At 41.1% G+C, this 102,791-nt stretch overlaps 1 protein-coding gene across 2 annotated transcripts; it reads left to right on the top strand.

The window, feature by feature from the left end:
* The first annotated feature begins 14,056 nt into the window (after nucleotides 1-14,056).
* On the top strand, nucleotides 14,057-99,142 carry Dpy19l1 (dpy-19 like C-mannosyltransferase 1). 2 transcript variants are annotated; one of them, XM_045161854.1, is made up of 23 exons: nucleotides 14,057-14,307; nucleotides 26,046-26,070; nucleotides 26,567-26,654; nucleotides 34,569-34,706; nucleotides 37,497-37,617; nucleotides 38,288-38,381; nucleotides 45,776-45,833; nucleotides 52,884-52,975; nucleotides 59,201-59,300; nucleotides 62,498-62,575; nucleotides 71,884-71,970; nucleotides 74,022-74,081; nucleotides 75,792-75,872; nucleotides 80,223-80,324; nucleotides 82,347-82,418; nucleotides 84,712-84,761; nucleotides 90,050-90,074; nucleotides 90,731-90,850; nucleotides 92,033-92,207; nucleotides 92,813-92,912; nucleotides 93,961-94,086; nucleotides 96,401-96,563; nucleotides 97,887-99,142. In XM_045161854.1, the coding sequence occupies exons 1-22, from the start codon at nucleotides 14,070-14,072 to the stop codon at nucleotides 96,555-96,557; spliced, it is 2,187 nt and encodes a 728-aa protein (XP_045017789.1). In that variant the 5' UTR covers nucleotides 14,057-14,069; the 3' UTR covers nucleotides 96,558-96,563; nucleotides 97,887-99,142. The 2 variants fall into 2 exon arrangements, with proteins under 2 accessions (XP_045017789.1, XP_045017787.1); XM_045161852.1 differs by having other exon boundaries at nucleotides 96,401-99,142.
* The last annotated feature ends 3,649 nt before the right edge of the window (nucleotides 99,143-102,791 follow it).

Below are 102,791 nucleotides of genomic sequence, written 5' to 3'. Positions count from 1 at the left end.
AAACTGTGGTGCCCCTATGTTTGGCACATATATATTTATGATTGTGATGTACTCATGTTGGATCATTCCTTTGATGAGTAAAAAGTGGCCTTCTTCCTCCTTTTTTATTACTTTTGGTTTGAAGTCTATTTTATCAGATATTAATACAGCAACACCCACTTGTTTTTTTATTTCCATTTGCTTGGAATATCATTTTCCAACCTTTCACCTTGAGGAGGTGCCTATCTTTAGTGGGGAGGTCAGGTTTTTGAAGACATCAGATAGAAGGGTCTAGGTTTTTTATTCATCCTGATAACCTGTGTCTTTTGATGGGTGAGTTAAGACCCTTCATATTTAAGATTATTACTGTGAGGTTTTAATTAATCCCTGCCATGATGAGGTGTTTTGTGGGGTTTGGTGCTTCTTGTGTTATGTACCATTTTTGAGCCTGGTTTATTTTGGTTATTGTGATCTTCTTCTTGTTGGCTCTTGAGATTGGTTGTTTGACTGCTCTGTGGGGAATATTCCCTCAAGTATTTTTTGTAGGTTTGGCTTTGTGTTCATATAATCATAGAGCTGACTATTTTCATGGAAAGTTTTTTTTTTTTTTTTTTTAACCATCTATTATGAGGGATATTTTTGCTGGGTAGAGTAGCTTGAATCAGAAGCCATACATTTTCAGACTTTGAAGTGTTCCATTCTAGGCCCTTCTGGCTTTCAAGAAATCTGATGTTTTTCTCATGAGATTTCCTTTGCATGTTGTGAATTGCTTCTCTCTTGCTGCTTTTAACACACTCTCTTTGTTTTCATTGTTAAGAGTTTTAACTATGATATGTCTTGGAGAGTTTCTTCTTTGGTCTTGTTTGGTATTCTGTGGGCTTTTTGTATCTGGATGGGCCTCTATTTTGTGAGACTCAGAAAATTTTCTTCAATAATTTTGGTGGATTTGTTCTCTATGCCTCTGGTCTGGATTTCCTCTTCTTCTGGTATATCCAGAATCAAGATGTTTAGTCATTTTAGGGTGTCCCACAATTCTCTCATATCCTGTTTAGTTGATTTTTTGAACTTAGCAATGTTTTTGGCCTCCTGATCAATTTCTTCTGTCTTCTCTTCCAGGTCAGAGGTTCTGTCTTCCACATGAGTAACTCTATTGGTGAGTAGTTCTAGAGAGGTTTTTATAATTTCTATTTGATTTTTGTTTTCTGTTGTGTTATTTTCCATCGTGTCCATCTCTTTTTTGAGGTACGATTTTCGAGTTCTGATTTTCTTGATGCTTCCCAGAGTTCATTCTTGCATTTGATCAAGTCTTCATTAACCTTAATCAACTGCTTGTTTAGTTGTTGAGGTCTTCCATTTATTGACTTACCTTCAACTTATTCATATCTCTTTGGAAGGTTCTAATGTTTTCTTTAATCAAGTTAAGCCTACTGTCAAATGCTGAACACTCTAAGAGATGATTTTGTTCAATTTCAATGATATGATTGTTGGTTCTTTGATAGTTTGCTTCAAGTTCAGCAAATTTCTTTTTGATCAGGATCTCACTGGTTGCTGGGTTTTCACCTTAGGAATGAATTTCTGTTGATTTCTCTATGATTTCATTGGAGGTTTCCGTAGTAGGACTAGGCATCCTTCATGGAGATCTCTTAGTGTTCTGACTTTCATTGGCTTTGTGCATAGTTGTGTACCCATTTTAGGAAGACTTTATTTTATTGAGGAGGAAGCACATTTTTGTCCTTTGTCCGGTTCACCCTCTGACTCAGGTGAACAGGAATGCTGGTACCTAGTGGCCAGTTAGAATACCACAGACAAAGGGCTGATTCCACATCTCACACAGGGACCATTACTCCACAAGCAAGGCACAAGGGGACCTACCAGGACCAGGGTACTGGGAGGAGCAAGGGAACAGGGATCTGGCCTACTTTGTGCTGCATCCACCAGCACACAGTTCAGAGCAGGCAACCCAGACTGGGGAGGTAGGAGGAGCCCAGATGGCTCTGGCCTACTCACTCCAGACCACTGCACCCACCCACTCATTGTCCATGCAAGGAACTCAGACCTGGGAAGAGCCCAGAAATGGGTCTGGCCTACTCACTCCAGACCTCTGTGTCCCCCTCTTCATCATTGTTAAAATTTCTTTTAGAACTTCTTAGGAAAGAGAGCTTATTCCACTAAATAAAAAGAAACACCTTGGAGGTGCTCCTAATGAGGGACTTGTGGTCATTTTAGATTTAATGCCGAGAGAGAGAGAGAGAGAGAGAGAGAGAGAGAGAGGGCAAGCAACAGTCTTAAACCTCCACACAGAGAAAGTAGGCTTGAAAAAGTTTAGAACACAAACCCAAGTTTTGGATTTGTTTTTGTGGCTATGCCAGACTTGCCAAGGTAACAGGAACACAGTCATTCTACTTAAGACTCAGAGTGACTACAGGAGACATTCTTTTCCCACACCAGAGTCCTCAGTTCTTGTTACTATCTATTTAGTATCACCTTGGTAAGTTTATCTTCAGATTCCTTGAGCTCATTGCTATGATGTAGCCTCAGGCATTGGGATAAATCTGATCCTGAGAACATAAAGAAAAAGGGGATAATATTCTACTGCAGTACTGTGTGGCCTGAATACAAGCTGGGTAATGGGGAAATGTGGCCCAAGGAGGGAAGCTCAAACTATGTTGCCATGCTGCAGCTGGACATGCTTTGCAGGAATCAGGAGGGCTAGGGAGTTACATGTGGGAAGTAGGAAACATGCTCTTGTGTGCTCTCCTCTTTCCAGACAGATATATTTTAAGTTTGGAATCTTTTCAAATTTTAGAAGGAAAAAAAAAAGAAAGAGGACATTTTTAAATGTAGCTGTTTGGTTTCTGACTGTTCAGCCTGCCTAAAACCTCATCACTGAGGACTCTTGTGTCTTTAGATCTAACGTCTTTTGCTTTACTTCTATTGAGAGTCCTGTCTTTAGGCATATATCATTAAGCAGTCTGAGTCAAGAGCTTAGCCAGTAAGTCGTCTCAGTTTTGATGACACATGATGGCTCAAGAAGGCCCTGTTGCTTAAGAAGATAAATTGGCTCTCAGGACGTAAGGCTTATGCTCCAAGGTGCAGCTTTGGCCTCACAAACAGTTACTTTCATCTGGGTGTGTGTGATCCTCCAAGTTCCACAATTCCCTGAATCTGAGGATTGAGGCAATGCATTATCTATGACTCCTTCCTTAAGTAATTGATATGCTTACCTACAAAGGAATACAGATTAACCAAAATCGTTTTACAACATAGATACCAGGAATTTATCCTGCTTTGGTTGCCTTATGAGCCCAAATAAAAAGTAAGTTCTTTTAAAAATCAAAACAAGGGCTGGAGAGATGGCTTAGCAGTTAAGCGCTTGTCTGTGAAGCCTAAGGACCCCGGTTTGAGGCTTGATTCCCCAGGACCCATGTTAGTCAGATGCACAAGGGGGCACACGCGCCTGGAGTTCCTTTGCAGTGGCTGGAGGCCCTGGTACGCTCATTCTCTCTCAATCTCTCTCTCTCTGTCTGTCTCTCTCTCTCTCTGCTTCCTTCTCTGCCGGTCTGTCACTCTCAAATAAATAAAAAATAAACAAAAATATTTTTAAAAAATCAAAACAAAACAAAAACAATTTCTGGGTGCTTACTAGAATAAGCTTTAAATCTGATGAATTTAAATTGTTGATTAAAATAATTACCTTTGAGAATGTTAACATACTTTGCCTATACTTGTGACTGTTAGGTATTTGAATATCAGTTATATCTCTCTGTTTGAGATATAGATTCCTGTATTTTCATTAAAATATAGTTATTTCATTGAAACACTTTATAGATTTTGTACATATAAAACAAAAAATCTATTAAATAAAAAGTTAGGACTTGATTCCCACAAATTAAGAAAACATGTAAGTCTTAACCCTCAGCAGTCAGAAAACCTAGTCCCAGTAATAAAGCTCTCTGATCATTATTGTCCTTTGATTTTCAGTAATTGCCTCTTAGATATAATCTCTACAGTTGGGACAAGTTTGATACCCTAGCACTATAAGGGAAAAAATTAATGTGGCTGTGTACAATGTCACCAAGAAAGTTATGTTAGATGTTTGTCAGAATGACTAATCCCTGGCAGGTGAACTTTTATGCCATCTTTTAGTTACATCTGCTTTGCTGCAGGTAAAAGGTGATCAGGGGTGCGTTATGTTCAAGTTTCTCTTAAGAACTCCCATGACTGATCCATCAGCTGGGTGTTCAACAACCATAGTTATGGGGCTAAAAGAACAAACTTTTTTTTTGTTGTTTCCTGCCTTCAGGTCACCCAGGCCCCAGGAGATGATAGGATATTTCTCAAAGGATTCTACAGCTCTGATAAGTCAATGTCCTCTTATTCAGACAGGCCATCGATATCCGTTACCTTTTCCTTACTGGGATAAAGCACCTGACTGGAAGCAGCTGAAGGGAGGAAAGGATTTATTTTGGTTTACAGACTCAAGGAGAAGCTTCACGATGGCAGGGGAAAACATGGCATGAGCAGAGTGGCTAGGCATCTCCTCTGCAGAAGGAGAGTGAACCCAAGCTCTAGCAAAGGGGAACACACTGTAACATCCCCAAGCCTGCCCCTAATAACACACCTCCTCCAGCAAGGCTCCACTTCCTAAATTACCACCAGCTGGAAAACAAGCAGTCAAAACACACAAGTTAAGACCTAATTCAAACCACCATGCACCCTGCCTAACCAAAGTACAGTGGACAAGAGATGGGTCAAAACAGAGGAAAAGATCCTTAATGCTTCCAAAGGAAGCCACATAGACAGCAATAATTTGACCCATTCCCACAGATGACAAATGGTAGAGAGAAACTAGAAAGGAACCACAGAGCTGTTCCGAAGCCATGAAAGTAGTTCCTAAGGAAACTCAACACATGTCAACAAAATATGGTTAATTTTTGGGTGCTTAAGGACCCAGTAGGAAAGTATAGGCAAGCAATAAAATGGTAATACTACAGAACAGAAAGAACTAGACTTTAAAAGGGGTTCATGTTTTAGGCCTTATAGACCTCCTAATTATACCCTGAGCACAGGCTACTGACTTGCCAGATAGGAATATCACAGCTACCTGAGCTACAATACAATGATCAGTTTATAAACCCATCAGTGTTGGAAACCTTATTATTATTTTTTTGTTTTGAATTTAATTTTTATTTTTGGCAGTGTTGGTACTCAGTAATTATAACCTCACAATATCTCCCTTTAATCTATTACATCTTCAGACTCCTTCAAAAAAATTGTTTCTTCAGATTTTGCTCCATTCTTAAAGTAGAGATGATGCAGGATTTGGGGGTTCAGGAGAGGACTCTGAAACTTATGATCCCAAGTTTGGTATAAAAACAGACTCAAGAAGGATAAATTATTAATTATTAAATTATTTAGGGAGAAATTGTAAATTGTGGGGTTTATTTAAGGGAGATTGGGATCTAAGAAGAAAGGCTAGAGCAGAGCCATAAAAAAGTGGGAGGTAGGAAACATGCTGTCATGTGGAAAACACTGCATAGCTTATAAGGTTCCTTTTAAGAAAATTGAGGTTTCTAGAGAAAGACTGTAATAGAGCAGCAAGCACACAAAAGGAAGTTCATAAAGCTTGTTTTTTTTTTGTTTTTTTTTGTTTATTTATTTATTTGACAGCAACAGACAGAGAGAGAGAAAGAGGCAGAGAGAGAGAGAGAGAGAGAGAGAGAATGGGCGCGCCAGGGCTTCCAGCCACTGCAAACGAACTCCAGACGCATGCGCCCCCTTGTGCATCTGGCTAACGTGGGTCCTGGGGAATTGAGCCTCGAACCAGGGTCCTTAGGCTTCACAGGCATGTGCTTAACCACTAAGCCATCTCTCCAGCCCTCATAAAGCTTGTTTAACAGAAACTGGGGCTCTTAAGGAGAGATTAGAGCTGAGCTGCAAATGAATGGAAGGTAGTTAAAGTTCACTTAGAGACTCTGAGGCATTCAAGGAGGGGTCAGCATAGAGCCGCAAATGTGTAGAAAGTAGAATATAGTCATTTGTGGAGGGAGACTTAGAGGAGCCCACATGGCATCTGTCATATGGTTCCCCACAGAGGGACATTAAGAGGGCAAATGGTGATGCTCAAGAAACCTGGGAGGGCAGATGTCAAAGCAGAGTCTGACAGATTCAGGGGAGAAACGAGTAGTGGAGAGCATTGCACTCATGGTAAATAAATTACACAGGTAGCAAGCCTAAAATTGTTGGAAGCACCCAGGTAGTAGATCTGGAGTGTAAGGGAAATACGCTTTGGAGACCAGAGGAAAATCATAGAAATAATCAAAGTGAGAAATTAGTCCAAAGTATAAAACAGAGGCAGGCAGGAAAGTGCAGATCAAGAAACAGTGCTATGCTCTCTAACTAGTGGAGGTAGAGACTCACATGTGTCCAAGGAGCTCAGGGGAGGCCCACCCACACTGAGAGCCATGCTCAGACAGAGGGAGGGACAGGCAGGCCACAGCCTTTGTAGTTCCAGATTCGGGGACACAAGCGGAAGACCCAGCTGGTTTGTAGATTTGGAGGGTGAACCCCAGAGCCAGCTCACCTGGGCTGTTTACTTAGGTAGACTGTGGGCAGCAGAGGACAGTGTAGATCAGTCTTGATCAGACATGAGTTTCATTTCTATCCTTGTGCCAAGATGAGGTGGCATCTCTTGGTTCTCTTTGGGCCTCAATCTCTAACTGAAACTGTCTAAAAGAAGCTAGTTTTCTCCTGTCCTCCTTCAAAGCTATCAGTGTATTTTTTTAAAACATATTTTATTTATTTATTAGAGAGAGGGCCTCTAGCCACTACAAACTCCACATGCATGTGCCACCTTGTGCATCTTGCTTACATGGGTACTGGGGAATGGAACCTGGGCTCTTAGGTTTTGCAGGCAAGTGCCTTAATGGCTAAGCCATCTCTCCAGTCCAACCATCTGAGTATTTTTAATAGTCCAAAGACACATACCACCAAGGAGTAAACTGCATTAGGATGGTTATACTAGCTGTCAGACTTGCTTGAGTCACTGGTTGACACAGTCATGTCATTCTTGCTTAGATCTTCCATTTTTAATCTTATAAAATTTGTGTCTTCTGGGATATAAAATGATAATTTAAAACTAAATTCCTATGGTACAGTTCAATTGCCAAAAGAGTCCTCATTTTCACCCGAAACTTCCCTAGCGCAGCCTTTACTGCTGTTTTGTTTGCATTCAGGTCTTCCAAGAGCTCCAGAATCACTCATTAAGTACTGTTTATAGAAGTCTAAACTTTTCCTAGCCTGCCTCCACAAAATCTTCTAAGTTCTTTCCACAGACCAGTTTCAAAGGCCTCTGCAGGGCATGGTCAGATGTGGTTTCATGTTCTGTTAGTCAGCTCTCTGTCACTGTGACAAAGGAACTGAGTGACCAACTTCAAGGAGAAAAGTTTCGTTTTGGGTTATAGTTTGAGGTTTGTCTATTCATTTGGCTTCAGGGCCTGAGACAAAGCCAAAAACATCTTAGCAGGAAGCACACACAGGTGGAGGAAATCCAGGAAGCAGAGAAAGGAAGAGGTGGAAGTGTGTCCCAATGTCCCCTTCCCCAGTGACAAGCTTCCTCCCCACAACCCATAGCACAAATAGCTGAACAGCAAGCCTTTTCTATGTGACCCCTGCAGTGACCTTCCAGATCCAAACTAGCGTGCTGGTGATAGAACTTGACTGCGTAGTTCGAGAAAATCAATCTCAAGTCTTCCCCTGTCTCTGGGGGCAGGTGAGAGAAAGGCTTAAGATTTTTTTTTAAATTTTTTAAATTATTTATTTATTTGAGAGCGACAGAGACAGAGAGAAAGACAGATAGAGGGAGAGAGAGAGAGAGAGAATGGGCACGCCAGGGCTTCCAGCCTCTGCAAACGAACTCCAGACGCGTGCGCCCCCTTGTGCATCTGGCTAACGTGGGACCTGGGGAACCGAGCCTCGAACCGGGGTCCTTAGGCTTCACAGGCAAGCGCTTAACCGCTAAGCCATCTCTCCAGCCCAAGGCTTAAGATTTTGATGAGGAGCTAACAGTGGCACGCTACAAGCTAAAAGGTTCTTCCTTAAGCAGTGGGTCCTTGTTTCCCGTTATTCCTCGAGCCACTCTTAGTGTGGATAAAGCTCACTTTGGGGGAACTACCTGATCTAATAGATTTGGGAAGCTCTGAAAGGCACACTATGGGCCAAGGGCATTCTAGCATCTCATGTCCCACTCATTAGTTGACTCTGACCCACTTCATCTCATTCCTTGATGCCTCCAACTTAGATTAGTCGTTGCTTCCTTTCTTCATAAAGATTTAAGCCGTTAAGATCAGCATATACTGTGTGCCAAATACTTATGAAGGCTTTCAGAAGTATACTATTACCTGCCTACAGTGTTTTCCCAGATTCCTTTTCATTCACACCGTATCTGTGTTCCCAAGGCCAACTCTTCAATCATGTCATCCATCATTGCTTTTTTTTTTTTTTTGTGGGGGGGGGGATTTAATCCTGTGCTCTAAATCACACATTTTGTTTTCTAACTATATTCTGTTTCGACCTACTCAGCCTCTCCAACTAAATTAAGCCCTTTGGGGATGGAGAACTTAGTATGTGAATTTTTAATGTCTCTAATATGTGATAAGGCATTCAGGACTTAAGGAGTCCTCAATAATTGGAATTATACTTTGACAGACATGCCCCTCTGCAACAAAGTGGTTCTTGAAGCTTCTCTGCAACGAGGACTAATGAACTTCCAGGCTTCTAAGGAATATTGGAGCATAAGTAGTTTAAGTGACAAGGTTAGCTGCAAGAAAGACACAAGATAAAATATGAAAAGCAATAAAGTCACAATTTAAGTTTGTACTCCCCAGTCTAGAAGAATATAATTTAACAAACATGGGTAAGTTAATGCTGAACCTTTGCTGAAAGCTGAATGCTACACAGATAAAACTGCGTTGCATCCATTTTATGTTTCTAGGAAGTGTGGTAGATTATGCAAGCTCTTCTCATGGTAGAAGCAATGTTGAGCCACATAACTGTCAGAATCTAGAACTTAACCTTAGGGCCCTTCTTTAAAACAGAGATCCAATTATTTTGCTCAAGGGAATAGTAAATAAATGTCTTGGTTGCCTGTTATTCTATGCATAAGAAAGCAAGGGAAAGAAAAGGGGAGTATTTCCAAAAGGAGCCTTTAAAAGCCAAAACAAAGAAGCAAGGAGAGCAATTTGCAGTATCCTCTTCCATTGATCAAATTACTTCTTTCATTACCCATCTGATGTTTCCCTGGTTTATGTACTTTAATATTGCCAAGTTTTACTTTTCTGCATTTACTTGGCTTTATGCTTATAATCCTCAGTCTACATTTATTTCCTCCTTAAAATCTCCATCTTTAAAGTTTAACAAAGCTTTTAAAAAAAAAAAAAACCAAACAAAGCTTTTAATTAAGACCTTATGGTATAGTTTACAGTGAGAAAAGGACTGATTTTTTTTTTTTTGCCCCAGGCATCGGACCATGATTCTTTAGTTGCTCTTTTAAATATCTGTCCTTGGAATGTATTATCTCAGCTCCAGTATTTCCATGTCACATTAAGAAAGGATTATCTTTCTAGTGTACATGAAAGTCTTAGAAAGAATTCATATTAAAAATGGAGAATAATTACAGCACCTAATTAAAATCTGTCATAACTTTGGTTATGGTATACATTTCATAATCATGTTTTATGGGATCATTCACATGGAAGTTCAGTTTTTTATTTTATTTTCAAGGTAGGGTCTCATGGTAACCCAGGCTGACTATCCTCCTACCTCTGCCTCCCAAGTCCTGGGGATTAAAGGCATGCACCACCATGTTCAACACACAGACAGAGAGAATGGGCGCACCACTGTAAACTCCAGATGCATTAGCTACTTTGTACGTCTGGCTTTATGTGGGCACTGGAGAATCGAACTCAGGTTGGGAAGCTTTATGAGCAAGCTTAACTGCTGAGCCATCTCTCTAGCCCTGTCTTTTTTTTTTTTTTTTTTTTTTGGTTTTTCGAGGTAGGGTTTCCCTCTAGCACAGGCTGACCTGGAATTCAGAATGTAGTCTCAGGGTGGCCTCGAACTCATGGCGATCCTCCTACCTCTGCCTCCCGAGTGCTGGGATTAAAGGCGTGCACCACCACGCCCGGCTTTTTTTTTTTTTTTTTTTAAGTATTCACCATTATAGCACAGGGCTAAGGATACAGAATAAACTGCGACTCCTGTTCTTTCTACTCCACTGTCCTTCCTGTGTGAAACATCACCCTTTGAAGTGGGGTATGAGGTGCTGTCTACTACTTTGTCTATGCTTAATGACTCATGAAATGGGCATCATCTGATAAAGCACTTCTAGGAAGGGAGAACTGTTCAGGGAGACCAGACAGCTCAAGAGTTGGAAGCCCAGGGGATGCAGGACTACTCCTAAGATCTAAGAGCGAACCTTGATCTCTGGCTTGTGTTTCTGTGCCATCCTCTGGTTCAAAGCACCCTGGACTGCCAGCCCTTGGGCTCTGAGAGGGCAGTATGCGTCCCTTCCTCCTTGTACCTCATCCACTGATCTAAGCACTTTCAGAGCAATTATTTCCATCCAGACAATAATTTTGAACATTCATAGAACAACAGCTTTGGTGGATAGAATTATTAGATAGTTTACATACACTGGTGGATTTTTTTTTGTTGTTGTTTTTAGGGATGAAGAAACTGAAATTCAAATAATTCAGTGCAGTGGTTTGAATTAGGTGTCTCCCTTATGTGTTCAGAACGCTAGCTAGGTTCCCTGCTGGTGGTAATTTGGGCATAAAGAGCCTCCTGGAAGAGGTGTGTTATCAGGGGCAGACTTATGGGTCTTACAGCCAGTTTCCCATTGCCAGTGTTTGGGACATTCTGCTGCTGCTACTGCAGTCCTCCTGATGTTGGCCAGGAGGTGATGCTCAGCCTCTGCTCATGCCGTGATTTCCCCTGCCATCATGGAGCTCACCCTCAAGTCTTTAAGCCAAAATAAACCCTTTCCTCACACAAGCTGCTCTTGGTTGGGTGCTTTGTGCCAGCAACATGAAAGTGGCTGCAACAATCAGGGTCTGATTTGGAGAGTCACAAGGCTGGGATGGCTCAGAGGAGTTTCAACCTGGGTCTAAAATGATAACTTTTTAAATTTTACTTTGTTGTGAGACAGGGTCTTGCTGTGTAGCCCAGGCTGGCCTCTTACCTCAGACTCCCAAGTGTTAGGATTACAGGCATACAGCACAAGGCCTGACAAAGTCATCACGTAACAAAAGTAGTCAACACTGGTTATTTACATGGTTGTCCAAACAAGAGGATCTGATAAGCTTGTGGGGAATGAAGCAAAGACCTACTAGGCCTGTTCCAAATATAAGTGGTCTTTTAATGCGTTCCAGCAAATATTCATTGTCACACTCTAGGTCTGGTCCCAAGGAACAAGTGAAGATAAATGCGTTGGGGGGATGACTTGATATTCTCCAGAAAGTCAAGACCGTGGGAGAAGGGGGCTAGAGCTAAGAACACCTTGCTATGAATGATCATCTGAGTCACTATTTGACAAACTTATCATCTGAATAAATGAGTCACGTTAAAGGAAAGCCCACTGTGTACGAGTCAAGCAATCCAATACCGTAGCTCAAATGTTAAGACTTTTTACAAGTGTCTTTCTGATCGTTACAGAAGTCATCAAATTACATATTTTCAATTTATTTATTGGCAAGCAGAGAGATAAAGACAGAAGAGAGACAGACAGAGAAAATGAGCACCCAGAACCTCTAGCAACTGCAAATTCCACACGCATACACCCCCTTGGGCATGTGGCTTATATGGGTACTGGGGAATCAAACCTGGGTCCTTTGGATTCCCAGGCAAGCGCCTTAACTGCTAAGCCATCTCTCCAGCCCTCAAATTATTTTTATTGAGTTTGGTAGACACTGAATTAAGTTTGTTTTAGCCTGATGGGTAATAAATTCAGCATGAATCCCAGAGGTTACACTGAAGCTACCTGATGCTTCCTTTCAGAATCTAAGCCTTGCTCTGTACGAGATTTTCAATCACTTTCCAAAAACAGTGTCTGAGTTTGTTCCTGCTCGGATAACTCAACATAACAAAGTCACACAATTTACAAAGTATTTGAAATTACTAACTAGTACTACGCAAAAATATTTCCTTTTATTAAAAAAAGTCAATTCTCCTTATGAAATAAGCAAGCGTAACTATGAATGAGTGAATGCTTGTCTGAACAGTTAGGCAAAAGCACAGAGAATCAACGGTCATGGGAAGTCCTATGATTATTTTGGAGAGAACTACTGGATTTACAAAATCCATGTTTTTGTTTTTTTTTTCAGTCAGGAAAAGAACCTCTCTTGGTAATTTTAAAGGCTCTAGGACTTCTTCGTTAAAATAATGGTAGAGCAGAGAGATGAACTTGGAATTTACCAGGTTTTGTTTTCCTGGGCTTGTCTTACTTGTTCACGTTGCTATTGATAGGGATTAGGAGTAAATTAGCCCCCATTTTGCAGGTAGTCAGGGTTACAGACCGACAAAGATTATTACTAATGACAAAGTCCAGGGACTTAATTCCAAAAAGCCTGGTCTCACCAAGACCACTAACCCTGGGGCCTTTTGAAAATCAAGAGCCCCCATATGTATTGAAATTAACCACCCTGACTTGATGGCCTAATTTCGCTAGTCCCCAGAGTAGAACCCCCCCCCCCCCCCCCACACACACACACTCAAAGAAAGCGATCTAAGGCACCCTGACCTGAAGCCTAATAATTTACCTCCTTGAGGGTATAAGAACCTTGGTGCCAGTCACTAAATGGGTTATCTGCTTGGGCCTCCCTCCCAGCTACGGGGCTTTTCTGCTTTACTAAGAATAAAACTTAACTTGCTCTTCTATTTGTTCTCTGTCAGTTCTTTGTGGGTCGTAAAGTCAAAGGCCTGGAGAAGTTCTAGTAAACCACAGTGTCTTGCCGAGCACTCAACTCTTACAACGACGTGCTCAGAAAAAAAAAAAAAAAAACACCAAAAAACTGCAACACGATGGAAACCAACAAACTTATCCATTCCCCCGCTTTCTACCCCAGAGGAGCTACAGCAGGTACACGTCCCTGGTGTCGATAATCTTCGTTTTCATTTTAAGACTTCGGTATGGGCTTTTCACTTGATGCTGGCGCCTCATCCCTCCGGGTGCGGAGTTCCCCAAAGAGATCACTTTGGCCATTTCGAATCCCGCCCAGCCCGCGCCTCGGCTTCGGTGAAAAGAGGCAGCAGCGCTCGGAGTTAGCGCGAGGTCCCTGCACCGAGGAGCAAATGCATCCGCGAGCATCTCGAGCACCGCCAGCCGCAGGCAGAGCAGGGCGCGCCCACCGCCACCCCCTGCTCCCCGGGACCCAGCCCGGCGCCCTCTCCCGGGGCTGGCGGGGGGAAGTGGGGGCGACCATCCTGCTCGTGCCCGCCGGGGCTCCTCCCCGAGGCGGAGACGCTTCGCCAGGCCTCCAGCACACACGGCTTCCCTTCGGGTCCCGGCAGGAAAAGCCGATTCCCCGCCACGGAGTCGCCGGCGCGCGCGCGCGCGCCGCCCTCGCCCAGGGAGGGGTCACCGGGGCCGCCGCCGCCGGGTCGGGCCCCGCCCGTGCCGGGAGCCCGCGCGTGCGCGGTGGCGGGCCGCGGAGCGCGTCCGGTGCGGAGGCCCCGCCCCCTCCTCGCTCCTCTGCACCCCCCCCTCCCCCCGGCGTTCCGCGGTCGCCGTGACAACCCGAGCGGCGGCCCCGGCGGCGGCAGGCGCGCGAATCCGGCCCCGCCTCCCCTCCCACCCCCGCCGCCGTCCCCCTGCTCGTCGTCACCGAAGCCGGCCAGCCTTCGCCCGGCCTCCGTGCTCTCTCCGCCTCCGGGTCCGCCCTCCCGCCCCGGGAGTGAGCGGCGCCCTAACCCGTCCTCCTCTCTCCACCCCCTCCCTCCCCGCCACCCCCGACCCCGGTCCGCCAGCCAGCGCTCCCGAGGACCGTGGGCCGCCGTCCGGGCGCGCGCAGCGAAGCCGGCGCGACTATGCCAAGATGGTCCTGCAGGCGCGGAGCAGGCACCGCGGGGAGGCGGCTCCCAAGCCGTCGCCGCTGAGGGGGGCGTCCGAGCCCGGCGAGCGCGCGCCCTCGTCCCCCGGGCGCAGGAAGGGGCCCCGCGCCGAGCCCGCGCCGCCCGCACGGGGCAGCGTGGCGGGGCGCCTGGCGGCCGGGCTGCGCGCGCTGGGCCTGCGGCGTGCGGGGCGCGGCGGCACCTGGAGCACGCTCGCGCTAGGTGAGCCCCGGGCGGGACGCGGCGCAACTTTGAGACGCGGGCCTCCCACCCCGGTCCCCAACTCCTCCTCTCGCCGCGCTCCTCCGGCTTCCGACGCCCCGCGGGGCCCGGGCTCCAGCCGGCTACCGCCCCGCCCCGACTTCTTTCCCCGGGACGTCTCCCCCCCCCGCCCCACCTCCTCGCCGCCCCGGCTCGCTCGCTCGCTCGCTCGCTCGCTCTCCTGCACCTCGCCGCCCGCCGCTCTCGGGCACCGGCTTTCTAAAACATGGCTCCAGAGCCACAGCTGCTCGGCCTGCCCGTGGGTGGCCGGGTCTTGTTAAGTCAGGAGACTCGGGCGCTGCCCACGGGTGCCACTGTCTTTCTTACGGTCGTTTCGGACCCCGGGCAGCGAGGATGGGGTGCTTTGGGATGGGAGCGATTCAGAGGAGCACAAAGCAAACTCAAGTTCTCGGCCGTAGAAAGTTGCCAAACTTGGAAATTTTAGCGTGTTTTTTTTTTCTTCTAAATCGTGTGTGCGTGTGTTTGTGTGTGTGTTGTTTTTGGGGGGTGTATATGCAGACAAATGTGCCCCTTGGGGCCCCCCTTGCGCTTTCCTGTAGCGGGGCGCACTAGCAGGAAGGAGACAGTGTCCACCACCCGCGCCCCCCCCCCCCACTCGTTCTTGTTTGAATCAGGGTTTATTGCTGATCATCAGCCGGAGGATTCGGGTCGTTGCTGCTTCCAGGATTACGATAACAGACCCGAGCGGCCGTGGCCAGCTGTGCATGGTGGATCCTGGTGCGGGAACCCGAATGGTTTCTCAGGCAATAATGCTTTATGGTGGATGTGCTCCTAACCACTGATCCATCGTCAGCTTCGTAGCCGACTTATTTTTTTCTTGGTTGCAAACACTGCCCTGTGATGAATTGTTCCCCTGGACAAGTTCGTTTCCAGGTTGTGTTGTGTTCTGTGTATCCAAGCTTTAATCTTGCTGGCATGTCTCCCTTCTCCCGTGCACCAAGTGGATGGCGTTTAACTGTGCCTAGTTCACATGTGAACTGACTTCGGATTTCCTTTGTCTCCCAGTTGACATTCCAATAAGGCAAATTATAGCAGCTTGGATAATAGGCCTAATGTTTGAAAGTCAGTGGGTAAAGTGCTTTAGCATTGCCTTTCTAATATGTTATCATAAAGGGCTTTGGCTATTTAGTTCCCCGTGATGGATGTCTTACTGTCTTTTCATATTCCTCTGCTGAGGTCCCTCGAGCCAGGACTTTGGGGTTCCATATAGGCCCAAAGATCAGCACACAGTAAAGTAACTTCGTGCCAGCTCACGGTCACCACTGGAAGCCACCTCATAAGAAGGCAGTCATCTCCGTGTGTTTCTGGGTTGAGAAAGGTTAGCTTTGTTATCGGGGCGTTTTATTTTGATAGTTGATTTAAGACTGAAAATTCATTCTTGCTCCGGCAGTAGTGAGCTTGAAAACCTGGTGGTTGTGCAGGTTAAGTTCACCTTGGGGAGGCAGCACGATACAGGGGATGAGGCTGAAGGTCTTCAGAGCCAGTGCACAATGCTAGCTTTTAAACCTCAGGTTACTTCCTTGTGAGCCTTATGAGATTCTCCCGTATCCTATTCACTCCACAGGGATGTCCCAGGGAACAAAACTAAAAATACCATGGGTGGTACATGTGTGTGTTTAAAGCATTTAATAGACACCCCCTCCCCCATTTTAGGAGCAGATGTACTGATTTCAGATCCCATAACAGAACAAACTTCAAGTTTTCCTGAGTGGCTGCTATAAACAGTAACTACTTTACAGTATAAGGAATGACAGGGCTTCAATTTTTTTTTTTTTCTTTTTCAGGCAGAGACATAAATAGTAGGCCTTATCTACTACTGCCCTTTCTGCATACTTGATAATCATATTTCCTTTGAATTTTCTCGTATTGGATGGCTTATATTTGAATTCAGTAATGCCTAAACTTAAAGACTACTTAAAAAAATTATTTATTTATTTGACAGAGAAGGGGTGGGGGGTGGGGAGAGAGAGAGAATGGACATGCCAGGGCCTCCTGGCACTGCAAACAAACTCTAGACGTGTGTGACCCCTTGTGCATCTGGCTAATATGGGTCCTGGGGAATCAAACCTGGGTCCTTTGGCTTTGCAGGCAAAAGCCTTAACCGCTCCAGCCCTCAATAAAGAGCACTTTTGTATCAATGTAGCAGTGTAGTGTTTTGCTTGATTTGCAACTGTAGCCATTGTAAGAAGAGCTACAGTGCACGTGGCAGCCCGTACTCTTAGGTGTATCCTCCAGCGCAGTCAGCCGGTGTGTGGAGGCTAGCTGAATGTGCCCTATCTAGAGACAGGGTCCTTGCAGATGGGCTACAGCAAGGCCACAAGTTCCTGCAGAGATGATTCTGCTCAGTGACTGGACCTGATATGTTTGGCTCATTCTCTGGGTCTGTACCCTTAGACTGCTGTGCTGAGTCCTCCTGTACCATCAAGCCACCAAAGCATCAGAAAGCTGCTCACCTTGTGTAGTGAAACTAGCAGTGTAGATGTATTCGAACGGTGCTTTATTTTCCCTTTTTCTTTTCCCACCCAGAGTGTGTCAGTTAAGCTGATACTATATAGTACTTCAATGTGAAACTTTGTAGTAGCCCCTTGGTCTTCTATTTCTATTATTTTTTTTTAAAAAATATGTTGTGTACTTATTTGAGAAAGAAAATAGACACAGCAGGGTCTCTAGCCACTGCAAATGAATGCCAGACTTATGTGCCACCTTGTGAATCTGGCTTTTTTGTGGGTACTGGGGAATCAAATCTGGGTTCTTAGGCTTTGCAGGTCAGTGCCTCTGAGCCATCTCTCCAGCCCCAGTCTTCTATTATTGAGAGACAGTGTATATTCATTTGTTCTTTGAGTTAATTTGTAGTGGATAACTATAACTACAACTAAATACTATGTTGTGACAAAAATGGCTTCATTTCTAATTATGAAGAAATTTTGTGACTTGAAGCGCCATGACAGAAGCACATACCTGTAAGAGTTCGAGACTGTCCCTGCAGAGGTGGCTCAGTGGTTAAGAGCACTTCCTGTGTAAGCACGGGGGCTGGAGTGGCCCTGAGACCACTTAGTTTGATCCTCCACAACCCATGTAAATAGCTGGGCATGACCACACATGTCTATAACCCTAATCCTGTAGGAAGCAGAGGCTGTAGAGCTGCTGGGATTTGAGAAAATATCAAAACTCCAGAATCAGTAACAAGACTCCATCTCAATGAAACAAGTACATGAACAACATCTAGCATTGTCCTCTGGCCTATGCCCACATCGTGCATGGGGAGCTGCATCCACACACAGAGACACGCATACACACACATGCCCATACTGTACATATCACACTCAAAAAAATAAAACAGGAAAAGAAACTGGTTAGATCTTTTCTTCATATGTGTTGGGCATCACAGTAAGTCACTTACCAAAGTTGGCCCTTGAGCAGTGTTGCATCGTTAAGAAGTCCGTTTGAGAAAGTAATTATGCTGTTCTTATATGTGGAAATTAATAGTAACAGTTGGAAAGAAGCGTTTTTGAAATGCTCATTTTTAGCCGGTTCAGTCCCTAAGCTCCCAGTTATCAGCCATAGGAGGCAGTGTTGTAGCAAGAACCTTGACAAGGCTTCCCAAACTTTCCTGACCACAGCCCTCAGTAAATGTTTTGCCTTCAGCCTGCTCCCACTTCTGAAAATGCACCCCACTACATAGACGTGTCTATCAGTGTATTTATGGATGCCAGTGGGCTATTTTCAGAAGGATGAACAGACGTAAGGATCTCATGAATATCATTTGGCCCCCAGGTACTATCAACACTTCCCACATGTGAAGGGGAAGTAAGGCTTCATGGGGAGTTACAGTCAGTGGGAGCTTTGCTGTGGGAGCAAGGCCACCCAAGAATCCCAGATACTTGTCATACCTTGGACTTCTCAAGTGCCTTTCACTGGCAGGTCTGCATGCTGCTGAAATAACTTAGAGTCAGCCTGCTGGGACGGGGACAAGGCAGAAAAAAGGAGAGCATGGCGTTCTGTGTAATCCTGCCTCTTCAAGACTCGTCTTTGTGGGTGGGCAGAGGGGAGATGGCACAATGCGTAGGGTGCTTGCTGCTTAAGCATGAGGACAGGAGCTCAGAACCCAGGGAGCCAAGTGCAAGCCACTCGTGGTGGCGCATGCCTGCAGTCCTAATGCTGGAAAGGTGACGTGGAGACAGGGGCATCCCCAAGGCTTAACTGCCTTCTAGCCGAGGTGAGTCCTTGGTCCGGTTAGGGACCCGGTCTCAGAGGAATAAGTGGAAGAGTGATTGAGACTATGCTCAGCATTTACTTCTGAGCTCTACATGCATGTGCACATATGAGCACCAACACACTTGTTCACACACAGGCAAAAAACATTCTTCTAGTTATAAGCAAAGCATTTAGCGTCTAGAGCTTTGTTTTGGTCACATGTAACATGAGAGATGCGTACTAGACCAGTGGTTCTCACCTTAGCTATCCAGTGGAGGTGTATGGAAACTGCGCCATCTTGAGGCCCAAACTGCACATAGACTGCTTAAACGTGAAACGCGGGCTTCTAGGGATTGAACCCAGGGCCTGATGCATGCTAAGCAAGGGCTCTTGAGAAACACAATTCCTGCAACTGAGAGCATGCTAGGGTGGTATAAGGGCCAAGAAAAGCTGAAGAAGAGCGAATCTTAGGGACCACTGCCACCTTTATGTCTTTTTCAGGCAAGCACTTGAGCATAACGGCTGTGAAGTTGTATTAGCAACGGACACATCTCAGCCATGTCAACAAGCAATATATGGGAACTTGGATTTTAATGAACTTTCCAATACTTGAAACCATTGTTTTCATTCTATGATCGATTTCTGGTTAACTCTAAGGAATCTAATTACCTAAGCATGTTATTATTTATACTTTTCTCTAAATGCGAAGATGTCTGAATATAAGGAAAGATTATTTGTGATGATTTCTTTTTTTATTTTGGCCAGTAATATAGTATCAACACTGAACACAAATAAAGTTTTAATTACATTCATATGTATATTTGAATATTGCTAAAATCTGATCACTTAAAATGCACTGTTAGATTATATTGATGCCTGTTAGTAGGCATAAAGGTGTATTAATGTTTCTTAGGAATTTTTCATAGAGACTACACAGGTGCATGCATTTTCATGTGGGGTATCTTAAGGCCTTACTGTTTATGTGCTTAATTCCAAATTCTAGTTCTTCTAGCTTATCTTTTCCCATTTGCTGTAGGCTACCATTGGAACCTTTGTCTTGCAGATAAGCATCTGCTAGTTTTCTCTACTTACTTACTGGCAAACAAACTATTAAAATTATCCATTTCAAGTCAAGATCTGTGTACTGTTTTTTAATCCCATAAAAGAGATTATTTCATTATGGGATACATTTCATAGTTCAATTAAAATTAATTCAGTATATATTTAAAAAGTGGAAATAATATTCAGGGTATATAATTTATAAGTGTATACTGGGGCTTCAGTACTGTTAGTTTCTCAGCATTATCACAGTTACTTCTTTTCCTGAGGGGACATCAATGAATACTTAATATATCAGCTATGTTTGTTCAGTGTCTTTCCCATGTTTAACTTTCTTCTAAATTAGCTGATGGTCAGGTGTGTTTTCCAGCACTGTTACTCTCACAGGATAAATACTTGGATGAGGTTTTATTGTAACTTAGTGTAGCAAGGATTCAACATCATAACATGACACTCACCAAAATTACTTATACAAGTTCAGTTTTGATTCAGGACTGATGAAAGATGAGGTGATTATATATGATTATATATATTAGTAAACTATACTGCTAACTATGTCATAAAACAATTTATAAGTCAGCTGGCCAGTTTCTTTTGCATGCTTGCTACCTAAATGGAGTTTTAATTTGGGATATTGTGATATATTGAAAAGAGTTATGTTTTATTCATATTCTTATAATAACTCCCATTTCCCTAAAATGCTGCCGTGCTGCCCTCTTTCTAGCTCATCTCAGTGATCCCTGCCTTCTGTACCACTTGCAGTCCGTCCATGCTGCAGGGCTGGCATGGGAGTGGTTTTCTTTGGGTCTTAGCACTAATCGTAAAGTGCCTCATATGAATGGTGCTGCTGCCTGTTATTTCCTTCTTTCTTTCTTTTTTCTCTCTCTTTAAAACCTTTTGTAAGAAGACCTGGGATTTCATTTTTCTCTCATCTTTGATGTCCATTCAAATTTCATAAGCATCTAGAACTTAAGGTTACTGCTGAGATTTTTACCCATGGGGAAAATAAGGTAGGGCTAGATGACTGGCCTGTGTCATGTTTTGGTTCACTGGGTGGGGCTTGGAGTTGAGTAACTCTTGGCACCACAAGTCTCATTTGTGAAGTTGTAGGTCTCAGACCTGAAGCCTTCGGCAATAATCAAAGGCAAGTTAAGGGTTTTATGAACTCATACGACACGAGACCCGTGAGCTCTTAGGGCACTGCCTTGCTGTTTATTTTTTACATCCTTGGGTCTAACCCTTCTGTTTTCATTCTCACTTTGCATGATTAATTTTTGAAAATCAATAAATCCTGAATTTTAAAACTTGTGATGGTTTTTGGAAAAAAAATCTATAAAACACTGACATAGTAAATAAGCCTTTATTGATCATTTAACTTAAATAATAAGGAAGACTTGTGATGTCCAAGGTCATTTTGTATTTTGGAGGGATTTCATGTCAAGATTTGGGAGGGTCACCAGGAAATAAACTTTTCTCTTGGCTGTATGGCGTGTGTGCATGCATACGTGCATGGACGCCTGCTTCTGTATGTCTTCCAGGTGTGGTGTGCGCATGCATGTGTGTCCATCTGCTTCTGTGTGTCTCCCAGCTGTGGCATTTGTGCTCACGTGCTGCATTCCTGTGTGTAAACCTGCCTCTGTACGATGCCCAGCTGCGGTGTGTGCTTGCACGTGCATGCATGTGCACCCACTTCTCTGTCTCTTTCCTGTGTTGCAGAGATCCAGTTTCTACACTTCTCCAGTGGTCTTACTAAAATTTGCAGTTTCCCTCTGCATGCTTAGAAGCATTCAGTGAACTAGCATATTGTTTTGGTTGTATATTTTATCTATTCTTTTCTTAATATATACATATATTTTTATTGCCAACTTCTGTACTTACAGACAACAAACGATGGTATTTCCCTGACCTAGCTTAAGCCATTCTCCTCCCTGTAATCTGTTCTTCTGCTTACATATATACAATACCACCCCCTAAAGTTCTTCCCTCTCCTCCTTCCTCCCCTTATAGCCTTTTTCTAGCTTATGGGCCTCTGCTACTGACTTTTGGCTCCAGCTCACATACAAGTCTATACATTAGTAGCTAGGATCCACATTTGAGAGAGAATATGTGACATTTGGCTTTCTGGGCCTGGGTTACCTTACTTACTATAAAACACTAAAATGCAGTTTTTAAATAAGGAGAAAGTTAATGACCATTAATGTGCGTTAGTGCTTGAGAAATACTCATCTTCAGATTATGTAAGGCTAAGGCTTTCTTTTTACTGGGGGGAGGAATTGACCTGGAAGTTACTATGTAGTCTCAGGGTAGCCTCGATCTCACAGTGAACTTTCTACCTCTGCCTCTCAAGTGCTAAGAGTTAAAGGTGAGCACCACCATATCCAGCCTACTTAAAAAATGTATATTTTTGTTTGTTTATGTGGTGGTGGGGGGCAAAGGAGAAAATGGGCATGCTAAGGCCTCCTGCCACTGTAAATGAACCCCAGATGCATGAGCCACACTGCCTTTGTATGCAAGTACCTTTAACTGTTGAGCCATCCCTCCAGCTAAAGCTAAGACTTCTAAAGGAAGTTAGAATTTACTGTTTTTTATTTTTATTTTTTGTTCATTTTTATTTGTTTGAGAGTGACAGAGAGAGAGAGAGAGAGAGAGAAAGAGGCAGAGTGTATGGGTGCGCCAGGGCTTCCAGCCACTACAGACAAACTCCAGACGTGTGTGCCCCCTTGTACATCTGGCTAACGTGGGTCTTGGGGAATCGAGCCTTGAACCGGTATCTTTAGGCTTCACAGGCAAGCACTTAACTGCTAAGCCATCTCTCCAGCCCAGAATTTACTTTTTAAAATGTATATTTTGAGTAATAGTTGTAAGTATTGCCTGTTTTAAAATTTGTACATTAGTAGTGCGTGCATTTTAATTAACACATAATTAAGTACATATTTCAGTATGCAAATCTACTTTGTATGGTTTTCTGTTTAGGAGCCTGTTGATTTTCTGGGGTGGTTATATACACTGTGTATTCTTTTCTGTTTGGGGTATTGTATATGCTTTCTGTGTTCTGTCCTTATAGTGCCAGTTGACAATGAAACATTTGGTCCTTGACGCTTTGTTAGTTCTCAGGCATTTCTGTGTCATTGCATTCTTGTGGCTAATGTCCTCAACATTTTCAGATCTAAGCCTGGAGTCAGAGAAACCCTGGCTCTCTTCCAAGCCCTGCTGCATCCTCACTGCGTGTGACTTAGGCCTCCTGGGACAATAAGAGCCAGGTCTCCCTCAGAAGGACTCCTGGGTCATTGTTGCTCAATATGGGATAATACAACTGGCAAATAGATATTAAATATTATCAGCATAATTAAGAACTTCAAATATTTTTCTTAGCTCTTGTGAAGTTCTGTTTTGCTCAATGTCAAATATGTGGTGGAGACTCCAGTTAATTGAAATTAGCCATCCAGGAGTGTCCATCCCATAACCCTGGAGACCCGTGAATGTGACCCCAAATTAAACTCAAAACATTTTTTTTTTTTTTGTAATTTATTGTGTGGTTCTTGAGCATGAATGTTATACAGGACAACTTTGTGTGACAATGTGAAAAGGTTTTCACTCCTGATGTGAGGAGGAGCCATGGTTTCTTCTAGTGTGGACTGTAGATTTGAAAAGCAATCATTTCTCAGCTTGAGAGTCAGTGTGTGTAAGTGAATTGAGCTCATGCCTTATTTCACTACTTATAGTAGAACTTCCTCCTCCCCAATTCAAAAAGGAAAACAAACCAAAGGGGACAAATTTATTAAGACTTTGAAGTTTGGGGAGCAGAGACATCAAAATGAAAACAGAAAATCACTGTGCAGTCACTTAAAAGGGCAAAGTACCATGTGTTAGTGGAAATAGCTATAGGTAGTTCAAAGTCATTAAGTGCTGGGAATTGAAATAACCATGCAAATACCCCTGACTTTATGCTTTGTGCAAATGAGACTCAAAGGCTATGTAAAAGTCATAAAACCTTAAAAAAAAGTTTCTTCTTAGGACTAACTTTCTTACAAGGGGAGCAGTGTAAATCTTAATTCTTTCCCTTCTTAATTCCTTTCTGCATCTACCAAGTTTTGCCAGTGTCTTTCAGTTATCTTTTGGATTTATATTTGCCTTTTCCTAATAAATCTCATCTTGTTTCTACTCTCCGGACCTTCCTCAGCACCCTTGAATTGTTACCATCTTCTTAATAGATTACTTGTCATAGCTACCACTTCTCAAAGTGTGGATTGTATGAAATCACCTGAGGGCTTGAAAAAAATGTAAGGTTATCAACCCCTTAGAGTGATCTGCTGAGTTAAGAGCTTAAGGAGCTAGACCCAAGAATGCAGTCTTAGCTCGCTTCTCCCATGCTTTTGGCTATACACTAGAATCTGCCCCATTGAAGATATAGGAAAGTTCAGGTTACCAGGGAACTCCAGTGTGTGTCCATGTTGATATATTTCCCTTGAATGTCTACCTCACTTAAATGCAGATTGTTCGTTGGGAGGAATGGGATAGGACCTCAGAGTCTGAGGAGTCTGAGATATCCAGGTAGGTCCTAAGTGATAAATCACTGCTGGACTCTAGGATACTTGGAGTGCCAAGGAGCCAATTTGATTCTCATGTTAAAAATTCTAAGCAACGATGGAGCTGGAGAAATGGCTTAGTGGTTAAGGCTTTTGCCTGCAAAGCCAAAGGACCTCGGTTCGATTCCCCAGGACCCAGGTAAGCCAGATGCACAAGGTGGCACATGCATCTGGGGTTTGTTTGCAGTGGCTGGAGGTCCTGGCGCACCCATTCTCTCTCTTTCTCTCCCTGTGTCTTTCTCTCTCTCAAATAAATAAATAAATATTTTAAAAACATTATAAGCAACTATTATTCAGAATTTGCCCCAGTCACTTTGTGTGCCAGGGACAAGCAACACTGATTATAAGTCTGAATCCCTTGTGTGAAATGTCCCCCATAGGCTGGTATGTTAGAACAGCCTGTTTTGGGAGGTTGTAGAACCTTTAGGAGGTGGGTCTAAGTGGAGGACGTGGGTCATGAAGGGCGGGGGGAGGACTTGAGGGCTATAGCCCCTAACATAGCCAAGTTTCTGTACTCATATTGTGATAGGGAAATTTTGGGGTGACTTTGAGAGCGTGAGAGTGTCAGAACCTTATCTCAGCTAGATTGGGCAATAACTCAGGAGTTAGGGAGTCAGAAAACTCAATAGTCACACAGGACTCCCGATGAGGCCTCTGGATTCTTATCTTAGAGATTTAATAAATAAAAACCACAGACCAGAGGATAAGGGTTAGGAAGATATTATTAGCTTATAGATAGAAGAAATGGAAGGAAGGTAGAACTTTTGCCCAGGACAACAAGAGGGTGTTTGAGAAGCCCAGCTGGAGACCCCGATTGGGTTATTTTATGTAATCCCCCTGGATGGGCAGCTGTTGTTTGTCCAGTCCTGTAGGAGGTATCTAGGGTCAATATTTCTGAAAAAGAGTTGTCTTCCCGGAGATCCTAATTCTCTTGGAAGGGCTTCTTGGAAGCAGGCGGAAGGACTCCCTAAGGGGGCAGAGATAAGAAAATATCAGACCCTTCTGACACTTCTGGCCTGTAGTAAAGTGTAGTAATCTCACTTTTCTCATCCAGGCCCTGTGGACAATTCCCTGTTTAGTTTGGGGTCCTGTCACCATGCGCTGCCTGGCCACATTCTTTCTCCTAGTCTTCACTTGTACTTGGACAGAAGTGAGACACTGATTCTTTTCTTTTTCTTTTTTTTTTTTTTTAAATTTTATTAGCATTTTCCATGATTATAAAAAAAATCCCGTGTTAATTCCCTCCCTCCCCCCCATACTTTCTCCTTTGCAATTCCATTCTCCATCATATTACCTCCCCATAACAATCATTGGAGACATTGATTCTTAATGTGAGTGATGAGGTTGCTCACTTGCGATCTGTCTTGTGTTTCTGTCTCTTCTTTTTCCTTCATTCCCTTTACTTCATCTTTGTTGCATTTAAAAACAAGAGGTCTGTCGTGCAAACTCAGATACTGCAGGAGTATGTAAAACGTGGCAGTTCTTTGTGTATTTCCACTTCCAATCTGGCCCAGCTGGCCACTGCCATTCTTTGTGCACTGAGTACTATTTTCATGATAGTTTCCACAGAATGGTTTCTTTACAATGTTTTGCAAATAATAGGCCCTCAGACACTTTGCTGAATGACTGAGTGAATGAAAATTGTAGACCCATGCCTGAGCTGCCCATTGGGGCTTTGCTGAGCTCCAGGGCTGCTTCAGGGGTCAGTGCTCTCTCAGCTCCTAAGACGGCTCAACATTGCAACACCTCAGATCTGGCAAACTCATATTTGAAGTGCTTATGTGCAAGATGAAATACTTCTTTCTGCTATAACAGTAATTTAAATTTCTTTTATTTCAGCTGCCTTTGCAGCCTTGCTGCACTGGTAAGTAAGATTATTTTTTTTTTTTTCATTGATAAGTGTTATAACACAGTATTCTTAAAATTGTAGTTTAATTGATAAATTAGGATCAAAGTAATAAAATTTTTAATAAAAATGCATCAATTATTAAAGAGGCTATATTTGATACTCTAATTTGTCTAATATTAATATGGTGTACATGCTGAAAGGAATGTTAATTTTTTTAAATCTTCTGAATAGACAGATATATGAATTTCATTAATCAGACATTTCTGAAATGATAACCCAATGACATTTACAGTTTAATATGTATTTTTATTGTACTTAAATAGTATTGTGGTTCATTTTTAATTTAAAAATGTAACTGGTATGTATTTAGCAGATATGTAGAAAACAAATATAGATGCAATTGTTTTTCAAGAAAGCATCTGTAAATTTTATGTACTTTTTTTGCTTTTAGAATTAATTTTAACTTTTACAAGGCTGAACACTGTTTGCTTTGTTATTTTGATATTTTCAGGAGCCATATAACACACCTTTTTGAGAATGATCGTCATTTTTCACACCTTTCAACATTGGAAAGGGAGATGGCTTTTCGCACAGAAATGGTTAGTATTTGTGTGGTATTTTATTGTAGTATTATGTGACTCTCAAAAACATTTAAGCTTTTAAAAAATGTGTGTGTGTGCATACACATGTTCATGTGTGTGGTGTTTGCATGGTTGTGTGTGTGTATGGTGTGACTTTGGCATGTGGGCCATGGTATGGGGAAGTCAGAGGACCACTTTCAGGTCAATCCTTGCCTTTTTACCTCTTTCGAGGCAGGGATTTCGTCTGGATTCTTATTCTGCTGTTCTTTGCTCTACATTCCATGAGCTTCTCTAGGAGTCTCTCCTGTTTCTGCCTCCCACCTCGCTGATTGCAGAAGCCCATCAAGGGCTTCCACATTTCTTTTGTGGAGTCTGGAGGTCCAACTTTAGGACTTTGGTTACTTCAGTGAGTACTTTACCCATTGAATCATCTCCTTAGTCCCAATGTTAAGCTTTTTAACATGAAAAATTTCTTTCTCTTCCCCTCTTCTTTCTTGAGATAAGTCTTACTGTAGCTCAGACTGACCTGGAACTCCCTCTGTAACCCCAGACTGGCCTTGAACACATGGTGATTGTAGGTTAAAAGATATGCACCATCACACCTAGCTTAACATGGAAATTTTTAACAAGACACACCAAAGTGGAAAGAGTAGACCCTTCTCCCTGCTCATCTAGCTTCAACAACAGACACCATCACTCCTTCATATGCACTGTCTCTTTTAAAAGAAATTCCATATTACATCATTTTATCTAGTAATACTAATAAATACCTTAAAATATTTTTTGCTAATGTTGACATCACTACCACTATCACACTTAAAAATAATTAGTACGAACATATAAATTAATGCTTGAATGACTTGACCTTTAAAGAGTTAGTGTCCTTGATTCAGGCTCCAAACTGCCTACGTGTTCCATTCACCTGCTAAATCTCTGAGTCTGTAAGTTCTTCTTCCCATTTTGTTTTTCTGCTATTTACTTATTGTTATTCTGCTATTTGGTGAGGAGTTTAGGGTATTTATGTCTTGTGCAGTTGTCCACAGTAATTCATGTTGTGTTCCTCTGTCCCACTTTTTCTACATATTGAGGGAGTTATGGTCTTGATAGTTGAAGATATGGTGTCTTCTCTTTCAGGAATACTTACTAGGTGTTGCTCTGTACTTTTTATTGGCTAATTCTGACAGGCAAACCAGGATTGGTTGCCTTACTTTCCAGATGTTCAGTTTGATCATTGGCTTTGGGAACTGTCTTGCTGGTTCCTCAGAGCCCAGTCATCATCAGTGGAGGCTACTTGCCTCATTGGAATTGCTAATCTGTGATTGTTGTATATCCCTATAATACTTAGTTTGTCTTTCTGATACACTTGGTACAAAGACAGAAAAAAAAAAAACTTTTTCCTAAATTTTATTTACTGCTGTCCATAAAATGAGTTGGTTTTCTAGTACCTCCTAGTCATAAGAGCAGAGCTGCTTCTGTTGGAGCATCATTGTGAGCTGATGGGCTTGAGCATGCTTTGTAACCTCACTGGTTATAGCTGAAGAAATACCCTGCAATTGGCTCTGCTGGCCATCGGTGTGACCTCACTAGAGTTTCTTAGTGTCCTTACTTGGGGTGTCCCTATCTTCCTTATTTCTAGATGCTACAAGACATTTACTACCCTGACCTGGCCACAGCCTGTTTGCTAAGATGCCTCAATTTCTTTTAGTTGCACATGACATATAGAGACTGTTTTACTTACCTCTCATCACTGAGACAAACATCTGAACAGAAGCAGCTTATGGGAGAAAAGGGTTTACTTCAGGCTTAGAGAATCTAGGGGACACAACATCAATGGCAGAAGAAGCTGACTCACTTCCCTAGTTCCATACACAGAGACACCACCAAACAGTCAGGAGACAAGAACAGCCAGAGCTTTAACTAGTGCTCTAACTGGCACCTGGGAGGGGTGGACTGCAGATCCACCCCAGTGACATACCCCTTTCCTCCAGGGCTCTGCCTGCTGGAGACTCATGTTGTAAGCTCAGTCCTAATCAAAAACACCTGAGTCTACGGGGGCAAACATTCAAACCATCACAGATACCAAGACTTTGTTGTACAAATGCTCATTGCTACTATACTGGCCACTGTGCCTAGATTAAAAAGAAGAAGAAGAAGAAAAAATATTTATTTTAGAGGGGAGAAAAAGGCAGAGAGAGAGAGAGAGAGAGAGAGAGAGAGAGAGAGAAAGAGAGAATGGGTATGCCAGGGCCTCCAGACACTGCAAACAAACTCCAGATGCATGCACTACTTTGTGCATCCAGCTTATGTGGGTCCTGGAGGGTTGAACCAGGGTCCTTTGGTCTTGCAGGCAAACGTCTTAATCGCTAAGCCATCTCTCCAGCCCACTGTGCCTAGATTTTTTTGATGAACAAAACTAGCAAAATTTTTTTTTCCTTTTGAGGTAGGGTCTTGCTGTAGTCCAAGTGGACCTGGAATTCACTTTGTAGTCTCAGGGTGGCCTCGAACTCATGTTGATTCTCCTATTTTTGCCTCCTGAGTGCTGGGATTAAATGTGTGTGCCATCATGCTTGGCACAATTTTTATTTTAACAGAGAAAATAAATCATGACTATGCCCAGATGGGGCACTTCCTGGAATTACAGAAACTGACTCTTGGATTTGCTTATCCAAGAGTTGGCCAGCTACCTTTTAGAGGAGCCTGAAAGAAGAAAAACCAACCCTTGGAGTCCTTTAAACTGAGAGTGAACCCCCTTCTGTTGCTGTTACCTTGCTTCTCACGTCCCTGCAGCTGCTCCCTTTGCTGAAAGGTACTCACTGGTGTTTTTACTGAATAGCAAAAAACAGCAATATGTGAACAGAGAATCAGCAATATGTGAGGAAGGCACTTGTTCCTTGACTGTTGGGATTCTGCTGATTCAGAACACCTGCACTTGATGCACCTGTTGCTTTTAACATTTCTGTGAGCAGTTTGTTACTTTTAAGGTCTGTTGCTCTTAACAGATGGTCAGCATATCTCACACATACATGCACTGTTCTGAGTCAGGAATGAAACCAGCCACTAAGGAAGTAGGATGATGAGCATATTTTAAGATCAGTTAGCATCTTATAACATTCCTTGTCAATGTTGGTCACCTATGCTGCTCAGGACAAAGGTAAACTAAGACAGGAAACTCAATTCCATGATTTTAAGTGAGCTAAGTACTTGGTTATGATTAACTTAAAGGCAAGTTACAAGACAGGAACTTAGCAAAAAAGGCATCTCAGATATATTTTCAGAAAGGTTATTTGTAATGTTCATAATAATGATTTTTTGTTAAGAATAAAAATGCCAATAGAACCATTAACATATTATTAAAATAATTTAAGTTTTTCTTGCAGCTTGTTTTGATGATAGGATATATTCTAGTGAGGTACAATAAGATTACTGTGTCCTGGTGTTCCATGAAATATTCTTCCAAGTTAAGAAGTAATTAACTTTTTTATTTTGAAACTTTTAAAAGATTTAACAGTTTGTGCTTTATGGTTAAATAAAATATTTATATGATTCTAAAATAAAATCCACAGGACAGAGTAGAGATAGTGGTTCTAGGGACTGCCATAGTGAAATCCACACAGTCTGGTGACTGAAAACAGCAGGAGTTTATTTTCTGATAGTTTCAGCAGGTGAACTGGAGAAGTCAGGTGTCAGCAAGGCCAACTTCTCCCTGAAGTCCACCTGTTGTTGCCTGTAGTCATGGTGTTCCTGGCTTGTTGGGACATCATTCTCCAGTTTTTGCTTCCACCTTCTTGGGGTCCTGTCACCCAGCTTATCTGTGGACCTACTTTCCTCTTCCCACAAGAGCACTGGTTGTTGCTCACTTCAGAGTCCACTTCAGTCTAGCTTGATTTCAGCTCAACTTGATTACGCAAGCCAGGACTCTTTTTCCAGTAAGGGCACATTCACAGGTCGTGGTACATGTGAAACTTTGGAAGGCCCTGTTGGACAAGTGCAGTAGGAAACGGACTTTTAAAATTAGTGATATCACAGCTGCAGACACAGAAACACAGCTTTCACCATGAAAGGAAAGTTCATTCTGGAGCCAGATACAGATGACGATAGTTTGGGAACACAAATTTAGGTTACCATATTCAACATGGTAGCTGTGTGTGTGTAGTATGTGGGATATGTGTGTGTACTATAACGCGTATATATGTGGTGTAATGTGTGTGTATATGTGTGTGAAGTATGTGGTATGTGTGTGTGTAAGCTAGAAGCTAGAAAATGTCCTCCTTTTTGCTCATCTGTTTTTCCAGAGACAGAATCTCTCCCTGAACCTCAGAGTTGCCATTTTTAGTCAAACTGGCCTCTGGTCTCTGCTCTTATGGAGAGCAGACTGGAGGTACAGGCATGCATGATCAAGCCCAGCTGTTGACATGGGTCCTGGGAAGTCAAGCTCAAGGCAAACGAGACCTCACAGGCCCTTGTGCTTATGCAGAAAGCACTCTACTGGCTTAGCCATCTTCCCAGCTCTTACAATAGTTGCGTGAAGCTTTTATAGTGACAGAACAAAGAAAGTCATCAATCAAAACACTTATACATACATTGGTGGAAATCTCAGGTACGCACATTTCAGCACAGTGGAGAAATCTCTGTTGCCTTAGGTGCTATCCAATAGTATTATCTTATTTCTGGAAGCTAGGAGGTGCTTATACATTCAAAAAGTATTTACCTGGATACTTTTTATAATAACATTAGTTCACACACAGAAATTGAGCAATAAATGACAATTAGGGGGCTAAAATAGCCCAAGAGTGGAACGTCTGCCTAAACTGTGGCTTATTTTCCTCCTCATCCTCAGTCTCTAGCTCTTTTGCGAGTGATGCTAATCTGTAAAAATAAGTTTTTTTCTATAAAAAGATTCAAATACATTTTGCTTAAGCACAAAGTATTGGTTCTCAAGAGTAGTTCTTTTTTTTTTTTTTTAGATATGGTTTCACTGTAGCTCAGGCTCACCTGGAATTCACTATGGAGTCTCAGGGTGGCCTCAAACTCACGGCGATCCTTCTACCTCTGCCTCCCGAGTGCTGGGATTAAAAGACATGTGCCACCACGGACGTCTCAAGAGTTTTGAGTTGTTTGCGGGAAATCACTATCCCTTTGGGCACAGATTTCATCTTATTTTAAGTTTTCTAAGAACTAAGTTTCTCTTAGAAGGAAGTAATAATCGATAGTAATTTGCATCAGACCTGATAATCTGCTGCTTGCCTATGTTTAGGGACAAATACCTTTGAAAGAAAAACTGACCTTTGTGTACTTGTTCTAGACTGTTTCTCAACCTTTTAACATTATCTATACTTTGGCCTATTTACCTCTTTAGACCTTTTTAGCCTAGTTGTCCACCCCTCTATGAATTTTTTTTTTTTCAGTTTTTTGAGGTAGGGTCTTATCCTAGCTCAGGCTGACCTGGAATTCACTATGTAGTCTCAGGGTGGCCTTGAACTCACAGTGATTAAAGGTGTGAACCACCATGCCTGGCTTATGAATTTTTTTTAAACTTTTGTTTTACTGAAAAGTTCCATGCTTCTAGACAATATACTAAGAAAATTCCTTCCCTTCCCCAACTTTTCCCTTCACAAATCTACTCTCCATCATATCCCCTCTGCTTCTCAATCAGTCTCTCTTTTATTTTGATGTCATGATCTTTTCCTCTTCTTATGATGGTCCTGTGCAGGTAGTGTCAGGCCCTGCGAGGTCATGGATATCCAGGCCATTTTGTGTCTGGAGGGAGCACGTTGTAAGGAGTCCTACCCTTCCTTTGGCCTTTGGCTTTTACATTCTTTATTTTTTTTTTTAATTTTTTTTTATTTATTAGAGAGTGACAGACAGAGAGAGAAAGACAGATAGAGGGAGAGAGAGAGAGAGAACGGGCGCGCCAGGGCTTCCAGCCTCTGCAAACGAACTCCAGACGCGTGCGCCCCCTTGTGCATCTGGCTAACGTGGGACCTGGGGAACCGAGCCTTGAACCGGGGTCCTTAGGCTTCACAGGCAAGCGCTTAACCGCTAAGCCATCTCTCCAGCCCGGCTCTTACATTCTTTCTGCCACCTCTTCCATTATGGACCCTGAGCCTTGGAAGGTGGGATAGAGTTGTCTCAGTGCTGAATCTCCTCTGTTACTTCTCAGCACTATGGTGCCTTTTGAGTGATCCCAGAGGTCACTGCCACCTGACAAGAGAAGTTATGGTGGGAGTCATCCACAGGTAGTGGTCCAAGTGGAATGTTCCTCTCTGTTGCTCTTTCGCTTGGTCTTGTTTTTGACCCCCTCTTCTCTATGATTTCTAGAACTTGTGGGGCTCCACTGATTCTCAAGATTTCTTCTCCCCGGTAGGACTGCTGCTGAAAAGTCTCACTGGCAAGCCAACTGCCAAGGCAGCCTCCTCTGCCATCTTGCCACTGCCACCTCCTCACCATGAGTGCCTCTGTAAAATTACTTTTGATGGAAATTGTTTAGTATATTGTTGTGAACACCTTTTAATACATTGACATATTTGCATTGAAATTTGATGGAAATATGATTGATGTCATTTTGGGTATTCAGAAAAGCGGTTAGGAGGCTTTTTTTGTCTTGGGAAGGTTTCTTGATGCATGGTAAATTTAGTTTGGTATTAAACTATTCATATTTTTTTTTCTTAAGATAGGTTTGTCTAACACATTTGTATGGGTTAAAAATTTTCCAAGGCAAAATATGCTGAGATGCATATGAGCATAAGTGTGGAAACAAATTTTGAAGTTACTTTTTATTTAATCTTTCCAAATTAGATTAAAAAAAAAACATTTCATTCTTTATTTCTTTATTTGATAGAGAAAGAGAGAGAGGAAAGTGAATGGGAGTGCCAGGGCCTCCAGCCACTGCAAACGAACTCCAGACATGTGTACCCCCTTGTGTATCTGGCTAATGTGGGTCCTAGGGAATCGAACCTGGGTCCTTTGACTTTTATAGGCAAACACCTTAACCACTAAACTATCCCTCCAGTCCCAATTTAGATGTTTTTAAAATGTACTTTTAGAAGCTGGTTATGGTGGTTCATGCCTTTGATCCCAACATATAGGAGGCTGAGGTAAAAGGATCACTGTGAATGTCAGGGTTTTTTGTTTGTTTGTTTAGTTTTATTTATTTACTTGAGAGTGACAGACAGAGAAAGAGGGCCTCCAGCCACTGCAAACGAACTCCAGATGCATGTGCCCCCTTGTGCATCTGGCTAATGTGGGTCCTGGGGAATCGAGCCTTGAACTGGGGTCCTTAGGCTTCACAGGCAAGTGCTTAACCGCTAAGCCATCTCTGCAGCCCCGTGAATGTGAGTTTTGAGGCCAGTCTGGGCTAGAGTAAGTTCCATGTCAGCCTGGGCTACTGTGGGATTCTGCCTCAAAAAAAAAAAAAATCTTCCTATCTATCTATCTATCTATCTATCTATCTATCTATCTATCTATCTATCATCTATCTACATACGTATATATCTATCTATCTACATACGTATATGTATATGTATATGTATATGTATATGTATATGTATATACATGCATGCTTTTTGAAAACTAAGAATTTGTGACTGATGATGCGATTATGAAATTAATTGTAGTTAGATTTGCTTGAATGCTTCATATTCAAAACCATGTGTTGTCAATATACTGTTAAGTATTTTCAAGCTAAGAAGAAGCAGAGTGGGCTGGAGAGATGTCTTAGCAGTTAAGGCCCTTGCCCACCTAAACCAGATGCACAAGGTGGCGCATGTGTCTGGAGTTTGTTTGCAGTGGCTAGAGGCCCTGGCACACCCGTTCTCTCCCTCCCCTCCTCTATCTCTCCCCCTCTCTATCTCTCATAAATAAATAAAAATTAACAAAAAGAAGCCACAGAGTGACTGTGTCCTTTGATCACAGCTCGAGTGCGTCTTCTTTCAGGGACTGTACTACTCTTACTTCAAGACTGTGGTGGAGGCGCCCTCGTTTGTGACTGGTGTGCAGATGATCATGAACGACAAGCTCACAGAATACCCGCTTGTTATCAACACTTTAAAAAGATTCAACCTCTACCCTGAGGTAAGTTTCTCTTTCTAATTATGAGTTTTCATTTTTGTAAACTTTATATATATATATATATATATATATATATATAATTTTAATATTTTTTGTTCATTTTTTATTTATTTATTTGAGAGCAACAGACACAGGGAGAAAGACAGATAGAGGGAGAGAGAGAGAATGGGTGCGCCAGGGCTTCTAGCCACTGCAAACAAACTCCAGACACGTGCGCCCCCTTGTGCATCTGGCTAACGTGGGACCTGGGGAACCAAGCCTCGAACCGGAGTCCTTAGGCTTCACAGGCAAGCGCTTAACTGCTACGCCATCTCTCCAGCCCTAAACTTTATCTTTATTAAGCATGACTCTAAATCTAAGTTCTGACTTAGCATACTGAAACTTATTTCAGTTTTTACAAGAAAGTGTGCATCTTGGGAAGAACTATGGAAACCATCATTACTGATTTAGTGGAACTTTTGATTCTATGGGAACTATAATTGTGATTACATTATTTAGAAAGATCTCTAGATTTACTGAGTCTGTAACAAGGGAGCACCATACTGTCACTTGTCACTTGCCAAATAAGCCCCTTTCCCCTCTGGGCTTCCTGGTGGAGTTCAGAGCGCTTTCTCAGGAGAGGTGTGGCCCCAGGAGAGGCCATCCAGGAGATGATGGGGGAAGATGGAGAAGGAGACATAGTATTAGCAGATGTTGCACCTCTCACTACCCTCCTGCCTGCCTTTGACATATCTGCAGGCTCTGGATGTCGCTTCCTTGGTGACTTGATGCCACGTGCTCCCATGAAACTCATTTCTTTTCCTGTTCCCCTTTCTAGTGACTTGGCAGCAGAAGGCACCCTGGTGGCAGCTGTACCTGTCCAGGTCCTGCCTTTGGTGGGCCTCCAGTCAGTTCCCTCTCAGAGTAGTCCAACTGTTGGATAAGGGGCTTGATTGATTTCTGAATGGATAAAGAGTGTAGATGAATCCACAGCTCATGGTTTTCTTACCAAATAATCCATTTGAGTACTTTCTGAGATCATTTACAAATTGACTTTACAGAAATGATATACAAGGTAAATTTCTTCTGCATGAGGCCCTTGTCTCTCAAGAATATTCATAACTGCCTTCTGTGCCATCTGAGTCATTACGTCATTTTAATGACTATACTATGTATGTGATCTACCATTGTCTGTTTGGCCCATCTTCTATAGACCCTTTTATAGTCTAAGCAAAGCTGTAGTAAATGTCCTTAAACCTAAAGCTTTATTATGTATACCCATTTTTTTTTTTTTCCGAGGTAGGGTTTCATTCCAGCTCAGCCTGACCTGGAATTCACTATGTAGTTTCAGGGTGGCCTCGAGCTCACATCAGTCCTCCCACCTCAGCCTCCCAAGTGCTGGGATTAAAGACGTGTGCCACCATGCCCAACTATGCAGATCCATTTTTAAGGTATAAATTTGTTGTGTTGAATTTGAGTTCAATGTTATCTCTGCTTTAATAATTTTGGTACCTGTTGTCCAGACACCTTTTGTGTAGGTGACACTGATTGCAGTCTCTCTCCACAGCAGCATTTAAAGAATGCTGCCTGATCTTCGCTGGTTTCATATACAAATTATAATTATTTGGTGTATTTAATTTATATATTTATATATTTCAGTGCTATGCAAATGTACTTGTTCATTTAAAATTAATAACCTGCATATCTTTTATTTTTCTATTGAAACTTCTTAAGAACTCATTTTTTACATAAAAGTTACTAACAAAATATATAAATAAAATGTTTTTCTTTTTAGCTAGCTATTCATACTTTCTAGTAAGATATTATATATATGAATCCTTTAATTTATGATTTTATACATATAAATTCTTTTTGTACAATTGTATCTTTATATTTTTAACATATTTGGAATTTCTGTAAGTCAGTTGCCTCACATGCTGAGGAGGAACTAAGTTCAACCCTCAATACCCACTATTGAAGTCAGATTCACATTGCTGGGATGAACATCCAAATCAGGCACAGTTTATGGGAGGAAGGATTTATTTCAGCCCACAGATCCAGGAAGTTCCATAGATGGCAGAAGAAGCTGGCTCCCTTTCACAGATCCAGGCAGAGAGAAAACTTACAGCAAGCAGAACGCCAGCACCAGCTCACACACCAAAAAGCAACAGGCACAAACTGGTGACAAGCAGGGACCTTCCCGAGATCACACTGTTCTCTTACTAAACCTTTTGGCTGTAATTTTGCATGTGCACGTGCAGGCAAGAAGACAGCCTTGGGTGTCCTCAGAAACACCACTCACCTTTTTAGTCTCTCATTGACTGAGAACTCCCCAGTTAAACTAGACTAGATGGGCAGTGGTTGTCTCTGTCTCCCTAGATGGATACTAGAAACCTGCCCCATCACACCCACTATTCTTTGTGGGAACTGGGGATTAAACTCAGTTCATCGTGCTTGCAGGGCATCTGAGGTATCTCTCCAGCTCACTATTTAGGACTTTCATTAGGGTTGTTTTATCTTTATGAATTATTTGAGGGAGATTTCACATCCTAAAAAATTAGACACATTCATTCTGTTCAGATCTTTTATGTTCCTCAATAGAGTTTTGCACCATTTCAGAAACATGCCGGTTTCTGTACTCTTGGAGGCATGGCTGACTCTGAGCAATGAAGAGTCTGTGCAGGAGATGCTGAGCCTCACTGAACTGGATGTAAAACAGATGATACAGGAAGAGAGAGTTTGGTAATTATGACAATATCTCATAAATAATCAAGCCATAAAACTAGAATGATCTTTTTACTTTCTTAAAAATAGGTGATACTGGCCAGCTGGTACCGGATTTACACCAGAATAATGGATTTGATTGGTGTTCAGACCAAGATATGCTGGACAGTTACCCGGGGAGAAGGACTCAGCCCTGTCGAAAGCTGTGAAGGTGAGTTGTTGGTGCCATTATTGGTAGTGACATAATAAACCCACTCCAGTCTTAATGTTATAAATGACAGTCATTTCATTATGCTCATGGGTTCTGCAAGACAGAAATTTGGACAGGTTCCTGCCAAGAAGACTCACATGACTGGGAAGAGTGGCTTGAACTGGAGGCTGCTTCATTCACATTGGCTCGTGGGTCAGGGTGGCTGTGAGGTGTTCAGGTGTCATCCGGAACATGCACACACGGGCTTTCCATGGTCTTTGGACAAAGGAAGTGCCACAAAGTCTACAAAGTGTCCAGGCTCTTCCCAGGGCAGTTCATGGCTCTGACTGGACCCCATAGGGCCTCGGAAGGTGGGGTGGTGCTTTTTCCTTGCTGAGTTGCCACCCATCCCTATTCAGAAGCAGAAAGCAGATACCAAACCTCCATAGCAGGCATGTGTGCAGAAGTGCAGCCCTGTTTTCAGCCACCACGGCTGTGATAATATCCTCTTCTCTGTTCTGGATTAATGTCCTGTTTTGTAAGGGCATTATTTCCTTCTTATTTTTATTTCATAAGAAAACTGATGTACTTAGCTGGCAACAGTTTTCAAAAAAAAAGCACAGTTTAATGTAAATTACTAGACATATAATGTAATTGCAGTTAGAACATATGTTTTGTTTATGTTTTGAAGGATTGGGAGATCCTGCTTGCTTTTATGTTGCTGTAATTTTTATGTTAAATGGACTCATGATGGCATTATTCTTCATATATGGCACATATTTAAGGTAAGAATATTTTAGTATGTATTTGTTAAGATGTCCCATAATAATAAAAGTATAATAGGTTAATTATTGATAACTCACTGTTTAGCTTTATAATAACTCTAAAACATCCACCCACTTTTAGTTACACAATTATTTCATATTTCTGTCTGATAGCACCATTGGCTGGCCAGCCACATTCAAAATAGTTTGAGAGGCTTAGAGCAGGGTGGGCACTTGATAAATCTTAATAATTCATCAGCATTTGAAGTTTAGGAGAAAGGGCCACTTACTATCACTGGTATTAACGGTCCTTATTTTGCCAGCGTTAAACAAGGTTATTCATGAGGTGTTTGTTATGTGACCTTCATCGACTTAATAGGCAAGCAACATTCCTGTAACTAAGAAAGGAAAGGTTTAGGAGTTGCATGTTTATTCCCGTATATTTTGATGATTTACGCCATTGTGTATGTGCTTAAGCTGTTGACCTTGGGCGTAGCTTCAGGATGCTCTTCTGCACCACTTGCTGATTCTCTGTCGAAAGAAGAGCACAGATGTGTGATTTCAGCTTTAGTTACCGACTTTGAGTCTTTTACTGCCAAATATCTGCTTTTCTTTTGAAATGTGGCACTTTCACCTTAGTTCCTCAAAGATCTATGTAGTACATTAGTACATTAGTAGCAGTTACTTGATAAATTTTTATAAGATGAAAAAGCAACTAGATCAATTTAAAATATATTTGTATATAAACATTTTAACAGTATTTCTAACTTAGGTCAAAGAAGTAGTTTTAATTAACTGCAGAGAATGAAATGGAATGCATGATTAAAAGGTGATTTGAAAGATGTTGTTTATAAAATAGCACACATAGAAATATTTTACCAATAAGAATGTGATAACCAAGAGAGAAGCCAACTTAAGTGGCCACAGGTCAGTTTGCCTGAATCATAACTGGCCAAAGGGAAGTATCCCTGGTGGGATATCCTCATTTGGCTGAGTATAGCCTATCTGTCTTACAGATATGTTTAGCACATTTGGGAGAGTAGATTCCAATTAAGAAAAATGAAAATATGAAGCTTGATGCTTCATAATACTGCTAAACAGCATGGACAATTATATAACTTTTTAGTTGAAAGGATTTCTGACTCTATTTACTAGAGGAAATATTTGCATTAATTTCTTGAAGTGTTTGTTATACGTTTCATATTAAAGACTGGATGCACAATATCTGCTAAAGAGAATATAAGGGATTGGTTCAGAGGGGTTCTTAGTGGCTTCTGGCTCTGTTTAATTTCCTTTAAAATTTTTAAAAAATATATTTATTTATTTGAGAGAAAGAGATTGATATATAGAGAGAATGGGCATGTCAGGGCCTCTAGCAACTGCAAAGGGACTCCAGGAGCAAGTGGCACTTCGTGTGTCTGGCTTATGTGGGGACTGGGGAATGGCTTTGCCGGCATGCACTTAACTACTGAGCCCTCTCTCCAACCCTACCTTTCTTACAATTGAGTCTTAATTGTCCATGACAAGCACTTTTCTCCATACATGGGAGATGAGTAGTCACCCAAAGTATATACAAGGAGTTTCTTTTAAGACTATGGGCTGTGTGTGACCTCATGGGAATGGAACCAGGTAGTAAACGGGGGTCACAGCAGCACATGTTCCACTGGAAGACAGGCAGGAAGGAAGGAGGAAGATTTAGACTCAGAGACAGAACTTGGGTTTTTTTGTATGGAGTGTACACTTCAGCTCAACCTTTGATAATTGGGATTTGGACAGAATCAATAGACCAAGGGGAGAAACATCTTAGGGACAGGTGGAGGTGGGACATCTGGGGTATGAGAAGCAGACAGCAAGCAAACCCACTTTACCTGAGGGAGGCCTGCTCTCCAGGGAGTGTGCCTACTGCTAGGCAATTAACAGTGAGCACCTGGAGATTCTTATTTACAGCAAGTTCAACTGTGCCCTCTTAATGTAGAGTATCAACATCCCTCAGATGTGCCTTTACATAGGGCTAATGAAATTATGTGGGTTTAAGAAAAGGCTCACAAGTGATAAGTAACCGTTGCATGTCAGGAAGCCGTAAGTCATCCTTATTTCAGAGGGCAAATGAGTGAACGGTGCTGGAATAGTGATCCTAGTGAACAGTCTATTCACTGTAATTGCTTTGGAAAAAAAAAACCAGAACTTCAGTAAACTGGGAATTTTAACATACGGTAATTTATTCATGTTTCTGACCTATAATCCTCTTTTGGCCCCTCTCCCATCCCCATTCGCTGAGGACCCTCCTTCAAGGCAGTCCTTCTTCTGTTTTGTTGTCTTATTCCTTTTGTCCTCCTCCATGCACTATGGTAAAATGTTGATGAGCTTAGAACTGTGCAGGTCTTGTTGAGGGTATTGGAAACTTCTGTGGGATTATGAACATAGCAGTCAGTTTGCATTGGAACTACAGTGCTCTGAAATCCACCTTCACATCCTATGGCTCTCAAATTCTCTCTGCCCCTTCTTCATAGTATTCTCTGATCTTTGGAAGGTGAGATAAAAATCTTTAGTATTGAACTCTTAGCATCCTCTTGTTTTTGCCTGGATGAGTTTTGCGTTTCCTTAGTGTCTACCACCATCTCCCTGGAAACAGTGCGAGAAGCATTCTGCTATTTCCACTGAAGTTTTCCCTGAGCTATGATAGGTGTGATAGAGATGACTCCTCCAGTGCTAAGCCTTGGGATTTCACTTCTTCTTGACATTTTGATGAGTCTTGGATATCCCCAGTTTTTGCCACTATCTGTAAAATGAAGGTTTTCTAACCAAAAGTGAGATCAGCATTATTCAAAGGGCTTAAACATACACACTTAGAAGGCTGTTTGGTGGTCATAATATCTCCCTTTAGCCAAAGATTAGTAGAAGCTTCCCTCTGAGGTCTATGGCCTTCTAAGCAATAGGCTTTTGACTTGGTACTCAGTACCCAGGTGTGAACTCCCTCCCACTGGGCAGTGTTTCATCCAATCAGAGAGTAATTTGTTACCCCCATAACTTATGCACCCATGGATACATTTTGGCTGGCTGGTCGAATTTTTTTTTTTTTTTTTTTTTTGGTAATTTGAATGTAAACTTTCCCCTTAGCCTTAAGTGGTTGTGATTAAGCTTCCTACTTAGTCCCCAATGGTGGATGTAGCCTTGCAGAAAGACATATGTCACTATGGGTGGGCCTTGAGGACTACTCTAGCCTACCAGGTGTTGAGAGCCAGCTTGTACTCTCTGTACTCTCTCTTCTGTGAATGTATGATGTTGTGAGCCATTTTTTCCCACCATTATGAATCTTCCCCTCGAAACCATAAGCCTGATTATAAATCCTTTCCTCCCATAAGCTGCTTTTGGTCCAGCAATTTGTCTTAGCACGAAAAATTGGTACCAAGAGTAGGGTTATTGCTACCATCTGACCAATAGTATTTGATCTTTTGGAACATGTTTGTGGAAGGAATATGGAAGGTCTTGGGACTTTGGACTAGAGAAGCTTTGCAGTGCAAGCAGAGCTTGATGGGCCATTCTGGTGAGGGTTTGAAAGTCGTAAATGCAGAGAGAAATGTGTACTGTGAGATCTTCTGAGCTTATGAAGTTTCAGAAAGCAAAGAAGGAAAAGATTTTGTTGAAACAGGGCTACTGGCAGAAAAATTGGCTGTGTCCTGCACATGTCCGAAGAATTTGAACAGAATTGGATTTAAAAATAATGAGCTGTTATATTTGGGGGAAGAAAGTATAGAATAGAACTAAATGAGAAAATATAAAATTGACACAGAAAAATTTAAGCAAGTTTCAAGTCTTAAGCACAGAGACTGGTTTTAGGTCACTTAAGCTGCAGTCATTAGAGATAACCACCATTAAAGTTTGGCCAACTGTTTTTGCACTGGGGCAACAGAAAAGATACCCTGATGACAAATCCTAATCTGTTGAAGGCTCAAGCCAGTAAGAATGCGAATCATGTTGAAAGGAAGGTACCTGAAGGAAGAATGCTAAAGAAGCGTTCTGCTCCTTGGGGCCAAACTTTATTCCATCCTGGATTTACCAATTTGGTTATGTTCCCAAGTGGTACTGGTTTTAGAAGCATAGGAAATTTAGTACATAGAGTCATAAACTGCACATGGTGGTGAAGATGGCATTGGGTGGTGTGCCAATTCTATCTGTCTCTCTCTTGCATAAAAAAGGCCAGTCTGTTGGGCTTGCCTCAAAGCGGTGGGGGGTGGGGGTGGGGAGGGTTGGGGCCTGGCAAGGAATTGGAAAAATTGGTGGTAGATTGCAGCGCTGTCAGCCCAGCATGCAGCAGTGGATTAGTAGGGAAGGGGAGCCCCTTTGAGCCAAGAAGCGAGGAAAGAAGGAGGAGAAGGGTACATACATGAAAAGGAAAGCAGTTGTGAAACTGAGGCAGAGACACAGCATAGAGAGACACACACCTTCAGAATAGAGGGCTAGAGAGAGGGAGAAAGAGTGGCACTTGGCCTTTTCTGTGCTTGGGGCATGGAGGAAGGGGCTGATGGAGGTGTGGGCTACTGCTTGTGGAAGGAGCCAAGTTGGCTGGATCTCCTGTTAAGTTTTGGCTATTGGTAAAGGAGAGAAGGGGATGGGTAGGGGTGCAGATGAATTATGAGCTGCAGTTGGAGACCCCAAAATTTGGGACGTGCCAAGACTGGGATGGCTCCCAAGGCAAGCTGCTCGCTCTGGCTCAGTGAGTCTTCCGCGGAAGCAGCAGCACAGGGGCACGGAGGTTCGGAGCCCGGAGTCCCAGATGCCAGGCACGGACGGCAGCATTTTGTGTTTGCCCTTCAGGTTTTTGATCTGGCATTGGTCCAGTCTACGTACTGTGCTTTCTACTTTGCAATGATAATACTTCATGGTTTCTCTCTGCCCCATTATGTGTTAGCAGCATATAACTGTATTTTGATTTTGAAGAGTTTATAATCAATAACTGTCTTAAATCTCCAATGAGCCTTTAGATTTTTGAATGACGCTGGGATTGGCAAAGATTATGGTACTTTTAAATATTTTATTTTTATTTATTTATTTATTTATTTGACAGAGAAAGAGGGGGACAGAGAGAGAGAAGAGAAAGAGAATGGGCACACCAGGGCCTCCAGCCACTGCAAATGAACTCCAAATGCATGCGCCCCCTTGTGCATTTGGCTAACGTGGGTCCTGGGGAGTTGAACCTGGGTCCCTTGGCTTTGCAGGCAAATGCCTTAACCACTAAGCCATCCCTCCAGCCTGACTGTGGTACTTTTAAAGTTGGATAAGTCAATTTTGTATTGTGAGATGGCAATGGCTTTATGGGTGACAGTGGCAGAATGGGATAGTTTGAATCTAAATGTCTCCCTAGCCTCAAGTGTGGCTAAGCTTTCAATGTTTTTTGAAAAATATTATTTATTTATTTGAGAGAGGATGGAGTGGGGGAGAATGGGTGTGCCAGGGCCTCTAGCCATTGCAAATGAACTCCAGACACATGTGCTACCACCTTGTGCATTTGGCTTATGTGGGTCCTGGGGAATTGAACCTGGGCCCTTTGGCTTTGCAGGCAAGCAACTTAATCCCTAAGGCATCCCTCCAGCCCCAAGCTTTCAATGTTTTCATAAGCTTTCATAGTTTCTGTCTATCTGAAGGATAAAATTTATGTCTTAAGTATTCCAGGTGCTGCCCAAGTGATATAGAAAGAGACCTGTCTCATACACTGATAAGAACAGGGACTGGTACAATGCTTAGTTGGTGTAGTTCACAGTGAGGACTGTCTTAGGGAGAAAAATGCAATATATGTTTGGGCAAGGATGTCTGTTGTTTATGTCATAGAGCATTAAAAATACCTGCATATCTAATAATAGAGAAAAAAGCTGAAGAAGTTGTGATCTATTGGTACTTTGCATTATTTGATATCTATATAAAAAGAATGCCTTTAGTAATATCTATTAAAACTAATCTTCACAATTAATTAGGAAAAACAAATTTCAGAGGTGTGTGAACAGGATGTTCACATTAAAAGTACTTTGGCTTTAGAAAAAGATTTGAGAGGACATATGCATACAAAAATTTCATTGGCTATTTGAAAGGATAGATACATACAAAAATGTCATTGATTATAGCCAGATACACAAGGGGGCGCACGCGTCTGGAGTTAGTTTTCAGGGGCTGGAGGCCCTGGCGCGCCCATTCTCTCTCTCACTGTCTGCCTGCCTGCCTGCCCCTCCCTCCTTCGTTCCCTCCCTCCCTCCCCTGAGCTACAGCTGGAAGCCTACATTAGTATTTGTGTTCCATGTTTGAAACAAAAGCTACAACTTTAAAAACCTTATGCGCATACCAGTACATCCCAATTGTGCTTTGTAGCAAACTAGCTTGGGGATGGGCTTGGGAAGTAGTGAATTAAATTTTTAGCATACTGATACTCTTTGTGAGGTTTTTTTGTGTTTTTGTTTGTTTGTTTTTTGGCTGGTGTTTTGTTTTATTCTTTGAGGTAGGGTTTGTAGCCCAGGCTGACTTGGAATTCACAATGTAGTCTTAGGCTGGCCTTGAAATCACAGAGATCTGATCCTCCTCGTTCCCTCCCAGGTGCTGGGATCAAAGGTGGATGTCACCAAGCCCACCTACTTCATGAATTTCTAAGAGCCTGTTGGCAGTGTGGTGTTTTTTGACTCTTGGGGTCCTTTTCTCTACTTACCCCTGATTACTTTTCCTAATATGTCACATGTATTCTAAGGAAAATAGTTTGAGAAATTCCAAAAGGACCCAAGTAGATGTGTAATGCTTTAGAACAAAAAAAAAGAGAAAAGCAACAGTTTGCCCAATGTACTGTACCTTGACAATTTAGAATTTTCTGTTCCCTTCCAGTTTTTTTCTGAGTATGCATATTTTGATGGAAAGTGAGGGTTTTTGTTTTGAGACAGTCTCATATAGCCCTGTCTATATAGTGGAAGGAGACCCTGAACTCCTAACCTCCCTGCTTCTGCCTCCCAAGTTCTGGGGTTACAGTTGTACACCACCACATCCAGTTTACAGGTGAGTTTTTGCTAAAGGGAAACTTTTTTTTTCGAGGTAGGGTCTCACTCTGGTCCAGGCTGACCTGGAATTAACTCTGTCATCTCAGGGTGACCTTGAACTCACGGCAATCCTCCTACCTCTGCCTCCCAAGTGCTGGGATTAAAGGCGTGCACCACCACGCCCGGCTGGGAAACATGTTTTAATGGGTGACACTTTTAGGAGAGTAAACTATTTTGTCAATAGGCGCAGTAGAGGTTCTTGTTTGTTTGTTTGTTTGTTTGTTTTGGTTTTGGCCTGAGCACTTTGTAGTGCTGGGAGGGTACCACATCACATTAATTGAAGGCTTTATTTAAGGGCTCACCTGGACTTCTCATTATCTGAGTTAACTTTCTTACCCTCTTTTCCAGTGGCAGCCGGCTAGGAGGCCTGGTTACAGTATTATGCTTTTTTTTCAATCATGGAGAGGTAAGTAGAAAGTATCATTAGAATAATTCCTGGTAATGGAAATTTGTTCAATTTTAATTTCTTTAAATTTAATCTATAACAGCATTTTTAAATATTTCACCTGATTATTTAATGTAAAATTTTCATAGAAGACTTAAATGTTAGTTTTCATTTTCATTTAACTTTTCATGGCCATTTTGTGACTATTGTTTCCCTTATGTGATATGTTTTACTAATTTGAGGAAATAATGAGTCCATAATCATTCTTTACATAATTTTAAAACTATGATGCCTTGTGTTTTAGGAATGATATACTTTTAAGTTTTCCTTCAGAGTACTTTGTTAAACTAACGGGTCTTCTAAAGAGAGCAGCATTGTGAGATGCATAGAGTGGAACCAAGCTGCCTGGGTTCAAATCCTGGTTCTGTCATTTGGTATATGTGTGGCCTGACCAAGTCACTTAACCTCTCTGTACATTGTTAGTTTGCTCTTTGTAAATGGGATCATAAGGTTACTAACTCTATAAGTTATTATAAGAATCAGATGAGTTCATGTGTAAGTGCCTAGTATAGTGTTTAAAATACAAATGTGTGTGATATGTTCAATGTAATTGTTAGCTTGAATTATTAGTTTTACTTACTTATTATTACTAATAGTTAAGTTTAGGCAAAATTCTAATATAAAGTCCATCCCCTAAAGTGTTCGTAATTGTAAATGAATTCTAGTGATTGATCTTTGCCCCAGATTTCTCATGGGAATTTTTGTAGGAATAAGGAAAACATAGAAAGGTCAATTTTCTTTGGGTGAGCTGACTTCATTTATGTTTATACTGAGTGCCTGAAATATTTATATATTTGTTGCAGAGGCCTCAGGAGTAAGTAATCAAATACAAACCTAATGCATTCAGTAATAAACTCTTTTATTCAGGGAGTTATTAATGGATATGCACTTACTGTTTAGAATCTTAGGAACATAAAGCTGGAACGGCCTTGTGGATTAACAGGTGCTTGCAACGTAACAGTTAATTGGTTTAGTGTGAGTTTTGGGCTGAGGAGCATGATTTAACTTTTCCATACTGTAGATGGTGTACATTATCATAGGGTGGACTGTGGGGCATTTGGAAGCACAGAGACTTGGAGGATGAGCTACGAAAGGGAAATAAGTGCTCAATAATGGAAGAAAGGAGCATTGTATGTTAAGACTAAGATATTAGAGGAAGGAGGTTATTGAATGCTGAGAGTCAAGATGCAGCTAGAAAGACCACTTTTGACTGAGCACAAAGGCCCATTATGTCGCCCTCAGCGTGTCAGCGGTTGTTAGTTCTTGTTCGCGTGTCTGTCTTGTGATTTTTATACTTAGGTAGCAGGAACGTCACTTCTTACAAAGCTCTTTCAATTTTTAACAATCAAATTCAGAACATTGATTTTTTTTTTTTTTTTCGAGACTGATGGAGTTTCCTTTTGGTACTTTTTCATCTATTTAGTTTATTTAAAATTTGGTTACTTAGGCATCACTTCATTAGGAAAAGGTAAATGAAACAGAATTGGGATTTTATTCTGTGGAAATAATAAATTATTTTATTTAACCAGTTTTAGGATCAAAAATTAGCCTTTTTGTTATTGATGTTTTAAAATTGAAAGCATAAATGCCAGTTTTAGTAGAATTATTAGTAAGGTCTCATATAATTGAAAACTTACTATCATTTTTATGTATTTTGGCTTTCTGAGTATATTTTCAGATTATATTTTCTTATTTTTTTTTTTTTTGGTTTTTCAAGGTAGGGTCTCACTTTAGCTCAGGCTGATCTGGAATTCTCTATGTAGTCTCAGGGTGGCCTTGAACTCATGGTGATCCTGCTACCTCTGCCTCCCAAGTGCTGGGATTAAAGGCTTGCACCACAATGCTGGGCTTTTCTTATTTTTTAAAAATGCTCTCTGAAATACACAAATTTTATATGAGGGGAAGCATATACTGTGGTTATACCTGCTCATGTATCTAGTGAGGTGTTGTAGAACTTTGTTCAGTGAAAATTGCTGTCAGTGGTTCATCAGTACCTTTCTTTCTTAGAAGAGATGTTTCATCACAGCAGCAAATAACTCATGCACCAAAAATAGCTGAGGATTGTGAGTTGTTTTTAAGTTCTATTTTCATTATTTGGCTTGATTTGTACTGGGTCTAACATATAGTATTTGGCATACTCTTTAACATTTTGGCTTAACATTATAAAATGTGTAAGATTGAGGCTAGAGAAAATGTTCAGTGATTAAAGTTACTTGCTTGCTGCTGGCCTGGATTCAAGTCCCTAGCCTCCCATGTAAAGCTGGATGGGCATCTGATTTCAATGTCGACACCCCCCCCCAAGTAAATGCTTTAAAAAAAAAAAAAAGAACGGATAGAGCTGAGGATATATTGCTCAGTAGAAGAGTGCTTACCTAGTAAATTTAAGGTGTACTGGACTCAGTCCCTAGCCACCTCAAAAAAGTGTAGCATAAATGAGTTAAATTATTTAAACAAAGTGAAAACCTTCAAATCTGAAGTATGAAAATGCAATAAAATGACAGTTCTTTACTTATGAGTGCCAGCACTGAAGGTTACCCGTTGTGTAGGAAAAACTATGCAGATACTTTCGTGTCTAGTAAATATTGTGTCACCATGAAAATTATTGGTAAGGCAGAAGCTTACAACTTTTCTCTGCTTTTCAAATATTTCATTTTATTTTTATTTTTTTTTGTTTATTTTATTTATTTGAGAGTGACAGAGAGAAAAAGAGCCAGATAGAGAGAAAGAGAGAGAGAATGGGCACACCAGGGCCTCGAAGCCACTGCAAATGAACTCCAGACACATGCGCCCCTTTGTGCATCTGGCTAATGTGGGTCCTAGGGAATGGAGCCTCGAACCGGGGTCCTTAGGCTTCACAGGCAAGCACTTAACCACTAAGCCATCTCTCCAGGCCCAGATATTTCATTTTAGTAGGACCAAATTCATGCAGCACAGAGTGATGATGTGGGGCTTTTAGTGCACTGGAAGAAAAGCATTTATGGATCATAAGGAAAGAGTCTGAATAGGCTAGGAGTGTAGCTTAATCGTAGGCCCTAGGTTGAGCCCTAGAACCACAAAAAGAAAAAAGTATATGTAGTAAATATTGTGTCTTTTAACTGTTACAATTTTTTAAAATGTGAAATAGGACTGTTCAGCTTTCTTCACATAGATACCATAACTTTCTAGCAATGGTTGATGCTTTACATAAACCATGCTAACTTGTTATTAATATGAAGATATCCTTTTAGTTTTCATTGCTTAATCAGTGTGTGTGTGCGTGTGCACACACACACGTGCATGTTCATGTATGTGTGTGCGCATATGCCGGCACATGTGTACCACAGCATGAGCACGGAGGTCATAGAACAACCTTGGGGTTCTTCCTTGTCTGTGCACCTCACTTGAGGCAGGTTTCTTACTGTATCGCTTTCTCTGCTGTGTTTGCCATGAACTTCTGGGAAATTCTCCTCTCTCTCCTTCCCATGTTGCCGCCAGGATGCTGGAATTACAGAAGCCTATGCAGATTCTGTTTTGTTTTGTTTTGTTTTGTTTTAATTTTTTGGGGGGGTTTATTTTTATTTACTTATTTGAGAGCGACAGACAGAGAAAGAGGCAGAGAGAGAGAGAGAGAGAGAGAATGGGCACGCCAGGGCCTCCAGCCACTGCAGACAAATTCCAGATGTGTGTGCCCCCTTGTGCATCTGGCTAATGTGGGACCTGGGGAATGGAGCCTCGAACCGGGGTCCTGGCTTCACAGGCAAGCGCTTAACCACTAAGCCATCTCTCCAGCCCAGATTCTGGTTTTTACATAGGGCCTGGGGATCAAATTTGGTACGCCAGCTTGAGCCTCAAGCACTTTATCCATTAGACATCTCCCCAATTCCTCCCCATATCTTTTACTTTTATTTATATGTTTTTTTTAATATTTATTTTTGAGTAAAAGGAGATTTATTGAGAAAAAGGTAGAAAAGCTCCCAAAGTATCAAAGCAAGCATTCTTCTTCTTTTTTTATTTTATTTTATTTTTAGGATTTCAGGCAGCATCCAAATAAAAGCAAGGAAGAGAAAAAGATGAGAAGTTAACTTTCTGAGTTAGAATTTGGACAAACAGGCAGGATCAGCAGTGAGGGTCGGTGAGCAACTGCCCCAAATTTTTTTTTAAATAAATTTTATTTATTTATTTGCAAGCAGTGAGAGAGAAAGAGAGAGAGATGGACAGAGAGAGAATGGGCTCACCAAGGCCTCTAGCCACTGCAAACGATCTCCAGATTCATGTGCCCCTTGTGTATCTGGCTTATGTGGGTTCTTGGGGAATTGAACCTGGGTTCTTTGGCTTTGCAGGCAAATGCTTTAACCACTGAGCCATTTCTCCAGGTCCCAAATTTCACTCTTAAAATCCACATGGGTATGAACATTAAGAGAAGTGCTTACTGGGCAGTTTGATGAGCATAGTATATATATATTTAGTCAGACAGCAGCAGATGTTCCACCCGTAGGGCTCATGTCTACCCCTCTTGTAGGTTTTCAGTATCAGGGATGTATTCTCTCCTATGGAGCAGGTCTCCAGTCAAATTAGAGGGTAGTTGGTTCCCCCATAACAGACATGTCACTATTGCACCTGTTGGCTCTTTTGGCCTAGCTGGCCAAATATAAGGCTTGCAGTGTCCACTGTGGAGTATCTTCACTGGTGATTTCTTTCTCTCTGCATAGAGCAGGGCTTTTTCCAGCTTTCTGTCAGCTGGTCTACATGGAGGGGGTTTTCTCTCACTTTTTTGTTAGAGAACTTTCTCTTTAAAGATGGCGGTAACCTTGGAATGACTCAGAAGGCACCATGGTGCTGAGAAGTGGCAGAGGAATGCTCAGCAGTGCAGTATCTCTATCACACCTTCCAAGGCTCAGGGCCCATTGCGGAAGAGTTGACGGAAAGAACATAAGAGCCAAGGGAGGGGTAGGACTCCTTACAACGCGCTGCTCCAGACACAAAATGGCCTGGATATCCATGATCTCACAGTGCCTGACACTACCTACACAAGACCATCATGATAGGAGGAAAAGATCATGACATCAAAATAAAAGAGAGACTGATTGAGAGGAGGAGGGGATATGATGGAGAGTGAAGTTTCAGTGGGGAAAGTTGGGGGGAGGGAGGGTATTAGGGTATTAGCATGGGATATTGTTTACAATCATGGAAGTTGTTAATCATAAAAAATTTAAAAAAAGTTTACAGCAAAAAAAAAAAAAAAAAAAAAAAACAGTCCACCTGTGTGTGTGGTGGCTCATCATCCTTGACTCTGAGTACTCTGGATGCTTAGGTTGGAAGGTCATTCTGAGTTGAAGGCCACCTTGAGGTGCAGAGGGAGTTCCAGGTCAGCCTGGGCTAGAGTGAGACCCTTCCTCATTAAAGGAAAATCTGTTGTTCTCTACTGGGACAATAGAAAAAATGTCCTGAAGGCAAGGCCCAATCTACTGAAGATTCAAAATAGGAAGCATGCAGAGTCTTTGGGAAGGAAAAGGCCTGCAGCAGGGTGTGGTGGTGCATGTCTTCAATCCCAGCACTCGGGGAAGCAGAGGTAGGAGGATTGCCTGAGTTAAGAGACGACAGAGTGAATTCCAGGTCCGCCTGGGCTAGAGTGAGACCCTACCTCGAAAAGCCAAATTAAAAAAACAAACAAACAGAAGGAAAAGGCCTGAAGGAAGAATGTTGAAGAAGGCCTCTCCTGCTCCCGAGGTCAGCATACAGAGTTTGCTATGACTGGGTAACAGGGCACCATTTCACAAGCAAGTGCCTTAATTGCTAAGCCATCTGTCCAGCCCAAACATAAAGATTTTTTAAATACTTTTTTATATTTTATATTTTGGCCTGTGCTCTGTCAATTTTGAATGTAATGTGAAGGGCACTTAAGAGTGTCCTTTTCTCCTTCACTGTCCCGGTCCGCCTGTCCAGTTACCCAGCACCGTTTGTTGAAAACACCATTCTCTCCTCACTGTGCTGTCCTGGTTCTTTTGTCATCAATGTAGTGACTACATTTGTTTCTAGACCCTCAGTTCTGTCTGTTTCTTGACCTTTAAGCTAATGTCATATTTTCTTAATTATTTTGGTTTCTACTCCTTCTACTTTTGTTGTTCTTCCATGTCTCTACAACTCTTCCTGGTCCTGTTGTTTCTACATGAGCTCCATGCTCAGTGTTTTGTGCCTTGCACATCTGATGTGAACTTAATTTTTAAGCATTTTAGGTTTTGGTTATTTTTTAATATTCCTTCAGTCTCTGAACACTTGCTTTCTGGCACAAAAAGGTGTGCCAGAATCACCTTGTCTCAAACTTCAGAATCAGTGTTTTTTGCAGAATCCTGGAAAATGTTTAGAGATCTGTCAACAATACACATTTCTATTTTCCCCAATACTAAACATTTCTGTGTGCTGAGAACATGTTTTCTATCCTTTTGAAATACTATAGATTCTTACTCTACTTTTAGAAATCCCACTGTTGAAGAGTATATCTCCAAAGAAATAAAAATAAAATTGAAAAGAAAAATTTTACGCTCAGGTTTATTGAAGCACTGTTCAGAATACTCAAAGTATCTACTCAACAGCAAAGGCTTACTGATGGACAAATTGATAAGGAAATGTGATATATGTGCTCCACATTGTCCTATGCCAGTGTGCCTCTTCAGAATAGTTTTATTGCATGTATGTGTGTCTATGAGTATGGGCATGGCAGGGTCTCGCTGCTGCAAACAAATCTGGGTACGTGTGCCATCTTCGTTTCCAGCTTTATGTGGGCTGCTGAGGAATTGAACTTGGGCAAGCAGGCTTTGCAAACAAGCACCTTTAACCACTCAGCCATCTTCCCAATCCCTTTTGTGCCTTTTTCTCAGTAATGCCTCTTACTTCCCAGTTTTCCTTTTTTGGAAAGCCCCAGTAGCTTATTTATACTATACCATTTAAATCATGTAGAAAGTCCTTCTCTTTGTGTTTATAAGTAGTACCCTTCACTGATACATATTATGTAGTAAATACTGTTTTTGTTTTCAGTGTACTCGGGTGATGTGGACACCACCTCTTCGTGAAAGCTTCTCCTATCCGTTCCTTGTACTTCAGATGTTGCTCGTGACTCATATTCTAAGGTACCTTTCACTTTTCCTTAGGTTCGGTCTCCCTCCCCCTTAAATAATTGAAACTAGAATATCTCAACTTCCTTTAATAAAAAGTCAGCATAGTAAGTTAAAATTTTGTTATGTTGGATTAGCGAAGATATTTTAAAAGCATAACTTAAAACTCCTTAGTACCAAAGACGTTTCTTCTGCCTGCCTTCTAGTCTTCTTCCTGTTTTCAGTGCTCTCCAGTGACTGCTCCAGGACAGCAAGTACACTTTCACTTCTGCATCTCCACTTTCCCATGTCCTCTCCCGCCCCCGCCCGCACCCTGTGGCTACCCCAAAAGGAAGAGGCTGGACTTCATTCTCAGAGATTGAGTCTGCTCAGAGTGACTATAAGTAGAAACATAACACGTCTAATCTGTCACATGTTTGTTTGGCACCCATGAGATTCACATGGCAGCCAAACAATGGAACGGTCCCAATAGAAGATATACTGTAGAATTCCTGTTAGATATCCAGGAATGGGGCTTTTCCGTGTTCATCGTGGCTACCTACCTGCTGCAAGTGCCGATGAGTAGGAATAAGTAGTTCCCCTTTCTTGACACACACTGACTGCAGACATGCATTGCCTTGTACAGAAAGTAACATAAAATAGAGCCCGTGAAAAGCAGAGATCAAAGTGTGATGCAAACCTGAATCTGTCTTCCACTCTGCGCTCCCTTCATTGATCTCTTGAATTTCTAAGAACTGTGTTGAAGTCTGCTATGCTAAATAATTTGAGCAATTCCTCTCTGTAATGATCTTGGTAGTGCAAAGGCCTTTACCTGCCTTCCAGTCTCTTACGTAGCGCCTTCAGGCACATGTGTTTCATAGATCAAGAGCATGGCGCCTTTTGTATGACAAGTGTTTAAAGTCCATGCAAGTCACTGTTCTCCCCTAAGTCCTTTTTAAAGTCCATGCAACTTACTGCTCTTCCCTAAGCCCTCTTTATTAGCCTTGTTGGCCCTGGAGCTCATGGGCCGGGGTTCTCTAGATACTGAGTAGAGAATGTTTTGGTTTCACCCGCAGAGGCTGTTTGCTCACAGGCACATGCTCAATCTTGGACTTTACTTTCCTCCAGTATACACGGTCACCACACCTCCCAGAGTCTCTAGCTCCTGCCTTTCTCCTCCTTCCGCTCACAGCTCTGGTCTGGTGAGCCCACCCTCCTGTTCTTCCACGCCCTGCCTGCTCTGACCACCTCTGCTGCGCGGATGGATGCTGCTGCTCCGTTGCCCAGTGCGCTTCTTTGAGTGCCCTGTGCTGTGCGGGCTTGTGTTCCTTCTTGTGCTGTGAGAACCACTGCCCCGGGCTTAGAGATATATATATCCCCTACCTCTCTGGAGGCCAGAGGTCCCAAACTGCTGGCATGGCTGCACTCCCAAATCCCCGGGGAGAGTCAGGTTCCTCTTCCTGTGCTTCTTCGCTCATGCTCCCTTCCATCATGAAAGCCCACAATTTGATTGAGTCCCCAGGCCAGTTCACCCCAACCTGCTCCTCAGATTCTCGTCCACTTAAGAGCTGTGTGATGACTTTGAGCTTACCTGGATAATCCAGTGTTATCTCCTGCTATGTAGGCCACGTGATCTTAATTCTACCTGCAGCCTTCCCGTGCCTTTGCCACACTGTGTAGCGGGTCCATGGGCCAGGTGTCCAGATGTTCTGCCGCACTGCACTGCACTGCACCACACTGTGACCGCTGCCACTGCTCTTCTGCCTCCAGGCGCTGCTTTCTGTGGGTTCCTCTCTGACGGCTTCTCCACGTGCTCTGTAGCAAGCTCTGCCCGTTTCCTCAGCCTTCTTGAGAAGTCACTGTCACTTGGCACACCTTCCACTCCTCACTGCTGTGTTGTTCCTGAAGTTGAGAAGATTTTCCTTTATTAGAGCCGCCTTCATTCTCTGGTTTTTGTCTTAGTTGACCTCTTCCTCCCCACACTCCTCGACATGCTGCTCTCAGGCCCCTGGTCATGCTGCTGCCCCCTCCCTGCCCCACCTTCCTGGGCCCTTGCAACTGGCAGCTTCCCTGATGGAGTTCATTGGTCAGCATAGCTCCCTTCTTGTCTCATGTGGCTGGTGTGCCTAGAGCCAAGAAACATAGGCCAGGAGTACAAGGAAACTGATCACCCCCTAGAGGCTCGAGGGAGTGCAGCCCTGCTAAGACATGGGACAAGCTTCTACCTTCTTTTCAGGCAGGACGACCTCATCTCGCTGTCAATGATGCCTTCTGAGTTGGCCTTTTTTTTTTTTTTTTTGGTCATACAGATGGGTCTTGGGTATGCCTAGTACTTACTGCCATCTGGAAAAATCTAATTCTCTAGCACAGAGTGAGAGCAACATGGATCAAAAGGGATAAACTTGGACATTTAGAAGATTTTTTGATGGACAAAACCCTTTAGCCAAGGAACAGATGAAGCTTCCCTCTAGGGTCTATGACCTTCCAAGCCCTTAGACTTCCGAGTTGTTTTTTATTACCAAGCTTGAGTTCTGTCCCACTGAGTGGGCCTCATACCCAGTCAGAGAGCAGTTGATTATTCCCTTAACTCAGGTGCCTATTGTAGACAGTTCCACGATGCTGAGATGAGCATCCAACCAAGCACAGTTTTATGGGGGGAAGGCATTTATTTCAAGCACACGGATTCAGGGGAAGTTCAGTCAATAGCAGAAGAAGCTGGTTCCCCTTCATAAATAGAGTGGAAAGACAAACCACCATCAATAAGGACCCCACCAGAGCGCAGATCTCTCTGCACACCTTTGGGCTGGAATTCAGGTCTGCTCCCGGTGACACCCTCCCCCACCCCTAGCAGCAGGCTGACTGCAAGGGGCCAAAGCTGCAAGCTCAATTTTAATAAAGCACCTCAGTCTTCAGGGCCACACACTTAACCCACCACAGTGCCCGTGTTGCACAGGTGGGTCCATCTTGCCAGGCTGCTTGATTTCGTGGCTTGGTGATGTTGTTGGTGATGTTGGTGACCTGTTCCCCTCAGCTCACACAGGGCTTCCTGGCGTCATGAGAGCTAGCCAGCAGATACTGCTTCTGTCTCAGCCCCGGCATGATCTCTTGTGATAATTTTGGTTGGTGGGTCTAGTAACTTTGCCTTACAGCATGGTCTTTCAGAATTTTGAATACTCTTACTTCAAGCCCTTCTGGCTTCTAGAGTTTCCATTGAAAGTTAGTTGTAATTGTGATGGGGTTACCTTTAGTTTTCTATATTAGGTGTCTTTACTATAATGTGCAGAGGTAAAATTCCTGTCTGGTGTTCTGCATGCCTCTCATGCCTGAGTAGCCCTCTCTTTTGTAGTATTCTGAAATTTTTCTGTGATCGTTTTATTGAGGATGTTCTCTATCATTTGACCTGTAGTTCTTCCCCTTCTTTTGTTCCCATGATTCCATGCTTGGTCTTTTTAATGTGTCCCACCTTCCCCTCACGTTCTGTTCTTATGGTGTTTTTGAACTTTTCATTAATTTTGGCCTCCTGATTCATTTCCTCTCTCTTGTTCCTCATCCCTGATAGTCTTTCTTCCACATGATCGATTCTGTTGGTGATATTTTCTTGAGAGCTTTTTGAATGAGTCATTTTTTTTTCCATGAGCTTTTTTTCAGTATCTTCATCTTTTTATTGAATTCCATTTTCATTTCTTGGTTTGACTTTCTTTTTTAATTTTTAAATTGTTCTATTTATTTATTTGCAAGGAGAAAGAGAAAAGACTGAATGGGTATGCCAGAGATCCTTGTTATTGCGAATGAACACCAGACACAGGTGCCACTTTGTGTATGTGACTGACTGTACATGGGCTCTGGGGAATCGAGCCAGTGCTGTCAGGCTTTGCAAGCAAGTGCCTTTAGTCTCTGAGCCATCGCTGTGGCCCCTGGTTTGATTTCTTATTTTCTCTTTGAATTCAGTCCTGAATTTGATCATGTTTCCTTTGATTTTTTTTTTATGCTATCTATTGAGTTCTTTGTGTTGATTCTCTTTCATTTCATTCTGTAAGTTGTTGTTTGCCTTAATTACATTTGTTTCATATGATTATCACAACTGCATGTTGAAATTCTTTTTCTGGAGTTTCCTCTAAGTAGGTCTCACTGGAAGCCTCTACTGTTAGCTTGCTTTGTGCAGACTTCTTGTTTTCTAGTGTTACTTGTTTTGCACTGAGGTTTGCCCATTTGCAGGTAGTCCTTTTGTTGTGATGAAAACGCAGGTCCAGCAGCTCTTATGCAGCCTATGTTGATTGGCTTGGTCAGTCTTTTTTTTTTTTTTTGTCATTTTTTTAATTGACAACTTCCATGATTATAAATAATATCCCATGGTAATTCCCTCCCTCTCCCACCTTCCCCTTTGAACCTCCATTCTCCATCATATCCCCCCCCCCCCCAATCAGCCTCTCTTAATTTTGATGTCATGATCTTTTCCTCCTATTATGATAGTCTTGTGTAGGTAGTGTCAGGCACAGTAAGGTGATGGATATCCAGGCCATTTTGTGTCTTGAGAAGCACGTTGTAAAGTGTCCTACCCTTCCTTTGGCTCTTACATTCTTTCCGCCACCTCTTCCACAATGGGCCCTGAGCCATGTAAGGTGTAATAGAGATATGTCAGTGCTGAGCACTCCTCTGTCACTTCTTGTCAGCACCATAGTTCCATCCCAAAGTCACTGCTTGTAGGCCAGGGAATGTGAACAGTGCCAAATGTTCCTCATGCCCAATCTGAGTAAGCAGGAGCCAGGGTTCTATCCACAGAATTGAATTGGTGTTGAATAGTGCTCATCTAGTTTTTGGGTGACCTACTTAGTCTTTGCTTATTCTTTTTTTTTTTAAATTTATTTATTTGAGAGCGACAGACACAGAGAGAAAGACAGATAGAGGGAGAGAGAGAGAATGGGTGTGCCAGGGCTTCCAGCCTCTGCAAATGAACTCCAGATGCACGTGCCCCCTTGTGCATCTGGCTAACGTGGGACCTGGGGAACCGAGCCTCGAACCGGGGTCCTTAGGCTTCACAGGCAAGCGCTTAACCGCTAAGCCATCTCTCCAGCCCATAGTCTTAGCTTATTCTTGATTTTCTGTGGCAACATTTTGTTTCCATTTCTGTTGTTCTGAGCCACTCCCTTTTGGAATTCTTTTTGTTTCTTTTTGTTCAAATCTCTTCTTAGTTCCATCTGTACTCACCTGCAGGTGAATATTAAATTACTCCAAAATCCTAAATATCCCTTGTTACATGTAAAATGAAAATCAAGCTTAGTTTTCAAAGGCAGTGAAGAAGTGCTTTTAGACAGCAGTTTCCAGATTGTTTGACTATGGTCTGTAAGAAGTAAATTTACACTGTGCCCTTCACATGCATCATGTGTGAGCACATGTACACAACTGACATCCGTTTCACAGAATAGAACATGGGTAGGTTGCAGCCATACACATTCTGTTCCTTCTACCTAGCTCCATTGAGAGTACAGAATTTCATTGGGTTACTTGATTTTTCAATTCATGAAAAGGTCATCTGGAGTTTAAACATGCTAGGGTTGGACTAGAGGGCTGTTCTTTGGAGAAAGAGTAGTTACGAAGCAGAGGAAAGCATTCCAGTGGCGGTACTCATTGCACATGTGAGTGTATTAAAATCAAAATGGCTTTTGAGGCTGTTGGAGCTGCCTGACTTTTCAATGGTATGTTGTATGCACACTCCAGTGTTGTTGGTGGGCATGCTTAGGGAATTTTTGGCTCATAGATTAGAAGTGGTAAATAGCCTTACACTTTGGAAAATCCCCTAAATTGCAAGTTGGTACCAACGTGAAACCTCTAAAGGTGGCTCCAGCTCAGACCCTGCCTTAGCCTCCACTTCTCCCTGTGTGTCAGAGTGTAGAAAAATCAACCTTTACTTCCTTCCTCACAACATCTCCTCAGCCCTGCTGTGTTCCCGCAGTACTTGTCCACATTCTGCTCAGCACTAGAAAATGATACTTCTTGTAAATTCACCAAAATAGAACTTGAAAACTAACCAGTGACTACACTGACCTGGCCCCTTCCTCTCATCGAAGCTTTGTGGCTTTACAGCAATACTGTAAATAACTTTTTCATAGAAAATTATTAAAAGTATTCTTTCTAGCTTATTGGTTTATTTTATGTTTATGTTATAAATGGATCATGCTTGAGAGTCTTAATTCACAGCAGTTTGGAGCTGTGCTGGACAATTTTGTAGTCAAACTTAACGGATATTTATTTTATCTTTTCAAGGGCTACAAAGCTTTACAGAGGAAGCCTGATTGCACTGTGCATGTCCAATGTGTTCTTCATGCTGCCTTGGCAGTTTGCTCAGTTTGTGCTTCTTACTCAGGTGAGGTGATTATATGTTTCAGCTTAGTGTTTTGATTATGTGAACTCATTCGTATAAAATTATTTCCAGGTTGTTATATGAGTCTTAGTTCTAAGAGTTTTCTAGGTAATGGTTTTAAAGAAAATTCAGAGTATGGAACCTTGTAAGTATATTATTCACCTACTGATAGAATGTATTAGTTATGCAAATTATGTTGATAAGAGTGCTTATCTTTGTTATTTAGTATTTGTTAGTCCTGTGCTTAAAAAGGATCTGCTGGTGCTCACTTTTATGTTGGATGTCTTTTATAGATTGTGCCTTAAATTCCTACAAGTAGCATAGACATACCTAGGATAACAGAATAAATACTGAGTGAGTTTTTTTTTATGGCCTACCACTCTGTAATTTGCCTCGCATCTTTCAGTGCATTCTCGCTTCCTCTCACATACGGGTCTGTGTAAAGCATGGCAGCCTGTAAAGGAGGGTGTATTGTGAGTGCATGCTTTTCCTCACAGATATGTATTGTGCGTGCCATGATTTTTTTTAACTTATTGTCAGCTTCCTTTCTTATATAAAATGTACCCTGATCATAACTCCCCCCAACATCACCCTCTTTTGTCCCCTCTTCCCCTCCATTGAATCCTTTCTTTCCCTCTTCTGTTTTGACTATTCATTTATTTGTTTTTGCCCTCATACAATGCAGGTCTTATGTGGGTAGCATCAGCCACTATGAGGTCATGAATGAAACGGCCACTTAATGTCTAGAGGACAGTTCCAAAGCACTCTTCCCCTTCCTTTGGCTCTTGCATTCTTCCCACCTCTTCTACAGTCGTCCCTGGGCCTTGTAAATACAGAGGTCTCAATTCTGAAGACTCCACTGGTTCCTTCTCAGCATTTTGCTGAGCTTTGAGTCTTCCTAATAGTCATTACTGTCTGAAAAGAGAAACTGCTCTAACAAAAAGTGAGAGTGTCATTAATATATAAGGGCAAAAACATAAATATTTAGTGGACACTTTGGTAGACATATATATCCATTTAGCCAGACAGCTGTAGTAGTTTCTATGACCTTTCTAGTAATATAGCTTTAATTAGGTTTTTAGTACCAGGCAAGTATTTCCTTCCTTAAAGTGGGCCTCACATCCAGTCACAGAGCAGCTGGCTTCCCCCTTAATAGTCATGCTACCATTGTACCATTTGGTACATTTTGCCTGGCTGGCCAGTATGTAGCTTCAGGGTTTATTGTTGGTTAAGACTGTTGATGACTTTTCGCCCTCAAAAGCTACAGAGCTCTTTCCAGCACTATGACAACCAGTCACCAAGGCTTCCAGCTAAACTCCAGATTGATTTCCAGAGTCCTACAGTCCAAGCATATGTGTCCTCAACAGTGGGGTCTTATCAACTCACTGGAAGGTTTCCAAGCACTGGCACAGAAACTCATGGCTTAACTTATATTTTTCCCCTGATATCACATAGTCCATTCCACCCCCAGTATTCTGCCCCCCACTTACATATCTACTATACTTACCCCTTAGCCTTCTCCTCTTCCCCCTGCCTCGTGAGGCTTGCCATATTTATATAAAGTAGTTGGCAGTTGCTTTTTTTTATTAACATTTTCCATGATTATAACATGTATCCCATGGTAATTCCCTCCCTCCCCACCCCCACACTTGGCAGTTGCTTTTTAATACTCATTGAGTGACTTTTTTCATTAATGAAGTCAGACCTGGATTTAAATCCTAGCTATATTCACTAGCTTCATGGACCAAAATAAATAAATAAATAAAGTAACATTTCTTTGTTCCCGTCCTACTATTTCTAAAATAGAGAAGATGAAAGAGCCTTCTTTATTGTGTTGTATCAATAGCTAGTATCAGATGAGGTAATTTATATAAGATTCTTAATACGGTACTCAGTACTTAACCAGGTGTCTGTAAGTTTTCTGGGGTTGTTTTGTTTTCTTTTGAGGTATATATTGCCTTGTAGCCAGCCTGGCCTCAGACTGATCCTCCAGCCTCAGCCTCCTGAGTGCTGGGATTATAGGTGTGTTCCACTTGCTGAATTTGAACTTTTCTTTGGCCTTTTAGATTTTTTTTGTCTTCTTTAGTATGATGGTATTATAATTAGTTTCTGGGTTGAATTGTCCCTGAGATTCTCTTGTTCATATTCTACCCTGTAAATGTGCAATTTATGGCTTGGCTCCGAGGGTGCAAACAGACCTTTCACATTGCTGCCAGTGAGTGGAGGTGGCCTGTCTCTGTGGGAACTGTGGGGGAGGGTTCTGTTGGTAATGGTGCACCTTGTTGCTCTGGAGCAATGTTGTTTGCTCCATATGTAAACCAGATGAAGGAAACTTTGTTTTCCTTATTAGAAATAAGATGACATGGAAATTTAAAAAATGTCTTAACAGATGCATGTTTGGTTATTTGCTTACATATTTAGCTGTTGATCAGTCTTCCCGTGCTGTGTGCATAGCAAGACTGGCATGGCGTTTTCCTTGCGCAGCCTTTTTCCTGAAGAGGGTGGGAAGGCATTGCCATCAGTACCTCTCTATATGAGTTGCACTATCATCGTTTGTCATTTAGTCTGTTTAAATCCAGTAATTTTGGAATTTTTGATAAGTAACAATTTTCTTCAAAACAAAAGGAAATTTATAAATATATGTTTATGGTGAAAGTACTATTTCAAATTTGAAACTTGATAAATTGATTGTTACTAGCATGTGAGTATTTATATCAATTAAATTTGTATTGATGATAGATGCTTATAGTGACTATTAAGAAACTAATGTGTATTTACTTAAATATGTATTGCCTAATTACTTTTTACTTCATTGTACCTTCCCTAATTATATATTAGTGGTTGTGTTATAATGACATCTTCATGTGTTTTTATTGGACAGAGTACTTTAGAATTGTCCATGTTGACAGCAGAGTCAACCTGAGATTAAAATGAGTGCTGTTTTGCATAATTCACAAAGTAAATGTTTCACATAGCTTATTTAGAGAGCTGTGTAAGGGAGAAAGAAACCATCTGAGATTTGCTAAATTAGTATATTGACCATATTCAGTAATAAATGGGTGGCTAAAGAAAATCTAAAGCTCTCACTTTTTGTATAAATATAACTCAATTTGAAATGACAGTAAAGGTAATATTTTCTTTATTATTATAACTACTAATATATGATTTTTATTTTTAACATAATTTCTTTGAAATTTCAGATTGCATCATTATTTGCAATATATGTTGTGGGATACATTGATATATACAAATTACGGAAGATCATTTATATACACATGGTAATGTTTTCTGTTTATTTTTCACTTAGTTTGACCATAAAATAATCTGATTAATATTTGACTTGTGCATTGTCGAAACTGTTACAACATACATGACTATAATAAAGACGTGTCAATCAATCACTATAATATAGCATACCTTATTATGTCAATAGCAGAAAATTTTAATTTGGATTATCCAATCCAGCTTACACATTATCAGTGAAATTAAAATAAGTTATCAGTGAATATTACATATTATATATTATCAGTGAAAGACATTCATAAACAAGAAGCATGAAATGATATATTATCTTATAGATGAAGTAGGATATTCATTCATGGGGCATCTACTATCAAAGCACATGGGGCACACTGTTACCGGAATAGTAGGGTGGAGACTCAAATTATATAGCATGTTGGAAGGAAACAAAGATTAAAGGAAAAAGGACAACCAGTAGATAGGGCAGATCATCAATACCAAGGTCTGAGAGGTAATGAATGAGGTGCTCAGCTGTGTAAGCTCCACATCCTGTTAGAAGGAGGAGTGGCACAAAGATTGAAAAGCAGATAGTAGGTATCACAGAGAAGAACATTCTAGGTTGATGAATCAGCTAGAGTCAAGGCTCCATGGCTGGCTGGATGATGTTAATGAATGCTTGTTCTTTAAAAGCATGTGTCTTCTTTTGGTCATTACTTTTTCTTTCTTTTTATTTATTTGTTTGAGGGAGATTGAGCGAGAGAGAAAAAGAAGAAAGTCAGTGAGAGAGAGAAAGAACAAGCTGCAAACGAATTCCAGACACATGCACCACCTTGTGCATCTGGCTTGTATGGATAACTGTAGAATTAAACCTGGGTCCTTAGGCTTTGGACACAAGTGCCTTAACTGCTAAGCCATCTCTCCAGCCCTTGGTCATTGCTTTTTATGTGTAAAATTACTGTGTTCTTTATCTGATGTTAGTTGATACTTAGAAATGCTGATATATTTATTACAGGGAACTTATAAACAGAATTATAAAACGAACACCCATGAGCCTACCCTTTTGAAAAACCTGGGATTTCCGCTTTGAAGGCCTGTGCTCCATCAGAACCTATGCTCATCACCCTTACTCTAGACCATCGTGAACTTGATTTCTTTTATTATCAGATATCCCCAAAATATTTTTGATGAAATATTAACCTAGCTTTTAAGATTCATGTCAATAGTGTTCCTTTATGAAGCATATTTTAACTCAGTTTTCTGAGATCTTTAAGTAACTGGTATTCAGAAATTCCTGTTCTGTATACTGTGTATGAGTAAATATTGAAAGACCTCTAGGGTCTTTACTAATTTCTGAACTCTATAGTTAAAGAGAAAATACAGAATTGGTTTCAAGAAGAATTACTTTTCCATTTTTCGTGTGATAAAATACATATAACAATGTTCAGAACATTCATATTATCTTGCAAACATCACCACTGTCTGTCTCCAGAACATTTCATCTTGCAAAACTGAAACTCTGGATCCATCACAAAATAGCTCCATATTCTCCCATCCCTCCAGTCTCTGGAAGCCGCTGTTTTACTTCATGTCTCTCTGATTTTGATTAAGTATGTGTCATAAGAGTGAAAAGACATGGCATTTTTTATTTTTTTAACTGGCTCAGTTCACTTAGTGTAATGTTCTCAAGTGTGTGTAGGGGGGTGGTCTGTTTTAAATTTTATCTATAGAGAATAGTATTGGCTTCAATGAACATCAGTACCCAGTAGCTTTTAGAAATTTGATTTTTCAAATTGCTGGATTGATCTCTGTGTGGCAGACCCATTTTTAATTTTTTGAGGAACTGTAAACTGTATTCCACAGTGGCAGTACCATTTTTACATTCTAAGTGATAAGATACAAAGATTCTAATGTCCTCATATCATTACCAACATTTATTTTCTGTTTTTCAAAAATTATTATTATAGTTTTCATAGAGTGTATTAATGGAATCTCTGGTGTTTGATGCTTGCTTGGTTTTTTTTTTTTTAATTAACAAACTATTTTAGGCACTGGGAAGATTACTCAGTGATTAAAGGTGTTTGTTTGCAAATTCTGATGACCCAGATTCAATTCCCAAACCACCCACATAAGTGGGACACCAAAAGTGGCCCAAGTACCTGGTGTTCATTTGCAGCAGCAAGAGTCTCTTCCCCCCCCAAAATAAATACATTTTAAATTAATTTTTAAAAACCCATTTTGTACAACAGAAATAGATCTACAGCAAAATTGAGCAGAAGTATAGTTTCCACACACCCTCTGCCCTTGTCATGCATACCATCTGTAACTATTATCCTGTACCAGCGTGGTGCATTTGTTGCAGTCACCTGGAGTCTGGAGTTTACACTGGAGTCTGCTCTTGGCACTGCGTGTTCTGGGGGGCTCTGTAAAATGTTGCCGAGCACCCATCATTATAGCATCATGCTGAACAGTTTTACAACCCTAGAGAAATGCTCTGTCCTCTGCCTGTGCGGTCTCCCTCCTTGTAGTAACCAGTGGTATTTTCATTGTTTCTGCACTTACACCTATTGTAGAATGTCACATATTTAGAATCCTGCAGTGCATAGCCTCATTCAGATCTGCTTCTTGCACTTACTGAAATGCAGTTAAGTTGTCTCTGCATGGTTTTATAGCTCTCTTCTATAAAGCTCTGATAACATTTGCTTTTGTGATATGTCACAGTTATTTATTTAGCTGTCAGGGGATATTTTGGTTAATTCTTTGTTTTGGGTAGCTGTGAATAAAGCTATTGTAAACATTTGCTCCAGGCTTTTATGTAGACATGGGCTTTAAATTCATTCAGATAAATACCAAGGAAGGTGATTGCTTAATTAAATGGTAAGAATATATCTAGTTTTTAGAAACTTTCCAAACTGTATTCTAAAATAGCGGTACCATTTTTGCTTTTGTACCAGCATACCGGAGAGGGGTGGCCGAGAGGGTTCTACCCGTTAGCATTTGTGACATTAGTGTGGACTTTGTTGTGATAGACATGTTGTGGTTATCACATCCTTGCAGCTCTTGGACATTTTCTCATATGCTTACTTGTCATCTGTGTATTTTATTTGTTGGGGTGTTTGCTAAGGTCATTTTTACCTTCTTTTTCCACTTGGTTGTTCATTTTGTTTTTTGGGTTTTTTTAGTAAATTCTCTGTGTAATTTGGATAACAGTGCTTTGTGAGATATATCTTCCACAAATATCTTCCCCTCACTATGATTTTGGGTTCTCTTGACATTGATTTTCTAACAATTGGAATTTTTCATTTTAATTTTGCCTGTAGTTGTTTTCATGGATTGACTTTTGATGTTATAACTAGTCATCACCATGCCTAAGACTTGGGTTTCTTCTTATAATAACTTACAGTTCTGTGGTGTATATTTAGGTCTGTGGTCCATGTTCAGTTAATGTTTGTGAAGGATTAAGATCTATGTCTAGATTGATTTTTATTTTACTTTGGTGTGTGTTATATGGCCGAGCACTTGTTTCAACACTGTCTTTGTTCCATTGCATTATGCAGTTCTTGGGCAAAGGTCGCTTGACTGTATTTACAAGGCCATTTCTGGACTCTGCTCTGTTCTGCTGATCTATTTCTTTTTGTTCTACTATCTGTCCTTTCACTAATGCAGTACTGTCTGGCTTTATAAAACCAAGCCTTGAAATCAAGTAGCATCATTCTTTTTTTACTTCAGTACTCAGTTGACTGTCTTTATATTTCCATATGAACTTTAGAATTAATTTGTCAGTATTTATAAAGTTATTGCTGGGGTGTGACTGAGATTGTGTTGACTCAATAGATCAAGTTGATAGAACTGATATCATGTCAATTGTATTTTCCTATCCATTAATATAGAATATCTTTTAATTTACTTAGTTCTTTTTAAATTATTTATTTACTTACTTATTTGAGAGACAGAATGAACGGGCACACCAGGGCCTTTTACCACTGCAAATGAACTCCAGATACATGTGTCACTTCCTGCATGTAACTTTACGTGGGTGCTGGGGAATAGAACGAGGATGGTAGGCTTTACAAGCAAGCACCTTTAGCCACTGAATAATCTTTCCAACCCATACTTAGTATTTATTTGAGGATTTTCATCAATGTTTTGTAATTTTCCTTATATAGATTTTGTGAGTCTTGTGTTAGCCTTATACATATTTCATCTCAGTGTGCTCAGTGTAGATGACAGTGTGCTATTCATGTCAATACCACCTTATTCATTACCACTTTAAGACAAAGTAAGTAGCTTTTGTACAGTAACTTGTGTTCAGTGTAGCTCTAATTCCTTACTAATTCTAGGAGGATTAATTGATTTTTTGGATATTCTTTATGAACTGTCATGCCACCTGAAAGACAGTTTTATATCTCCCTTCCCAGTTTTATGGCTTCCCATTATTAACTGTGATGCTAGTTATAAATGTTTTTGAAAATATTCTTTATCAATTTGAGGTTATTTCTTTCTATTCATAGTTTACTGAGCTTTTCTTTTTCTCCATGAATAGATATTGAATTATCTCATGATTCTTCTTTACCTATGGTGTAATCATGTTGTTTTTCTACATTAAGCTGTTATAGTGATAGACTCGCCCACAGTCATGTTGCTGGGATGAACTTCCAAACGGACACAGTTTATGGGAGGAATGGGATTTATTTCAGTAATAATTTGCAGTTTACTTTGCATAAATCTTATAAACCTCCTTAATTAAACTAGTTACTGAGTATTTTTATACTTTCTGATACTGTTAAAAATTATTTTCTTGATTTTCTTTTTAGATTGTTAGTATACAGAAATTCCATTAATTTTTATATTAACTTTGTAATTTTTGTTAGGATTTTTCACAATTTTTATTTATTTGCACAAGTGTGTTTATACACACACACACACACCAGGGCCTCTTGCCACTGCAAAAGACTGGCAGACACTTGTATTGTTGTTTATGTGGGTGGATTGGGACTTGAACCTGGGTTGACAGCTTTGCAAACAAGCGCCTTTAACCACTGAGCCACCTTCAAGCCCCCCTGAATTTGTTAAAACACTTATAAACAACTTTAATGCTTTTTTTCCTATAGGAAGTAATAATATCTGTGAACAGACATTTTACTTTTTCCTTTCCAGTCTGTTTGCTTTTATTCCCTTATTTCTCTAAGACTTCTGGTAATATGTTAAGTTGAAATGACTCTAGCATGTCTTGTTTTTGTCTTTGAGGAAGAGCTTTTAGTCTGCCACATGGATTACCACAATGCTATAGATTTTCTTACATACTCTCTATAAAGTTGAGCCTATTTCTTTCTGTTTCTAATGTTGCAGTTACCTGCTCCTGTGGCAACAAAACACCCAACCAGAAGCAGCTGGTGGGAGGAGAGTTGTCCACTCTGGCTTACAGTCCAGGGAGCTCTCCGACGGCAGGAGGAAATTGGTAGAGCAGAGGCCGGACACCACCTCCTTGACAAAGCAGGTGGCACACAGCAGCAGGAGAATTAGCCAAGTTCTGTTAAGGGGGTGCTGGTTGTAACACCCCAAAGGCCACCCCCAATAACATACCTCTTCCTGTAAAGCTCCACCTCCCAAATTACCATGAGTTGGGAACCAAATATTCAGAACCACTGAGTATACAGAGAATACCTGATTCAAACCATCACACCTAGTTTATCAAGTGCTTGCTGTCTTTCTTTTCTTTGCAGGGGGGAGGGTTTTGAGGCAGGGTCTTGCTCTAGCCTTGGCTGTCCTGGAATTTACTATGTAGTCTCAGGGTGGCCTCAAACTCATGGTGATCCTCCTACCTTTGCCTCCCAAGTGCTAAGATTAAAGGCATATGCCACCATACCTAGCTTATCAAGCATTTTATTTTACTTTTATTTATTTTTTATTTTTTTGCTTATTTATTTATATGAGAGAGATCGAGAATGAAAGAGGCAGAGAGAGAGAGAATGGGTGCGCCAGGGCTTCCAGCCACTGCAAAGGAACTCCAGACACGTGCACCCCCTTGTGCATCTGGCTAATGTGGGTCCTGGGGAATCGAGCCTCGAACTGGGGTCCTTAGGCTTCACAGGAAAGGTCTTAACTGCTAAGCCATCTCTCCAGCCCTCAAGTGTTTTCTGATAGAATGGTATTGAATTTTGTCAAATGATTTTCTGTATTGAGATGGCCATATTTTTTCTTATACTGTAGTACGTTACATTAATTTTTAATAGAAATATTTATTTTTAAACTAAAGCTGATTATAAAATCCACATGGAAATTTAAATATATGGATGAAAAGTAAAACTTCAAGGAGAAAAGATGAATGCTTTTAATTTTAAAGTGCTCTTTAAATTATAGAGATAAATCCTAAAGACCTAAAGGATACAAATGATGACTAAGATTAGCGTAAAAAATTTAGACAGACAATGACTGTCATACAAACATGCTAAAATGATAAAAGGTGAACTGGGAAAAATGCTGTGGCATGTTTTTTGGTAAGAGGCTGTGTCCTGTCATTCATGATAATATATCTTATGGAAAATAATCAAGCCTAATAGAAAAGCATAGGAAGCTCAAATATTCACATGTAGAGCAATATATACTGCAAGTAAAAGATGTTCTGTCCACTGTGAAAAGAAGGAAAAAGTGAAACAAAGATGTAAATTTGTTTCCCTTGTAGATTGGAAAGGTTTTTTTTAATTATTATTTTTAAGATTTACAGAGACTATGAGATTAAGAGAAGGAAAGAGAAGGTAGTGCAGAGAGCTCCTGTCACGTGCAGAGCAGGTGGGGTCGTGAGCCCATGCTGGAGCAAGGGGGGGGGGGTCTCCCCTTGTCTTGCCCACCTGGGCTGAGACGAGAGAAGCTGACCAGAATCAGAAGCTTACCAGGAGCCAGCCAAGAGAGCAATCAAGAGAGCCCTCACCCCTGGTGAAGGTCTATGTATATAACCTTATTGTGGTGGGTTTTACCTTCAGCTCAGGTGAGTCAGAGTGAGGGCTGATTGTCCTGGGAGAACGGCTGGCTCAGGAAGAGACCAGCCATGGCGCAAAGTTCAGGGGGTTGCACTTGACCTATCACAGTACCATGATTACATTTAAATTCTAGGAAAGTGGATCTCCCTTGCAGGAAGGGCTCAGGTTGTTGAAAAATGGATCCAGGGAACTCTTGCAGTCAGGTCATCTTTTGATCTTTTGCAAAGTGGAGATTGTGAAGGCAGATAGTCCTGCCTTTACTTTTGGGGCTCAGTCACCCTAAACTACCTTCCAAAGCTACCTGACTCCCTTTTTATTCCCCTCCCTCTTCAGAAGGCACTATAACTGCTGACAGAGGAAAGAGGACAGTGACCAGCCAGTCTTTACTTCTGTCTTAACAGGGCTGTAGAGTAATTACAGTTAGAATCCCTCCCAGAGGGAGGACGACCTAAGGGTCCCTGAAAGTGCATTGATGGAGTATAGGAAGACAGTGCAGGAAGAAAATGTTGGGGAGAAAGAGTAAAAGCAAGGAGTTAGGAGAAAGTGGGCATGCAACAAACTGGACGCCATTGGGGTTTCCAGTCTTGTAGACTTCAAGGCCTTAGAGAGCCTTTGAGGGAACGCAGGTAGATAGGGTTCGATTGTCTCAGGACCATCTGAGCAGGAGCTGACTGAGATCACTCCAGCATTGTTCACCGAATGGCGCAGTAGTATCTGACATGGTCTATCTGTGTTCCTGTGGGTCTTGTAAAGCAGATTTGACACGAGCAGCGTTACCAGGAATATATGTACAACATTTCACCTTGATAATGGCACATGTAGCACCCTGGGTCGCAGTGAGGACGCCCAAAGCCGCATGACTGCGCATAATTGTCCTTCTCATCACTTGAGCCTCAGAACGGAGAAGATTCTCTTAGCTGTGTCAATTAAGGCCTTTTGGGTATATTTAATAAGTTTCTATGTGTCATATAGCATATTTTAAGCTAGTAGATGGAATAAAACATAGACTAAACGATTGTACCCTTGAAAAACACTTAGTCTACTGATGCCTTAAAAAACAGTAAATTCGCTGCACACTCTACAGATTTTTTGTTTGTTTGTTTGTTGAACTTGTAACCAAGGAAATATGAGAGTGTGATTTGTGATTGGAAAGGGTTTTTTAAATATTTTATTTATTTGTGAGAGGGAGAGAGAGAGAGAGAGACAGGCAGGAAGTGAGAGAGAGAGAAATGGGTATGCCAGGGCCTCTAGCTACCACAAGTGGATACACTTTGTGCATCTGCCTTTGCATGGGCACTGCGGAATTCAACCAGGATTCACTGGCTTTGCAAGTGCCTTTAACTGCTGAGCCATCTCTCCAGCCTTGAGCTTTTTTCAAAGGATAATGAATACACTGTGTGAGTCAGTTTGTGTGTCACCAGGAACTTCCATGCCTGATGATTGGAGAGTGAGTTGGTGCCACTTTTTGTGGAGTAGTTCATCAGTGTTTGAAGTGTCTGAGTGTTCTTGATCCATCAACTTCACTTCTGGAAATTTAGCTATGAAAATGAATGGGCAGGTACATAAGATGCATGCCGAAGGAGGCTTATCGTATATACTAGGAAGGGGGAAATGGTTGTACAGTGAAAACTGAGATGACCAATTAAATAATAATCTGTAGAGTAGAAAACTCACTGTTCGGTTTTTAATATATTTTATTTTTAAGCACAGGGAGACAGAGAAAGTGGGCATGCCAGGTCATCTGGCTGCTGCAGATGAACTCCAGATGCTATATCTGGCTCTACTTGGGTACTGGGGATTCAAACTCGGATTATTAGGCATTGCGGGCAAGCACCTTAACCACAGGGTCCACTCTTCAGTTCTTAAATAGAATGTGTAGGTTGGTTTGGATTGATAGAGTATGAGGGCTGGATAAATAGCTTAGCATTTAAGGCATTTGCCTGCAAAGCCAATAGACATAAATTCAATTCCTCAGGACCCATGTAAGCCAGACACACAAGGGTGGTACATGTGTCTAGAGTTCAGTTGCAGTGGCTAGAGAACCTGGCATGTCCATTGTCTGTCCGTCTCTCTCTCTCTTTCTGCCTCTCCTGTAATAAATAAATAAAATATATTAAAGAAGAGTTGGACATGAAATAGGGTACCTTAAGGTAGTTCCTCACTTGTAGCTTATACACAAAATATAAACTAGAATGTCCTCATCTTGAGGGTACCTAAGAAGCTGTTGGTGGCTGTTTGAGGTTGACTTGTGGGCTGTATACTGTGAATATTCCCCTTTGAATAGTTTGAATTCTGTTGATCATGGAGTGATGCAGTCTTGAAAATAGAAATTGGTGTTGTGTACTAATTGTATTTTTCTTCAATTTTTCTAGATTTCTCTTGCACTGTGTTTTGTTTTGATGTTTGGGAACTCAATGTTATTAACATCTTATTATGCTTCCTCCTTGGCAGTGATTTGGGTAAGTGTCCCTATGGCTGTTTCTGAAATGAATAGTATCACTTTTTTTTTTCTTCACTGGCTTGGAATTCATGAGTTGTTTCCATAGGACCATTCTCAAATGTTGCAGATATCTGTGACAGAGCATTGAAGTTCTCATTTTATTTTCAAGTTCCTATTTTAAAAGCAGGAGAAAATAAAGACTCACAATGAAGTTACATCAGAAAATGCATAGCACCTTGCCTTTTTTTTTTTTTCTTTTGAGGCATGATTTCAAGCTAGCTCAAATTGATCTAGAATTCGTTCTGTAGCCATGGCTGACCTTAAACTCAGAGTGATCCCCCAACCTCAGCCAAAATGTGCCAAGATTAAAGACATGCACCACCATGCTTGGCAGACCTTGCCTTCTATGGCCTGAATCTGCTTTATCATTTTTTTCCCTCAGCTTTTTTTTTAAAATTTAGTTTTTATTAACATTTTCCATGATTATTAAAAAAAAATCCCATGGTAATACCCTCCCCCCCACACTTTCCCCTTTGGCATTCCATTCTCCATCAGATTACCTCCCCATCTCAATCATTGTACTTACATATATACAATACCAACCTATTAAGTACCCTCCTCCCTTCCTTTCTCTTTCTTTTATATGTCCTTTTTAACTTACTGGCCTCTGCTACTAAGTATTTTCCTTCTCATGCAGAAGCCCAGTCATCTGTAGCTAGGATCCCTCAGCTTTTGGATCACGTTTTTTTTTTTTTCTTTCTTTCTTTTTTTTTTTTTTTTTTTTTTCCCAGGGATTGAGCTTTCCTCATTGTTTCCTTTTTCTCTTTCCACTTTCAGTATAAATATAAAAGCATTCTTGAATTTAGACTATCCCTTTTGTCAATGGGCTTTACCATTCCACTGATGTGAAGCCAGTTACTTTTTGTATCTGTAGAATACAGACTTGGGTTCAGGCTAGGTTCTCAAAGAGAAACATACACTGCAGTGTCCCCACTGGAATGTGCCCTGTGCACTAGTTTTAGACTAAACAGTTAGCTCACTTAGATCACTTTGCTTTATTTATTTTCTAGGAACTATTAACAAATCTTGGGATTCATGTTTATTTTTCCTGTCTCACAAATAACTATTTAAAAGTTCACTTCCCAGAAATACTCTTTTTCCACATATGGACCTCAGCTCCTTTCTATTCTGTGACCCAAGTGTAGTTAGGAACAAAAGTGAGCAACAAGGGCTAGATAAATGTCTTAGCAGCTAAGGCACTTGCCCGCAAAGCCTAAGAGCTCATGTTCGAATCCCCAGGTCCCACATAGCCAGACTCACAGTGACACAAGTGTGCAATGTTGCACATGTGCGCAGGGCAAGCACGCATCTGGAGTTCATCTGTAGCGGCTAAAGGCCCTGCTGCACCCATTCTCTCTCTCACTCTCTCTCTCTGCCTCTTTATATCCTTTCTCTCAAACAATAGGCTCTGAGGCATGTCTTCAATATGCATTAAGTATATATTTAATTAATTGGTGTAATAATGCACATTCACATAAACTTATTTGCATTTAATAATTTTGAAAAAATAACACTGCATTTTGTGGCTTTGAGTGTTCTGAAAAGAGTTAATATGAGTTCAAGAATTTATGCTTTCATTTTTTTTTTTTTTTGCCAAGTTTGAAGTAGGTTTTATACTCTAAAATACTTGGGAGCCTATGTATCTGGAAAGACTTCAAATTTGGCACAGAAGTATTTTGTTGAGTTATCAAAATCTCATCTGTACTTCATTCCAAGAATTAGTATGCCTATTTGAACACTATTTAAATTTATGAAGTCGTTACATACCTCTTAGTTCATGTAGGTTAACTAGATTATGGTGATTCTCTTCAAGTTTACAAAATCACAAACTGTCATAATACATTTTTGTTTTTGGTTAAAGTATCTTTTAAATCAGTGACTACAGGAATGACTATCTGGTAATACTGTGTGAAACATCAGTAAAGTGCTAAGTTTTAGATCCTTCAAAATATAATTATTCAGATGAATTGTTACCTAAATATAGAATTGACTGTTATGTTCTCTGCTCAGGGAATGTTGGCCATGAAACCACGTCTTCTAAAAATGAATGTATCTGATCTTAGCTTATGGGTAAGAACCAGCCTATGCATACTTTACTCTCAAATATATCTTTTGCTCTGTTTCTTTTTCTTTAAGAAATCATACACACACCGATATCAAATACCTAATAATTTTATAATATATTAGAGCTTACTTACTAATGTACAAGTTACTCTCTTTATCAAATGCAGCAAGTCATATTAGTTACTTTCTCATTGCTTGGGCAAAGTACCTGAGCAGAAGCAGCTTAAGGAAGGAGTTTATTTCGACTTACAGTTTTGAAGGGAAGTGTCATCACAGTGAGGGAAGCACGGCAGGAACAAACAACTGGTGTCACGGCTTCTCTTCAGCAGGAGGAGGGAGAGCAAGTGGTGCTGGACTGCAGCAGCTTAGGGCCTCGCCCAGTGATTCTGCTTCAGGAGGAGGCAAAGCCTTGGCTCAGGAGTTCACACATTCTTTCCACCCAGTGACGAACTAGAGTGTAGGAGTTATGGTCAGCAAGCAGGTTTTATTCAGTCAAAGGAGAAAGGAAGCAGATGCTCCCCTTGGGGTGGGGAGGGGCCTCTGATAGCCTCTGATCTCTGTCTAACCACCGTGTATATCTAGAATCATGGCCCCTTCTGCGGTCTACATCATGTATATTTCCATAGGGTCTCACCTGTCCATGTATTCTTAGGTAATAGTGGACAGGATACTCTGCTTCTGTGCACAAATACAGAAATGGGATTCTGGTATGGATTCCCTCCGCCTCAGGCCCTGAGCACAGAAACATTTGCTCATTAGTAGCCTTGGCTGCAGGCTGTTAGAGTGGGGCAGCTTCTTGTGTCTAGGGCTTTTAGGACCAAGACAGGATAAGGTCACCGTGATCTCCTCGTGACTCAGATTCCTTTCTCTAACTGCCTATCACCACCCTTCTCTCTCCCGCTCTGCAATTCCTAGAGGTTCCATGCCTTTCCCATACAGCACCACCAACTGGGAGTTAAGTATTGAATCACACAAGTCATTTTATGTTCAAACCACCATGCAAGTTGAGAGTAATTTGGGATTAATAGCCAAAGAATTTGTTGTATCTTATTACTGACATGTTTCTTCTGAGGAGCAAGTCATATCTAACAAACCATTGGTAACAGAAAAATTGCAATGCAATTCCTGCTTAAGTCTGATAAAATATAAGTAAATGATTTTTTTCTGGTAAGATTGTATTTTTTGCACATGTATGTCTTTGTGTTTGTGTACATATCTATTTGGGCACATACGTGTGCTGGTTACATGTGCATTTGAGTGTGTGGAGGCAAGAGGTTGACCTTAGATGTCTTCCTCAATTGCTTTCCACTTTGTGTACATTTGAACCCAGAGCTTGTTGATTCAGCTAGTTGTAGAGCCAGCTTGCCCCGAGGATCCTTGTCTCTGCCTCCTGAGTGCTGGGATTACAGGCCACCATGTTCACCCAGCATTTGGTGTGGGTGCTGGGTATCCAAACCCAGGTCTTCAGACTGGTGTGGCAAGTCGTTTTTCCATCAAGCCACCTCCTCCCTGTGTGCACCCCTTGTGTGTACATTCATTTTTACTTTAGTCATAACACTTGATTTCAGAGTAGCATCCTTTATTTCAAGTCAAGATATGTTTTAGCACTTTTCTTTGGGAGACATAGTTTCACATGTGCAATTACAGATTTATTATTTCCCTAGGCTAGGGGGCTCAAAACATCAAAGTTAGTTTTGTTTTGTTTCCCTTTTGTAGGTCATCCAAGGATGTGTCTGGTTATTTGGAACTGTAGTTCTCAAGTACTTGACATCTAGGATCTTTGGCATTGCAGATGATGTAAGTGCATTGTGCTTTAAATGAGAAGACTTGAAAACTGTGTACTTGTGAATCATTTTAGTTATTAAAGGCCCATTACTTAGGTCAAGTTTCAAGATGAAGTGTTTTCAGTTATTATTTTATCTTTAATATAAGAAAACAAATGTGTTTATGTATGCCATTTTTTCAATCTCCAAAATTAATTTCTTGAAACAGTTCCCCTTTGCTATCTGTTTACATCATAAAAATTGGGGAAATATAAAACAAGGAAGCTCTAGAGATTAAAACACAAATTTGGGGTTCTCTATAGCCTTTTCTGACTCCTTTACTGTGCCATTTGGAATTCTATCCAGAAACTTTGGCTGGAGCCATAGCTAGACGTGCTCCCCAATGTCAGCTTTCTCTCCAATATCAGCTTTCTCCTCAGAGCTGTTAGTAGTTATTTATAAGCTGCTACAGGAATTTAGTTCAAGAGAGAAGCTTTTGCTGGTTTTGTTGTTGGGCTAGGAGAGAAAATAAAATGGTAAGATTTCTGTTTTATATTTTTAAGGATTCTTCCCATGATTAATTGTTTTGCCTGCTTTATTTTGATGTTTTAATCACACTAGGGGCTACCAACAGTTAAACATAATGAAGGTAATGAAGCCTGTGGTTAAAAATGTAGTCAGTTTAGAGTGCTGCAGAAACACACAGGAGGAGAATCAGGGAAGGGTTCAGAAGCCGGCTCTGCAATGAGAGCTGGAAGGTGATGTTGTCAGCTGGGGTGCAGGGAATTAGCAGGAAAAAAGTAAAGTAACTCCAGCGTCAGATGTGTGGAATTTATGTGTTATTGTGAAGAAATCAATTATTATACTGATTCAAATTAAAGTAACTTATCTTTTCAGTCACAGCATCATGATCTAGGAAGAAGTAAGCATGGTTCTGTAGCCACAGTGATTTCCAAACAAGGAATAAATTATAACTTCCGTTTTTCTAGAAATATGTAACATTGACAAACAGCATTAATTCATAAGTCTTAATTTTGACATTGATCAAAAGAGGAGAATGGCAGGGCCACCTAGCCTCTAAGAAAGATTATCTTCTTCCTTGCTTGTCCTTGAAGATAAATGCAGGCCACATGTTAGTGAGTCCTTGGATTCCGGCTCCCCCTGTCAGTGCTCTCCTTTGTAGAAGTTTGACCAGCCATGAGGCCCTGTGACTCAGACACTTGATGTTACCTGGTCTACCTCCTTCCGTGATGAGTTCTGGAACTTAAGCAAACACCCTTCACTTTTCAAAGTGTATTGAAGTCCTGATAGCCACATTCTACCTGTGAGGGTTCAGGCAGTTTACCTAAGTAACAAGCACATATTCAGGACAGCATGTGGTCAGTGCCCAATAAATAATAGCTGATGTTATCATCATTACTACTTATTGCTACCATTTATTGTCATTGTGCGTGCGTACACACACACACACACACCCACACGTACCATTTTCTTCCTCCACGGATCCTTCTAGGGCTATGTAGGTTTGCTAGGTGGTTTTTGGATAATGTGCAGTGCTTTAATAGCTGGATTGCAGATATATCTTAGTTTTTGTTTTTGGGGGCTGAAGGGATTGTTTGTTTTGGTTTTCAAGGTAAGGTCTCACTTTAGCTCATGCTGACCTGGAATTCACTAGTCTCAGGGTGGCCTCACACTCATGGCAATCCTCCTACCTCTGCCTCCCAAATGCTGGGATTAAAGGCGTGCGTCACTACACCTGACTCTCTTATGTTTTTTTTGAGGGGGGGAGTTGTGTGTGTGTCTACCTCCCACAACCCTTGACTTTTCCCTGAACATTCGTACCATCATCCAATCAGCTGTGTGTTTGTAGAGATGATGGGGTCTCTTTGATAAGTGTGCAACTTTCCATTCCTCCAGTTTTTTGAAAACCACCTGTCACCTAAATGGGTATCTTAGTTCCAAACTGTCACTATAAAGCTGATGCATAACGAGGGTGCCCATCTTCTTTTTGGGATTTCAACTTTAAACTCTGGCATACAGGCTTTCACCTTAATTTCCAGCTTAGTTTGCTGCTTTTACCAATATTGCTTCCAAAGTACTCTTTTCCATCTTTGGCTCCTACATTCTGTCTGCCACTTCCTTCACTTCCTCTGTAGTCTTCAAGTAGCTGTGGTAGAGCTGTCTCATGTAGTGTTCATTGCTCCTCTGTCACTTCTTGGCACTTTGACAAGTTTTGAGTCTCCCCAGCAGTCACTGCCACCTGACAAGAGAAACTTTTCTGACCAAAAGTGAGAGCAGCAGTAATATATGCAATTTGGTAGGCATAATATATCCATGTAACTTTCCCCCCTTAGTCTCATGACCTTAAATTTAGGGTTTTGGCTAGGTTTTCAGTATAAGGCATGAATTCTGTCCTATGGAATGGGCCTCAAATTCAATCTGAGAGTTGCTGGTTACCCGAACAGTGTCACTGTTGTACTAATGGGCAGATCTGCTTAGCGGTCCAACTGCCAGGACCCACTGCTGGCTAAGACCACTGATGACTTTTCTCCCCCAGCAGGATGCAGAGCACTTTCTGTCACCATCACCTCTTCCAGTAGGGATTCAGTGTTATATATGCATATCTGAGAAACTATCTTTTTATGTTCTGTTACGATTTGAAAAGCGAAGTTTTTGTTTATCATGTATAAATCATGCTTTGAAGCATGTATTCATTATGGAAGGGCAAAATCTAGCCAGCTAGAAACTAATGTCTTCGCATGGTTAACATATTTTTGTAGCACAAGTGCTTAATATCCACTTGGCCTTGCATTGTTCAAGAGAATAGTCAGTTGTTACTAACAGCGCTCACTTTATCAGACAACAGGTTTCTTGGGTTTAATCCATTTGTGTGATCATAATTATACATCCTTTCACTAACCTCTCTCCTTCTTCCCCTTCTTCTTTTCTCCAGCCTCTGGTAATCATTATTATTTTCTCTATTTCTGAGATAATTTTTTGTATGTGAGATAGTGCTTGAAGGAAAATACTCTTTTTTTATGAGCGAGAGAGAGAGGGGGAGAGAGAATTGGCATGCCAGGGCCTCCAGCCACTGTGATTGAACTCCAGATGCGTGCGCATGTGGACCTTGTGCTTGTATCACCTTGTGTGTCTGGCCTACATGGGATCTTTAGAGTTGAACCTGGGTCCTTAGCTTTGCAGGCAAGTGCCTTAACTGCTAAGCCATCTCTCAAGCTCAAAGAAATGCTCTTGTTACCAATCTTATTTTCTGATAAATGTTTTCAAATCGGAAAACTACCTGTAAGTTATGCCTGTGGTATATTTTACAAATTGACTAACTTATGACCTTCTGTTTTATCTAAATCTTAATAAATTTTAAATTATTAATTTTCTGCTCACAAGGACTTTTAAAGCCATGCCTATCTTCTACTTGTATATTTGTTTCAAATCTATCTGTTTATTTTCTTTTATTCTTATATTTTCACTTTTTGTTTAAAGTTTGTGTTGTATAGAGAAGATAATGAGTGTATTATATGAGCATCTGTCCTTTGATTAAGCTCATTATGTATATGGAAGCTATCAGTTTACTAGGCTTTTTACTTCCATTTTACTGGAGATTGGTTTTCTCATGCTATTTTAGGTACTATATATTCGCCTGCTGATTTCTTAAGTTTATCAGCCTGTATCTCTTCCCCCTAAATGCAGAGTTCATCACATTCACATCACTCCTATGCTGTGTTATCACCATGTTTCTCCGTTGTGTGGTGTGTCTCAGATCTAATTTCCTCTTTTCTTCTTCCTTGCTTTTTAAGATAACCATAACTTGGAAGTTTGACAAATATTTATATTTTGAGCTTTTTTTTTAAAATTTAAAAGTGAAATAGCTCTACCATTCTCATCTGTTGGTGCAGGAAAATGTGGCAGTACACATGAGATCTCCTGGTAACATGTAAAAAATTACAAGAGTTGGTTATCAGTCAAGGTGTCTTTTATACATTTCTACTACCACCAAACAGCCTTCTTAGTCACCTTTCCAGAATTGAAAATCAATATTCCCTGTATTCCTTAGCCAGTTTCCCTATGTTGTTGAGAGAAATCTGAGTTCCCAAGCCCACAAGCAAGGGGGAGGGGAGACAGCCTGTTTCACCAAGTCAAGCACAGTGAGCAAGGGCCACAAGCCTTCCGTGGTGATCAGAGTGTAATGTAGAAACTGTTAGCCAAAGAATGTCCAGTGTAGGAGGATAAGAACTTTAACAGAACCCCAGTATCAGAACAATGGGCCTTATAATGCAGAGAAAACTATTTTTAGATAGTATTAAGATTAAGATACATAACTATAGTATTTGACTTGGTATAATGATGCCTCACTTGATTTTTTTTCTAGGCACATATTGGCAACTTATTAACATCAAAATTCTTCAGTTATAAGGATTTTGACACATTATTGTACACCTGTGCAGCAGAGTTTGACTTCATGGAAAAGGAGGTAACATACGATTTTTAGCTTGGTTTCTCTCGGTTTTAGTCCATTCATTTTTTATAAAGTGTGTCCTGTTATTTTAGGTTCTGTATGTGTTCTATCTCAGTTTAGAGGAAAGGCATGCAGCTTAGTAAAAGGCATTTCTACTTATATATTTATGCGTAACCTTTTATACCTTGATAATCTGGAAGTATGCATTCAGACTATCCACAGTTTTTTGGATGAGTGAACACAGAGCCATTTCAGGTTGCCTCTTTTTAGAGATAGCATTAATTCAGCCAAGCTGAATTACATTTCCATTCATTTTGTGGTTATTTGAATGATCTTATGGCTTTTAAATATCACTGAGCACAAGTTTTCATTCCAACATTTCTCTTTCTAAAAGAACGTGATTCAGATGTGTACAGAGAAACCTAGAGTGGTGGTTAGAGCATTGTGAGGCAGAAGTCTAAACTGTGCACTAATGGACTTGAACAAGCAACTCTTGTTCTTTGTGTTATAGCTTAACAGTTTGTAATAGTATGTCACAGACAGATATTGTGAAAACGAAGTGAGGTTATACATAGAAAAGCACTTTTGTATTTTAAGTAAAATATTAGTTCCAATATTTTGTGAACTGGTTTGTTTAATTAAACAAGTACGTTTGCCTTTTGACTACCATCTGTGTTGCATTAGCTTATTGTATTTTACTGTCTGTGATATATTTTCCTCCAAGACTGTATGTGTTAAGGATTAAACTGGCCAGCACTACATTATTGACATACTCATGTGTCTTCCACAATCTCGAGGGCCAGACCAGCAGACTTTAGTGTCAACTCTTACTTGTTGGTCATTGTGAGATTTTATTATGTTTATGATTTTGATCATAATGGCTGATAGAAGGCACACAAATGATAGTAAAAGAATCAAAGGAAGAAGACCTTGTAAGATATTAAAATGCCTGTCATAGTAATCAAAACTCCCTCAAGAAAGTGGCAAATAAAAGGTAAATATAATTGGAGAATTAAGATGCAGTGGAAATCCCTTAAAATTACTGAAGATATCAGGCCTCTACTCTAACATAACATTAATTGTCAGTTCTATGATAAAAGAAATTACTTGTTGAGGCGTACAGTGACTTCATTCATCTTGAACAGAGCAGCCAGACTCTTCTCAGTGTGCTCTTCCTGATCTCCATGATACCTGAATTCAGGGCCATGCTGTCACTTCATATAGGAGGGAGAAGGGCTAGGCTCCACATGAGATTTCCTGACAAAACACCATGCTGACATGAATGATGTTTAAAATGTATAATGGAGTAAACAAAGTGAGAAATCTTAGTTACCTGTAATTACACACAGAAAGGAGAGAGCAACATTTTAACAATCGTTTGGGTATGGAAAGGTATTTGAAAGGCACACAGTATTGCATTATTCAGGACTTGTTATTAAATACATTTCCACTCACATAAGCTGGACACAAAAAGTGGCACAAGCATCTGGCATTCATTTGCAATGGCAAGAGGCCCTAGCATATCCATACATACACATGCACACATTTATTTATATTATACATTATATTACTTATATACACATATACTTTTTATCTGTTGCTAAATATGTAAAATTGTCTTTTTATTCCCATCATAAGCATTAACTATTATTTGGTGTGTATTTGCATATATTTTTGTGTGAATGAAATAATGATGATTAGTATATTTGGTAAAATATATAGGACAGCTTATTCCCTTTAAAGAAGCTCTGCTTGCCAGGGATGAATAATGAGTGGGGCTCATTAGTTAGACAAGTAATATGCAAAAAGTGAATAATTTCTATGTACCTTTCATACAAGTATCTTTTTTACTGTTTTCAACTCAACACGGGTGGAATTTATTCTTTGGAAATACACTTTAATATTGATGGGAGTCAGTGGATGAATGAATGTTCCTGTTTTTCTACTTATACTTTAAAAAAATTGCCTGTATCACTCTTTGAAAGGAAAGTTTTTTAACTAAAATGCTCCCTCAAACAAAGTGGTTCTGATTTTTAGACTCCTGTGAGATACACGAAGACACTGCTGCTTCCGGTTGTTCTTGTTGTGTTTATTGCAATTGTTAGAAAGGTATGTCTGTCATTTAAAAGCTCTTACAATTAAGCAATTTCCTGACTCTGTAGTAATTGTGTATACTTGGTTGCATGATAATCAGCATTTTGAATTGATTTATTGAGATGTTCTGCTATGTTGTAGCTTAAAATAGAGCTAAGGATGGGAAGGCTGAAGTCTTTATACTCATGTATTGTGGAAGACATGACTAGAAACCATGTTACCCCAAGATAGCTTGGTTTTATCTCTGTCAGTTATTGACTTTGTAGAATTTCCTACAATATTACTATCTGCTTTGATAGGTGCAGTTTTCAGTAACTTCTAAATTGGGTTCATTATTAGTCAAAAGACAAAAGTGAGACTGACAGCATATTGATACATAACTTGTTTAAGGAATCTACATTGTCTTTGACAATGTAGTTCTGATCCCAGGTATAAATCAAGCCTGAGAAGTTTCGGGCTTCTTTGTAGAACATGTGAGATATTTTATTGTTTAAGTAGTTTCTGAACTCTGTCACTACATGTATCTCAAGGGGATGAATTAAGGTTAATCTGTGGTCAAAAAAAGAGGTGATGGCCTGCCTAGGACCTGCATAGTACTGGGCCCATCAACAGTACATCATGGATGATGGAGAAGAGAAAAAAAATGGCAGCAAAATGGAAGAACGACTAGTGGGAAACAAGTGGATTCAGTAAAAGAGGGATTGGAGGGAGGAGATCAAAAATGTATTGAGAGGGGATTATGATCAGAATACATAATGAACATTATCAAAATTATAAATAAAAAGTTAAAGAGAAGACGAGAAGACAGACTCTAAAACTCTCTTGATTTGAAGTTAGTACTTTGCATGTTAATTCAGAGTCATGCGTTTGTGAGATATTTGTGCGATAATTATTGTTCACATTATACTTATATTACGCTTTGTACTCTACTCCCATATTTCCCTTGGCATATTCCAATTGGTTATTCAGCCAATAACTTGCACGACAGGCATATATTGACTTCCCCTTTAAAAAAATATTTATTTCCCTGAGAGAGAAAGCGAGTGGGCGCTGCAGAGCCTCCTGCAGGTGCAGGTGCCAGTCTGTGCATGTGGCTCTGTGTGGGTACTGGGGAGTTGAACATAGGCTGGCAGGCTTTGCAAGCAAGTACCTTCAGCCATCCTCCTAGCCCACCTTTCCTTTTTTTCTTTTTTTCCAAGGTAGGGTCTCACTCTGGTCCAGGCTGACCTGGAATTAACTCTGTCATCTCAGGGCGGCCTTGAACTCATGGCAATCCTCCTACCTCTGCCTCCCGAGTGCTGGGATTAAAGGCATGCACCACCACGCCCAGCTCCACCTTTCCTTTTCAATAGGTGCAAATTTGAGAGATGATTAGGTCATTAGCAGCTCCTGTAGTGTTCACTGGGACACAAGGCTTGGGCTCCAATGGGCTTGTGGACCCCTTTGTACCCTCACAGCACATTACAGCTTGAGTCATTTGGGTCACTTTCACTGTATGCCAGACTCTGCCTGCTTTGCACTTTTATGTGTTTCACAGGGGCTCATGCCTAGTAGGTCCTCAAAAACTGACCAGATATTGACTGTCCAGAAGCTCCGCCAAAGAGCAGCATGGTTAGCAGATGTGGTGGAATAGTAGGTCAAGTAAATAAAGCCGAGCTATTTGGTTTAAATATCAAATAGTAGGTAAATAATTATTTTCCACTACTTAAAAGCCTATGTTCTTCCTGGCTCTTTAGATGTATGGCCAAAACCTGAAGATAGAGCTTGTTTTTTTTTTGACCAGAAATGCCTAGACTACTTGGGAAAGTGTTACAGGTTCAAGCTGCAGCTTGGAGGTTCTTCCAAGGATTGAACTAAAACCTGCCAGCTGTGGTATAGGCACCTGTGCACTGGAGAAAGGACTTTGGAGTAGCTGACATCTCCAAGCCTGCTCTTCAGTTCTGTGTACAGATGATTAAGGTGAGGCCGTCACCACACCTTGGTGTGCTAGAAGCAGCACTGACTGGCTGTGAAGCCAGGGACCAGGTGTCAGGATCCAGCCATGTGCTGGCCTTTAGGACAAACCATTTCATCCTTCTGAGCCTGTTGCTTACCTACAAGTTGAGGATATTATCATATACCTAACAGGATTGTTGAATATTAGACATGATCAAGTAATGTACACGATAACTTTGTTGTAACTACCATCTTCAGAGTAATCTCTTATCTCTATACTTCTTAAATTTTTAATTAGGTTTTAAAGTTAAAAGAGACTTTCAATTTTCCCCTTAATATAGCTTCTCTAAAATCTTTAAAAATCTATTTTCAGATTACTAGTGATGTGTGGTGTGTCATAGGTAAACAACAGACACATACAAGGTAAGTATGCTCTTAAGAATTGTCTTGTCTTCATTCATTGACTACTTGTTTGTTGCAGTGTATTTATTCTCTCGGTTGTGTACTAGCATGTGAAACTGCTATTTTCGTTGTCACCACTCCCTTCCTTGTGGAGAATGAAAGCCGCCACACATTCATGCATCTAATCTTAGGCAGAACAATCAGACACACCCCTACATACCATCTATGCCCGAAGGAACAGCTTTGTCAACTCAGCAAGCAGAGCACATTATTCTTTGAGTGCATTTCGAACTGATAGTGCCCTTTTTATTTTTATTTACTTATTTTTTGAATGTTTAAAAATATATTTTTATTAGTTTTGTACTCAGCGAATACAGTCAAGTTGGTACCATTGGTAGGCTCGTCCATGTCCTACCCCTTCTCTCTGGCCCCTCCTTGTTGAGGTATATGGGTCATGCATTGTGGAGTTAGCCCACAGTTATGGGTAGGAGAAATGTCTCTGCATATCATGACCCAATGAGTAGGTGCCCTTTTTATTGAGAAATGAACAGGGATATGTAAAACTGGTATTTTCTTATACAAAATAAATTTTAGACAGAGCAATATTAAAAAATCATAAAAAGTGAAACTCGGAAATTAACCAAGAGAACAAACATATAATCTTAGAAGATAAGCCTTCCTAACCATGATATAAAACCTATATGCTAGAAGGAAAATATTGACAACATTGAACAGATAAACATTGTTGTGCTAAAAGATACTAGAAGCTTTGTTCAAATAAAAAGGACAATTCAGAGTAAATACTTTTATTATATGACTCAGGACTGATGACAGCTATATATACTATATACCTAGAGACCTCTTCAAGATTAGTAAAAAAAAAAAATGCTAAAGACATTAGAAAATAAGTGGGCATGAAGAAGATTATGAGAGGAAAACAACTTGCCTTTTCCCTTCCCACTACACTTGTGCCCTAAAGACGCTCTTTCTGCTCTTCAACAATGGCTAGTTGTCTCCTGTCTCTGTAGGTTTGTAGGAATTGAACACAAAGTTGTGCGCCCTATACTACTTGCAACCTGGTGTTTTCTGCATAAATTATTTCCTTAATGTTTGCTTACCTGTCACATTCTTCAGGAACCTTTCCATTGCCATCATGTCTGAGCAGATTCTTTGTCCCCATGCCAGTATTTTCTACCTTTATATCATTTATCTCTCTTTCATACCATTTGTACTGAAATACTGGTATAGTATTTGATCTCTCTTCAAGGGAGAGCTCATTTCTTTTTTTTTTTTTTTAATTATTCATTGTTATTCATTTGAGGGCAACAGACAGACAGAGAGAGAGAGAGGGCATGCCAGGACCTCCAGGCACTGCAAACAAACTCCAGACTCATGTGCCCCCTTGTGCATCTGGCTAATGTGGGTCCTGGGGAATCGAGCCTCGAACCGGGATCCTTAGGCTTCACAGGCAAGCGCTTAACCACTAAGCCATCTCTCCAGCCCAAGGGAGAGCTCATTTCTATTCAACCATTTGTGCATGACACCCAGCACCTAATTAGGTATAGTAGTTGACACTTGACTAATAAAGAGGTGAAAAAGTCCCCAATCCTGTGACAGAGACATTCAGAAATGAAGCCTTTTTACTTACTAGTTTGTACAAACTAATACTATCCAATTCCTGCATGACTGGGAGGGAGCAGGTGGAAGGGTAGTTGGCAGTGCACAGCACACATGCAGTGGCCTATCCCTTAGCCCAGCTCCCCCAGTGCAGGTGACAGTGCGCACAGAACTGCAGCAGTAATGACCGGAAGAGCCTGTGTGATATAATAGTGTGGAGTTGATTTAATTATGATATAGCCATGAAGTGGAATGTTGAACCATCTTATGGATGGCTTTATTTGCATCATATGCTATTGGATTTCAAAAATGCTGAACAGTACACATACAGGATAAGAACACTTAAAAACGGAGGTGTTGTGCATGAATCTATGATAGGAGTGATACAGAAGGATAAAACCCATAAACTACTTAAAGAGTAGGGGTCGGACAGTGGAGCAAAAGAACTAAATCATCCTTTTCTTTTTCTTTGTGTGTGTGTGTGTGTGTGTGTGTGTGTGTTTTAAGGGCAGGGCTTGTCAAACTTTTATACATGTTCTTCTGCAACTTGCATATACCTACCCATACATGATTCTCACCCTCAAGTCTCTTGCCAACACAAAGATAGATTATTATGTCTGTTCCTAAGAGAATCCTTGTTCTCATTTAGAAATAATTCACTTTAATTATGCCTTTGCTTAAACCTGAAGCAGCTGAGTTGAAAAGTAGTGGAAAGGAAAATAATTCTGATACAATGTCAACTTCTTCTTCACTTGAGGTAAATACTATTTCTGTAGAATTTGGGGAAGAAGTGACATATTTAGAACAAAACTTTGTAGCCATGGAAGAGGATGGTAAAACGTTCCACAGAAAAATAAAATTGTCTCTTCAAGAATTCACTTATTCTGCATAGTATTTCTATGTAGTAAACATTTTAGAAAGCCAATGAGCGGTGTCAGGTTTTCGATTCAAGTAGAAACAGATCTCTTTTATGGGGAGGGAGTGACATTGACATTTCATTTTGCCCGAGGTTCAAAGCCATGTCATTATCAAATGGAGAAGAGAAGATGAGGGAGATGCTTTTGTGTGTGTGTGTGTGCACTTGCGTGCATGCACGCGTGTGTGTGTGTGGTGTACATGCATGTTTTATGTGCGTGGGCATGTGTGCATGTGGAGGCCAGAGGTCAGCACAGGTGTCTTCCTCAATCACTGTCCACTTTATTCTTTGGGATAAGCCCTCTTGCCTAACCTAAAGTTCACCTATTTGGCTAGAGTAGACAGAGTCAGTGAGCCCAAGGATTCCCTGTATCTGCCTCCCCAGCTCTGAGATTACGGGAACATAACACCACACCTGACATTTTACTTGGATTCTGTGGATCCAGACTCAGGTGTTTATGCTTGTACAACAAGCACTGTACCCTCTGAGCCATTTCCCCAGTCCCAGGAGGTACATTTTCACTGTGCTTACATTAGCTCCTCCTTCCTGGGTGTAGGAAGAGAGTAGAAAGAAGAGGCATCATGCCGTAGAAAATGTGTCAGCGCTAAGATTGGTCTGACTGTAGTCCTGGCTGAAAGCTCTGGGGCAGAATTCCTTGGCTGTAAGTTGGGATGATAAATGGTTGTAAGATCATAGGAAACAGAATGTATCAGCATGTTGGCATTGTAGTTGCTCAGGAAATGGAAACTGATGGTTTTTACTTGCCTATTTCTTCTTAGGTTAGGGAGGTGCTGACATGTATGTTTGTCCATTCAAAAAGGAGGTTCCAGTCTTGGTGTATCAGTGCTTAAATTACACAAGGTGTGTGTTTTCCAGTCACACTTCCCTAACTCTGACTAAGACTTCTCCCTTGAACTCATTTATTTATATATGCCTGTTTGTCACCCCTCCTTGAGGGTCTCATGAGAACACAGCACAGAACATTTGACCACTTCCCCTATTCAATGGCTTCCAGAAATTGTAGTTTCAGCTTTGACTTTGCTTTGACCTTATCTCTACATCCAAACCACTACATCCAATCCTGCTACTGTCACATACAGAATTATACACCATCTTTGGCCACCACTGTTCACCTCTGCCCCGGCCCATTTCACAGTCACCTCCCTTGGATTACTGCCTCCTGGATGCTTCATTGACTCCCTGCCCAGCCTGCCAGGTCTGTCTCCCCACACAAAAGCCAGATCATGTCCCTGCTAGCTTCAGATTTCCATATCACTCCAAGTCAGGTAAATCAAGGTCCCCTTTGACCTCCCTTCCTACCAGTTACTCCTCTCTTAGGCCCTGTTCTCCCCTCTCTGCATGTCTAGCCCATCAGAAGCTCTCTGCTCTGGAGTTTTTTCATGCTTTGTGCATTTGCCTGAAATGGTAACCCTGCAGGGTCTTCTGGGACCCTGCTGTCAGGCCCACACAGATACCATTCATTTGGTAGCCAGGCTGATTAACACCTGTTTTTCCAGGCATTTACATTTTCTACATTTTATACCATTTCCTGTCTCCACAGCACTGCACTGGTCAATCTGAGACAAAGGCTTACTTGCCACTGGGGTTGTTTGTTTTTGACTTATATGTAAGCTCTGTGAGGGCAAAGCTGGTTTTCCATCTTGTTACTTCTCTCAGTTTTCAGTGTTGAGTGATCAGTGAAACTGAGTAGATGGGTGGGTGGATTTGTACCTTAGATTCATTTTAGTAGAGACATACACTTGATACTAAAACACAAATGTGAATTCTGTTTTATGTGAGAAAATTCAGCAAGGGCAAGTGGGGTAATTTTGTCTAAGGAGCAAACCCTTGATGCCGGAGACAGAGTAGCCTCTAGTGTTGAAGAGGTCAGTTAGTCTGTGGCCAGAACACTGTGATCAAAATGGAACATAGGAGGATAGGAGGAAGTCAAGGATGAGAAGTAACCAGCTAAGGAAGACTGTCCAGCATGAAGAGATTTGAGGTGGCAGAGGGAGCCCCGCAGGAGGAGTGGATGATGTGCCCTTTCTAAGAGGCTGTTCTTGCTGTAATGGATATGGTGGAGGGAGGCCGAAGGCGGGGCTCTTAAGTACATCATAGCCTCTGAGTGCGTATCCTTCAGGAGAAAACGAGAGCTGCTGAGCAAAGCCAGCCATGAATGCTGTGCCTGCTTGTATATTCTGTGGTTGGTGCTGAGAAAATTCCCTTGTGTCTTGGCCTTCCTCAGCCCTCCGTCACCTCTATTGCAGTGCAGTATATGGGGAGACCAGAGCACACAGCAGGAAATCGGGGGAGCAGGCACAGGGTCTGTGAAGCTTAGTTCTTTTTTACTCCCTGTCTTGTTTATTATTATTACGCATGAGGGATCTGGCAGGCCACAGTGGGTGGTTGATGGGATAATAAATACAGAGTCAAATTTTCAAGGTGTAACACAGGATTGCCACTTTAAAAATAAGTTGTCAGAGCCTGGCCTGGTGGCACATGCCTTTAATCCCATCACTCAAGAGGCAGAGGTAGGAGGATTGCCGTGAGTTCGAGGCTGACCTGAGACTACATAGTGAATTCCAGGTCAGCCAGGGCTACAGTGAAACCCTACCTTGAAAAATAAGTAAATATTGTCTTAAATAATTGGAGCACCAGTATTGGTATGTGTCTTAGAGGAACACAGCAGAAATTGTAAAACTCATATTTGAACAAAAATCCAAATAAATGAAGTGCCTCAGTAATGGTTCAATACATTTTCCCTTTTACATTTCAGAAAACAGCAGTTTGATCATGGCGAGGTAAAGTTTAACATTATCAATACTTAATGTTTGCATATATTTGGACTTGACTTCTTAGTTCTGGTTTCTAGGTTTATTGGCAATTAATATCAACCATGTACAAAATAGCCCATGTGTTTTCTGTGAGAACGCTGCATGCCACTCAGTGACCATTTGCTGAGGCAGTGAAGCAGGAAACCCTCCAGGCCTGAGCAGCAGCAGCAGTCGGTTCCTGGAGTCTGTTGAGATGTGAGGCGTCCTGTCCTCACGGGAAACCCTGTTTTGCTCCTCACACCTTGCTGTACAGTCAGAGATGGGCCTGGCTGCTGCGCCACGCCACAAGCTCCCTCCCCGCCGCCTGTGTCCAGGTGGAGCGCTAGGATCGTGAGGTGTCAGTCAGTTCTTTGACTTCTTTCCTGCCCTGGTCTCATAGCAGCACCCAGATGGTTCAGAAATGTGGGCTTTATTAACCACAGGCTTAGACTCTGGGTAGAATTACAGAAATACTTGTGTTAGTGAATTTCTTATCGTAGCCTTCTAAGATGGTACAATCTGAATGTAAATTTTAAAAATTGTAGAAATTTCAGAGATCTGTCCTATGTATTCGCCCGTTTAACAGCTTATTTCTAATCTTCACCAATAATAGATGAATAACTCTTTGCTCCTTTTGTTTAAAGCTGGTTTATCATGCACTGCAGCTTTTAGCATACACAGCCCTCGGCATCTTAATCATGAGACTGAAACTCTTCCTGACACCACACATGTGTGTTATGGCTTCCTTGATCTGCTCAAAACAGGTAACCTGACTGTTCTAGCGGAGTTCTGCCCGAGCCGTAGCTACTGGGAGGGCCTAAAATAGTGCTGCTTACTCACGGTTCGGGAATTCATTACTGTTACTGTTCGAGCTCTGCTCCTGGTCCTGTCCTCCTCTTTCCCAAAGAGTAAAGGCCAAGGCTGAGCGATGTCTGTCCTTTCCACTTCTGAAGTTGTCAGTGGCTTGCAGCAAACACCAAATCAGTGCAGGTGCTGCTAGAAAGTTCAACTTAACTGTAGGATTTTTTTTGACATTTACATCACAAAACAGTCTAACAGTGGATCTTAAATTGTAACTACTTTCAGATTGCGTGTTGTACCTTTGTAAATTGATAGATACATGGTTTCACTCTTGCAGTTTGTCCATCCTTGGTCATTTCCGGTTTGCCCTGTTCACTGCTTCCTTGGTCAGGGTTCAGACTTGCCTTCTCTGCAGTGTCTCCTTTGCCAGTCAGTGACCCAGCTGAGGTGCAGAAGCAGCACTTCCATGAATTGGAACAAATATTTACCAAGTACTGGCTCTGGGCTGTAGGGGTAGTTGTCGACTGGCAAGGGTAAAAAATCAGAAAGCCAGAGTGTACGTGTTCTACAGAAGCTGAGGCCCAGCTGTGCAGACACCACGGAGACGTGGGAGAAGGCCGCAGCGGGGCCAGGGCTGCTGCTCGGTGTGACTCAGCGGAACGCGGGAATTCTCTCACACAGACCCGTGCCCTGTCTTCTTGGCTCCTTCAGCCTGGGCTGGGACTGGAAAGGAAGCTGGTGGGAAGCCTGTCAGCTTCAGCCACATCCCATGGGTGGGGCAGATGAGAGCTTTGGCACAGAGTCTTAGTCTCGGAGAACCTTGCTCTCAACCCTGTATTAGGCCTAAAACATGCTAGGCAAGTGCTCAACTTTGGGCTGGACGTCATAAGTCAAGAGTGAGAGCCTCTCCTAAACAAGGAAAATAGCAAGTTGAGAGCCACGCTTCCTGAAGCAGTGTCTGTCCCAGTTCAGTGAGGCAATGCTCCTGAAGATCAGTGCTTCTAGAACCGTTAGTTAGGATCACTGTCAATATGTGGGATTCTGACAGGGACTATGTTCTTTCCTGGAAAGCTATTTTCCCTGCTGGATTTAATACATGCTGCATCGCCCTAACAGTTACCAGTCTGTTTGCGGTTTGATTTCAGCTGTTTGGATGGCTCTTTTGCAAAGTGCATCCTGGTGCTGTTGTTTTTGCTGTATTAGCAGCAATGTCCATTCAAGGCTCAGCAAATCTGCAAACCCAGTGGAGTGTTGTTGGGGAGTTCAGCAACTTGCCACAAGAAGAACTTATAGAATGGATCAAATACAGTACGAAACCAGGTACAGAAATTTCTATCCGGGTAGTGTTTTCCCATGACGTCATATACTACCACAATGTCCTATTCATGTTTTGCCAAAAAGGAGACATCAATACTAGTTTGTAAGGGAAATATTATACATTATTAGTTATTTATTCTAATTTGAATTGTGTCAAAGTGTATCCAGTTATAATTGATACATTTTTGACATAATTTTGTTTGCTTTTATCCTCAGTGAAATTTTAACATTCATCCTTTTCTTTCCCTCTTGACTCATGACACGTGGTCTTTTCTTCAAGTACGCAAAGGGAAACCTGCCATCTGAGCATCAAGTGACCGAATGTTAAACCATCTGTCAGAGTTCCTTGGTGCTATGAAATGTTGTTTTGATAATTATTTCCTAGGATCAGGGAAGATCTCTAAAATAGTAAATGAAAAGACTAAGACACTCCTAAGTAACAGCAAAGCTTTATTTTCTGAGGAAGTGTTTCCCCTAGCTGGGCTGTTGATCACCCTGTCTGCCATCGGAGCTTCATTCTGCTCCTGCCGTGGAACTTTTAAGTCGCAGACTCCTGTGAGCCTCCGCTCTGTCACTAATGAAACCCCTGAGAACTTCTGTTCCTCCAGACGCAGTGTTTGCAGGCGCCATGCCCACCATGGCGAGCGTGAAGCTGTCTGCGCTCCGTCCTGTGGTGAACCACCCTCACTATGAAGACGCGGGCCTGAGGTGAGTACGTGGTCCTGTTACAAACAAGTACACAGTGGGTAGGGAAACCAGCAAAACAGGAATACTCGGGCAAGATAGGATGAACTGGGACTCTTAGTCAGGGGAGTAATAGTGCTGAAATGAGACTGCTAAGCTAGAAACAAAAGAAATCGTATAGTATCAGTTGTCTACAGGTCCCATATTTACAGTATCCAGGCCTCTTTTAACTCCATCGTCCCATATTCTCCAAATACTAGCTTGAAGTTTTAGTAAGGTCTCCTTCTAGAGTTTTTTTCTTGAATTCTGAAGAGTTGAAAGAGAATTCCATTCAAATAGCACTTCATTCTTGTTTTCACAATATTGTTTGATGTGTAGTGAGCTTAGGTGGTTTTATTTGGTTTTTGAGACTTTATTGCCCCATAAAATGATAGCCTTGCATTCTCTTAAGAGAAGTAATACGTGGAATATTGATGTTTTTACTAGGGTATGCAAAACTTTCCCTAAATGGTTAGGTGAATCCTGTTAACAAAATATGTTATTTTGCATAACAGCAGGATGTGCACTTTATAAATAAAATGCATTCTCATTAAAAAAATCAATTTTAACAAGCTAATTATTAAAGTAATTTTGTAGAGTAAGTGTGATTTTTCTTACACTGAGATATCAAGTGGCGGGACACGTGGTGCTAGATTGTAGATTGCATAGTGCTGGGAGTATCACACCTTTCGAGCAGTCCTGAGCTGTGTGTGCTGTGGCTCACCCCTGTCTACACACGGGGTTGCAGAAGAACTTAAAAACAAAAGCAAGTGAACAAAGAGAAGTCCTAAGTCTGGAAAAGTGGGCTTACATTAAAGCCAGCCCCGCCCCCTCCCCAACTCTAGGGCGATGTCTGCCTTTGCTTTTAATCTCACCCCGGCCCCTTAGCAGAGACTCCTGTGAAGCAGTTCCTCTTTCCTCGATTCTTCTGTATGGTTGTGTTTAGTCCCCATTCCGTGCTTTCTATTAGATGATGTTTATTACAACCTATTAATTTTGAAAAAACAATTTGCCTGTTTATTTTTCTCTAAAGAGCCAGAACAAAAATAGTATACTCAATGTATAGTAGAAAATCAGCTGAAGAAGTGAAGCGAGAATTGATCAAGTTAAAAGTGAATTACTACATTCTAGAAGAGTCTTGGTGTATAAGAAGATCCAAGTGAGTATATGGACAATTAATATTTTATAACCATATGAAATAAAATGCTAATTTAGGCTCGTAGCAAAAGTTGTTAGTAGCATGTATTATGTAAAACATCTTGGAAAGTATGAGTAAAAAACATGCATAATTATTTGAATTTTCTGGTCATTGTAAGTATCTTATTTATAATGACGTGTATATATTCTTGTTTTAAAGAGATTTTATTGTGGTTGATATCTCAAGTTCTTTTTTGCCTTTGATGATTTTTAAAAACTATTTAAGATGAATTACTTTCAAAAGACTTGCAGGGCTAGGGAGATTGCACAGTGGGTAAAATCACTTGCCTGTAAAGCCTGTGGTCTGGGTTCATTTCCCAGTACCCATGTCAAGCCAGATGCATAGAGTGGCACATGAGTCTGGCATTCATTTGCAAAGGCAAGAGAGAGTCGCACACCCATACACACACACACACACACACACACACACACACACACGAGAACAAGGTCTGAAAACAGGATGGGGATCCCTGGAAAAGAAAGATGATTTAGTGACAGGGAAGGAGGAGACAGAGTAATAGGGGAGTGGGCAAAATAGGTATTTTAAACATGTATGAAATAAAAATATTTTAAAATGATAAAGTATTTACACATTGACTCATGAATGAAAATAGTTCTCTAGTATAGATCTATATAATGTTGTCTACAAAGGAAGTGAAATAATTACTGATTATGGAGTATCCTTCCTGTTAAAAGATGTATCTATTCAGCCTAGGGAAACTTTAGGAAACTGTAATGGGTGGTGGTGTACAACTCAGACAAAACTCCCTATGATATATTGAACTGTGGAAAACTCGACGAGTTTTATACTTCTTCTTTGCCTTACTCTCTACCACCCAGGTATTGTAACAATTAAGTCTTGGCTACAAATCAAGAGAAAAATTAAAGTGGAAACTCAAAAGTTCAGCCCTATTGTTCTGAGAGTTCAAGTTTAGTGGAATCCAGGGCAGTGAGAATGTCCAAGAGAGCCACGTTGCTACTCTCTTCATGGGGTCACACATTGGTAAATCTCCTTGGGAACTAATCTGGTGGAAGCAAAATATAAATCCTTTGTAACAATGGTGTTAACTTGCAGAAGGAAGATGCATACAATAATGTTGATAATCACAATCCTTTATAATGGCAAAATGGAAAATGATAAAAAATGTCCATGAAAGAATAAATAATGCATATTAGTACTAAAACTATTAAAAAGAGCAAAGTTTATTTTTTATGTATTAAGATGGAGAAATGGCCACATTTTATTGCCACAACTTCCATAATATGCTAATTTTGCCTGAAAACAACCTTAAAAGTATCTGTGTATATAAATAAATCTCTGTGGCAGTGTGTGTGTGTGTGTGTGTGCATGTGAGAGAGAGAGAGGAGGGGAGGAGAGAGAGAAGATGGTACCAGAATGTGGTGGCACATACCTGTAATTTACAGCATTTGAGTGTCTAAGGCAGGAAGGTTACAAAAAGAAAAAAGAAGAAAGAAAAAAATTGCATTGCTTTTTAAGATTTAATTCATTTTGTTAAGATGTACACTTAACATCATAAGATTTTCTTTTTTAAATTGGCTCATCATAGAGTATAGTGAATGCAGCTTTCCTGAACTGAGCATACTTAACCATTTTAAAAACTAAAGTAGGGCTGAGGAAATGGCTTAGTGGTTAAGGCATTTGCTGTGAAGCCTAAGGACCCTGGTTTGATTCCCCAGGACCCACATAAGCCAGAATCACAAAGGGGCACACACATATGTCTGGAGTTCGTTTGCACTGGCTGGAGGTTCTGGCATGCCCATTCTCTCTACCTGCCTCTTCGCCCCTTCCCTCAAATAAATAAATAAATAAATAATAAAAGATATTCAAATAAAACTAAAGTATTTTTGTGTGGTTGGCCTTGTGCTGAATACCCAGTTTTTCTTAAACCACACAACAAATCTATGCCATGGGTATTTTCCCATCACACAAAGTATGGAAACTGAGACTGAGTGAGGGGTTAAGTACCCTGCATTGCATTTTTGGCAGGTAGCTGAGACAGTTTACCCAGGTCTCTCTTCTCCTAAACTATGAGATCATGCATTGTGTGTGTTTATTGTCCCTTTTGCATTCACTCAGTTCTAAAGAGGAGTTTTGGCCCCTCACAAAAGTAAACCTAATTTCAGAGTTTTAAAAAAAAGTAGTCAAATAGAAAAAAAAAAAAAAAGAGAGAGAGATGAGAGCTGTATGTAAAGTGTGCTTTTTCTGCAATTAGATATATGAACATTGATTTTAACATGCACATTCGTCTTTCTAGACCTGGTTGCAGTATGCCTGAAATTTGGGATGTGGAAGATCCTGCCAATGCCGGGAAAACTCCCCTATGTAACCTCTTAGTGAAGGATTCCAAGCCTCACTTCACCACAGTATTCCACAACAGTGTTTACAAGGTTCTAGAAGTTATAAAGGAATGACCACATGTGAGCTGTTGCCTACAGAGAACCACATCAGTCATGGTTTTAATATTTTGCTGTCATGAATTGTTTTTAATTCATATTCAAAAACTTCTGTAGATAACCGTTTTCAAATGGAAAACTATTGGTCAGTTTGTCATTCTGGTTGTAAAAATGACATGCATTATCAGTTGGTTACTGTTTCAAAGTACCCCCTAAAATTTGCTATGCAAATGAATATATACTTGTTCTTGATTTAAACATTTGTGTCAGAGTGAACAAAGCCACCTTTGTAAAAATACATCATGGTTCATGACAAAGATGATACTAACATTCAGACCACTCTGAACTCCATGAGATCTTACAGCTCATGGACCGCTGATGTCCCTTGCTTCCGTATTTGCCTCTTGCTCTTGTCTTTGGACATTTCAGTCATCCTTATGGGCTTTCAGGTTTGCCAGCCCCACCCACGGAGCTTAGTAGATCGGGAAGATGTATTTGGGATGTGGAATTACTTGTTCATCTCACTTCTTCGTGCTCTTTCTGTTCTGTTACTCTTGTGAATGAGCTGTTTCCTGCCCATTATTCATCGAGACTTTTGGATGTGGTTAGGACCAGTTTCTTTAGCTTCCAGCCACATAGCATTATGATGTTGCCCACCCCCAACATGCTGCACACATATTTTTTGGCAAATAAGTGCTGTCTTTTCACTGAGTTGCTTAACAATTACTTATTCTTGGTTCCAAAAATAGTAAATGTGTATTTTCTCATTTTATTATTCAAATGTTTATATTTTATTATCTTTAAACCACTTTAAAAATTTTTTCATGTTTACAGGTTAAAGAAAAACTATTTTGAACAACCCCAAATATAATGCATCTAGAGTCTAGTGTATATTTCAGTAGGTATAATTTATAGTAGACTAGAGTATATGGTACTTTTTCTCTTACTATTAAGATATAATAAAACATAACTAATTTTTCTGTCAAAAAGTAAGTGAATAATGATAACTGAGTGGAAGTTTTGTATTTTAAACTCAAGTTTGCCTGTCTTCAATAAGACAAAGCCTTAAGCCTTATTATAACTTTAGATCTAAAAGAAGAATGAATATATTCAAATTTCTCCTTCATTTTTTCTTCCTGTTTATTTTTTTCTAAGAATATTTGCAAACCTGATTTGAATTTTTTGTATAAATATTGTTTCTTAGAAGTTAATTTGTATGAAATGAAATTTGTCAAAATGATAGATCCTCATTGTTTTAAGAAATAGTTTTCAGGTGTTTTAAGTTCTAAACAAACTGTGAAAATGGCTGGGTACACATTTAATTATACAGTCTTCTCTTAACTATAGGCAGATTAACCTCACTGTGGATTGTCCTTGAGACCTGAATTCTCAAGGATGGTTTCTTATGCCCACTCCCGGGAGACGCGGAAGAGCTGCTCTTTCTGCCTTCTCACCAAGCCCAAGGACAGGCGTGGTCCGGGGGAAACTCTAGCTCAGACTGGTCTGGGGGAAGCACTAGCTTTGCTTGTACTGTCCGCTGCAGAGACAGCATGTACAACCGAGCAGTGTGAAGTACCCTCCCCAGGGCCAGCCTCACTTCCTGGAGCCACCAGGGGACTGTTTCTCCCAGCGCCCTGTAGCCTGTGCCCACGCCTTTTCATTTGCTACCTGTCTGTCTGATTTTTTTAAGCTTTTCCCAATTTCAGAAAATAGAGGAGTAGCTGGGGATTCGTGGATTAGAAGTAGGATTTGAGCAGTGATGCAGTCACTAATCCGAAAAGAAGGAAAGGGTGCCCTTGAGGTTGGGGAGAAAGAACAGAGACGGATGTGAGGGGGGGAGGTATGCCCGTCTCTGCCTCCTCTGCGGTTGTTCGGCACGCTGATGAGGTTAGCTTGCATATCCAACAGTCAGGATTTTTTGATCATATTTTAACGTTTATTTTCTATCCTCAACCTCCAACATTTCCTTTTATTATAAGTTCACATATAACGATTGGAAATTCTGTACAGAAAAAAAAATCTATATCACATGTTGGAAAACATTAAAAGAAGTCTAAATTAGTTTTTTGCCCTAGGAGAATACTTTTGTAATAATATTTCTTAATGTAACCCCACCAGCTCTGCTTGTACTTTAGGCAAGTTAGCTTAACTGGAGGCCTTGGGGGTCCACTGCACAGTCAGCCTTGCACACTTCCATAGCAGTTGGTGCTGCGTGGTATAAATACTTTTATGGCAACATAGAGTAGTAATAGATTCTCTATACATGGCAATGCAGTATTAAAGCTCAGTATTTTACATATTTTTAGCATTTTTTTTTTTGTTTTAGTGTGAGGAAAGTAAGGATGGTTAGGAAGTGATTAAAGCAGTGTTGTTGTGACATTTAAATAAACAAAGCTAGGTCAGTATCTCCATATAAAAATGAGCCTCTAAAACTGTGTGGTGTGGAAAAATGTACTGTTAAAGTAGGCCAGTGACTTTCAGGAGAAAATGAAAGAATGTGTCAGAAGTAAAGTGATGTTACACCAGGAGAATTGTATTTTTATGAATCCTATGTCTCTTGTTTACATGTACTATATATGGTAAATAAAACCTTATGAAAAAGATGTAGAGAGTGTTTACTTGCCCACCCTTGCCTTGACCATGAACATGTGGTGTTTTACTTTGTAGTCCTAGTTTTAGACTGCATTCCTGACTGGTGCCTTCATCTCTAGTGCTGGAGGTAGATGCTAAAATGATAGTATCTTTTGTTACTTTCATAGTCAAAGTAACTATCTTTTTAAGCAAGGAACAGGTGTATTGTGGTAATTTAGAGCTTCTGGAAGCTTTTTCCATATATCAAAGCACAGTTCATTTGATATAAAAGCTTTTACCAAACTGTAGGTCCATGCTTTTGTTTGTTTTTGATTTTGTTTTCCTCCTGCTTGGAGGAAAGGCCATCCAGCTTTATTCTTGATTCTCACATCTTGGAGAATACAATGTGGTCTTTGTAACTAACTGGTGGGCTTCAGAATTAACCTGGAAAGCCCGTGGATTTCTGAACTTACTGCAATAGTTTCCAATGTGGGACCCTAGAATTTGCATTCCTTTCCAGTTCCCAAGAACTGTGCTTGAGAAAATTGACTAGCTAGCTGGGTAAGGCTGGCCGCTAGGGCACACTCTATTCCTGACAGCTCATCACTTCAGCATATCTTAGATTGTCTCATTCACACCATTGCTTCAATCGGAATTGAAAGGAGCAAGTAACAGACATGGTAAGTGTGGTAGACAGCTTCAGGTCGCTGAGATGAACTTCCAGATGAGGCATAGTTATGGAGGAAGGGATATTTATTGAAGCTTACAAATCCAGGAGAAGTTCCACAATGGCAGAAGAAGCTGACCTGCTTTCACAGGTCTAAGCAGAGAGAGGAAAAAAAAAAAAACCACAAGCCACCACCATTAGAAAGGAAGCACACTTTAGGAAACCCAGGCAGAATTCAAGCACTCTGCATATCTTTAGGCTGGAATTCCAAATCCACCTCCACACCTTAGTGCTGGACCCTAGAATCCACCCATAGTAACACGTCCTCTCCCCAGGTGGCTGCAGATCTCAACTCAAACTTTAAGAAAATTCTGAATATATTGAGAGCTATCCATTCAAACTACCACAGTATGTGTTAGCCTGGGCACTGATACGAGTTATGAAGCATTTCAAAATGGGAAACTAGACCACATTTCTTTTCAGTCCAGAGATGGAGAAGAAGTGAAAATATTTTGAAGTAGATCTTTACTTTGCCTGGAAGGAAACATGAATGCAGTGACATCTGAGGTTTTAAAACTTATTTTTCACTTTATTACTCCTGTTTTTGCCTCAGAAATCTTCAATCTTCTCCCACTTCTGCCACTAAGAATCAGCACAAGATCATTGTCCACATCTTCTGCCTTTCCTTTCTCTGCTCCCAGCTAGGCATTTTTTTCACTTAAGTCTCAAAATTGCTTAAATGTACAAAATTGCTCACAGTGCAAACAAGGATCTGCTTGTAAGCTTCATTGCACTTGTGGATTGATTTTTATTTCATAGCCCTGTACCAGGACAAGTACATTTTTATATTCCAGGTTGGAAGCAGGATTATGGTCCAGGGAATTCTTAGAAAGTTTCTTATATTTTTCTCCTATGAGAAGTGTGGTTTGAGTGTAAAATGTCCCCCACATGTGTTTTTAATTAAGCCTCATGCTTAATTACCAGCTAGTAGAGCCTTTGTGAGTTGGAGACTTGATGGAGGAGGTATGTTACTGGCAGCAGGCATTGGAGTGTATCAGTCCATCTCCACTGGGTATTGAGGGCTCACTGTGCTTCCTCCCTGATACTGTGAAGGTGTAACACCTGTCTTTTTGCTGCTGTGTTTCCCCCACTGTGATGAAACTTGTCTTCTAAACCATAAGCTAGAAATCAGCCATTCCCTTCCATATGTTCTTTCCAGTGACCAAAAGGTGATTGCTACTGGAAATTGGTACTAATCAAAGAGGCTGTTGTTGCTACATGTTGACAGTGGAGTTTTGGCTCTTTCAGAACTAGTTTACAGGAGGAATTTGAAAAGGTTTGGAACTTTGGACTGGAGAAGTCTTACATGGCTATAAGCAGAGATGGACGGGCCATTCTGGTGCGCATTGAAAGCATAAAGTGCAGAGTTAAGTGTGGACTGTGATGGCTCAGCTTGTGAGGTTTCAGAGGGGAAATAAGTCCATCAAGGACTGAGCTAGAAGTAGTTTATGTGCTATTCTTATGGAGAGGCTGACTGCAATCTGCCTGTGCCCTGAGAACTTTAGCAAAATTGAATTTAATTACCATAAGATATTGTTTACAAATATGGAAGTTGTCAATAAAAAAAATTTAAGTAATGGACTGCTGTATGTAGTAGAGAAAAGTACAGAATAGAATATGAAAGATAGTCTCGGCACAGAAAGAAATGAAAGTCTCAAGCAGGAGGCTGCAGCAGGTTCCGCTGCAATTGTTTTATTAAGAGATCACCACCATTTAAGATGGGTCAGCTGCTCTGCAGTGGGGCAAAAGAGTGCTGAGACTTTTGAAAGAAGGAAGCCTGCCCGGTGTAGTGGCCCACACCTTTAATCCCAGCACTCGGGGGGTGGGGAGCAGAGGTAGGAAGATTACCATGAGTTCGAGGCCACCCTGAGACTACATAGTGAATTTTAGGTCACCCTGGACTAGCGTGAGATCCTACCTCAAATTAGAAAAAAAAAAAAAAAAAAGGAGGAGGCCTGAAGGAAGGAGTTTCCTGCTCCCCAAGGCTTCATCCCACCTCCCCTCCCCACCTCCATATTAACAGATTTGACAGCAAAGCCCACTTGGTGCTGGTTTTGGAAGCATTACAATGTAGGGTCATGAAATGCACACACTTCTTGAGATGGCTGTTTGGGTGATGTCAAAGGTCCCTGCAAGAAGGCCCTGTGAGGCCATTGAGTGAACATAGACTGTGGGTTACAGTGGAGACCCCAGAATGTTGGAGATGCCAGGGATATGGAATGAAGACTGTGGAAAACTGCTGGCTCAAGGTAGCATGTCTGGGAAACAAGAAACTCTGAAGGGGTGGAGTTGCCCGAGGCTTTTGGAGCCTAGAGAATTCCATGAAGAGCTCAAGATACCTGACATGGAGCTGCTGGAAGTGATTTTTGCCCTGCTGCTCCTCAGTCCTGTGCTAGTCCGGCATTTTTCCTTGCTATGCCCCCATTGTTCCTTTCTGCAATGGGAATGTTTACTCTGTGCCACTGCGTCTTGGAAGTGTGTAACTTGTGTTTGATTTTGCAGAGCTCACAATTGGAAGTATGCCCAGTGAGACCTGGCAATGTCGGGATTGCTAAAGACTGAGGGCACTGTAGGAGTTTTGCATCATGAGATGGCCATGAGTCTATGGGGGCCAAGGGCAGAACGGAAAGACTTGAATGAAATGTCCATGTTCCAGTCAGGTTCACATTGCTGGTAGAAATCACTCAACCAAGAGTAGCTGGTGAGGAAAAGAAGTTTATTTTGGCTTACAGGCTCAAGGGGAAGATCCATGATGGTAGGGGAAAATGATGGCATGAGCAGAGGATGGACATCACCCCTTGGCCAACATAAGGTGGACAATAGTAACAAGAGTGTGCCAAACACTGCCATGAGGAAACTGGCTATAACACTCATAAGCCCGCTCCCAACAATACACTGCCTCCAAAAGGCATTAATTCCCAAATTTCTGTCAGCTGGGGACCTAGCATTCAGAA

The sequence above is a fragment of the Jaculus jaculus genome, chromosome 11 (genome assembly GCF_020740685.1).
Source record: "Jaculus jaculus isolate mJacJac1 chromosome 11, mJacJac1.mat.Y.cur, whole genome shotgun sequence".
In the NCBI taxonomy this organism is placed as follows: Eukaryota; Metazoa; Chordata; class Mammalia; order Rodentia; family Dipodidae; genus Jaculus; species Jaculus jaculus.
This window is presented reverse-complemented; position numbering and strand designations above follow the sequence as displayed.

Coding starts and splice junctions, on each gene's coding strand:
- Dpy19l1 (XM_045161854.1), top strand. CDS start 14,070: ATGGTCCTGCAGGCGCGGAGCAGGCACCGCGGGGAGGCGGCTCCCAAG. Junction 26,655..34,568: donor TGGCTTTTCGCACAGAAATG/GTTAGTATTTGT, acceptor GTCTTCTTTCAG/GGACTGTACTACTCTTACTT. Junction 74,082..75,791: donor TATCTGATCTTAGCTTATGG/GTAAGAACCAGC, acceptor TCCCTTTTGTAG/GTCATCCAAGGATGTGTCTG.